The 142357-nt window shown below is 46.0% G+C and overlaps 4 protein-coding genes across 19 annotated transcripts; 2 read left to right on the forward strand and 2 right to left on the reverse strand.

The window, feature by feature from the left end:
- The first annotated feature begins 1423 nt into the window (after nt 1-1423).
- WNT8B (Wnt family member 8B) lies at nt 1424-5657 on the forward strand. Its single transcript, XM_061402638.1, has 6 exons — nt 1424-1434; nt 1533-1566; nt 2315-2453; nt 3292-3417; nt 4569-4711; nt 4920-5657. The coding sequence occupies exons 1-6, from the start codon at nt 1424-1426 to the stop codon at nt 5463-5465; spliced, it is 999 nt and encodes a 332-aa protein (XP_061258622.1). The 3' UTR covers nt 5466-5657.
- Nucleotides 5658-7607: 1950 nt separating this feature from the next.
- On the reverse strand, nt 7608-41380 carry SEC31B (SEC31 homolog B, COPII coat complex component). Of its 15 annotated transcripts, none has more exons than XM_061403123.1 (26): nt 41056-41138; nt 38896-38982; nt 38421-38544; nt 31262-31457; nt 30961-31056; nt 29834-29977; nt 29352-29494; nt 28398-28497; nt 28118-28279; nt 27435-27569; nt 24260-24490; nt 23207-23281; nt 22846-22944; nt 21305-21404; nt 20630-20808; nt 20238-20364; nt 19732-19877; nt 18877-19050; nt 18235-18396; nt 13482-13659; nt 12532-12840; nt 12246-12304; nt 11843-11944; nt 11391-11507; nt 10857-10928; nt 7608-8421 (listed from the first exon to the last, which is right to left on the reverse strand). In XM_061403123.1, the coding sequence occupies exons 2-26, from the start codon at nt 38972-38974 to the stop codon at nt 8362-8364; spliced, it is 3369 nt and encodes a 1122-aa protein (XP_061259107.1). In that variant the 5' UTR covers nt 38975-38982; nt 41056-41138; the 3' UTR covers nt 7608-8361. The 15 variants fall into 15 exon arrangements, with proteins under 15 accessions (XP_061259107.1, XP_061259116.1, XP_061259104.1 ...); XM_061403132.1 differs by lacking the exon at nt 7608-8421 and adding an exon at nt 9490-10621 and having other exon boundaries at nt 29834-29974; XM_061403120.1 differs by lacking the exon at nt 7608-8421 and adding an exon at nt 9490-10621.
- A 2956-nt stretch (nt 41381-44336) lies between these two features.
- NDUFB8 (NADH:ubiquinone oxidoreductase subunit B8) lies at nt 44337-49745 on the reverse strand. 2 transcript variants are annotated; one of them, XM_061403135.1, is made up of 5 exons: nt 49706-49745; nt 49227-49353; nt 47672-47771; nt 46919-47074; nt 44337-44520 (listed from the first exon to the last, which is right to left on the reverse strand). In XM_061403135.1, the coding sequence occupies exons 1-5, from the start codon at nt 49728-49730 to the stop codon at nt 44428-44430; spliced, it is 501 nt and encodes a 166-aa protein (XP_061259119.1). In that variant the 5' UTR covers nt 49731-49745; the 3' UTR covers nt 44337-44427. The 2 variants fall into 2 exon arrangements, with proteins under 2 accessions (XP_061259119.1, XP_061259118.1); XM_061403134.1 differs by having other exon boundaries at nt 49615-49743.
- Nucleotides 49746-51988: 2243 nt separating this feature from the next.
- On the forward strand, nt 51989-62607 carry HIF1AN (hypoxia inducible factor 1 subunit alpha inhibitor). The gene is made up of 8 exons (XM_061403133.1): nt 51989-52203; nt 52465-52715; nt 55427-55575; nt 58080-58225; nt 59016-59122; nt 59535-59598; nt 59827-59937; nt 60784-62607. The coding sequence occupies exons 1-8, from the start codon at nt 52027-52029 to the stop codon at nt 60826-60828; spliced, it is 1050 nt and encodes a 349-aa protein (XP_061259117.1). The 5' UTR covers nt 51989-52026; the 3' UTR covers nt 60829-62607.
- The last annotated feature ends 79750 nt before the right edge of the window (nt 62608-142357 follow it).

Genomic DNA, 142357 nt, shown 5'->3' on the forward strand with positions numbered 1-142357 from the left:
TGAAGCCCAATATTGAGAATTACTGCTCAGAAAAAAAAGATTTGGTTCAAAATATGACTGCTCACTGACAGTACACCTGAGAACTCTGATGGAGATGTACAGTGAGATTAATGCTATTTTTCATGCCTGCTAACACAACATTCATTCTGCAGTCCATGACTCAAGGAATAATTTTGACTTTCAAGTCTTATTATTTAAGAAATACATTTTTTAAGGCTATAACTGCCATGAATGAGTCCTCTGTACAAAGTTAATTGAGAACCTTCTGAAAAGGCTGCACCATTCTAGATAACTAAGAACATTCAGGATTCATGGGAAGATGTCAAAACATCAAGTTTAACAGGGGTTTGGAATAAGTTGATTTCAATCCTCATGGATGATTTTGTGACGTTCAAGATTTCAGTGGAGGAAATAACCGCAGGTGGAAAGAGAACTAGAATTAGAAGCAGAGACTGAAGATGTGACTGAATTGTTACAATTTCATGATAAAACTTGAATGGATGAGAAGTTGCTTCTTACGGATGAACAAAGAAAATAGTTTCTTGAGATGAACTCTACCCATGGTGAAGAGGCTGTAAAGATTGTTGAAATGACAACAAAGTACTTAGAATATTACATAAACTTAGTTGATAAAACAGTGGCACTATTTGAGAGGATTGACTCCAATTTTGAAAGAAGTTCTACTCTGGGCAAAATGCTATCAAACAGCACTGCATACTACAGAGGAATCATTCATGAAAGGAAGAACCAATCAATATGGTGAAATTTATTGTCTTATTTTAAGAAATTGCCATATCTACTCCAGCCTTCAGCAACCACCACCCCGGTCAGTCAGCAGACATCAACATCAACGCAAGACCCTCTACCAGCAAAAAGATTGACTCAGGAAGCCTCAGGGGATGGTTAGCACTTTTAACAATAAGCTATTTTTTTTTTTTTTTTAAGAACTTCCCTGGCGGGCCAGGGGTTAAGAATCCACCTGCAGGGGACTTGTGTTCCATCTCTGCTCGGGAAGATTCCACATGCCATGGGGCAACTAAGCCTGGTCACCATAACTACTAACTCAGCGCTGCAGAGCCTGTGCTCTGCAACAAGAGAAGCGGTGGCAATGAGAAGCCCACACTCCACAGTGAAGAGTGGCCCGTCCCCCAACAACTAGAGAAAGTCTGCATGCAGCAACGAAGACCCAGCACAGCCAAAAATAAATAAATAAATGTCAAGGTTGTAAAGTCCATTAAAAAATAAAGTATTTTAAAATTAGGGTACATACATTGTATTTTTTTAAGACGATGCTATTGTACACTTAATAGACAACAGTACAGTGTGAACATAGCTTTTATATGTACTGGGAAACCAAAAAATTCATGTGATTGGCTTTATTGCAGAATTTGCTTTATTGCAGTGGTCTGAAACCAAACCAGGAATGTCGCTGAGGTATGCCTATATATTTGCTGAAGTAATTCTTAAAACTCTTGGCATCATAAATGAGTCAGTGTATCTCTATTACGCTCTGTGGTTTTTCTCTCTTCTAGGTCAGTGAACAATTTCCTGATGACTGGTCCAAAGGTAAGAAAAAAATTCCTTTGATTTCTTCGGACTTAGCTTAGCTTCTTGACTGAAGACTATACATGTCAATATCTTTTCATTATATCCACATCTTTTATTATACTGTGTATCTTTTAGGCAGAAAAACTGTGGCACAGAAAGGGATACACCCCAAATCACACAGAAAACTAATGTCAGAGCCAGGATAAGAACTCAGGAATATTGACTCTGAATTTATGGCCAGAATAAAAGTTTTCTTTTGTAGTGTCAGGCTATAGTTAGCCATCCTTCTCAGCACACAGCGGGCAGGCCGTCCTCCATCCTTAAAATGCTGGCTTTCTACTATATGATCTCTAAGAATATTTCCAGCTACAAAATGTTTTCTTCATAGGATGAGAACAGTTGAAAATTCATAAATCGTGTAACTGAGTCTCATTTTGAAGTGAGTACAGTGAATAGAGGTAGTGAGGTCTAGAGTCTAACGAAACACCAATTTCATTCCTACTTCCACCATTTGCTAGTGGTGGGACCTTGAGCAAATTGTTTTACATCACCTCTCTGAGCTTAGGTTTCTGTTCTATAAAATGGTACCAATTTCACAAGGTTATTTGTGATGTTACATGAGACAGCATATTGAAAGTGCTTACTCTGTAATTAATTTGGAGGAGTGGGAAAGTGGGCAGGAAAAGATGTGCTTAGCCACTTTAAGGCAAATGCCTACCAAGTTCAGCTGCTGTGAGTCTGAAGTTTGACCCCTGTGTCCCTGCAGGCTTACCTGATCTACTCCAGCAGCGTGGCAGCTGGTGCCCAGAGTGGAATTGAAGAATGCAAATATCAGTTTGCTTGGGACCGCTGGAACTGCCCTGAGAGAGCCCTGCAGCTGTCCAGCCATGGTGGCCTTCGCAGTGGTAAGGAAAGCTTCAGCCACAGGTCCCTGGACCCCTTGGCCATAGGTTAGGGCCCCACTCTCCAGGGATGGAATCCAGCCCCCTCTTTACCTTTGTTGGTCTCTGCCCTCAGGTCATCTCCCTCTCTAGTATCTTCTCTGTTTTTTGCTCCAGCTCCTCTTTTTCTTTACTGACACCCTCTCTACTCAACAAATGGCCCTTATCTCATCCCCAATCCATCTGCAGCCTCCTAGCCTCCTCAAAATAGGTAGGTAAGTAGAGGTCATATATTTTCATGCCTCTTAGCCTCTTCCTTTAGCAGGCTCAGTAGAGAGGTACAGAGCAAATGGGAATTGACTTGGAGACCAGATTCCCATACAGAAGATTAAAAAGTGGCCATGCCAGGAAATGATTCAGGACTAGCTAGCACCTCTCAGAAGCCTCTCAGACTTCCATGTTCCAAGAGAAAGTGGGGATGGGTTCTTTACAATCTGACCTTCAGATTCTTCCTCATTTCTTTCTTGGTCTCTTTCCCACTTAAATGCCACCCATATCAACAATACTCTAACCACTAAGTCGTAAAATCTGTAACCTGAAAAGATGGGAAGAGAGAAGAGCTGAGGTGAGACCAGGACTGGAGCAGATCCTGGAAGAGAGTAAGGTACATTATAAAGGTGGCAAGATATTGGGTTCGCCAAACAGTTTGTTGGGGTTTTCCATAAGATCCTGTGGAAAAGCCTGAACTAACTTTTGGGCCAACCCAATAGAACAGAGCAGTGAGGAGGGTATATGATGGTATTAAAGGTACATCTTTGGGGCTGTAATTCCTCCAACTCACTCAATTTTTGGTTCCTGTCAGCTAATCGGGAGACAGCATTTGTACATGCCATCAGTTCTGCTGGGGTCATGTACACTCTGACTAGAAACTGCAGCCTTGGGGATTTTGACAACTGTGGCTGTGACGACTCCCGCAATGGGCAACTGGGTAAGTAGTGATCTTGGGGGTGGGTAGGGCAGCCCAATGAAGTTCATTTAGGCAATGAAAAGCTTGGCAGGTACTTGGTGGAGTGAAAAAGGGTGGTAGTCGTCTAAATCTGAGGAAAATCAAGGTGGACCACTTTGAGCCCAAGCGCTACAGTGACAAACACGGCTATCGGTAGCTGGGAGCCCTTCTCTCACTGGGAGGTTCCCTTAATTTAAATACAATAGTGATAAAAGAACAGTCCCCTCAACCATGGGAGGGGGGGCCCTTCCACAGTGCCTAAAGAAGGAAAGCTACGGGGCTCAAAATAGCCTGGAGTTAAAACTCCCCTCCAGGTCCTCCCCACCGTTCTATACAGAATAAAGCACTTTCTTCCCGGAAGAAAGGAATGGACATTAAGATTACGTTCAGCTCCCAGCCGATCCCAGTCTCTGGCTGGTCTCAGGAATTCCTTGCCCCAGTTGTTGAAAGCTAACTAGTCAAAAATAATCATGAGGAAAAACAGACCCCCTCAAAATAATGTATCTCCGCATATATATGTTTTCCTATATATACCTACTCTCCTTGACTTAGCGCAACAGCCCACTAATCTGACTGCTGCCCCTTCTCGCCTCATTAAAGGTGATCAGTTCCTGTAAAGTGCCAGTCTTCGTTTTTTTTTCTCGAACCTCACCTTCTCTAACTCCCTTACCTTACACCCTTCCCTATCTCATTTCCCCTGTTTACCTCTAGTGTCCTCGGCAGGCCTCTGCCCTCCACCTCAGCTGCCAACTGCTGTTCCATATTACCTCAACTGGCCTCTCTCCCCCTCAGTGTCTGCACCTTCCTCGCCTTTTCCACACTATTTTGTGCCTTCTGGACGTCAACCTCTGGCAGAACATGTGTACACTCTGCCCAAAGGCCAGAAACACAGCCCGGGAAGCAGGCACCTGCCTCCCCTGGTAGCTACTTACATCATGGAGTCCTGAGCAGGGGATGGGCTGAAGTTAGGAGTACAAAGGTGTCAAAAATAAATCTGGGGTGAAACTAATCTAGAGCGAGGGCACTAGCCCCACCTGAATCCTTCCTCAATCCCCCTAACCCACTTAGAACCAGCAGCCCAGGAGGCTCTCTGCGGCCTGCTTAATGGCCTTTCTTCCCACTATGTTTTCCAGGGGGCCAAGGCTGGCTGTGGGGAGGCTGCAGCGACAACGTGGGCTTCGGAGAGGCAATATCCAAGCAGTTCGTCGATGCCCTGGAGACAGGACAGGATGCTCGGGCAGCCATGAACCTGCACAACAATGAGGCAGGCCGCAAGGTGAGTCCTGCAGCCCCTGGAATCAGGCACCTGCTCCATCCACTGCCAGGCCTAGGTGCGGACAGCCTGTCAAGTCATATCTGACTGGGCAAACGTGGTACCAAGCTGGCTGGCCAGGTAGACTTGCAGGAAGCCTCGCAACTCGACAGAGGGCGAGACTCCCCAGGGGCGCAATCCCTGGCCCGCTCACTCCTGGCTCTCTCCCCAGGCGGTGAAGGGCACCATGAAACGCACGTGTAAGTGCCACGGGGTGTCTGGCAGCTGCACCACGCAGACCTGCTGGCTGCAGCTGCCGGAGTTCCGAGAGGTGGGCGCGCACCTGAAAGAGAAGTACCACGCAGCTCTCAAGGTGGACCTGCTGCAGGGTGCAGGCAATAGCGCGGCGGGCCGCGGCGCCATCGCTGACACCTTTCGCTCCATCTCCACGCGGGAGCTGGTGCACCTGGAGGACTCCCCGGACTACTGCCTGGAGAACAAGACGCTAGGGCTGCTGGGCACCGAAGGCAGAGAGTGCCTGCGGCGCGGCCGGGCCCTGGGCCGCTGGGAGCGCCGCAGCTGCCGTCGACTCTGCGGGGACTGCGGGCTGACGGTAGAGGAGCGCCGCGCCGAGACCGTGTCCAGTTGCAACTGCAAGTTTCACTGGTGCTGCGCGGTCCGCTGCGAGCAGTGCCGCCGGCGAGTCACCAAGTACTTCTGCAGCCGCGCGGACCGGCCACGTGGGGGCGCGGCGCACGAACCTGGGAGAAAACCCTAAGCGACTCCTCTTCCCTCTTCTCGTTCCCCCGTTGGTCCCTGGCCCTTTTTTAGAGACCCCAGTAGTGAGGAATCTAGGGAATAGGGACCCCACACTACCAAGGCCAGGGATCCCGAGGGGAGACCTGCTGCATTCTCTGCGGAGCTCGCCACTTTCCAACCTGTTTCCAAGTTTCTCTGCTGTCGGCATCGTCCGCCCACCACACTGAGACCTGACAGAGCTCTGTTCTGAGACTCTGAGCCATTGATCTTGCCAGGACTTCGAAGAGAATGGGCGTTCCTTCTCCCAGTCGTACCTGCCCTAATGCCTGACCTAGCTTTGGAACTTAGGAACTGGAAGAACCCTTCTGAGATATGCAGGGCCCAGAGAAAGCACGGCTTTTTTTTTTTTTTTTTTTTTTTTACCCATCTTCCCCCCTCTACCCCTACTCCGCTATTTTCTGCTGTCAGCTCTCTGCCACAGCCACACCTTCCTTGGGCAGAGGCCCTCCTGTGCTTCTGATTCCCTAACTACTGGCATAGACTCCCCAAGAATCTCTACTTTTCCTCCCCTTATCCTTCCTTCTTTCTGTGAAAGAGATACTGCGGAAACTGACCCAAGAAAAAGCATGTTTTTAGGGGTTGGTTCCTAGAGGTGGAAGTTGAAGATGGAGGAAGTGATAACGCTTGAGTGCTGACTTGATGAAAACCAAGGGTGCCACTCACCCCCGTCACGTCTCTAATGGACTTTGCCAGTGGGGCAACAACCTTCTTAGACAATCATCCAAGGTGCCCCAGACACATACCCACAACATCCAGGAAAGAGGTAAGGGGAGAGTGCCAGTTATTTCCTACCCTTTCAAATAAGCTTCTCTGTGCTCCTAACCTACATTCTCCTAGCAACCAACTTTACCTCTACTCTTCCCCAAAGGGTCTTATTCCCCTGAGCCAAGACTGAGATAAATAAAGCTAATTTCCCTTCAGACCCTGGTTTGCACTTCTGAAGACAGGTCATGAGGAATGAGAAGCTGGGATCTCTCCTTTTCACCAACCTGATTCTCAAATAGGCAGGATTCAGAAATTGGATACTTTCCTTCAATATATAAACTTTCTGCAATGAAACTGTTAATAGGAAGTTCAGTACCTTGAACCTTAATTTATTGCAGTCACTGTGACATCTGTTTTTCTTTTTCCAGGTATTGAACTTATTCTTGGGGCTATGGGGAAGGGTACATGGAAGATGTAACCTCTACGCCCTCTCCTCCCTCCCACCTTGTCTGGATACTATTCTCCTGTGGGCCTCACTTCCATGATGGCCTAAGTAGTTATCCTGGCCTGACTGAGGTTCATCTGCCAAGTATTAGGAAATCATGCCCATAAATCTTCCACGGATATAGTCACTCAGTGACTAAGACCCTGCTACTTGTGGTGCTTCTCATTCTCTTCTCAGAAGGAAGCAGTACAGCAGGGACTTGCTGATGGAATGGGGCTCGGGAAGGGGAGAACTAACTCCTGACAGACCCTCTACAGCCCAAGGAGACTCCCAGTCATCTCCCTCCCCTAGGCTGGTCCTGGATCTGGGTGCCAGGCAACCCTCTGGAGCAGAATGGGCCAAATGCTAGAAGACTTCATCTCATCTCTTGTAGAGGAGAGCACCGAGGAAGAGTAGCTCCAGATCAGTGAGCGCAGAATGGCTCCCATGCTCCAAACTGAGACAACAGCAAGGGCAGACCTCAAACCCCTGGCCTCACCCCTACACGTCTTCTGGTCCCACTGACACCTACTGAGGAGAGAGGCTCACCTTCCCTCCTTACAGGGTACATGCTGCCCTTCAGGGTGTTGGAGTGCTTCACTTCCAGTTCTATCAGCAAAGGCCTTTTGCACCTTTCCTCAGCTTTGATCTGGGCCTCCTGGATCTCCCAACTAGCCCTTTGTCTCTAATCAAGCAGCAGCATGCACTAACTTGGCTGTCCCACTTGGCAGAATTGCTTGACAGTGTTCAGTAAGAAAATCTGGAAAGGCAGCTAGAAAATATAAAAGTAAAACCTTATAAAGGAAAGCGACATTCCCCAGGAGGTCTCTCAGCATACTAGTAGGAGAACTATTGTGCTTCATGTGTGACAACTCCAGGTCGGTATTTGAAACATGTCATGCTGCCAGAAAGTTCTTTCACAGGTTATTGTTTTACATTCCCAAATGGCTATGATTGACATCACATTCATTTGTGTCTATAAAGAAAACAATACTGAGCTACCTTAGATCTGGATGGCTTTCCCCCTGCCCCTTACATTATCCACGGATTCATTTATTCATTCAACAAACACCACAGTAGAAATACAGTGGTGAACAACATACTGACCTCCTGCATTCATGGAGTTTAAGTTCTCTCTTATAATCAATCGCCAGTACTGTGTTCCCCTTTATAAATGTGGACAACCAGACTGGCTGCTTGGGAAGACAACTTCAAGGTCAGCGAGTGAAAAATATTTTGTTTTATAGATTTAAACTGATGCTGAGAAAGATGTCTGGCTTGTTCCACCAACTTGTAAGGTACCATGGGGTGAGTTCTGGAACCCAGGCCCCTCCCCTCCTCTTGTGTGCTCCTTAGGAGTCCATCTGTCTCAGCCAGGGGACAGAAGCGGAGGGAGGTCCTGAGAAGTGACAAGGATGCTGGGTGGAGGGGACAAAACACTGTCTCCTTCCTGTCCCTGGCCTGTGAGCCTACACACAGGCAGGGCTTTCTTTCCTTGAAAAGAATCTCAGCCTCAACTGGCCTTAGCAGCAGGTTAGGGCAAAGACATAGACAGGGTCGTGCTCGGTGCTGGCGGTGCTGGGGGTGGTGGGAGGGAAGGGCAGGCCAGGGCACTCGCCTATTGTGGGTCTGGATTGGATGCTTCCACTCATTCATTTCCTTTTAATTAACCCGCATTCCTGGAGGAGAAATATTTATGTTGGCTCCCATAGAGGCAATCTGCAGACTGGAAAGAAGGGGGAAGAAAGCCCGCCTTAGCAAAACAATATCTCTAAAGAGCTCAAGAAGAGAAAATAAGAGAACAAAATGCCATTAAAATAGCCTTCTACCCCCACCGGAGTCAATGAAAACTTCATTTCACATGCTAATCCCCCACTCCGCCCCCTTCCCTTCTCACAACACCTTTCCGAAAGTGTTTGGGAAAAGTCTTCGCAGTCAGTACACAGCTCCCCGCAGCTCAGACTTCTCCTTGTGTTAGTTCAGGGCCCCAAGTGGGGCTCTCGCTCCAGCAGCGGCTTTTTTCTCCCCCCCTTTAATTTAAACAAAGACTTCGGAGTTCATCAACCTCCCACTGAAATTCACAGCTGCTGAACAAACTAATCCCCTCTCCCGGCCTTTCTTCCCTTCAATGGGCTCTTGGCTTCAAAGACACTTTGGGAAAGGACTTTGCTGGGGCTCACACTGCTTCATCAATAGAAGTTAGTGCAAGTATTATCTGAAGAGCAAGTGGCTTTACAAACAAATACTGCCTAACAATCCCTTCCTCCCAAACACACACATCTAGCCCGCAGACATGATGCGATCTACAACAGGATTAGAGATCGTACCCCTGGCTTCACACCCGGTCCCTTTGTGTAGCTGAGCTCAGCCCTGAAGTGGTGTGGGGAAAACCCTGGAGCTGAATGTCAGGCACGGATGGCGACACACACACACAGACACACACACACATACACACACACACAGTGGTGTGGGGAAAACCCTGGAACTGAATGTCAGGCACAGATGGAGACACACACACGAAGTGATGTGGGGAAAACCCTGGAGCTGAATGTCAGGCATGGATGGAGACACATGCGCGCACACACCACACACACACACACCTCTCCGAGTGGCCATAAATGCTGCAAGGAGAGCGCTTAATTCAGTGCCACCTCCTTTCTTCAACTCTCCTGACTTCCTATCTGTCCCCAAGCCTCTCCCTGGCCTTACTGAGGTACAGGGAGCCAGAACAAAGGACTGGGAAGACAGATAAGAGCAAACTAGGACCCAGAGAAGATAAAAATTGGGAGATGACTGAGGAAACCAAACTAAAGCAGCTTTATTGCACATAAAGTACATCAGGGCTTCAGTGCAGAGTCCAACCATGAAAGTGCAGCCAGAGAGAGAAGGCAGCCCTGAGATGTGTGGGGGTGGGGAAGAAGGGCCTCCAAGTCTTGAAGAAGAGTGCCAGAAGAGTCTTTCATTAATATGGCTCCTATTCAGAACCAGGCTTCTAACCAAAGAATGAATGGGTCTATATCTTGCCTGGGCCAGGACTCAGGCAGGCTGAGTCAGGGGCTGCTCCCAATGGGCAGTGGTCCCTCTGCTCCTATCCCATAGCTTAAGACAACTCTCAGCAAAAGGCAGTGCACCCCCTTCCACCCTCCACCTCACCTAGTTCACCCTTAACAATGCTGGCAGAGAAGTCCCTTCTTAAAAGGGCCTGATTTCTTTCTCTTGGTTCTGCTCAGCACCCATCACTCATGTCTAGGATTTGTTGAAAGGCTGAGTAGCAGTCAACTCTACCCCAGTCTCTGGGGCTCAGAGAAGTATGGAAACATGAAGTCAGAGGCAAGGAGAAGGTAAAGTCAGGCTCATAACCCACAGAAGGGGAAAGACAAAAGACCCACATGATGGGTTCGGCAGAGGTAGACTTGAAAAAGTGATCCTGCTCACCCTCTCAGAAACCACCTGGACAGAATACCCCTGGGGGAGAAGGCACACTGTGCCAGCCCCTGTTGGAGGATAGTTTTAGGGAAAGTGAAGGAGAACAGGCTGACCGAGCTCTGGGCAGATCCCAGAGGGCCAGGCATAAAGGGGTAGAGAGCAGGCACTCTGCTGGTTCGGAGCCAAGTCTACAGCATCATATACCTGGCAGCAAGGGAGGAAGGCTGGGAAAAACAAACAATCTGTTCCAAAATTCCCTTCCTGCAGGAAGGAATTAAGTAACAATAAAAGTGGTCTCCTGGCAGGCGGAGCTGCCTGGTTTAGACGCGCAGCTTATGAGCAATGGTGAGGACAGACTTCAGGACAGGCATGAAGCTGGAGACCTCACTGAAGCTGCTGCAGCCCACCACCTGGGCATGCATCGCAAGGCCCTGCTCAGGGCTTCCTGCGTCCACACATCGGGCAATCTCATGGAGCCCGGCCAGCACAGGAGGCGAGAGCTGTGGAAGGATTGGCCCAGAGTTAGAAAGCCCAACTCCACCCCTACCCTGGAGGCATGGAAGGGAGAAGCGATGACTCCCTTCTGGAGTTCTGGAGCCCAGTCCAGGCAACATGTCTATATTCTGTAGGGAACCCAGGGTCAGTGAGGCTTATGGGAAGGGACACTGCGTGCCCTTTGGCCAGGGGTGAGGGTGGAAAAGCAGGAGGCAGATGAGAACCACTGAGTGTACTTACTGTCCCCTCGCAGAGCTTGTCATACAGACATTCTAGACGTTGTGCAGCTTCATCTAGCTTCCGTTTTGTCTTCTGCAGGGAGGGAAATGGATTCTAATTCCAGCCCCTAAGCCTAATACTACACAGGACTGTAAAGAATCATGGTACCTTAGAGCTAGAATGACTCAATGCTCTTTCTTTCATTTGACAGAGGACAAATGGAGGCCTGAAGAGGGTAAGTGACTTGCTCTAGCTGACTCAGCAAAGAATGAATGGCAGGTCTCCTCACTACTGATCTCACCCTCCTTCTAGTACTCCCTGCTGCCTTTCCAAGAGCTAAGTCTCAGTGCTGTTGGGTCCTGCTATCAAGGAGCTAAACTCCAGACCAGACAAGTCTTCCCCAACTCCACACCGACAATATCAAATAAGTATAAGCTACAGACAGCATGTCCAGAGACGGTAAGAAGATTCACACAAGGAGCTGGTCTTACAGTTAAGGGATCCTGGGACCAGCTGGGGTCGGAAGGGAGCATCATGCGGAAGGTTTAGACTCACTAAATCAGTGGCAGATAGAGAGCAGCGCTGCAGAAGTGCCTCAAAGCTGATCTTCAAAGACTGGTGTTCAGGGGGAAGCTCCTTCCTGTTGATCTTGTCCAGTGGCTGCTGACATTGCTGAGGAGGGAGCAGGGAGACAGGAGAGATAGGCAAGCTGTCCTGCTTATGGCTCCCCTCAGGACTAGTCCTCTGTGACTTGGGGTCATGCTGCTCCCACTGGAGCAGAGATGGGGAGGGCCATCCCCCTTCTCTGTAGTAGGGACACTTGGTATCTGCCCCCCATCCCATCTCTTTCAGCCCAGAGTCTGCCTCCAACTTGAGGAATGAAGCCATCCTTCATGCTCCCTGCTTTTCTACACCCAAGAAAAGAAGGTTTCCGAGGGGAAGGAAAACATCATTCCTGTCATCTGCCGGCTGAGTTCTCGTGGGGCTCCGGGGGGAGCATGACTCACACTGGGGACAGCAGGTTGTGAGGAAAGGACCCCTCGAGGCTCAGGGGTGAGGCACATAACTGGAGCAGTAATTGGTGCTGGGGGCATAAATGTCTCTGGCAACTAAAGAGAGAGAAAAGAAAGGCACATGAGTCTAAGCTGAAAGACCCCTTCCACCCTGCTTTGAGGGAGTGGCAGAAACTATGAATGAACAAGGGCACAGAACTGTGAGTGGGGAACCTAGAAGTCAGGAGATGGTGAATAAGAAGGAAGAGGAGGTGGCTGAGGGGAGAAGAGTAAGTGGGGAGAGAGAGGGGACAGAGTGCCCGTCTGAGCATGGGAAGGACCAGGCTGCTTCTGTAAGGAACTAGAGCGTGGCTCATTGGTGAATGTATGAGGGTTGAGTGGGGAGAGATGTATTCACCTTTTTCCTCTGGAGGTTTCCCTTGGGCACTGGAGCATTTTTCAAGGAATCCTGAGGTCCTGCATAGTATAAACACAGGGGTATTTAGGGGCATGACCAGAAACACTGAAATTTTTGGTCTGAAGATCAGTAAAATTGTTTTAGTTGGAGTCTTCCACACACACCCTCTGCAGACCAGCCACACTCTCAGTTGACATTCCTCATCCTAGTTCACTGGCTTGAGGAAAGAGACTCCCAAGGTGGTAGTGGGGAGGGGAGGAGAGGGAGGCCATGGGAGAAGACTGACCTGGGTGAGGAATCAAGATGCCAGTGGTCGGGAGGACACCAGCGCATGGAGTACCTGGCCCTCCTGGAGGGTGGGCCGCAGGGAAGCTGACAGGAGGGGCTGGTGGCTGGGAGCTCATAGGGCTGAAGCCTGGTGCTCTCACAGGAAACAGAGGGTGCACTGGAGGAGCCCTAGGCAGGGGGACAGAGCCAGGCTGCATAATGTTTGGGGGTGCCATGGGTGGAGCCAGGAGAGGCCATGTTCCAGGGAATCCCATGGGGTTAGGAGCTTGTGCCCTTTGCCCTCCTAACAGCTGAGGCTGAGATAAAGCTGAAATGGGACAGAGAGGAGATTCAGACCACATCAGAGAGGAATCATGGAGGAATTAAAAAAAAGAAACTGTAATAATAATTAATAATATAAGTGTATGGAAATCTACCATTTACAAACTATTTTTAACTATATTCCTTATTTGACCCTCAAAACAATCCTGTGGGGTTGAAATGAACAATATAACAATCACTTTCAATTTTCAAAAGAAACAAAGTGGCTAGGTATAATGCCCAAAGTACAAAGCCAAGTACTGACAGTATTAAGAATTCAGACTCCAAGCTCCTCCCACTATATGGACATGCTGCTGTTGCTGCTGCCAAGTCGCTTTAGTCGTGTCCGACCCTGTGTGACCCCATAGACAGCAGCCTACCAGGCTCCCCTCTCCGTGGGATTCTCCAGGCAAGAACACTGGAGTGGGTTGCCATTTCCTTCTCCAATGCATGAAAGTGAAAAGTGAAAGTGAAGTCGCTCAGTCATGTCTGACTCTTAGCGACCCCATGGACTATAGTCCACCAGGCTCCTCCATCCATGGGATTTTCCACTATATGGACATATTACTTCCCAAATCCATGCTAGCCATGCCAGCTATTTTTCTCTGCACTCTGTCTAGCCAGATCTCCACTCAGTTGGTCACTCACCAGGCCTTACCCCAGGGCCCAGAGGCAAAGGCTGTGCTTCCTGGACCCCAGATGGCCTGTAGTCACTTGTATTCTGCATTCTGGAGCCCTGATAAGGGCTAGGATGGGAAGGTGTCAAGGGCATCATTAGTGATGACTGAGGTGTAAAAATCCTTGGCCTTGGAGGTAGAATTGGAACCTGTAGGAAGAGAAAAAAGGATCAGCATCTTGGAAGGGAAAAAAAAGTACTAAGTAACTGAAAATGGAAAAACAACAGGGAAAATGAAACCAAAGGCTAATTTTTTTTTAAAAATCAACAAAATGGATAAATCTTTATAAAGACTGACAAAGATAGAGAAGACACAATTCATCAAGATAGAGGATGAAGCAGAGAATACTCCATCAGACCCTGAATCCATGAAAGAGATGATAAGGAATGTTACAAATAACTTTACAAATAATTTGACAACTTAGAAAAATGGACCAATTCCTTAAGAACCACAAACTACCAAAACTCTGCCAAAATTAAACCAAAAACCTGAATGTTCTATAACTATTCAAGGAATTAAACTTGTAATTAAAAACCTCCTCCCACCCCCTTCCCCCAAAAGTTTCTAGGTAGACCTAGATAGTTTCACTGGAGAAATTTTACCAAACACTCAAACAATTGACACGAAGGTTCCATAATCTCTTCTAGAATATAGAAGGACCATTTCCTAATTTACTTTATGAGGTCAGTACTACCCTGATACCAACACCACAAAATAAAACTACAGATCAATATTTCTCATAAACTTAGGCACAAAAATCCTCAGCAAAATTTTAGTAAGTCAAATCCAGCAATGTATATAAAAATAATATACCACAACCAAATAGGATTTATTCCTGGTCATGGGACGTGTATCATGATATATTTAAAAATCAATCAACGCAATCCACCATATCAGAAGAAAAATCATTTGATCATACAAAATGATGCAGAAAAAACATCTGACAAAATTCAGCACTGATTCATGACTCAGCACACCAGGAAAAGAAGGAATTTCTTTAGCTTCACAAAGAGCATCTACAAAAACCTAGAGCTACCATTATTCTTGGTTCTGGAAGACTGAATGTTCTTCCTCTAAGACTGGAAACAAGGTTAAGGTGTTCACACTCACCATTCTCATTTTAATACTACAAAAAGGCAAGAGAAATTAAAGGCATGTAATCTGGGAAAAAAGGAAGAGGGACAGCCTTTTTAATAAATGATTCTGGATATCCACTGGCAAAAAAATAAACCTTGACTCAAATTTCACACTTACACAAAAATTAATCCAAAGTGGAACATGGACTTAAAACTACTTCTAGAAAAAAACAGTAGGAAATTTAGGGGACCTTGTACTAGGCTAACAGTTCTTTGACTTAACATGAAAAGCATGAACCACAGAAGGAAAACTTTACAAATTGGACCTTATAAAATTAATTTTTTTTGTTGCTCTGTGAAGGACTATTAAAAAGATGAAAAAAAAATTCTTACATAGTTATACACACACAGACACATATGAGGACATGTAAAACCAGTGAAATCTGTGGATAATACTGTCAATTTCCTGGTCTTGCTATTGTATTGTGGTCATCTGAGATACTGACATGGGATGTGGTGGGTCTGGTATGCATGAGACTTCCCAGTACATTTCATTGTGCCTTCTTGTGAATCTATAATTATTTCAAAGTAGAAAAGAGAGAGGAAGGTTGGGGAGGGAGGGAGAGAAAATGAGCAAGTAGGATAATAGAAAGAGGTGGAGCAGAGGGAGGGACAAAAATGAGGGTGGAAATTAACAGATGGGACAGGATAAATCATCAGAATTTTCCTGCCTAATACCTTTATCTACAATCTCCCTGGATTTTGCTCCCTTCTGGTAGGCTCCTGGTCTCATAAATTAATAGCATCCTATCCATCTGGGTACTGTCCTCTACACCATCATCAGTTTCCATCAATTCTACCTACTAAATATCTCAAATCCAACCTCACTTTCTAGTTTTAGATCACTTCATTTCTTCATCATCTCCTGCTATGTTCCTAACGGTCTCTAGCTTTGCCCTTTCTAGACACATAGCTAATCCTTCCTCTGCACAAGACCACTCAATAGCTCCAGAATGCCTTCAGGGTCAACTCTAAACTCTTGAACACAGAAATACCAGGTCTCTCTTGATCTAACTATACATACTGTTACCCCAGCCTCAACTAACTCATTCCACTGCCACAACACCTGCTTTGTAAAGTCATTAAAATGTTAGTCATTCCTCAAACAGGCTTTGCTTACTTTCCCTTTACTGCCTTGGCAGATGCCATTCCCTCTGCCTGAAATAATCTTTCTTCCCTCCTCCTTTGCTTAAATAACTTTTAATCTTCAAGACTCAGATCAAATATCAGTAAATTGCTTTCCGTGTGATCTCAGGGCTCTTTTATCATATCCCAATCAGGGCATTTATGAATTTTACTGTAGTTAATTTTTACACATCTATCTTTTTACTAGACTATGAGCAAATTAAGGGCAAGGATCATGGTTTGTATACTTTTCTGTTCTAAGTGCCTAGCCGTTGTTCAATAAACAGCTATTTAAAAATAACTGAATCTATGCTTTATGACTGAGGTTCGTGACATTGTACAGGAGACAGGGATCAAGACCATCCCCATGGAAAAGAAATGCAAAAAAGCAAAATGGCTGTCTGAGGAGGCCTTACAAATAACTGTGAAAAGAAGAGAAGCGAAAAGCAAAGGAGAAAAGGAAAGATATAAGCATCTGAATGCAGAGTTCCAAAGAATAGCAAGAAGAGATAAGTAAGCCTTCCTCAGCGATCAATGCAAAGAAATAGAGGAAAACAACAGAATGGGAAAGACTAGAGATCTCTTCAATAAAATTAGATACCAAGGGAACATTTCATGCAGAGATGGGCTTGATAAAGGACAGAAATGGTATGGACCGAACAGAAGCAGAAGATATTAAGAATATCTTAATATTCTTGCCAGAATATTAAGAATACAAGAAGAACTGTAAGAATACAGGCAAGAACGCACAGAAGAACTGTACAAAAAAGATCTTCATGACCAAGATAATCACGATGGTGTGATCACTCACCTAGAGCCAGACATCCTGGAATGTGAAGTCAAGTGGGCCTTAGAAAGCATCACTACAAACAAAGCTACTGGAGGTGATGGAATTCCAGTTGAGCTATTTCAAATCCTGAAAGATGATGCTGTGAAAGTGCTGTACTCAATATGCCAGCAAATTTGGAAAACTCAGCAGTGGCCACAGGACTGGAAAAGGTCAGTTTTCATTCCAATCCCAAAGAAAGGCAATGCTAAAGAATGCTCAATCTACCACACAATTGCACTCATCTCACACGCTAGTAAAGTAATGCTCAAAATTCTCCAAGCCAGGCTTTAGCAATACATGAACCGTGAACTTCCAGATGTTCAAGCTGGTTTTAGAAAAGGCAGAGGAACCAGAGATCAAATTGCCAACATCCGCTGAATCATCAAAAAAGCAAGAGAGTTCCAGAAAAATATCTATTTCTGCTTTATTGACTATGCCAAAGCCGCTGACTGTGTGGATCACAATAGACTGTGGAAAATTCTTCAAGAGATGGGCATACCAGACCACCTGACCTGCCTCTTGAGAAACCTATATGCAGGTTAGGAAGCAACAGTTAGAACTGGACATGGAACAACAGACTGGTTCCAAACAAGAAAAGGAGTACGTCAAGGCTGTATATCGTCACCCTGCTTATTTAACTTCTATGCAGAGTACATCATGAGATATGCTGGGCTGGAAGAAGCACAAGCTGGAATCAAGATTGCCGGGAGAAATATCAATAACCTCAGATATGCAGATGACACCACCCTTATGGCAGAAAGTGAAGAGGAACAAAAAAGCCTCTTGATGAAAGTGAAAGAGGAGAGTGAAAAAGTTGGCTTAAAGCTCAACATTCAGAAAACGAAGATCATGGCATCTGGTCCCATTACTTCATGGGAAATAGACGGGGAAACAGTGGTAACAGTGTCAGACTTCATTTTTTTGGGCTCCAAAATCACAGCAGATGGTGACTGCAGCCATGAAATTAAAAGACGCTTACTCCTTGGAAGGAAAGTTATGACCAACCTAGATAGCATATTCAAAAGCAGAGACATTACTTTGCCAACAAAGGTCTGTCAAGTCAAGGCTATGGTTTTTCCAGTAGTCATGTATGGATGTGAGAGCTGGACTGCGAAGAAAGCTGAGTGCTGAAGAATTGATGCTTTTGAACTGTGGTGCTGGAGAAGACTCTTGAAAGAGTCCCTTGGACTGCAAGGAGATCCAACCAGTCCATTCTGAAGGAGATCAGCCCTGGGTGTTCTTTGGAAGGAATGATGCTAAAGCTGAAACTCCAGTACTTTGGCCACCTCATGCGAAGAGTTGACTCACTGGAAAAGACTCTGATGCTGGGAGGGATTGGGGGCAGGAGGAGAAGGGGACGACAGAGGATGAGATGGCCTGGTTGGCATCACCGACTCGATGGACCTGAGTTTGAGTGAACTCCGGGAGTTGGTGATGGACAGGGAGGCCTGGCATGCTGCGATTCATGGGATCACAAAGAATCGAACACGACTGAGCAACTGAACTGAATTGAACTGATACTTTATGAAGATAGGAATTTTCATCATTTTTTTAATTAATATATTGCAATCATGCCTGGTACTTGGTAGACACTTAATAGGTATTTTTGAATGACTGAATAAGCAGGGTCTTACCTGGTGAGAAGACTGGAATTTCAGTCTGGGAGAGGATGTCTCTTGAGAGTAGGGGGTAGCTCCCACGACAACCCGGGGAAAAGGGAAAGGGGGAGACTGTTGGCCCAAGACACCAGAACCCTGGGCATGAAAAAGTCGATCTCTCAGCTGCTGAACTGGTAGCTATAAAAGTTACAATAATGAAAGACTGTGTTAAGTAAAATTAAAACAAGCAAACATCCTCTCTTATAAGCCTAGCCCCACATAGCTTTCAAACCTCAGCTGACCCTCCACATTTTGCCATGTCAGAGAACTCAAAAGATCTCTAACCCCTGCCAAACTTACATCTGCTTTACTAGTTATTTCTCTTTGAAGGTCCAACTCAGCTGTTTTAAACCACTGAGAAGCCTTCTTCAGCTTCTCCAAACAAAGCCAGCCCCTTGCCTGTGAAGTCCCACAACGCTTAGTATAAGCTTCTGTTATGGCAGGATAAATTATTGACATCTGGTTTTCCTCCAAGAGACTGTGAACTTCCTGAAGGACTAGGTCTTATTTATCCTGGGAGCTTTAGCATTTAGCATAGTGCCCATAACACAGAAGTGCTCAGCTAGTGTTAAGATGACTGAAAGAAATGGTTTGCTCTCTCCACATGCTCCCACTTACCTGAGCACAGTCACTGGGTAGGTAGCTCATGGCAGTGGCCAGGCTGCCCTGGGCTGCCAGGAGGTTGGCATACTGAGTGATTCTGTAGGTTGTGGCAGGGCCTGGGCTCACCCCATCAGGACCCCGCAGTAGCTCCAAGCTCCTGTTAAGGACCATCACTTTCTCCATCAGGTCCTGGAGGGACAAAGAAAAGGGCAGTCAGTCCTCATCAACCCACACCCTGCTCTCTTAGCTCAGGCAGCTCAACCAAGGACTTCCCTGCTACGGATACCAGGTGATGATACATGATATGTAAGAGACATAACAGCCAGAGAAGGGCCACTTGGCTTCACTTCCCAAGCTGTTTGGGTCTTACACTCTTGTACATTTCTGCCTCTTTATTTTGGATTCTTTATCTTTTATGCTAATACATCTCAATTTCAGATTCTGTTATCCTTTTATTTCATGTGTGACTTTGTCTCCCCGTGACTGTGATCACCATCTTCTCTTGGCACCCACAGAGTATCTGGTACAACTTAGATTCATAGGACTTTTCATAGACGCTAATAAAAGGCCCAAACTCAGTATTATTCAAATATAGAGTAAACTTATATACCCAAACCTGAAGTGGGAAAAAATTACGAAGTTAATATCCAAGCAGCTGCTACTCAATCTCCCTTGACTGAGAAGGAGGGAAGATGACAGCTTATCCATGGAAAAGGTCCCAGACTTTGAGGGCCCTTCCCTCTTCCCTAAAACTCCTGATTCTATCCTGGATACCTAGAAGACCCGCCTCTGATGTCCCTGCAACCTCCACTGCTAGCCTCTCCTGAAGGCCTGGTATGGAGGGACCAGGGCCCTGAAGTGAAGGGGTACCTGTAAAGCCATGGGGGATGAAGCCGGCTGGCATTTTGCCCAGCACTCCACCAGCCGCTCCACACTCCCTGAGCACACATAACAGAGTCTGGCTTCAGAGGTGAGTGCCCAGCCACTCTCCTGCTCCATACGAGTTCCCAGCCTGTCTGCAGAGAGATAGAAGCTTCTTAAAATGGCACAGCTTCCCTGTGCTTCTCCTCCTTCTCCTGTTTGAAAATAGGTGGGGGACCATGAGCTATGGGACAAGTAGCCACAGTGGCTTTAAGACAACACCAAGGCTAATCCTGCTCTGCAGTGAAGGGCAAAGCTCTTGCAGTGAGATTTGACAAGAAAAATTAAAAGAGGACAATTAATGCCTTCCACAGAAAGTAGAGATGCACTCTAGTCCCTGACGACATGGCTTGGCTTCCCAGAGTTCAGGCTGTGCCTCTGTCTCCTCCCTCAGTGTGTCCACTGACTCCATGCTAGAGTCACACCACTCCACCTTGGAGCCAAGGGCCACCTACCACAGAGCTCGGGGAATTTCTCTGGCTCTGAGTATGTCAGCAGCAAGGCCAGAGCCTCTCTCCAGTTCTTCAGGCTACAGGCATGCACCATGTCTTTCCAATTCTTCTGTATAATGCAGGCTAGCAGCTGTAATGGGCAGTGAGGGAAGGAGGCCATCAGCTGCTCATGCAGCATAGGCAGCAGGAGTCATACACAGGGATGTGCTGAGACAAGCCTCTCCTAAGTAGCCTTCCTATTTGACCACTGACTAGGGGCTCGGGGTAAGGTAAGGGTGGTTGAAGTAGGAGGAGAGAGAGGCAGATCCTCTAAATGCCAGTCCCGTAGTGCGGACAGCCACTTGACAAAGTCCAAATAATCCCCTCCTCCTCCTCTCTGCATGGTGGGCAGTTACCGGGGCGATTCTGGTTTTCTTCTTGGCCAAGTAGCGCTCCTGTGCTTGCTTCAGCAGATCTGAGCCTCCAGCCTGGGCCAGGATGATGGCATCAGCAAAGCGCTCTTCCTTCAGACACAGCTCTATGGCAGGGCCCAGTTCTCCAAGCAGGAGAGCCCGGCTCAGGAGTCCCTCCGTGTCTGCAGGCAGAGCATCCCCTCTGCATCAGCCTGCCCTCAGACCGGTACTTTCTGTCCCCACCTCCTATACCCTGCCTCCCTGAGTCTCCCTCACCCCAAACTCCCAAGATTCATTCCTTCACAACAAAATGCAGGGAGGTGTCCAGGGGTGCCCAGGTCCAGTGGTAAATCTCTAAGGACAGAACCCAAGACAAGGGAGGGACTCATGGCAGCATCACAGGTGTGCCGTGTGTTTGCTCAACAAGAAGAGGGTCACAGTTCTTTAAGCAGGAAGACAGAAGGATGAAGAATACCTTGGTAGAAGGCCTTCCATATGAAGGATCCATCCATGAAAATCTTTAGCCAGAGAGAGCTCTGACTGGTACAGGACCACCCAGCATTTGCGATCATGAAGGGAAGCAGGAAGCCGGGGACAAGAAGGCAGTGTCCAGGTCTCGAGAATTCTGAGCCCACCTATCCCCACACAGAGGGTTCCTCTCCCTCAGGGTCAGGGTACCTTCTGTGATGGGGATCTCCCACAGAGTCATGTTTTGAGGGATCAGCTCATCAAAGAAGTCTGAGGAGACCGAGGCTTCCCAGGTGGTATGTTTGGAGGTCTGTACAAAGAAGAACAAAAGTGGCTACTTGGGAAATGAGCCTAGAAGACAGAGAGCTGGCTTAGTCGCTCTCTCTGGGAGTGCTATTAAGAGTTGTCCCTTCAATAGAAATAAAAGAAAAAATAAACAAATGGGATGTAATCAAACTTGCAAGCTTTTGCACAGCAAAGAAAAACAAAAGACAATAAACAGAATAGAAGAAAATATTCACAAATGATGTGACTGACAAGGGCTTAATTTCAAAATATACAAAACAGCTCATATAATTCAACAACAACAAAAAACAACCCAACTGAAAAATGGACAGACAACTTAAACAGATATTTTTCCAAAGAAGACTTACAAATGGTCAACAGGCACATGAAAAGATGCTCGATTATTGAGAGATGCAAATCAAAACTACAGTGAGATATTACTTTACACTAATCAGAATGGCCATCATTAAAACGTCTACAAATAAATGCTGGAGAGGGTGTGGAGAAAAGGGAACCCTCCTACACTGTTGGTGGGAATGTAAGCTGGTGTAGCCAAAACAGTATGGAGGTTCCTTAAGAAACTAGAGTTTCCATATGATCCAGGAATCCCTCTCCTGAGCATATATATGGACAAAACTATAATTCAAAAAGATACATGCATTACTATGTTCACAACAGCACTATTCACAATAGCCAAGACAGGAAACAACCTAAATGTTCACTGACAGGTAGATGGATAAAGAAGAAGTGATACACACACAATGGAGTACTACTCAGCCATAAAAAATGAAACAATGCCATTTGCAGCAAGATGAAGAAAGACAAATACCATATGATATCATCTATATGTGAACTCTAAATTATGACACAGATGAACTTCTCTATGAAACAGAAACAGACTCATGGACATAGAGAACAGATTTGTGGTTGCCAAGGGGGAGGGAGGTGAGGAAGGGATGGAGTGGGAGTGTGGGATTAGCAGATTCGAACTAATGTACATAGAATGGATAAACAAGGTGCTACTGTACAGCATGGGGAATTATATGCAGTATCTTGTGATAAACCATAATCGAAAACAATATAAAAAAGAATGTGTATATATATATATATATATACACACACATAACTAAATCACTTTGTAGTACAGCAGAAATTAACACAACACTGTAAATCAACTATATTTCAATTAAAAAAAAAAGAAGAGTTGGCTCTTAATGGGTAAAGCTAAAAGAATAACCAGGTAGTTTGGGAAGTGCTATACTTCATGGTTAAAAGAGCTCCACTCCTAGCTCCAAACCTTGTGGGTTCTGTGTCTCTCCCTGGTTCTAAATGAGTGAGGAGTTTGAAAACTTCCATAGAAGTTGAGCACTTATTGAGAGCAAAGTGAAGGGCTAGGAAGGGGAAGATTCCTTAAGGGCAGGTTTTCTATGCTACCCTAGATGGGGCTGGCTGGGCTCCTTCCATACCTGTATGGAGAAGGCCTGTTGTCTGTTACTGTTGAGGTCATCTCCCTTGGACTGAGGGCTCTCACCCAGCCTCAAATCACTTCTCAACCATGTGGCCACCTGCAGGGAGAAACATATGAATACCACTCTTCCCAACACGAGATCAAATGAATATTAAGCTTTTCTTCCCACCTTCATACTCCACCAACTGGACTTACTGAGATCTTTGTACTATTTTCCTGGGAATCAGAATAACTCCAGGAGGTAAAATCCTCATATATGCATTATTGAAGCCCAGGAAGAGGTATTCTGAGATGGTTTCCACTGGCAGGATTCTCTTTTTCTACAACAAACATGTATTTCTGACGTGAAGGCAGCTTACCTTCTTCTGAAGTTCATCTTTACTGTATCCTAATAGCTTCAGGAACTTCATCCTGGCGTCCTTCTCTAAAGTCACCTAAAAGCCGCAGAACACAGAAGTGTCCATTATATGAATGTGAATGACTCTCTCCTGCACCAGCTGGACATCGGTGCCAGTGTACCCTCAAATGTAGCTCTACCAGAAGTGCCCCCTGAGGCCAACACCATCTCTCCACTCTTTTCCGCAGGCTTGATTCCTGTGGGATTATGGGTAGATGTGTTAACAAATCCTTTCTCCCTTCTGCATGAGAACTGGACCTTCAAGTTGACTTCCTAGATCTATTATGCTGGTACCCTGATGAGAGTAAAATGTCAGCTATGTTTCTGCTTGTGACTGATAAATTGCCTCTGGACTGGAACTATGTAAACTATTAATAATTGACGTGGACACCATGCTATGGGCTTCCCTGAGAGCAAGGACTCTTGACTAAATAAATCCCTTGCAGGAACCCTAGAAGTTATGCTTCTGGAGTTCATAAAAGAGATATTGGCCCTTGTGGGCCTGAGGCTTCTAAGCCAGGGCAGCTAACACACCAGCTTGATGTATATCTCATCTCCTTGCACCTGAGCTGTCTTCTGAGGAGCTGAAGGGGAGAACCCTAAGCTGCTGCATGGACTGCAACAAGGGCTCCCGCAGAAGAGAACCACTTGATGCAGTCTTGTGAATCTAAATGGCTAGGTGAGAAGACTCCTTCCAGCTGATCTTCTTCCCTTTCTACTGCCCCATGGCATGGCACTGGAAAAGCCTTCACCCTGGCTCTGGTAAAGTACCCAGGACATCACCATAGTAGAAAAAAAGGCCAATGTCACTTGTATTCCTCAGTTTCCCTAGCTACAGAGAGTCTCTGAGCCTCTGGTAAAATGCAGATTTTGTTCCCAGGATGGGTGCTGTATAGGAAAAAACCCAACAGGGTTAAGGCCTCTGTAATCTGGGCCAGAGGGTGGTTGTTGACAGAGGCTGAGGTATCTGGCTTTGGGGAGACACTTCTGAGCAGCCAGCCTTCAGGCTTCCTACCTTCAGAAACTGCCAGAGCATCTTTTCACTTTGCAGTGATGCTTGGTGGATCTTGTTCTGACAGTAATTCAGGAGATTTCCTGATCCGAGGGCCTCCTGCAGCTCAGCTGACTGTGCCAGGAGTTCAGGTTCTGTGGTGACCTGACTGATAAAGACTAGGCGGAGGCAAGGCTGTGGCACCTGATGGACAGGGGTGCTGGGGAGGCCAAAGGTCACCAGCTTGCCCCCAAACTGATAAAGAAAAACAAGAAGGGTAGGGCAAAAATTAACACCAAGTCAGGATTACAGGGGAGGCTATCTATTGGTCAACCCTAAAAGATAGGAAAGCAGTTAAAAAAAAAAAAAAACTCCTGGGGGTGGAAAGAATCAGGAATTGAGTAGTGAATGTGCCCACATCCCAAAACCACCCCTGCACTTTCAGCACCATTAACTTAAAAGGTACAGTCCATGGTACTCATCCTTTTCTCACCTGTTCTGGTACCATCATTCTCCTAGAGTTATATGATAGTTATCACTATCCCAGGTAGGGGGCTTCGCTGGTGGCTCAGATGGTAAAGCATCTGCCTGCAATGTGGGAGACCCGGGTTCGATCCCTGGGTTGGGAAGGTCCCCTGGAGAAGGAAATGGCAACCCACTCCAGTACTCTTGCCTGGAAAATCCCATGGACGGAAGAGCCTGGTAGAATACAGTCCACGGGGTCGCAAAGAATTGGACACGACTGATAGTTATCACTATCCCAGGTAACTCTGGACTAAACTCCTTGTCATTATCACAGTCTTTTTACCCACTGTAGCTGAGCAACAATAAAATCTTCCCCCTTCTTGTTCAGTGTCTCCCATGCCCTGTGCTAGCATTTTCCTTCTTCATCCCAAGCCCTAGACTACCACCCTTTTCCTACAGCCATCCAGGAGCTTGTACTGGTTTCACAAGGCCACAGGAGAGAGTTTAAGCTCCTCTGCCTATAATGCACAAAATCTTTCAAAATCAGGACCAGACCTGCCTCTCTAGCACCGTTCTCTCTGTTCATTCATGTGATCATTCTATGCCCAGTACATTCCTGCCTCTATGCCTTCATCCACCACAACACTCCCACCTGAGCATCCTTCTCACCAAATTAGGTACTTTATTATTATATAAAGCACCTGGCCCAAAAGCAGAGCCCAGTCAAGCTCCTTTACTCCAGCAGTTCTTCCCCTTGGCTGCACATTAAAACCACCTGGGGAGTTATCCAAGGTCACCAGGCTATACCCCAGACAAAAAAAAATCAGAAGCTCTGGAGGTGGTACCCAGGCACTGGTAACTTTTTTAAAGTTCTTCAGTTTATTCCAATTGTGGTCATGTTAGACAACTACTACTCTACTCCCCAACCATTCACTACTCTCCCTCTTTAATGAGTGTTTTCAGCCAGAATTCTTCTCATGACTCTTATAGCACAAAATCTACACTACAGGTCAGTGCTAAACACAGCCATCTTAACTTCTGATTTGTATAATACTCAATCGTTCTACAAAGTGCTTATATGTATTCTTTTTTGAATGTTGGATGGCATGGACTGTTTGCTAACCTCTGTTCTCCTAGGGCAGGAGACGTGGGGGGTATCAAATTCTCTACCCTCTTCCTCCTGTTCTTCCTAAGGAGAGATTTCCATTTCTCCTTGGCCCTAGTCCCTAGCTGAGTCTCAGTGGACCACAGACAGAGGGACTGAGGGTTAAGAGGTGATGTTGGTGGGAGACATGCAGGAAAATCCTTCCCTCTGCTGTCCCCCACTGGGAGAGGGGTTGGGTTTGGAATGTGAGAACAGTACATAAACAACGTTTAGGGTAGTGTCCCTCATCCCCCATATATTGTCACGCTGCTAATTTAACTTCTATGCAGAGTACATCATTTGAAATGCTGGGCTGGATGAATCACAAATTGGAATCAAGATTCCTGAGAGAAATATCAACAGCTTCAGAAATGCAGATACCACTCTAATGACAGAAAGTGAAGAGGAACTAAAGAGCCTCTTGATGAGAGTAAAGGAAGAGAGTGCCAAAGCTGACTTAAAATGCAACACTCAAAAAACTAAGCTCATGGCATCTGGTTCCATCACATCATGGCAAAGAAAAGGGGAAAAAAGTGGAAGCAGTGACAGATTTTATTTCTTGGGCTCTAAAATCACTGTGGATGGTGACTGCAGCCACAAAATTAAAAGACCCTTGCTTGTTGGGAGGAGACCTATGAAAAACCTAGACAGAGTATTAAAAAGCAGAAACATCATTTTGCCAATAAAAGCCCATATAATCAAAGCTATGGTTTTCCAGTAGTCATGTACAGATGTGAGAAATGGACCATAAAGAAGGCTGAACACTGAAGAATTTATGCTTTCGGATTATGGTACCAGAGAAGACTCTTGAGAGTCCCTTGGACTGCAAGGAGATCAAACCAGTCAATCTTAAAGAAAATCAGCCCTGAATATTAATTGGAAGGACTGATGCCAAAGCTCCAATGCTTTGGCCACCTGATGCAAAGAGCCAACTCATTGGAAAAGACCTTGATGCTGGGAAAGACTGAGGGCAGAAGGAGAAGGCGGTGACAGAGGATGAGATGGTTGGATGGCATCACTGACTCAATGGACATGAATTTGAGCAAACTCCGAGAGATAGTACAGGACAGAGGAGTGCCTGGCGTGGTACAGTCCATGGGGTTGCAAAGAGTCTGACATGACTTAGCAACTGAACAATAAGAACAACCCCCACCCGCTAACCATCCCTGGAGGTAAATGGGGCTCTGTGTACATTTGGCCTTGAGTCTATAGGGCAATGGCAGTGGGAGGGTCAAAGGTTTTGAGCAGAGGAGTGGAGGAGATTTACATTCTTTCTCCTCTGCTTTCTATTCATTCTGTTCTTGCTTTGTATTATAACCATGCCTGGACTCTCTATGAGTCCAGGTATGCGGGAAAATCAGATGGAATGGCAGGCAATTCTCCATAAGTGAGAGTTCAAAAGCAACCAATTCTTTTAGACAGGACTGGCACTGCAAGCAGGGTAAAGGGGTTGAGAAGGAAGCTTAGCAAATCACTGCTTGAGCAATAAAATGGAACCTGATCTGAGACTCAGGCAGTGAGAATAAACTTCTTATAGAACACAGCTCCACGCTGGGGACACGGTAGGCTATACACACACACCACACTTACAGCAAATGAAACACCTGCTGGCCTCCTCATCCATTTGGGGGTTTTTTTCAGGGGAGGTATCAGTGATGCTTGGGCCACTTGCTCTGGTACCTGCAATGGTGGGAGAGGCTGGCCTTTGCTGAAGGAAGACGAGATCTGGGGACAAAAGGACACCTGCATCACCGGTGTGGGGTGGTGGCTTAGCAGGAACTCCACCTACAAAGTCCGTTTTGGGAGGGATCCCTGAGATACCCAGTCTGGCCCACAAAAGTCAGGACTCTCATATTTCAGGGGGCTGGTAGTAGGATGGGATGCCCATGCAGCAGGCTCCTGGAAAGCCAACTATATTCGATGTCTACAGTGAAGTGTGACACAAAATGTATCTGTAGGAGATAGGGAGGTAAGTTCATTCTTCAAAATAGTGGGGGTCCCAGCATGGAAGCCCAATTCCCCTGAAATACCACAAGGAACATCCAAGAACAAGAGTCAAGGTAGAGGCCTCCTTTGTATTTGGCAGGAACTGACATCCTTCCAGGAGGATGGACACTGGTGCAAAGGTTCACAAACCCGGGGTTCCCAAACCCAGGGCCCTAGTCTCCCAAGTCTTCAGGAGTCCCCACTTCTCCCCAGGCTTATGTCCTTTGTTCTCCCACTGAACAGAGACAGTCCCTTCCCTCCAGCATTTTCCACCAAGCCCTTCAAACCTTGTCAGCCTGTCTCATCTGCTGGACTTCCCAGCTCCTACCCATCACAGAGTATAAATTGATCCAGCCATCAAAGGAAGCAGCAGAGAACACCAGAGGGTCCCGAGGGCACCATTGCACATCAAAGCACCAGCTGCTCAGCATGGGTAGTTTATACACCACCTATTGTGAGGGAACATAACCAAGAGGGAAACCCTGACTTAGGTAAGGCAGCTAGAGCACAGAGGTGCAGCTGAGACTGCCCTACCACCCCAGCACACCCACAGAAGGGCCAGCCTACCTCACTGCTCCCCAGGTTCCAGCACAAGATCTGGCTGTCCTTGGCACTACTGAGCAGCAGCTCAGCATCAGCCTGACTCCATGACACTGACAGGATTCCCCTGAAAAGGAAAGGGAAGAGGAACTAACATTTGTTGAATGCCTACTACAAGTAGCGTGCCTTATGTATCTTGGGTAAATGTCATCCCCTCAAAATAAGTAGTGTGGCTTCATTTTACAAATGAAGAAAATGAGGCTTGGGAAGAAATTGAGGAACTTGCAGCAGTCATGCAGCCAGAATCCAAGTCAAATTTCAGAGTGTGGGCACGATGTGCTATAACCACTCTGCCACCCACAGGTCCCTGCAGGATGGCCTGCTTCTCTTCCCTGATTGTAGAGTGGGTGGAAATTCTGAATCAGCATGAATCAGGGAAGCAAGCATTCCTATGGGTGCTTTTAGCCCAGGAGGGTAGTGAGGACCTAACTCTCCGAAGTCCCCAAGGAGTTACAAAGGCATGATCCTTGAGTTAGAAAGAACAGACTATGGGGCTGCTGCTTCTGCTGTAGGCCCAAGAGCTAGAGCTTCAGAGGCAGGCCTGTTCACAGGAAAAACAGGAGCCAATGTTCTTTTATTGAGAAGTCTTGGAGGAGGCAACCTAATTACCTAAGAAATGAGCATGTCCTCAGATCAGAGACTGGGGGCTCTCCCAGAGGAACTAAACATTGGTTCCAATATTTCTCATGACCCTACCCCCACTCGTATGTCTGGAGGTTACATGGAATCTCAGGCTCTTTTCTATAACCTCAGGGTCTACAGGAACTCCTCTTGATTGGAGGTGGGGCTAGAACTGCTTAACTGTGTGTTCACCAGGACGGCTCTGAAGCCGGGGAGAACGTCTGCTAGCCAAAGTGAGGCACGTATTGCCCTCTACCCAGGTCAGCTATGCCCTGCCCTCCACCAAGGATGACATGCTACCTGCTGTGACTCTCTAGCACCTTTAGGGGTGAGGAGGCAAAGCGCAAGTCCCACAGCTGAATTACTGGAAGACGATCATCTTCTGAACAAAGCACCAACTGGGTGGCGATGTCTGGGTGCCAGGCCAGGCCTGAGCAGTGCATCTGTGAACAAAGCAGATCCCAATGGGCAATAGAACCTGACTCTTCTTTTTATGAACCCTTTTTGTCTAGCTGAAATGGGACCTCTCTGAGGGTTTTGTGTCTTTGTGTTTTGTGTCTTTCTTATGTAATTGGGAACACCACAGCCATTGGGGAACAAGTGATGACCGTAAGCAAGGAGCTTCTCTGAGCTTTCACTCTCAATAGGAAATCTACCACAGGGCTGAATCCACACGTGTAACAGCTGAAAGCAGAACCCTGGCCTGGGGAAGAGCAGCTCCAACGCTAGGCCTGAGAGAGACAGCAGAGCGCGAGCCTATATTCTGCCTGTATTTAACTCACCCAGTTGCTGTGATCACTGACTTTGATGATAGGTTCATTCTTCCTGAGATCCCACACGACTGCCTTGCCGCTGGGGTGAGCAGAAGACAGAATGTGTTGAACTTGACGGTTCCAAGAGAGAGCCTTGATATCTTCCAGGGGCTGCTAAGGCAGAATGGGGCAGGGAGTGGGATGAGGACAACCTGTCACCCCTGGACCAAGAGACAGCTGGTCTGCCACTGATCCCAACCACCCACAGAAAAGCCAAGAGTAGACGTGGGGCTACCCAAACCATGCCAGTCTCAGGAAGCTGGAAGGGAAGTTTTCCAGAGAGGATCCTTTAGAAAGTGATGTAGAAGCTGAAAGAAGGACAGGTGCACCTGGGTTTTACTCCTATCCCAAGATGCTCCTGAGAGGACAGAGTCAAGATTTTAAAAAGAGCTTTCTCAACTATGACAAGAGAAAAAGGGAGAGGAGAAAGGTGAGGGTAGGAAGGAGGGAAATATAGACACCCAAGACCCCCAGGGAGAATGAGGCAGACAGAAAAGCCATTGATACTTTAGGGCACAAAATGCTATCAAATTCATACTGAACTTACCTCACGATACTGTATGCATAAGACAGAAAAGCCAGAAAGAAAAAGATGGGGGCCCAGTTACAGACTGACAAGACATGTACACTCAGACACAGAGATACAGGAGACCCCCAGCTACATGGGGGAACAAGACACAGGGACAAAGCTGACCTCTCCACAAAAGGACAAGGGTGTATCTGGGTGTCCTACTCTTGCCCCTGGTTGGCTAAACCCAGGGCCCGGCCTTGCTTAAATCATACTATGATAAACAGTACAGTCACCCCTTCTCTCGGTGTCTTTTACTCCCCTCACTCTTCTTGCCTTCCAGAAACTTCTAGGACAATCAATGACCACAAGCCACTTCCACCCCTACCCCTATTCCCCAACCTCCCACCAGTCCCCACCCACCTCCATCCCTCTATTATCTGGCTGGTAGGCAACATGTTAGTCTGTGGAGCTTTACTGCTCTCCAGTGGTGAGACTGAAATCTGTGCGCTGGCTGCCTCCAGAATTTAATTCTCTCTGGGAAAATCAGCTGCACACTTTTAAGCAGCAGCACCAGGAGCCTCCTCACCTGTGACTTGGATCCTGGGGTCATTGGCACACTCAGGTTATTCAAATCCCAAATGAAGATTTCAGAATCATTGGCCCCTGAGGCCAGGAGGTTGCCCTGTATGAAGGAATATGCCTTTGGAGACATACCATCCCAGGAAGAGATGAGAGCAGAAAAAGGGGAAAGAGACCCACATTTGGGTTCAAAGCCACCCCCGTAACAACCTGGGAAGGCTCAGAGTTACAGACCAGAGGTCACAAGTGCTTCCCTTCAGATCTGTTGCTCCGTGCCTCGCAGGTCTGATCAACTGAGATGCTAGTACCTGGAAAGGATTAAAGTCAAGGGCTCTGACAGCCCCAGAGTGCTTCTGTCTCTGGGCAATCACAGGCTCCTTTCCCGAAGACAAGACGTGGGTCACATTGTACAGAGTAAGCATGCCATTGTCCCCGCCGCCTGCAATGACCCCGTAGGCTTCCAGAAGCCCACTGCCAAAGCTCCCCCAGATCAGCTTGTGAAACCTACAAAGAGGAAGAACTGGCATCAGCGACAACTCAGGTCCACATCAGTCAGTAGAGAATGGGCATCTTTGTCAGCCTCTGCCATTATGCAGGCATCCCCAACCTTAGGGCCTGCCTGTCTCCCACATTTCCCAGATGCAGAACTGAAGTCTCCTCTGCCTGGCCCTGCCCTTTGGCTGAAAAAAAATACTTCAAATAGATTACTTCACTTAATCCTCCCAACTCAAATAACAATACTTATTGATAAGTTCCTATGTACTAGGCACTGCTTTAAGTGCTTTACATGTATTAGCTGATCAACAATCCCATGAGGTATTTACCTTATTTTCAATTGAGGAAAATGAGGCACAGAGAAGTTACAAAACTCCTGTTATACAGCTAGTAATTTTACTCCTATTTGATGGGGAAACAGTGGAAACAGTGTCAGACTATTTTTTGGGGCTCCAAAATCACTGCAGATGGTGACTGCAGCCATAAAATTAAAAGACGCTTACTCCTTGGAAGGAAAGTTATGACTAACCTAGATAGCATATTCAAAAGCAGAGACATTACTTTGCCAACAAAAGTCCGTCTAGTCAAGGCTATAGTTTTTCCAGTAGTCATGTATGGATGTGAGAGCTGGACTGTGAAGAAAGCTGAGCGCTGAAGAATTGATGCTCTTGAACTGTGGTGTTGGAGAAGACTCTTGAGAGTCCATTGAACTGCAAGGATATCCAACCAGTCCATCCTAAAGGAGATCAGTCCTGGGTGTTCTTTGGAAGGACTGATGCTCAGGCTGAAACTCCAGTACTTTGGCCACCACATGCGAAGAGTTGACTCATTGGAAAAGACTCTGATGCTGGGAGGGATTGGGGGCAGGAGAAGGGGACGACAGAGGATGAGATGGCTGGATGGCATCACCAACTCGATGGATGTGAGTTTGAGTAAACTCCGGGAGTTGGTGATGGACAGGGAGGCCTGGCATGCTGCAGTTCATGGGGTCGCAAAGAGTTGGACACAACTGAGCGACTGAACTGAACTGACAGCTAGGAAGGAGAAGGCAATGGCAACCCACTCCAGTACTCTTGCCTGGCAAATCCCATGGATGGAGGAGCCTGGTAGGCTTCAGTCCATGGGGTCGCTAGGAGTCGGATACGACTGAGCGACTTCACTTTCACTTTTCACTTTCATGCATTAGAGAAGGAAATGGCAACCCACACTCCAGTGTTCTTGCCTGGAGAATCCCAGGGACAAAGGAGCCTGGTGGGCTGCCATCTCTGGGGTCGCATAGAGTCAGACACGACTGAAGCGACTTAGCAGCAGCAGCAGCAGCAGCAGCAGCAGCAACAGCAACAGCTAGGAAGTGACAGACTCAAGGTTCAAAGTCAGACCCATCTTATGCCAAAGCCTGAGCTCTTAACCATCATAAAATATGGTCTTCTATTGAGAGGAAGATCCGAACTCTTCTACACCTGAATAGAAGCAGGTTCCCTAGGCCAACAGTTGCTGTCCCCTCTTAAATAGGAAGTGAGAAAAGATCTATAGACCTGCCCTTCCCATGCCATGCTCATGTGACTAGTCTACTGGAGCTGCCATATGTATTCTGTGGGCCAGCCTTAGAGAAACAGAGGCATGAAGAATAAATGCACTGTTTGGGAAACACTTTTCTGGCTTTCTGAGCATCTTGCATTCTGGCACACTAGAAAGAGATGGACCCTGGGCTTCCTGGTCAAGAATAGGTCCCCTGAAAAGCCCCTAGGGAAGGGATGTGAAACCCCCAATGCCTCACAGGTCGTCTTCCCTCCATTTCACAGCTGTTAGCCAAGGATATTTCCACACCCCTTCTGAGAAGGCAGATTTCACACTGAATGATGTCATGTAAGATCCCTAACTGAAATTAAATGTTTCCACACTCTGGGAACAGTCAGCAAAGAAAGTAAAGGGGGAAACCAGGCAAGAACCTGTCTAGCCAGTCCTTAGATCAGAGCCAACCTCTCAGAAGTGAAGAGCTGAACACTAATTCAGACAAGGCCAGCATCTGAACAGAAACAGCACAGCTGAACCAACAGTGGGTCTAAAACTACTGTCAGAAAGGCTGCTTTCTAAAGTTACGCTGATGTTACCATGGCAGAAGAATGGTTCCATGCTGGCTCCAGAGGATGCCATGTCATCCAGGGGCTAGAGCTCAGCACGGGCAGAGAACAAGACAGCAGATTACCCAGAGAAGCCTGACATAGTCCACACAAGAAGCAGAGGAAGGTGCACCCAGAGAAACTCACATGGGAATGCAGCAACCTCAGTATGGTCATAGCACATGACATACGAATCAGAGTAAAAGGTACCCAAGACCTCAAAGGAGTCACCACAGGGTTAAAGAAGAGGACCCAGTTACTTTAGAGTGGCTGAACTGCAGAATACAGGGTGCGACAAAATCATTATCCTTTGTGTAGGCATGTAGAAAGTACATTCCTATTGTTAACACTTCAATGAGAGTGGAACTGGAGCCTGAATGGCTGTGATAGACAACACCTGGGAGTAGGGAACACCTGGGAGAGTCTGGCAAAGAAGACTTAGTCGTGTGTGTGTGTGTATGTACAAAGAGAGCACACAGCATGTGAGCAAATGTGATGTCTGTTAGTGTTAAAACATTAACAACTGATGAGTCTAAGTGAAGGTATGTGGGCTTAGTCACTCAGTCATGTCTGACTCTTTGCAACCCATGGACTGTAGCCTGCTAGGTTCCTCTGTCCATGGGATTTCCCAGGCAAGAAGACTGGAGTGGGTTGCCATTTCCTTCTCCAGGGGATATTCCTGACCCAGGGATCAAACCTGTGTTTCCTGAGTCTCTTGCACTACAGGTGGATTCTTTACCATTGAGCCATCAGGGAAGCCTTTATCATTGTAATATTCTGCAACTTTTCTATGTTTGAATATCTTGAAAACAAAAAGTTATAAAACAAACAAAAAAGATGACCTGAAAATAGGAACTAAAAGATTTAAGGAGAGGTATAGGGAGAAGAGTTTGTATAGGAAAGTGGGAACTTTGAAAACATGAAAATACAGGTGGAATTCTTTGCTAGAGTTTCCCAGGATAATGATGGCAGTGATGGAGACTGTACAGCATCACAGAATGAGAGGAGGCACCTGAAGAAAATACAGCTTCCTTGATTCCCTCCCAGGCCACCTGAAGCAGAATGTCCAGAGTCAGGCCCTTAGAATCTACATTGTTAACAAGTGCCCCCCGTGATGCTAACAAGTTGCCAAGGTTGAGATCCATCAGACTGCATACCAGCCTAGAACAACAGGAAGTAGCTGAATTCATAAAGAACGAACTAGCCTATTGGGGTAATGAACTCACGGCTACACTTTTGGTAAAAAGGAAAAGACAAGGCTGGAGAGACCTGTGAGATCAGATTATCATACCGGCTAAGCTCATCAGAGGCCAAGCTTCAGCTGCCGTATGATTAGGAATACATGCTATATAATTTCTTGTCCCCATGATTTCTGTACTTCTGTATTTTGGATTTTTATTTTATTTGCTTAGTAACGTTCCTTATGAAAAACCTCAACCTCATGTTAGTGGGTTAGAGTGAAAATGAGTTTGTCCACATCCTGGCCAAAATAACTGAGGAAATCCAAGTTTCCTTAGAAGCTAAACAGAGCAATGAGGGCAGTGCTCCAAGCTGGAGAATGAAGACAGTGGGGTGGAGCAATGGCTGTTTGAGAGGAGAACTACTTTTCTGACTGCCTAGTATGCACTAGGCTACAATGTGCTGACTATATATCTCAAATTTACAGTAGAGAAAATAGAGTCAGAGAAGTTAAAATAAGGTGCCCAATAGGACAGAATATGGTAAAGCTGGGATTTGAACCCAACAACAAAGCCATGTTCTCTCTACTCTGTGATCCTGATGTCTCTAAAGAGAAGGCAAGTCTTAGAAACAAGAAAACTAGGAGTGGTAACAAAATGATCTCTTACCTAAAGAGGGGTCATACTGCCAGCCAAGGAGCTGAACTGACATAACTGTATTGGAAGATAGATTACTTACTTTCTCCATGTTACTAGAAGATGAGTCAGACATAGGCTACAGAGGCCACTCAGAGATCTAGAACCTCAGTATAGACAGAGGTAGAGAGCAGCAAATCACCCAGTGACCTCTGAACTCATTCAGGCATAGGCAGCCGTGTCCCTAACCCAAAAGTCAATACATAAACAATGTATTATTCTACCAGAAAGCTTTCTTTTTGAGTGGGATTCATCTAACAAACCAAACATCACTTGCATCAGCGCACATGCTAATCCATTTTGATGCTGATTGCATCCAGCGGCATTTATCCATACGCTCTCTTCACTCTATTTATAGCTTTTAGCTATCTCTTATCTACACTCAAACACTCATGGTTTTCAAAACATTCCTCTTTCAGTCAGGTATTTCTAAGTAGATAATATTTCTCTGATGCATCATGGATTGAGTATAAGGGGATCTTCAGGATTCAAATGTAGTTGAGGCCTGGGTCAGGTAAAAAGGGCTGGCAATGGAAGAGGGAAGATTTTGAAAAATGTTAAATCAATAATAAGAGAGATACAGAGAGGGTTTTTTTGTTTGTTTGTTTGTTTTTGTTTTTAGGGGAAAAGGAAGGAAATTAGGCTAGAAAAAGGGAAGAACGTAAGACCTAAATTTGGAGCCCAGTAGGTTCTTAGACTTTTGGCCACCTCATGCGAAGAGTTAACTCACTGGAAAAGATTCTGATGCTGGGAGAGATTGGGGGCAGGAGGAGAAGGGGATGACAGAGGATGAGATGGCTAGATGGCATCACTGACTCAATGGACGTGAGTCTGAGTGAACTCCGGGAGTCGGTGATGGACAGGGAGGCCTGGCGTGCTGTGATTCATGGGGTCGCAAAGAGTTGGACACGACTGAGCGACTGAACTGAGGTTCTTAGAAGTCATCTTATACAACCTCTTCTTTATACATAAGTGAGGAAACCTAAGATCACTGATGGAATTAAATTTGCTTGAAGTCATATAGTTTTAGGCAAGGCAGCAATCCAACACAACTGTGCTTTCCATTTAACCATGCAGAAGATGACACAGAAAAGAGGAAAGCATAAAGCAAAGGGTGGGTTGAGCTTTATCTACCCTGATCATTTTGGTCAATTGTTTGTGATGCTGACTTTTGAGTAAGTGGCCTAACCTAGGCTAGAATGAAAAGAAGTGAGTGCCTTAGACCCTGGAGCATCTAAGATGATTTCTTCAGAAAGGCCGCAACAGAACTGCATCAAAGGTAACCCCCTAGGTCTTCGAGAAGGAGAATCAATCTTTAGACCCAATTACAGAGGTGAAAAAAGGAAGCCTTTTCAACCTAGTTGGCTGCAAAACAGGTTGTTACCCTTGAAAAGCTCTTCAGGCACTAAGACCAACAGAAGACTGACCATAACTAACTGAAGTGGTGGATATGAATGCTCAGGTTGGTAATCCAGAAGTTTCTAATATCACTCATTTATTCCACAGATATATTTTCAACTACCTAATGCCAGGCACTATTCTAAGATGTTAGAGATAAATAAATAGCGATTAATAAATAAATAAAACAGACAAAAGTCTCTGCCTACATGGTTCTCAGGATTCAGTTTCAAGGTTTCTTAAGCAATAAGCTCTTTCTTAAGAACTCTTGGCCTTAAGGAGCCACTACTGTGCTGAAGCTGCTACTTGGCTGGTTTAAGAAAAGAGCCCTTGCCCACTGCCCCTTTTCTTATCTTCAGGAGTATAAATATGATTAAATTAGCTCTCCTCTTTCAGCAGCCCTTTCTGAAATGCCTACTTACAGGTTAAGAATATCTCATCATTACTGGCAAAATTGCCAAGGCCTCTCTTCAAAAGGTACAGGTACTGGAAATAGAAAGAAATGTAAAAAACTGCAAAATAAGAGACTGTAATAAAGTGATAAAGGAGTGATAAATAATAAAGGAGTGATAAAGTGATATACAAGCTCAAGAAAGTAAGAAGAATAACTTATTTTTAAGTCAAGCCATGAAAAGAAAGAGGAGGGTACTTCTATGTATCTTAATCACTCAGACGAACTAAAAAAGGCGTAAGATGAAAAGTTACATAACAGACCAGCAATCTTTTAAGGGGGATGGCAAGAAAATCCTCTGGGATATAAGAAAAGGATTTATATTTTTATATTAAAAAATAATACAGTAATACATGTATATTATTTATATTGAAAATATACTTGAGTGCAATGAATATTCACATTTCTCCTGATGGTGCAAAAATCTGGGGATCACTGATTCAGACTATAAGCCTCATCTTTACAAAATTAATAAAAGAACAGTTGAATAATAGAAAGCAGGTCTTGGAGTCAGCTAGGACCAGACTTAAATTCTAGCTTCCCGGGGTTTTGGTTCCCTCCTATGTAAAATGGGAATAATGGTATTTATTGGCTAGATTCATTTTAAGAAATGAATACAATATACAGAGCCCCAGCATAGTGCCTGGCATGTGTACATAGGCTCAGTGAATGCTCATACCCAGCCCTGTAAGTCTGCCAGAGCCATGAGATCCATGAGTGCCCAATCAGTGCCTGACAGCAATGAGGAGAGGATCATTCATTTGCCTCTCATTGGCAGAAAAGGGAGATACTGTGCAAGGCTGTTATTTTCACAAGAGCCAAGGGAGGAAGGAGCCAACATCTCTGGGTTCCAGAGAGAGACCAGGTACTCATGGGTCCAGGCTTGTGTGAGGCATCTCTATCACATCATTCTGCCTGATGCTGCTGCTCCCCACAAAGGTGTGAGTGGGAGTTTTCAAATTCTTCTTGCAAAATAAACCCAGAATTAATTTCTCTCCAACTTAAAGATCATTCTCCCCTCACTTGTCCCCTCATGAGCCCTGAGAAACACACACCACTCCTGAGATTCCCCATCAAGGTTTGTATTAGGATCTGTCCTGCATACCCATCAACAGTTCAGACATAGTACCTGCTGGAGGCAGAAAGGACTCCCTTGCGTTTCAAGTCCAGAGAGGGGTCCCTGAAATCAACCTCAAAGATTTCCAATGTGCCATTTGTACTAAAGGAGGCATCTAGCTGCTGGGCAGATGTTCCTAGGCACAAGAAAAGTCAGGAAGAGGCAGCATGTGAGCAACAATATATGCATGGATTTGGGGTATAAATGGTTAGGTAGTAGAGAAAAGGAGGAATGGGGGAAAACTGGATATACCCTTTTTCAAGTGGTACCTCCAAAAAAGAGCAAGAAAGCATGAGGTGCTTAGCCTTGAGCCATAATTGAAGATTGTCCCCAGGGACTAAAACTCCTAATATCCCCTTGCTTATGCTGCTAGACAACCCCACCTTTCCATGACTCTGAAACTTTCTCTGAAGCACAATCAAGAGCACTGGATACTAAGTTTCCCTTTAACCTATCCAGCGGATCCTCATCCACAGTACCACCATACCTGTGGCCAGATACACAGGGTACTGGCTGGCTGGGCTCCACACTTGGACGGCTTGTCGCTCAAGCTCCTTCAGCTTCATGGTCTGTCCTGTAGGTGGCAGAAAAGTGACATGATCCTCAGCCTACTGAAAACAACAGTAGAAACCACAAGCTTTTGGGCCAGATAAAGGGAACACCTGTGGACACGAGCACCTGTTTTCCTCGCTCCACCATAGGATGGAGTATTTGGAGGCAATACAGGGTGACAAATACATGATCGACTGCAGATCTGTAATGACAATTCATTTACCCAGTTGGACAGGGAAACCTGGTGTGCTGCAGTCCATGGGGTCGCAGACAGTCAAACACAACTGAGCACTGAACTGAACTTACCCAGTTACTGAAATCTAAGGCTTTAAATCCTAAAAGATACTGAACCACACTGGTTGCCACAGGCCCAATGGTGATGATAACCATCAAACCAGAAAATCTCAGCCACTCTATCCATTCCCTTGGTTTTAAACATTATCCATATGCTGATGACTGCCAAATTTCTATCAGCAACACAAATCTCTCCTCTGAGTTACAAGTTCTTATATACAACTGCTAATCAAATATTTCCACTTGGGTATAGTAAAGATACCTAAAAGTTAGTCTGTCTAAAATGGAATTCTCCATTCTACCATCTCACCCCTTCATCTGTTGTTCCTTCAGGCTTCATTTCAGCAAACAGCCAACTGCTCAACCCCAAACCCTGCAAATCACCCTAGATCCCTCCTTCTCCTTTCCCTTCTAATCTATCATTAAGTCTTCCAGTTTTACCTCCAAAATATATCTTAATCTATTTTTCTCCATCTTCACCACCACTACGCTATTTGAAGACCCTATCATCTATCACCTAGATTACTGGTCATCTCCCTGCTGCTCATCTCCATCACCCAATTCTTTCTTTGCATAGAGCAACAGTAAACTTTTAAAATAAAAAATAGGATTTTGACATTCCATGCTTAAAGTTTTTCAGTGGCTTCTATCACACTCAATAAAACACAAACCCCCTTGAGCCCTGCTCAAAACTACCACTTCACTTCAACAATGAACTTGATGGAGTCAACTTGGGACCCGCTGTGACCTGCTTGAGCAAGCCCACAGCCAGGTTAGTCTTGACCAACAAAAACAAAAGTTTTATTACTTAATCTCAAATGTACTGTCCAGCTTGAAGAAAGCTTAGGGCTGCCAACTCAACCAAGACTTCCCGGGCACCTCTAAACACTTGAGGCTACAACAGGACTCCTCTGACGAGATTGCACATCATACTATACGGTCACCAGTGCCACCTGCTGGTCAAGATCATTTTCACGTTTCTGGAGAAAGGTCTCTGAAGTGGGAGCTACAATTAGCTCAGTGCTCTTAACGTGCACCTCCCATTTAATTCTAATAATGGTTCCAGGGTCAGTAGTTACTATCCCCATTTTACAGGGAAGAAAACTGGCTAGGCCAAGCTGTGAACCCCAACCAGCCTTCAGAGCCCGTTGCTTTTAACCATTACACCAGTCTAAAGTAAACTCCATAGTGCTTAAATACCAGCCTACAAATTGAGAAGATAGGCTTGTCATCTACTTTCTTCAGAGACAACTGTTGGCAAAAATGGTCCCCGCTGCGGTCAGAATGGCGGGGCCTAGGAGCGTCAAAGGTGGGAAGAGCTATGATCATGCAACCAAGAGCTGGACACACTGGTGCAGTGAAGGGGGAAAGCCAGCCTCCTTAGCTGTCCACTCGCTCTGGAGGACGGTCGGCCTTCCCCGCGGTTCACCGGCGTCAGCACCGACGGGCGTTTTCGCCCGGGCGGGACGCACGGACCCGCGGCCGACTCTGGGCCCCGGACAGGTCAGGGCCCAGGGCTGCTGAGGGAGGCGCGAGGGCAGCGCTGGAGAGAGATCGTCGTCGGGCTGCGGGGCCCGGGCGCCGCAGGGAGAGTGAGCCGGCTGCAGTCCGACAGCAGGGCGGGCATCGTGGGGTCCCCTGAGAGGCACACCGGCCGTAGCCCCCGGGCGGGAGCCTGGCGGGCCGGGGTCTCCGCCGAGGACGAGCGCCTCCTGGCACTCCTGCTAGAGAAGAACCGCGCTCTGGGTCCCCGGCGCGCCTTCTGCTCTCAGGAACCCCGGGACAGGCGGGGAAAACCAACCTGCGCGGAGAGCCCAGCTCAAGGGTCTGGGGCCGCAGAGCTGGAATCGGGAGCCGGTTCCCTCAGGGCTTTGGAGCTCCGCGGGCGCTGTGGACGGCGGCTGCAGAGGGCCAAAAGTAGTGCAGGCCGCCCGCACCGCCACAGGCGCCGCCAGATGCCAGGCCCGGGACCCGGACAACCCACGGAGAACGTTCCCTCATAGAAATGTAGCTTTTAGTGGGGCTTCCCTCACCTGTCCTGTGATTATGCAGTGGGTCAGATCCCGCGACTATTAAAGTTCTGGTGTATTTTCCAAAGGGAAAATACTAATTAAGCGGAAAAGACCTGGTCCTAGCTCCAGGAGCGCTCTGTGGAATCCACTTAGCTGAAAAGGTGAAAAGCAATCTAGGCCAGGTGGGGCTAGCGATAACCCGCCTACCAATGCAGAAGACGTAAGAGACGCGGCTTCCTTCTCTAGGTTGGGAAGATTCCCTGGAGAAGGGCATGGCAACCCACTCCAGTATCCTTGCCTGGAGAAGCCTGTGGACAGAATCACCCAGCGGGCTACAGTCCATAGGGTCACAAGGAATCGGACACAATTGAAACGACTTAGCCCGCACAGGCCTTAATAGCAGAGTGACTTTGTGCGGCGAACCAAAAACTGGTGCTCCCAAATGTTGAACTAATTAAGAGCTGTAGATGGTTGGAGAGCGAGGGACCGTAGACCAGGGGCTGCTGCTGCTGCTGCTGCTAAGTCGCTTCAGTCGTGTCCGATTCTGTGCGACCCCATAGACAGCAGCCCACCAGGCTCCGCCGTCCCTGGGATTCTCTAGGCAAGAACACTGGAGTGGGTTGCCATTTCCTTTTCCAATCGCATGAAAGTGAAAAGTGAAAGTGAAGTCGCTCAGTCGTGTCCGACTCTTCGCGACCCCATGAACTTCAGCCTACCAGGTTCCTCCGTTCATGGGATTTTCCAGGCAAGAGTACTAGAGTGGGTTGCCATTGCCTTCTCTGAGACCAGGGGCTACCCGGAAGGTATCAGAGACGAGACAGGTGTTGCACGTTGAAGTTTCAAGAAGATAGGTGATGTCCCAACAAAGAGAAAGGGCCCCAACAGACTGATAGGCGCCCTGGCATTTCCCATACTGTGAATGAAAGCGGCTACAGTTGGGGAACTGGGCTGACTACAGATTGTGGAATACTAATTCCACTCTGCAGGTAATTGGGAGTTACTGAAAATTATAGGTAGATATGGTGGCTCAGGGGTAAAGAAGCTGCCTGTTAATGCAGGAGACTCTGGTTTAATCCTGAGTTGGGAAGATCCCCTGGAAAAGCAAAAGGCAACCCACTCCAGTATTTTCTTGCCTGGAAAATACCATGGATAGAGGAGCCTGGCAGACTGTAGCCCATGGGGTTGCAAGAGTCGGAACCAACTTAGTGACTGAACAACATGCAGTAAGATTATATCACTAGCAATCTGGATCCCCTTGCAGAGAGAACAGAGCTGGAGGCAGGGAATCAAATTAGGAGACTAACAGAACAATTCAGGTACCAGGTGATGAACTCTTGGATTGACGGATTGTAACAGATTGTAATAGCTGAACAGGCTCTTGTGACTGATAGGTAAACAGTTGGCAGGGATATCTATGATCATATATATCGATTGAGGGAATTATGGCATTTCCAAGTAAAATATTCTGTAGGCAGCTGAAGATTTTGGACCTAAGTTATTTTGATTCAGAACTTTAATGCATGAATTCTACTGTAGTCCAGTCTGATATACCTCCAAAGATGGTGAGCTGATTATGACTGGGCCCTGTCTTTGTGACACAGCTCTAGATTTCCTTTTCACATGGATATTGGAGTTTTGAACTCAGAACAGAAAAGAATGTAGGGTACTGGTGAAGAAACAGGATTGAAAACTGAACCTCAGGCAACACCTTAAAGGAGGGAATGAGGCCAAGGTGTGTGTTCTGAAAGAAATCTGAACCAAAGGCATAAGGTTAGTTTCAAGTAGGACATGATTTAAAAAAGAACAAAAAACACACTCTTCCTGCAACTGGGACATCTTAGAAATTCTTTTCACCTTGTTTTATAAATGCTAGTTTTCTTTTCTAGGTAACTCACCGAAGGCAATTATTTTCTTGTTCAACTTTATATCCCCAAGGCCTATCAGTGTCATATATATTAGGCAGACAGAAGTTTGTTAAATGATTATCAAATGCTTTAAAGGACAGAGAATGAAGACATAAAAAGCAGTGGAGACCTTCAGAGAGGCATTTCAAAAAAGAAGAAAAAAAAAAAGAGGCATTTCAGCAGACCTACTCCCTGATCTCATAAACGTCTTTCACTGTCTTCACACCTCCAAAGGACCACTTATCTAATGTGAATGCACTTGCTTCCATAGATCATGCTGAATGTACACTTTTTTATGGGACAGGTTTTTAGCAGTATCACTGTAATTTAAGAAAATGTCCCTAAAGGGAAGAAAAGAACATAAATTGGTTCTCTTTAACAGATGCATTGAGATAGACCCTTAAAAACATGGTTTTTCTCTTCCTAAGGCTATTATAGGAGCTTGGATGAATCATTAAGGTAATGAAAGCCATGCATAGGTTCAGTAATAACTCAGTGACTATCCTCTAATTCATAAATATAGGTAATGTCAACTTATAACAGTCTAGGATTCAGAAGCTGCTTTGGAATACATATTCTCTTTTTTTTTAAATGAAGTATAGTTATTTACAATGGTGTGTTTTTAATAAATACATATTCTTATGAGATACATACAAAATTAGAGGCAATCACAGCCCTAGGCCTGTCCCAGAACACCTATTTATCCTATAGTATTTTGAAACATGTAAAAGTACACTTTTTTTTAGCTAACTACTATTATTAAAAGTTTTTTTATGGGAAATAAATCTGTTCCAATTTGAAAAGTCAGAACACCCTGTAAATGGGGAGCTACCCGTAACTACCTGCTGCACAACTGGAACCCTCAACTACCTTTCCCAGCGAAATTAACAGATCAACATCCTCTTATGCTTCAGTTCAGTTTAGTCACTCTGTCATGTCTGACTCTTGGCAACCCCATGGACTGCAGCATGCCAGGCCTCCCTGTCCATCACCGACTCCCGGAGTCTACCTAAACTCGTGTCCATTGAGTCAGTGATGCCATCTAACCATCTCATCTTCTGTTGTCCCCTTCTCCTCCTGCCCTCAATCTTTCCCAGCATCAGGGTCTTTTCAAATGAGTTATGCTTAAGCAGTAGCTATTCCCAGAGGAAATGAGGCACAGATACCACAGCACTAAGTTTTATTAGGGATTTCATTAAAGTTAAATTTCTAGGATTGAAGGAGTCAGTTAGGGAACACAAAGCTCATGAAGCCTCCTCAGATCTCATAGTGAACCACTGGCTCAGGTTCTTTGTTGGGATCGCCGCCTCGTTCCAGGTACAGATTATTGTAAGGATACTGCTTTGGCCCCTAAGGAGAAAACACAGGTCAGCAAGAACAACATATATCCAGCCAACACCTGGCTATAGCCTACCCTGAGCGAAGAATCACACACAGTAAACAGGTACACAGTAGCTTCTGGTGAGACCCAGCTGGGCCAGAACAGCAGGGACAGCACTCTTTTTCCCAGCTCAGCCCAAGGCAGTGAGAAAGCCTAGACTGTAAGAGAAGTGGTGCCGAGAGAGAGAGAGAGAGAGAGAGAGGGAGAGAGGGAGAGAGAGTATATGTGTGTGTGTGTGTGTGTGTGTGTAAGAGAAGGGGTGCCTACAGAGAGAGAGTGTGTATAAGTGAAAGGGTGCCTACAGAGGTAGGGGGGGAGAGAGAGAGTGTGTGTGTGTGTGTGTAAGAGAAGTGGTGCCTACAGTATATGTGTGTGTGAGAGAGAGAGAAAGAGGAGGGAGAGGGAGGGAGAGAGAGAAAGGGAGAGCATGAGGGAAGCTTTCTAAATGAGATGATGCATCCATCCATCCCACTCTCTCGGGGTCGAGACAGACTCAATCTCCTTTAAGTCACTCAGCCTCTAATGGCTCCACCACTAAAGTGGCCTAGCAAATGAGGCGTGCAGGAGCAGCAGTGGGGTGAGCACAGAGGAAACGTGGCTTGGACGTGCTTTAGGGGCTGCTGGCTTTACCAACAAACAGCTGTCAGAGAACAGCTCAAGGGGAGGAGAAAAGGGTGATGTGCTTACAGAATTGAAAAATGGAAGAGCCACACTGCATTTCTTGCTCTCCTGAAGTGAAGTTAGTGCTCACACCAGCCCTATGTGCACTCTCCAGCCTGGGGCCCCTGGGGCTCGGTAGGAAGGCTTGTGTCCATGCACAGACATGCGCGCTACCGTTAGGACATTGCCTATCTCAGCAGAGGCAGCACTGTGCAGCCAACTGGAGACACAGCAGCCTCCCGCTTTTAGTACCTTTCTCACAGTCCACCCTGTAGACTATTCCCAGGTTAATCTTTTAAAAACCTAGGCATCATTACAGCATTCTTCTGTTCAAAATCCCAACATGGCTCCCTGCTTCCTAGAGGCAGGCCAAGTCATCAATGTATTCCCAACCCTTAGCACCTTCTGTACCTGGTACATGACAGGAGCTTCATAAACATTTATTCAACTAATGCATTACTATACCATCAAGTCCACATCCCTCAGCCACGCAATAAAAGGTGCCCAACCAAACTGATCAAATGCACTTCACAATATTTCTAACACAGCAGTTTCCACACCTGATTTCCCAGCACATCAAAATTACCTGGGAACTTGTTAAATATTGATTGTAGAACCCCACTGTGGAGTTACTGAATTAGGCTCTCCAAGAGCTAAGGAATCTGACTTTTTAGCAGTTCCCCAGGTGCAGCTGGTTGTCTGAGAGCTATTTATAAACCTATTCCACTCCAGCTAACTCATTGTCCTCTTCCTCCATTCTGTTTTCTTCCCCCAAATGTTCTCTTCAACTTCTCTCCATCATCTAAACATATATGTTTTAGCATCTAGCATAATCCTCCCTAACAGCACAAGCACATATATTCACTACACACATATATACACAAAACCTGTGCCAAATTCCTATGTATGTTCCAATGTTGCTCACGTCACATATCTAAATTTTCTTATCCGAATTAAATGTCCTCAAAGCTAGACAGTATATTTTCATTCTTCTTTTAGTTTATTTAAGTATAGTTGATTTACAATGTTTGTTAATTTCTGCTGTACAGCAAAGTGATTCAGTTATGTGTTAACTGAATCAATCAGTTAACTTTTTCATATTCTTTTCCATTATGCTTTATCACAGGATATTGAATATAGTTCCCTGTGCTTTATAATAGGACCTTGTTGTTTATCCATTCTATTTATACTAGTTTGCATCTGCTAATCCCAAATTCTCAATCCATCCCTTCCCCACCCCCTTCCTGGCAACAAGTCTGTTCTATACAGACAGTATATTTGCTGTGTCCTTCATGTTCTTTAAATTAACTGTCCATGCTTGTAGTAAACATTTAATTGCTTCCTATAGAAAATGCCCTTCACACCAATAAAGGATAAGCTTTCAACTTGAGATTCCTGGACTCTACCTTAAAAGATCACTTGCTGAAATACGGTGGTAAGTACAGTTCTCCAAATGGCAACTCTAAAGACTAGCTGGCTTCTTCATTCTCATTCCTCATCTAGTCCTACATAGTTTCTTCTCACTCAGACTGACCCAAGATACAGGCAAAAGCTGTGCTCTGGTACTTATTCCAGGCCAGTAGCTAATAGCTAAGGCCCTCTATAGGCCTCACCAGGAAGCCAAGCTTGGTATCGGGTAGATCTCTACTCCAGAGACTGCATTCCCTCAGGAAAGTGTGCCTGAGGGAGCACGCATCAGATACTCACCACAGGCTGGTAGGCGGGGTAAGTTTCCCCTACCCAAAACATGAACAGCATGAAGGCGACGAAGCCGAAGAGGTGCTTACACATGAGGTTCCAATTAACAGGAGTCGGGGACGTGTCCACACGGTTCCTGATATACATGTCCAGGTCCCAGTGCATCTGAGACAGAAAGGCAGATCACCGTCACATACTGCTCTTCCTGCAAAAGGCAGGCAGTCCAGAGTGATTAGAGCCTCAAACAAGACTTGAAAGGCATTCTCTTGCCCTGGGCAATATTCTGAGAGCCACATCTGAGATACTCTGGCCCACAGGACTGGATGCTGGCTTATGTCTGGGTTTGGTTGATCAGACACAGTCCCAATCATGAACATTCACAACTCAAGAGCTTCAATTATTCTCAGAAGTCCTTTACACACACACACACACAGGGAACCTCAGATCTCAGAGCACCTGACCCTGCTTCCTTGGGCAGAAAAACCTTAGTGTTGTTGATGTTTAGTCGCTAAGTCATGTCCGACTCTTTGTGACCCATGGGCTGTCCATGGGGTTCTCCCAGCAAGAATGCTGGAGTGGGATGCCGTGTCCTTCTTCAGGGGATTTTCCTGGATCAGGGATCAAACCTATGTCTCCTGCAGTGGCAAGCAGATTCTTCACCACTGAGCCACAGGAAAGCCCACTTGGGCAGAAAAGTGCCATCTGATCTACAGAAGACATACGGAAAAGGAAGAAAGGGCAAATGGGACATGGTTCTCTCACCGGTTCACCCCAGTTCAACCGCAGGTCTGGGTGGTCCCAGTCATACCATGGATCCCTCTCCTGCTGTGAGCGGTCAGGCAGTTTCGGATAGTCACCATACCTGAGAGACAGCAAGAACTTCTGGACACGGCTTTGAGAGCCTCCGACAATGCACAGCCTTCTCATCTCTGAGATGAGAAACCAAGTGACAAGATAATGGCCTCCCCCTAAGGACAGAGGAACTAACCTTCCAATCAAGATCTCAGTGTTTTCCTGTGGTGCACATATTGAGAAATGTTGGGTTAAAGGGCTGCTGGTAAATATCCCAAATATCCCCCCAGAAAGACTGTGGCAATTTACATTCCTACAAATGGTACAAAAGAGATTAATTTTCCTGAATGCTTTCCAGTATCAAAATTATTGTTAATAAAATATTTGCTATTTTGTTTTATTAAATCTCAATTTTTACTCACTAAGCACAGCACTAACTGCAGAAGTCCAAATTGTTATTAAAAATTCATGTCAAACTCCGAAACATTATTTAACATATGTAAGCTTTTCTTATCTTCTTTCAACAAAAAGAAAAAAAGTCACACCATGTTATAATGTTAGCAATGGAAGGGAATTTGACAATCAATCACTCTGTTTTCCTCAGTAGACAGAAAAAGAAACTGAAGTTTAGAGTCTGAACCTAAGGTTGCCCAGTTAACTGGAATAAAAACAAAAAGGTACAGATGAGAGAAGCACTCTTCCTAGCAACTGTGTTTCTCAGCCACAAAATTGACACACATCTCGAAGCCTCAAACACCGTATGGGTGTGATAGGCTGGATTTTTCACCAAGTCCAGGTTCAACTTATACAGACTGCTACGGAGGCTGCTCTTGTCCACAACACAATAAAAGTCATAGGAAATGATGACAACTAGACATGTGTCACAGAAAGTGATTGGAAAACAACAAGACGAATAGGAGCTGCTGAAATCACCGCTGAAAGAGTGATGCTAGGGAGAAAATGAGGATGACAGTAATCAATTCAGGTAATTAACCACAGAGATGGTGTGGGGGAAAATCATCAACTGGAGCAAGAGTTAGCCATTTAACCTTTTAAAGTTGCTAAGATTTCCAAAACGCTAACAGCAACGATTAAAAAAGAGAAATATACACATATTAAGACACAGTACTCTATCTACAAATAAGGTTCTCATGACAGCAGTCCAGCTCCAGCCTGGTCACGTGCCTGGATGACACCACCTGAGCCCAGCAGATGCTCAATCTAAATGAAACCTTGCGCTCTGGATGGACCAAGGAAGGTTCCCGCTATTCAGGGGTCCTCAGGGGAGCTATTAAAACCTCAGCTTCCTCATCTGAGAAAACAGCCTGAGCCAAGGAGAAAATTAAAGTCCTCTCGACTGCAGCTGCTCACCCTTCCCCTCCCACCTCTCTCCACCGAGAAAAGCACCCACACCACTGACTCTGAGGGGTCACGAAAAGGTTCGGGGAAAAGGGTCAGAGTAGAGCCACCCACCCAGTCCGAACTTCTCCCATTACTACCCGGGTGCGAGCAGACCCTATCTCACCCCGTGCCATCATCTGGGTACGGCTCGTAGTCTTCCACCCGCATATTATACTTCTTGGCGGCGGCAGCCCGTTCTTCTGGGGTCTTGGGATAGGGTCCCGGGAGCATGTCCTTGGTAATGTGGGAGGCTGGAGGGCAGACGAGGGCAGGTCAGAAGCGACCTCATTTTTCCTGCCACTCTAAAGGCTTCAGGCTTCAAGGTCAGAGCCCGAGGCTTCGAGGGACCAGCAGACCTTCCTTCTGTTTTTGTGGATATCCCAACTCCACCTCCGCCCTTCCCCGGACTCGGCGGCCGTGGTACCCCACCAAATCCACCCTGCGCCCAACACAATAAACCTCAGGCACTCCCCGCTCCCACCCACACTGAGGCCTCGACCGTTCTAGCGGACCTGTCCGTGCACCCAGCGGCACCACGTTTCGGACTGCCTTTTGCAGCCATCGGACTCCCAGGATCCCCGCCCTGGCCGCCGCCATCTTCACCTTCTTTCAGTTTCACCCCGCACATGCGCAAAGACCTTGTCACGGCGGCTGAGCCGGGCCAAACGCGATTAGGGAGAAAAGTGTTAAAGGTTCACTAAGGGCGGGGCTTAAACGGTGCTGGGAAGCCAGACGGAAGGTCCGCGGATCTGTAGAGGCTGAGAGGCAGGGAGGAAAGGACAGAAAAACAAGCGGGTCACTGCTTTGACATTTCTGATTGTTGAGTCCCTTTTCTCCCTCTGCTGACTCAGATGCATCCCGGAATAGCGGGCACTCGGAATCTGAGTATCTTGGGTGGACAGCTGACTCGCCTCCCCCAGGACCTGTATAAATAAAATGAGCCTGTTTAATCTCTTTTTTAGGGCTTCCCTTATAGCTCAGTCAGTAAAGAATCTGCCTGCAATAAAGGAGACTCGGGTTCGATTCCTGGGTCCGGAAGATCCGCTGGAGAAGGAAATGGCCACCCACTCCAGCGTTACTGCCCGGAGAATCCCATGGACAGAGGAGCCTGGCAGGCTACAGTCCATGGGGTCACAAGAGTCGGACACGACTTAGCGACTAAAGAGAGAGAATCTCTTCTCTGACTGCTTGCCTTGTTCCTCTCCTTCAGTGGCACTTCCTCTTTACATATTCAAACGTGATCATTCTTCAAATTTAGTGCTTGGTTTTGTTTGTTCATGTTTTGTTTTCCACATTAATTTTTCCTTCAGTTAGAGTAATTTTTTTCTTCACTTAGAGGCACGATGCAACACATAAATTGGCCACAAACCGGTTGTTTTGTTTCAGCCGCGCGGCTGGGGGAATCCCAATTTCTCGACTGGGGACTGAATCCGCACACTTGGCCTTGAAAATCGAGAAGTCCCAACCACTGGACCACCAGGGAATTACCCCCCGGCCCACAAACGGTTCTTCAGTTTCAGTCCCGTGTTTACATCCGAATGTCTCAGTTACCTCAACCCAACAAATAAAAAATCAGTCCTATTATTTGAACCCGCCTCAGATTTACTACGGAGAAGGCGATGGCACCCCACTCCAGTACTCTTGCCTGGAAAATCCCATGGACGGAGGAGCATGGTAGGCTGCAGTTCATAGGGTCGCGAAGAGTCGGACACGACTGATCGACTTCCCTTTCACTTTCCGCTTTCATGCGTCGGAGAAGGAAATGGCAACCCACTCCAGTGTTCTTGCCTGGAGAATCCCAGGGACAGGGGAGCCTGGTGGGCTGCCGTCTATGGGGTCACACAGAGTCGGACACGACTGAAGCGACTTAGCAGCAGCAGCAGCAGCCCAACAAAAGAATGGGAGGGGCATTATTGTTCGAATATGAATGTTTTTATTTACACAAGTATGATTTGCATAATTTGCAGTATATACATGCACATATTTCCAGGAACTTTTAGGGTGATTACTGTTTTGGAGTAGAATCCATTATTATAGACATTCGCAAATATATATCAGAGCAATAAAAATTGATACATACTCTTCAGTATATGAAATTTGGGGGAGAATTATAGCAACTTGCCTTCTTGCAAATGAGCAACTAATTGATGTTCAGAATGGTGGGATGACATCTGCACTCGATCAACAGCAAACCCTGATCTAATTCAGTCGAGAAACAGAGTTGGACTAAGAAAAAAATGCCTTTTAAGTAGGTGAGATAGCAGAGAAATCAAATGGTGCCAAGCAAAAAAAAAAAAAAAAGAAAAAGAGAAAACGCCTTTGATTTCGGAATTCAAGTTGCCATATATTTTTTTGCAGAGGACTTCAGATGAAACTTTGCTCAACATCTATGTATTGGACAACTGCTTTTCCTTCTGACTTCCTTAGGTGGGTCAATTTTGTGTCTCTCCCCATCTGTTAGGGTAAAATTTAATGCCTCACCAGAGGATGAGATGGTTGGATGGCATCACCGACTCGATGGACGTGAGTCTGAGTGAACTCTGGGAGTTGGTGATGGACAGGGAGGCCTGGCGTGCTGCGATTCATGGGGTCACAAAGAGTCGGACACGACTGAGCGACTGAACTGAACTGAAACTTGCCTTCTTCTTTGCCTGTTGTGTAGGCCTGGACACACTGAGCAATAATATTTTATGAACTGGTTAGCCCAAATGATTACCCGTGCTCAGTGAAGTAATTGTCTAGTCCTAGGTCTACAGTGTAGAGCTATCGGTTACCATTAGGAGGCACTCCCCAAGGGCTCGGGCCGGCGTTCTTAGTGTCTCTGGGCCGCTCACTCTTGCCGCCTATCTCTATGGTTTCCGTTGTATTTTTCTCCGGAATAGGCGCAGCTTCCGCTTCCGGTGGGGCCGTCCCTAGCGGTAGAGATGGCGGCGACTGCAACGGAGGCCGCGTCCTCGGCCTCTGCAGAACCCCGGGAAGAGGCTGAAGGCCCTGGCCCCGCCTGGGATGAGTCCCAACTGCGCAGTTACACCTTCCCGACCCGGCCCATCCCGCGTCTGAGTCAAAGCGACCCCCGGGCGGAGGAGCTTATCGAGAATGAGGTAGGGGGCGGAGCCGCTTTCGAAGTTGGAGGGGGAAGGGACCAGGTTGGGAGGAGAGGTCAAAGGCGAGTGGTGGTAGAAGGGAGGGACCCGCTGGGCTGTGGACAAGGGCCTAAGCGGGGATGGAGAGGGAAGCAAGGAGAAATGGAACTTGCGGGGTTCATGCTAGTTAACAGAAGTTATTTTGAAGTTGGAAAATAATTGTAATCTTGGGACAAGAACCCACCAGCTCCTTGGGACAACTTGATTTTTTCCATTTAGGAGCCTGTGGTGCTGACGGACACAAATCTTGTGTATCCTGCACTAAAATGGGACCTTGAATACCTGCAAGAAAATATTGGCAGCGGTGACTTCTCCGTGTACAGTGCCAGCACCCACAAGTTCTTGTACTATGATGAGAAGAAGATGGCTAATTTCCAGAACTTTAAGCCAAGGTCCAACAGGGAAGAAATGAAATTTCATGAGTTTGTTGAGAAACTGCAGGATATACAGCAGCGAGGTGGTGAAGAGAGGTAAGTTCCAAGATCATGGCTTTTTCTATTGAATCTAGGGCATCCATTTTTCTTTCCTGTATTTATTTGGGGCTGAATTTTTTAGCTTGAGGGATGATGGAATGACTAGACTTGAAGTGTGACTTTCAAATTTGTTGTTTTCATAAAGTGAGAGTCACACTTGCCTAGCAGAGTCTGGTAGGTGAATGAAATGAGTGGAGGTTTGGGTGAAAGCTATGATGAAGCTGAAGGCATATGCCCTGTTCAGAGTGAGAAGTCATTACTTAACTCTTGTTTCCATTTTGGAGTGCAGCCCCAGGGTTGCCAGATAGTCTGATCCCACCCCTCCCTGCCCCACTCCAGCCCCGAGAAGCTAGAAATCAGGATTTCCATTTTAAAACATTTTTAAGCTTTAAGTGTGGGCAGCTAATTCAAATTTTTTAAAATGCTGCCAGAGGCCAGTTTAAAACATCAGTGAATTTCCTGAGACTGCAGGTTTGCAGCCTTTGTCCTAAAATATTTGAATGGGGGCAGCACAGGCTGAAAAGTTGAATAGGTGAGGGTAGGGAGAATATTGATGTTCTGCATTGTATTGACAATAGCAAACACGGGACACCCACACACATAGGGGAGTGACTTACCTCTCCCTTTTAACTCTCTTTATGAGGACCTTCTCTTAGTAGTTCTCAGACAGCATCCAGTCCTGCTTTAACTTTGCTCCTGGGGAATTGCTGTCACTGAGTACTTGATGGTGACTGACTATCTCCATCTCACATTTGGTGCCCAACCCTGGGCTTTTCTTCAGTTTCCAGCCCCATTTGTCTTTCAGACTCTGTTAGCAGTATGTGGCAGAGTGAAAGGATTTGAAATACCCACCTCCTTCCCCTCCCCGCCTTTTTTTGTTTTCCTAACTCTTAGCTATTGTCATAATGTTGGGACTTTTACCAAAAGAGTTTCCAGAATCTGAACTACAATAGATTCGTTCTTTATGTCTTATAGAGACTGTTGCAGTTGAATCCGTTCGTGCATTAATGTCCTCAAATTTTCCACAGTGTGCACTGATGCACACACAAACACACACACACAACCAACATTGAGAAGAAAGATTGATTTGAATGATGCTGGTGGAGTGTAAATCTGTTGGGTGAACATATGCTCTAGAATGAGCTTGAGATAAGATATGAGTCTTTTGATTTCCCAGTCATTTTAAGGTTCTTGTTTCCCACAGTGAGAACATTTTGCCTAAATGTGAGCTAGGAGTGTAGTCTGTACCTTATGGATGACTTAAGGAAAATTTCTTTACTGTTTGCAGATTTTTCCCTACAGGCTGACTTTAGCACCAACTAACCCCATTGTATAATGATACAGGTTGTTATGATTCTGAGGTAAAGGGATCCTCTTTGAGCTGTTTTGAGTATTTACTGTTAAGGTTTCAGAGGAATTGTTTAGATTCCTGTTTGGGAAGTGTTTCTGACTCTTTGAGAGTTACTTGAGAAATATTTGTATGAATATACGTACTTCATAATCTCTGGGGAGCATTCCAAGGTTGTATTCAAGTCCTGAGGGTTCCATGTCCCCACACAGGTAGCTCTCTTCAAGTTAGCAAGATTTTTAATTAGGGTTGCTTTAAACATCATGGTTATCATCAGGCACTGAGATACCTTTGAGCCTTTTGAAATAATGTTCTCAGCACCATTACTTTTTTTCCTTCATGTTTGCCGCCTAAATAATATTTCTTTGGGGACTTGAGCAACTGTGTTTGGGTTTTCATATGTATTAAGTAATTTCTTACCTTCCTCAGGCGTCTTAGGGGCCCTGAGTCTGCAGAAAGCTTAGTGAGGTTTCTTCCTTCAGCTCCAGATGGCTGCTATAGATAGGTGGCTGAATCAGTTAAGATAAACTAGGCTTCATTCCAGGACTCAGCAATGTGAAGCAACAAAGGTTTATTTTTCACACATGCTACATGTCCATCTCAGGTCACCTGGAGGCTCTGCTCTTAGGTCATCTTTTCCACTTTGGGACCTAGATCGCTCCAGCAGTTGCTATCTGAAACTTTGCAGTTGCTGTGGCAGAGGGAAAGTAATGTGGTGGTAATGTGTACTGGTTCTTAAAGTTTGGAAGCAGCACCAGTCACTTCTGTGGACAGCTTGGTGGCCAAATAAGTTAAATAAGGAAGCCTTACTTGAAGGAGGTGCAGAAGAATAACTCTCACAAGGAGGGAATATGATCTGCCACAATGGCTGTTGGAGGCCAAAGGAGACCTCTCAGGCCCTGAGAGTTTCTGGAACAGGCTGAATCATTATTCTAGGGTTCCTAGTGGGCTGCCATCTCTGGGGTTACACAGAGTTGGACACGACTGAAGCCACTTAGCAGCAGTAGCACCAGCAGCATGGGTAGGCTTTGAGGAATCTATGAAATTAAATGAAAGTTCGGTGTATGAGCATTTTTATGGGGAACCTCCCTTGGGTACTTTTTTCCCCTCTTAGATTCATGAAAGATTCATAATGTGACCCAGAAAAGCCAAGAATCACTTCTTTAAAATACAAAATTTGATGTTGAACAGAGCTCAAAGAAGGATAGGAGAGGATTCAGCTCTGTGAGAGTCCCATGACTGCAGCTGTTTTTGTTAGAAATGTTGGTGTGGGCTTGGGTTTGAATTTCCAGCTGTAGGGAGGCCATGCCACAGACAGTGTGTACATGCACTAATCGGATTTTCTTTTTGGGGAACATAGGTTGTATCTACAGCAAACGCTCAATGATACTGTGGGCAGGAAGATTGTCATGGACTTCTTGGGTTTTAACTGGAACTGGATTAATAAGCAACAGGGAAAGCGTGGCTGGGGGCAGCTGACCTCTAACCTGCTGCTTATCGGCATGGAAGGTAAGAAATCTTTCAGAAAGCAGCACGACTTGGGGTCACATGAACTGATTTCTAATCCTTTCCCACCACTTACTCGATCCATGACTTTAAACAAGTCATGTAACTTTCTTAAGCCTCAGTCTCCTCATTTGTAAAACAGACACGGTAATACCTTAAAATTGACTATGAAGGTTCAATGAGATTAATATATGTTACATGTTTAAAATAGCTTCAGGTACTCTAAAAAGAAAGTTCCCTTTTCCCTTCTTCAGCTGCTTTGTGAATACATATACTCAGTTACTGGAGATCTCTCTAAAATTCTGCTGTTTTCTGTTGGATATGTCTGCAGATTTTTATCCTAGTAGAAGAAAAATATTTTTCCAATATAAATTGAACTTATCTTTTGAACAGATAATATATTTTTGGGGTTAAATTCAAAAGGTATAAATAGGTATGTAGTAATAAATCTCTCTTACACTCCAGTTTCCCAGCCTCTCAGTTTCCATCCCTCCCTGGAGGCACCAAATGTTGTTAGCTGCTTCTGTATCCTGCTAGAGGATTTTACACGTATATAAGCAAATACTTGAATACTACTTTTTTTTTTTTTTTTTTTTTTAATTAAAAAGAGACACCTTTAAACTCCAGTGAGGAGAAAGAAAGCTACTTACCAACCAGGGTCATTGTGTCAATTCTGTCACTAGCTCAGTGCCGGCTCCTAGTAGAGGTCCTTAGTAAATGGTGAGTAAATTGAGTTGAACAAGGAAGCGGAGTAATGACTCATTATCAGTCACCAGCAGGCTCTGGAGTCTCTTCTTCCCCTTTAATTGTCTTTTCTCCAGATTTGTATCTTTTACCACTAGTATTAATGAAAGCTTCTAGTATTGCAGCTAATGAATTGTCCCTTAGCCTGCCCCTTTGAAGCCAACTCTTGGTTGACCTACCAGGAGCCAGTTCTTGTTTACTTGACTCTGAATTTGTATGTTGCCTTTCTATCCTGTAGTAGAGGGCAAGGAAGTAGATCCAGCAGGCAGAGACGAGACAACAAGTCTTCAGGGATGCACATGGACTCTGCACCTAGTAAAGTGGCTGTCTTGGCCCACTCAGGCAGACTGGGGAATGTTTTCTAAACTCCATGCCTTGCAGAGGGCCTTTGAGCTCTTAAGGACTGTGCAGAGAAACAGTGGGGCTCTTTATAACTGTCAGATGCAGCCCCAGTTATAAAGAGGAGCATGCATACACAAGGGCAGATAATTCAAGATGGCATTTTAGATAATTTGCATTATTCGGTGTACGCAACACTCTTCAGGAATTTGTTATGCTCCCCCTGCCCCCACGAGAATCAACAGCTCCAGTGTTGATCTAAAGAAGTGTTGCAGTCCAACAGGTGTGTTGAAGTGGGAGCAAAGGTTGAGAATCTTTGAGCTCCAGAAAGTGTTAGTCACTCAGTTGTGTCCGACTCTTTGCAACCCTATGGGCAGTAGCCCACCAGGTTCCTCTATCCGTGGAATTCTTCAAGCAAAGTTACTGGAGTGGGTAGCCATCCCCTTCTCCAGGGGATTTTCCTGACCTAGGGATTGAACCCGCGTCTTCTGCATTGCAGGCAGATTCTTTACTGTCTAAGCCACCAGGAAAATCCCTGGTGAGCTCCAGAAGAGCTACCCAAAGTAAGTACATATATACAACTTAAAATGACTGGTTAACTGCATCAAAGAAGAGCATGCATGCATTGCTGATACCATCATTTCAACTGTTTCTAACTCTTCCTCATGTTTCCCTTGAGTTTGTGCCATTGTCAAGAGTTCAAGTGCAAGTTCCCACTAGCTGTCTGAAAGTAGACCATCCCTGTGAAACCTTCTATAAGCCAAGATGATGTAAAACAAAGAAGCAGTTATCCTAGGGCACATCTTGCTAACGGATGCACAAAGTAAATAGAGAGAAAGCACAGATGCTCACACAATCAGAGCTGTCGTGGCTTGATGCTGAGTGTAGTTTCTAGGGGAGGAGGTTGGCAGTGCTACTCTTACTGCTCGTGCTCACTGCTTCTGTAATGGCTCACTCCAGAGCAAACTCTGAGTGATACTTCTGCCTTTTTCTTTGTAAAAATGAAAATTCTCTTTGAATTTCTTTCAGTTAGCAAAATAGGTGTAAATATAGGTCTCCTGTAAAAGCAAAGTGATATAAAGCGAACTTCTGAAAAGCAGGGCATAGCTGTATGGAGTGTATTTTGTCATGCTTGTATCATTTTGATGTGCAGTTGTATACAGTAAGGGCAGCAGCTGTCATATAAGGAAGTCTATTCTGCTGATTGATGGTGAACCCTTAGCCAGCGATGTTTGCTACTAGACCTATCACCTATTAAAAGTGTAACACCTAATTGAATGAGAGTTGTGATTATAGTCTCCCTGATTTTGATTTGGACCCTTTTGCTGAGGGGGCAGACTAGGTTTCTCTGTAACACTGAAGCCTGTGTTCCATCCTGTGCAGTAGAGCTACTGTCTTGAATAAGAATGTCTTCTTTCCTACAGGAAATGTGACACCTGCTCACTATGATGAGCAACAGAACTTCTTTGCTCAGATAAAAGGCCACAAGCGATGCATTTTGTTCCCTCCGGATCAGTTTGAGTGCCTCTACCCGTATCCTGTTCACCATCCCTGTGACAGACAGAGCCAGGTGAGCTTGCGTGATCCGAGGAGGGTATAGAACTCCTTAGAGATCCAAGATGGGCATGGGTCCCCCTTCTCTGTGGCAGTATGCCAGGTTTGGATAAACTCAGAGGACAGTTTCACAATGTAGCTTACGTATTCCTGGCCCCTGTGGTGGTCCCCAGATGGTCCGGGCAAAGCCCTCACTGATGCTGGTGGGCTCTAGTTATTCTATTTGATTGGATTATAAATTCATGAAACAAAATGTGTATGTCTCCATTAGATTTTATGATTGTTTACTTTTGTCACAGATGCTACTTTTTGATAAAGAGAAGGATGAATAGAATTGAGATATGTCACTTAAGGTCTTTTCTGGATCTCAGTGAGGTATGTAGTTGACTTTGTGGCCAACCAGAGAGCTCCTCTTCTTCCTTGAGGAGAAAGCTGCTTAGCTGCCTTGTGTAGGAGTCTTTGCTGGTTCGAATATGTGTTTGGGAGAAAGTTTCTGAAAGTTTGGCTGAAAGATGAGTCCTAATTCCTCAAATCTGCAGGCCATGAGTAGGTTTCTGACCTGTAAACCTCGATGATTGGCTTTTGACCTCAGGATCACGAGGCCTAGTATTCATTTAGCATTCAGCAGTGCCCATCTTCTTATGTCATTCTCTGGGAGAGTTTGCGTATGTTTAATGTGTGTTGTGTCTTTTGCTGGATTAAAAAAAATAATTCTCAAGACTTTTTAAGGGATCTTTCTTGATTACCAAAGTAACAGATAAAAATTTGGTGATTGACTGATTTTTTTTTCCTCTTGAACCTCTCAGGTGGACTTTGACAATCCTGACTACGAGAGGTTTCCCAATTTCCAGAACGTGGTTGGTTACGAAACAGTGGTTGGCCCCGGTGATGTTCTTTACATCCCAATGTACTGGTGAGGACGGGGCTAGACTGGGGGCTTCTGGGGAGCTTTCTTTCCCATTCCCTGGAAAGCCTTATCCATGTCACTTCTTTTGAGTTGTGGCAGGATTGGACTTAATGTGATGTACAGGAAGGTTGGCATATCCGGATGATGAGCGTACTTAACCCGGGGGAAATGATAACATTGTTTCTAGACAAGATAACAGTTCCTCTGGTCCAAAGAGGCCCCAGAGGCTTGAGGCTTGGCTCTTTGGTATTTGAAGACCAAACACCACTCCCTTTAGCTCCAGGGTGTGTTTGATAGGATGAGTGTGAAGATACTGTTTTCCTTATATAGGACAGCTATATAAGGACTTCTAGTTTCAGAGGAACCATCCCTCTGAAAAGTACTGGTGGCAAACAGCAACCTGTTTGTTTTCTTGCAGGTGGCATCACATAGAGTCATTACTAAATGGGGGGATAACCATCACTGTGAACTTCTGGTATAAGGTGACTATGGTTTTTTGTTCTAGATGGGAGTGGGGTGAGGTAGGTGTGATGAATTATTTGGGGGTGGGGCAGGGAGGTTGGCTGTCTCTGGAAGTGATTGCCGGGTCTTTGGGGGAGATGAAGAGGGTTGGGGTTGAACTGGGTTTCTTAAGAGAGGATGGTGCTTGGTATAGTGCATGACACTGAAGCTTGCTAAAGACATTTCCTGAGCTGCTGCTTCCTTTGCAGGGGGCCCCAACTCCTAAGAGAATTGAATATCCTCTCAAAGCCCATCAGAAAGTGGCCATAATGAGAAACATTGAGAAGATGCTTGGAGAGGCCTTGGGGAACCCACAAGAGGTATGTGGCTGCCCCAAAGTGGTATTCCTGTGACTCTGGGCAGAGTGACCAGGGAAAGTCAGGGTTGGTGTCATGTTCTCTGTAGCTCGTCTGTTTCAGTATCTGTTGTCCTCTCTCTTCATAGAGGTTATGGATATGTTCAGAAAATTCTAATTTTTTGGTGAGAGCTGGGCTTGACTGGCGGATCAATTATAATCTGTTCCATGCTAGTAGTAATGTTCCTCATGGGGCTTGTGTGCCAGCTGGGGACCCCTGAGGGGATTCTTCTGGAACGGAAAGCGAGCAGTAAAGCATCTTCTCGCATGCTCCCAGCTGTGCCAAGGCTGCTCTAGGTAATGTTGAGACCTGCTTCCCACACAGGTGTGCCAGTGGCCCATTGCATAAATGGGGGAGATTTGTATTTGTGATGCTCTTTACCTCTGTCCTGTGGATAGCCTGTGCATCCATCGCACCTGTGGGGAGAGAGCACCAGCCCCAACTGCAAGTGATCCTTTCAGGATAAAGAAGCATTTAAGATTCTTAAGACACATTTACGAAACACGCAGATAGACACTCTGAGGTGTCTGGGGAGTGTTAGCTCCTCTGACCGTCTGTCTGTCAGTTTGGTGCTGCTTACGTGTATAGGGTGTTGTGATAGGGAAAGTAATCCAACATGGACCCAGAGGAGGGGACCGTGCCCCAGAATACTGGGTTGACCTCCAAGAAGAGAGTTGATTAGAGGGTTTACAAGATTGAACGAAAGCCTTGGCCTTGCCCTTGGCTGGACGTTGATGTCTCCACACACCCCGTCCTGCTCTGGGGCTAGAGGACAGACAGTTCTGACTGGCTCCCCATGTCTTTCCACAGGTGGGGCCCTTGTTGAACACAATGATCAAGGGCCGATACAACTAGCCTGCCAGGAGTCAAGGCCTCCTGCCAGGTGACTGCTAGCCCGTCCACACCGCTTCATTGATGAGGACAGGAGACTCCAAGCGCTAGTATTGCACGCTGCACTTAATGGACTGGACTCTTGCCATGGCCCTGGAGGCAGGTGTTTGGGGCAAGGCAGGGTGGTTGGCACTCCACTCCCATTCGGAGGGACTTCTTACCCTTGCCTCTGTGCCCCAGCACCTTCCCTCTCTGCCCCCTAAAGTCCTGCATTCAGTGTGTGGAGTCCCCAGCTGCTGGTTGTCATCATGTCTGTGTGTTGGTCTGTCAACCTCGGGGTGTGTGTGCGTGTGTGTGCCTGCACACGCGTGTATGTGTTTCTTCCTCACTCCCTCCTTCTGGGTCAGGATGCCACTTCTGGCTCTCAGCTCTGTCTCCTGCAACCTCAGTGCCTCAGCCTGAGAGAGAGGAGATGCTCTCGGATGCCCCCACATCTGGGCTCCAGGGCCACAGCTGTCCTGTCCGTGAGGTCAGTCTGCCCCCTCCCAGTTTTTACAGAGTGAGGCTCTAGGCTGGTAGGAACACTACGGGACTCTAATGGGAGAGAGAGGGAGGGGGAGGCTTCCCTCTGAGAGCCTCAGTAGCTTCCTCGGAGAGCGAATTAGGCAGGGTTCCAACTTGGACCTTCAAGCTCAAGCCATACACAGAAAAGCACCTTGGGACAAAGGAACCAAGGATTGTGCAAAACGTCCAAATTACAGGAGTTTTTACATACAGCTGCTTTCTTTCAGCACCAGCTCTTGCTCTCTGTCCTGGGTGCCAGGGGAGTCCTCCAGCAGTGGCTTCTGTAGGTTCTAAGGGTGCAGGCCTCTTGGGGATATGTGTGTGTGCATGTGTCTACACTGGCCTGCCTCTCTGCTGACCAAGTTTCTACTGCTTAACCTTGTCCAGTGGAGCATGCAGCGGGAACTCCAAGGCAATACTGCCTGAGCTGGTCTAAAGCTTTTAAACTCATTTTTAGCCATTGGATGTTTGTCAGGCCTCACTGCAACAACCTGCCTGAGACCGACTGGTTAGAGCCTCCAGATCCTACGACCCTCCCTGCCCAGGCCAAGTCCTCGGCTACGTCTATGGAGCTTCCTGGCACAAGTAGACTAAGTGGGGTCAAGCTGAGGCAGCTAACTCACCACCTGTCATCCACCTCATGGCAAGGGCAGAAATGTAGCCTTGCCTCTTGAAGCCAGCACCTCTGCCAGACCCCACTGTAATGTTCCACAAACACCTTCAAAAGTCAGGGCAACTGGTGGAGCATGGAGTGGAATTCCTTTTCTGTTCATAGTTACTTGTGGGAACCACTCTCAGGGCTGCAGCTCACAGCTGGGTCACTGGGCACTGCACAACTCAAAGGGCTCGTGTGGTGAAAGTGGGGCCCTTGGAATCGGCAGTGTGGGAGCCCTGCGTCCTGTCGCCTCCACTCCCATCTCCACGCGCCTTCTCTCTGGAAGGAAAAAGGACTTGGAAGTCTCTGGGTTCATTTTTTTCCTTTTTTTTTTTTTTGCCAAAGGTTTACTTCCAGTGTCTGAGCTGTGGCTCTCACCCCCAGAGCTCAGTTTATAGTTAACAGCGCACTGATGGACTGAGAGGATGCGCGTGTGTGTGCATGAGCGCACCTGTGTGTATTCTGGGGTGGGGTGTTTATTTTTAGTACCCCATGCTGGGGTTCTCTGATGCAGTGTGGGTGTTCAAACACGGTACCTTCTAAAGTGTAGTTCTTTTAAATATAGCCAATGCTGGAAAATGTGACCGCAGTGGTGTCCATCCCTCCATCTCTTTTGGGAAAAAGGAACGCAGCAAAGAAAACAGGACAGAGGAAGGATAAATTGATCACATTCACATTTTGAAATACAGCACATTCTTTTCATTCTCCTCAGCATGTCTGCAGCCTTCCTGGCTCATTCCTCAAAGATGTGGGTGATGGCTTGGTCCTCTCAGCTGATCGTCTCTGGGTGCTGTGCCCACCCATGTCTGACCAAGGTGGAGGGGCCTTCACAGGTTGGGTCCTGATTCTTGGGTAATACAACAGGGACCCCTGACTATTAAGACACCTAATGTCAAGTGCTTTTGTCTTTGTTCCTCACTGTCCTGCAAGGTAGGTATTTTCATTTTACAGCTCAAGAGTAAGTGATTGGTGGCAATCAGGATTCCAACCTAGTACTATTTGGCTACAAAGCCCCTGCTGTGCTTCTCTAGAAAACTGTTGATTCTCCTACTGTACCTCCTCTAAACTACAGGCCTTGCTCAGATCTCACCCACTGGGCAGTATCTAGTACAGACAGGCTTAGCCCAAAAGAATACAGCTCAGGGTAAAAGCTCTTCTGGGCTCCAGCAAACACTTCTTGGGGAAAATGCCAGGAAGCCATACTATGGAGTTAAAAGAGTTCTGAAATGAGTTACAGGGAAACAGTTCTGGATCCCATTGATTACGTGTATGTCCTTGAATAGGTCCGGTCACTTCTCCCAGCGTGCTTGTGCACCTGGAGCATTGAAGATCTAGGTCTGGAAGTTCACTGAGAACTGTAATTCATGTTCTGCTGCCTGCATTTTCCCTGATGAAAAGATTGAGGCCCTTCCCTTCACATAGCTAGGCTAGGGCTGTTCAGGCAAAAATTCTGCTTGTTGCAGAGGAAGCGTCTCTGCCCTATTGCTTAACACCTATCCTAACTAGCAGCATGAGGGCAGACACAAGAAGGAAAGGTGGGCGTTTGGGCCTGTATAGAGGTCAGCCATGTTGCATGCTCCTATTTTTAAACCAGCAGGTACAGAGGAAACTACTCTCTCCTGAAGTCTAATATTTGTTGGGGGGTTGGAGTTGGGGGATGGAGGAGGGGCTGTTCTGGGCATCAGTTGAGCAGATGCCCAGGATGCCTGGGGGAGACCAGCTTCTCCTACAAATCAGAGCTCTAAATTACAAGGTTTTTACCAACACGAACAGTTGGGGGAAGTCGTCTGCTCTCATTTGCGTAATGGTTTCTGTCACTGGTGATTAGACACAGGATGAAGGAAAAGAAATTTGACAATTAGGAATGAGCAATCATTAATCTGAATCTGTTAGGAGACAGAGAGGGGAAGGATCCTTATCAATGGCCAACCCAATGTGACGAGACCCTCCCTCTGTCCCGCAGAGACTCTTGGGCCACATACCCTTTCATTGTTTCCTCCACAGGCTGAGCTGTTATCTCTTAACAAAGGCTGGGTGGGCCCCTTCCCCAGGCTGAGGTAGATACAGGAACAGACATCTAGAGCTGACAAGGAGTGTCAAAGAGTGTCAAACGCAAGCGATAGGGCAAAGAATAGCAATAGAATGGTTTTGACATGTGTTTCTTGTTTGTGGAAAATGTTTTTGTAATCAACACTACAGATACCCCACCTATGACAAGAATTTGTTAGATTCCAACACCGAAGGATGTGGAGAAAACCTGCTCTTTTATCCTCCCGGAGCCTCTCTAGTTGGAGAGGAAAGCACACGAAATACCCAGAGGTTATGAAGCCATGTGTCATGCACCCTGTGAGGACAAGATTAGAGGCTGTTGAGAGAGGAAGAAGATGAGTGGAGAGCAAAGCTCAACCTCCAGGCTCCTCCCGGTGCTTGGGCTCATCAGGGAGCACGCTTCACCCTGGGCCTTCCCCCTCACATATCATTGCGGCTGTAGTTACGTGGAAGGCCCTGATGTGTGAGCAGGTGACGAGATGAACTAACAGGCTGAGTATTAAAGTGTGAAGAGCCCCTACTTGGATCTTATGTCTCCATGTCACCTTGTCTCTCATCCTTCTGATTCTTCGAAGATCATGGACAGTATTTGCATCAGTTGTTATTTCTCAGTTTTGTGACTTACATGTTGGTGGTTCCTTAGGTCAGAGGCTTCCTCAGGGATTGGAGGCAGGGATGGCAGAGTTGGTGGTTCGTTGTCTCCTTAGAGTGGGAACTTCCTGTGGATAGGACTGTCTCTCCCCTTGGTAACTTCCCTACCTCTGGGTCTTCTACCGTTCAAAATCCAATGCAGAGGTCAGTAGGACTGCAAAGAGGGGTCCTCAGTGGTCAGTTTTAGCCAAACAAGTTGGATATAGGGATACACCTAAGAAATGCTTGTAGACTTCCAGACGCCCTGGCCTTTCTGCCCGTGTCATCTTCCCTTTTCCTGGTACCTCTGGTGCTTCCATCCAGCCCCAGCCCGCTTCTCTGGTATCCTCTCAAATTGCCTGCTCTAAAGAGATATTCCAGCTTCCTTTTCCAGAGTACCCCTTCCCCCAGTTTCTCCTACTTGTCCTCTCCCTGCCTAGTCTCTGCAGCAGCCCCGTCACCAAGGTCCTTTTTGTAAACAGTCACTTTCGCAGAAGGTCCCTGGCTGAGGTGTTTGGATTGACTTTCTCTAGGGTCCCTTCATCTTCCGTTTCTGGTCTGCAGTAGTTTTGTGTACCTGTTGTGTACCTGCTCTGTTCTCTTGCCATCCAGTCCTTAGTCATGTCTGCACATCCTGGTTTGGCTTTGCTCACTCTGGGAGCCCTTTCTGCTAGTCTTCAGCCAGTTCCATTCAATCCTCATAGGGTTTAGGGTCCTCTTCAGAGCCCTGCCGAGCACTTCTGGTGTTATTCTGGGGGACAAAGCCTCACACGTGGGCAGCCTTGAGTCCCAAGGGCCTGTGGTTAGTGAGACCTCCAGTGAGGAGTGAGAGGAGGGAATCCAGAGTCATGGACAGTGGAGGACCAGTGAGAGAGATTGAGCAGGAGACTCCCCAGGAGTAGAGTCAGCTGAGCCTGGCAAGCCTGGAGGGAGGAACTGAAGTTTGTGCTTCTGTCTACATGCATTGGTGTGCCTCGGGGTCCGGCAGTTGAGGTTTGGTGGGTGTTCTGCGAATGTCCCCCGATTTCTCTCAGGTATCTTTGGTGATGCTCCGAGTTGCCAAATTGGCTCACTTCTGTGTTTCAGTGTTTGCTGAAAGGGAGAAGCACACTGAGTAGTCATGTGTTAGGAATGGAGGGTCTTAAACAAGAAAGACCCTGGAAGCCAGGGTAGCAGGAGACAGGGTTCCAGTGGTCAGCTTATATAACCAGACTGTCACTTCACTCCTCCAGGTGTTTAGTACAATAGCTGGTTAGAGGAATTTAAAAAAAAAATTGGGCCTTGCCTTCCCCATCTAAATCTGGTCTTCAGGTGATGTTTTAGGAAGGAGCATGTATCCTTTAACTTCCAGTGAGAAACAGCGTAACAATCTAGTGTAGCGTATAAAAGCATGGATTTGGGAATCAGATGTATTTGGTTCAGATCTCTAGTTCTGCTACCTTCCGGCTGGGCTGGATCTTATTGATTGAGTAGACCTTTGTGAGCCTCAAGTTTCCTCAACTATAATGATACCTGTGTAGGGAGAGGGAGTGGGTGTTGAAAATATCTACCTCAGGGCTGATGAATCAATGGATACGATGTTTGTAAAGCTTTAGCACAGGGCCTGGCAAGCACTTAATAAATGGCTGTGGTAGTTGTGGTTGTATTTTTTTAATGTGACTTATTCAGAAACTCAATTTTAGTGATATCTTCACTCAAGAAAAGTGTAAGGAAGAATAAATTATGCTGGAGAAGTTCATATTGAGATGGGACAGACAGAAGAGCCTTGGTATCTTAAACCCACCTTGGAGGGAAACGGTAGAATCTGATGCCTTCTGCTTGGTCAGCCAGATTTTTCCTCTCTACACCAGCCCAGGGCCGGCGTGAGAATCTGTTAGGTGCAGGCTCCCCTTAGACTCTGAGGGCTGAAGGCAGCTGGATGAGTGTCCATTATACCCGAAGAAGCTATTGCCAACCTTATACCGTGAAACATGGCAGCAGCTAAGTCAGGCCCCCTCGGTGCAATGTTATTTCATGTATTTAACTTGATTATTCTAGGACAGAAGGGCATTCAGAAGAGAATTCAGAAAAAAAGACTGGGATCTTTACTAGCTACCATTTGTGGAGCCTCTGGAGCATTTCTGTTCCATACCGAGGGCCCATCTCTACCCACTTGTGCTCAGTTCATCGCAGCCATCAAGCAGGCAGTTGGTGTCACAGGACTGCAGAGGAGAAGCACCTGACAGGCTCAGGTGTTCACAGGCTTCCTGCAAGAAGTCACACAGTCTAAGCTGATTCATGGAAGACACCAGGGTTTGGGAGAAATGAAAGGCTTAAGTTTCTCCTCTGGCTTCTCACTCTCCCAGTTCCCAAAGCAAACACTCTCTTCTTCCATGTTTAAGTGTTTTAGGAATCACTTCTAGGAAGGAGCTAGACAGTGGACCCCCAAAAGAAGAAAACCCTTTGGTTGGCCAGAGAAACCTTTGAAAATCGTTTTGGTTGTCAGCCCAGGTTTGTCCTGGAGTGCAAATGGATTTGACTTGCTCAGTTGTAACCCCATCACTGCCTTCTCAGAAAGACTGCATTCTGGCCTTTGGAGTTACACTCTGCCTCTCTGCCCAGAAGAGATGCTGGATCCATTACTTGAGCATCAGCCCGAGATGTACTCTGATTGCCTGGAATGCTCAGTCTTCCAACTGAATACCCATTTATCTCTTAGGTTCTGCCTTCACCCCCTGCCACTCCCCTCCTCCCCACTGTGAGCCACTCATATCCCTATGCAACTGACCCTGGCTTCCAGCCCTGTGGGTGAAGAAGACCTCTCTAGCAGGTGCCAAGCCATCTTTGGACTGCAGGCCATTCTGTAGTCACTTTGCAGTCACATCTAGATGTCTTTCACCCTGGACCTTGGCACCCTTTTCTTTGGCCACAGAAAATGTTGCTGTGTTTTTTTTCAGTTTGCTTGAAACTTACTTGGTCATTGAGATCAGTCCTGCCCTTCAGGAAAGCTCTACTACTTATCTCCAAATCCAAGCTACTTCTGAGCCAGGTTCTGTTACCTCTTGAATGTGTAGTGAATGGTGCAGTATAGGGTCATGGTTGAGAATGAGGACTTGGCATATTTGGCTTTGAATCCTAGGTCTGGTATCTTATGTGACCTTGAGCAAAGGACACTGCCTGAAACTTCATATATATGGGTATAAATTACCTACCTTGTCAGGGTTACCTGAAATCATGTATGTAAAGAAAGGCTCAGGAGGGTGAATGTTCCATAGCTCAGACTCATCTGTCATTGGACCCAGCCTTGCCTCTCAAGGCCTTTATTTCTCTTCCCATCTCGCTTTCTGACAAAGGTCCTGCTTCTACTCCCAGAGCAAGTCTGGTTGTCAGGTCATGAGCAGAACAGAGATAGGAGCATAAATTTCCTGCTCATGTTACCATTTCCTACCCCTTCTTGGGTTTTCCTGGTGGCTCAGACAGTAAAGAATCTGCCTGCAATGCTGGAGACCTGGGTTCGATCCCTGGGTTGGGAAGATCGCCTGGAGGAGGGCATGTCAGCCCACTCCCGTGTTCTTGCCTGGAGAATCCCCCCATGGACAGAAGAGCCTGGCAGGCTACGGTCCATGGGATTGCAGAGTCGGACACGACTGAGCAACTAAGCACCCCTTCTTGGTGATCTCCAACTTATTTTTTAAAAGGACTCTAATCTGTACTGCCATTGCTGGGGATTGATCTTCTGAAGTTGTTTTCAATTATATTAAGAATACCTGAAACACTCTTTCAGTGAAAATTAAAAACCTCAGACCTGCTGCCACCAAGGGGATCAGAGGCATTGAAAGTGTGTGGGCTGCTGGCACAACAGGTGTAAGGTGGGTGTGGCAGGGGCATGGGGGCAAGGAGGTTGGCACAGAAGCTGCCGTGCTCATCTAGAGGCAGCACATGGGCTTGTTAAATTTCCCTCCAAGTTTTTGAGTAGTGAGCTTTTGATTTGTTGGAGCAAAGCCCCACCCACTTTACAGTCAGTACAGCCATTGTTTTCATGGGCCTTATGTGATGTTTTGACAAGAATGGAGGTGTTGGATGTGACTTCTGGGCTTAAATCCCTATTGTCCACTTCCTAACTATAATCTCTTAAGTCTCTGTCTCTGCCACTTCACCTGGGAGGGGTTGAAAATAGCACATGGCTTGCAACATCGTTAGAAGCGTTTGTGATGAATTTTTTTTTTTTTGGAGGATAATTGCCCCACAATACTGTGCCAACCCTTGCCACACATCAACACGAATCAGCCACACAGGCACACGCATGTCCCTCCCTCCCAAACCCTCCCCCACCCCTCCACTCCCATCCCAGCCCTCTAGACCATTACAGAGTACCAAGCCAAACTCCCTGCATCACACAGCAAATTCCCATTTGCTGTCAGTTTTACATATGGTAATGTATATGTTTCTGTGCTACTCTCTCATGATTTAAAAAATATGTATATATTTGTTTAAATGCACTGGATCTTAGCTGCAGCATGTGGGATGTAATTCCCCAACCAGGGATTGAACCTGAGCCCCCTGCATTGGGAACGTGGAATCTTAGTCTCTGCACCACCAGGGAAGTCCTGTGTGATGGTGTTTTTAAAACACTCAATTCAGTATGGGCACTCAGAAAATGGTTTATTATGTAGACTCAGTATTTAGTTAGTGCTTGGAGGGCTGGGATTTTTTAATCCTGCCCTGACCCTCAAGTTAATATGTGAAGTGGAATCACAGATATATTGGGGTGGGGGAAGCAAAGTGGAAAAGATCAGGTTGTGAAAGAGACAAAGTCTGTGAAAGGCAGAGATGGGGACAAAGATGGTCCAACTCTGTGCGACCCAATGGACTATACAGTCCATGGAATTCTCCAGGCCAGGATACTGGCATGGGTAGCCTTTCCCTTCTCCAGGCTATCTTCCCAACCCAGGGATTGAACCCAGGTCTCCTGCATTGCAGGCAGATTCTTTACCAGCTGAGCCACAAGGGAAGCCCAAGAATACTGGAGTGGGTAGCCTTCCTGACCCAGGAATCAAACCAGGGTCTCCTGCGTTGCAGGAGGATTCTTTACCAACTGAGCTATCAGCAAAGCCTCCCTAGTAAGTGCCCAATACATATAAATTCCCTTTTCTTTCTCTTCCTTTCAGTTCACTTCAGTCACTCAGTCATGTCCAACTCTTTGCAACTCCATGGACTGCAGCACCACAGGCTTCCCTTTCCATCACCAGCTCCCAGAGTTTGCTCAAACTCATGTTCATTAAGTTGGTGTTGCCATCCAATCATCTCATCCTCTGTTATCCCCTTCTCATCCTGCCTTCAATCTTTCCCAGCATCAGAGTCTTTCCCAATGAGTCAGTTCTTCACATCAGGTGGCCAAAGTATTGGAGCTTCAGCTTCAGCATCAGTCCTTCCAGTGAATATTCAGGAATGATTTCCTTTAAGACTGACTGGTTTGATCTCACAGTTCAAGGGACTCAAGAGTCTTCTCCAGTACCACAGTTTAAAAGCATCAATTCTTTGGTGCTCAGCTTTCTTTATGGTCCAACTCACATCCATACGTGAGTACTGGGAAAACCATAGCTTTGACTAGATGGACCTTTGTCGGCAAAGTAATGCCTCTGCTTTTTAATATGCTGTCTAGGTTGGTCATAGCTTTTCTTCCAAGGAACAAACGTCTTTTAACTTCGTGGCTACAATCACCGTCTGCAGTAATTTTGGAGCCAAGAAAAAGTCTATGTCACTGTTTCCACTGTTGCCCCATCTATTTGCCATGAAGTGATGGGACTGGATGCTATGATCTTAGTTTTTTGAATGTTGAGTTTTAAGCCAGCTTTTTCACTCTCCTCACTTTCATCAAGAGGCTCTTTAGTTCCTCTTTGCTTTCTGCCATAAGGGTGGTGTCATCTGCATATCTGAGGTTATTGATATTTCTCCCAGCAATCTTGATTCCAGCTTGTGCTTCATCCAGCCCAGCATTTCACATAATGTACTTGACATATCATTTAAATAAACAGGGTGACAATATACAGCCGTGACATACTCCTTTCCCAATTTGGAACAGTCTGTTGTTCCATGTCCAGTTCTAACTGTTGCTTCTTGACCTGCATACAGATTTCTCAGGAGGCAGGTAAGGTGGTCTGGTATTCCCACCTGTTTAAGAATTTCCCACAGCTTGTTGTGATCCAAACAGTCAAAGGCTTTGGAGTAGTCAAAAAGCAGATGTTTTTTAGAACTCTCTTGCTTTTTCTATGATCCAATGGATGTTGGCAATTTGATCTCTGGTTCGTCTGCCTTTTCTAAATCCATCTGGAAGTTGTCAGTTACCTACTGTTCCTTTAGGAAGCATCTAGTTTACCCCGTGTAAAAGGAACTCAGTTGTCCATTCCTTAGTGTGAACAAGTAATATCAGAATTCCCTTTTCTAGGATGAAATCAGTTACCCTAAGGAGTGTGAGAAAGAATTTAGGGAGAAGAGTGCAGGGGTCTGCTATATTGGAGCTGGAGTAGGGGTCCTTTGGTCATCTCATTGGCATGGGGGTGGGTGAAGAAACCATGGTGTTGAGAAATGAGTTTGAAGAAAGAATGTGGGTGCTGAATGCTAGAGGGAGAAGTCAGTCGAGGAGGAGGCTGTGCAAGTGAAAGACAGGGACAGGTCGGTGAACTATGGATGAGAGCAGAGTTCTGCAAGGAAAACCTTAGAAATTGTGACTTCAAATCAAAGTTGTGAGGAAAGTCTTACATTCAGGCTGCTGTCATCTTAATACGTCTAAAACTTGTGGTCTTTCCAGAAAGGAAGACTATAAAAAGAAAGCAGAAATCTTCAAGATGGAAAGCCTTTTAAGTGTTTTCAGAGCCGAGGAAATGCACGACTTAAACAAGGTATCTGACAGCCTAGGTGGGGTTCAAAATGTCTGAGAAAATGTAGTAGGTGCTGAAGCACACCAAACTCAGGGATATGAGTTGGGGACCAGCTCACTAGGTAATGGAGGCCCTGTGATAAGACTTTCAGAGACAATAAGGAATTTCTGGGTCCCTTTTTAGAATATAGTCAGTAGCCCAATCAGTGTTTCTGGTAGTTTTACCATCTTGACCATCTGAGAAGGCAACCTCCAAAATAATGGGGCCGTATCAGTTGTTTCCTTGACAGGAAAGCATCTTTTAACTCTGGAGAACTTAGGATGAAGGATAGGCATGTTTAAGAACATGGAACCTGCAGCGTTACTGTGTTTACTTGAATCTGTGCAGTTTGTTTTTAAATCCTTTAACATAAGAGGGAGAATTTGCCTTTTAGTTTGATAGGCTTACCATATAATACCAACTAAAGAGTGTTGAATAATTTATTAAGGCTTGAATTTTAAGTTGGAATCTTGCCAAGTCTCTGTTGTTTTGGAAGATTTGAAATGATTTGAGATTTGCTGTATTAGTGTGATTTATTGGTGATATGATAAGTACTTGGGAAGGTTTGTTTTAGTCAGATAAATGAAGTACTTAAGGAAAAAAAAATATTAACCTTACACAACTCCTTTGTTGTATAAACAATAAGGTTTGTAAGCTGAACTTAACAGCTTAGGCAAGAACTAGAATTTTGAATATGAACTTTGAGTATGACTCTTAGAATTAATTTCTGGATAATTATTTTCTACACACAAAAGCATCCCTAAACACAAAAGTATCAGACACCTCCCAGGGAAACTGCTGTAGCATTAGTATTATAACAGACCCACCCACTCAGCCTCTCCAGGTACCAGTCATTCTCCGAGCAGCAGTCAAGATGGCCACCGTGGGTCAAATCATAGCTACAGACATGGGTTTTGAAAGTTTTTGAAGTTGGTTGGCAACATTTAGGATAAACGTAAAAAACAAAAACTTGTGGTTTCTCTGCAAAATTAGAAGATCTGGCAACAGTTAAATAACATTTCCCATTTGACAACAGTTGGCTCAAGCTGAGTATCTACCACCACTTTGGGCACATTCCTTCCAGTTTGCCAGTCACCACTCTTCATTTTGAAACCTAATACCTGGTTTATCTCACCTCTGTGACCTGTGTGACTGACTTTTTTGCATGTCACCTCCGAACTAGAGATTTTTCAAGGTTCCTAACAGCTGATTGATAGCTGAGGGAAGGGCTCAGGAAAAGTGCAGTCCCTGCCCGCCTCTCTATTCTCATCGTCCCTACCGTGGCTGGGCCATCTTTTTCCATCCACGTGGCCCTAGGGCTGGCTTCAGCCCGTGGAGGAAATATACTAGAAGTTCCCTGGCTCAAACTTCTCCACATTTGCTGCTCTTGTCTATAACCAGACTGCTTCCAGATATTCTCTTGCCCTATCTGCCTGGGCTCTGATCTCACATCTCAGTTTGATGTGAACTTCCTGCTTACCTTGGTCATTTAACCACAGCCTTGCTTTAAGGTTTAGGGCTCCCAGGCTCTGCTTTATGAAGCTCCCATAGCTGACTAGACCTGGTCTGTCAGGCTTGGTTGTGAATCTTCCAATTTAGATTCCCACATCCCAACCATCTCCACCATCACTGCTAACTCACTGGGCAGTGTGGTTACTCAGCTGAGGAATGGAGGACTGTTGAGGGTTCAGGAGACATGGGAGGTGAGGTTGGAAGTGTTTGCACTTTCAAGAGAAGGATGGAGGCTGAAGCCAATCACAGTGTAAGGAGGTAGACAGGAGAAGGCTTTTTAGGTGAGGGAGGCCAGCAAGCCTGGTTGTAGACAGAGGAGAAGGCAGCAGGAGAGAGAGAATTCAGGTGTGAGAAGAAAGTCACAGAGGAGGCTCAGAGTGATAGGATAGGAAATAGCAATAGTTGGTGACACCCAGGGAGATTCTGAAGCTTAGGTGCATCTTAACACCTCAAGAGTGGCAGGAGTGGGCACTGTTGGAATTCTTCGGTCCCCTAGAGTTAGGGTTAAGTAAATGTCAGAGGTTAGGAGAGTAGAAAGAGGGCATGACTATGGTGGGGCCAGACCTGGGACGAGAGAAATTTCCAGCGGTGCAGCCAGCAGCATCTCGCAGTATCTGTAGACATGGTAGAAACATCTGAACCAAATGGTCATGAAGCTTGGTGCAAACGAGACCCAGTGAAGTTTGATGTTGGATCCACATCAGCCTAGACTAGAAAGATGTCTGCAGCAGTATGCCTTAGGGCTCAGTCTGGGCCTGTGTCCTGTCTGACATTTTTATTGACAACTGACCGAGGCAGCAGGCTCATCAAGTTTGCAGGTGGTAGAGCTAGGAGGGGCAGCTGATACTTTGCATGAAAGAGTCAGGATTCAAAATGATTTCAACAGGCTGGAACACTGGGCTGGAACCAACAAGATTAAATTTAACAGGGATAAATGTAGAGTCCTGCACTTAGGTTAAAACAAAATCAATGACATAAGTACCGGGTTGGGGGGTGGACCAAGCTTGACAGCGGTTCATGAAGAAAAGACCTGGGGCGTTTAGTTGACTGCAAACTCAATATGAGTCAGCTGTGTGATGTGACTGCTAAAACCTCAAATACAATCACGAACTGCATTAACCAAAAAGGAGGAGCCAAATAAAGGGAAATGCTTACCCCACTGTTTTCTGAGACTGTCAGGCCACCTCTGGAATACTGGGTCCAATTCTGAGGTCCATTATCCTAAGGAGGTCAGTGACAAGAGAGAATATTTGAACAAGCACCCAGTGTGGCATTAGGCTTGAATACTGCCAGAAAGTTTCCAGAAATTATGTGGTGCTGAGGTTCTGGGATGAAGGGCAGGAGTGACCCCTGGCAAAGACGGTTGTATCTGGAGCACTTTTCTGCTATTTGGGAGGCTTCCCTAGTAGCTCAAGTAGTAAAGAATCTTCCTGCAATGCGGGAGACCCGGGATCAATCCCTGGATTGGAAAGATCCCCTGGAGAAGGAAATGGCAACCCAGTCCAGTATTCTTGCCTAGAGAATTCTATGGACAAAGAAGCCTGGTGAGCTACAGTTCCTGGGGTCGCAAACAGTTGGACATGACTTAACAACTAACACACACATGGGGACCTACTTTTCCTCGCTTCCTATGGGTACCCAGAGGCATTGGCCTGCAAATTTCATCCCAGATTTCCTGAAGTCAGACAATTGGGGATCACTTAGAAGGGATCTAGGATGGGGATCAGTGTGAGAGCAGGTAGAGAAATGGGGCAGTGTGGCAGTAAGGTATCTGCACACTTGGACCTCAGCAACACCTTCCCAGCGTCCTTCTCCAGGACATGTAGTCCCCACTTCTGTCACAGCGTGGCGCCCTCACTCCATGTCGAGATCCCTAGTCCACAGCGGGGAGCCAAGTGGGCCGCAAGGCCGCAGCTGCCCTTCCCACACTCCCCACTGCAGGGAGCCTGCGGGGCCGCTCTGCTGATGTGTGACTGGCCTGGGGCTCCCGTGTGGCAAGAAGTCAAACAGACGTGGAATTCAGGTGTGGCTCCTGTTACAGCTGAGCATTCTGGCCTGAGCTACTGTGCACGTGGCCTCTTGTCTGCCCTGGCACAGAGCCCAGGGTGCAGAGAGATGATGCTCTGGCAGGAGGGTTCCTTGGCACCAAGAGCTTCATCTCTGTGGGGTCATGGACCATCCCAAATCCCCTGCCATGGGCTGGCTAACTGACTGTTCGCAGTTTACCTAAACCAAGTTTTGTTTGTCTTGAGTTCCTGAACTATTTGAAGTAGAATAACACTGCCAAGTTCATAGAGTTGTTAGGACTGAATGAGTCAGGCATCTAGGGCAATGATTCTGAACAGTTACAGGAATCACCAGAGGCGCTTGTTGAAAGTATAGATTTGTGGCTCCATCAGCAGTCATTTGGTAGTTCTGGATGAAGCTCAGGAATCTTTTTAGTCAGCTCCTCAGGTGATTCCGATGTCCATGGCATTTTGAAAAACTGACCTAGGACATACAAGACTACCTCGTATGCATTAGTTCTGTTTCCCAGAGCACACAAGGACAGTGTGGCGATCAAGAGTACACAGTCTTTCTCTCTAGATTATTTAGCCAAGATGTTGGGAGGAGGAGGATGGGTCTCGGGACAGGGACACAATGTTTAAGCCCAGAATGGGTGTTTGAGACCTGAGGAGGCTGATGTAAGGAGGGCCATAGAGAGCTGGGGTGCTGGCATTGTTGGAGAGTGATGGGGGTGTGTCAGTGTATTGTAATGCTGAATGCAATGTGTTGTTGAAGGGAATGAGATCAGTGTACTGGGGGGAAGGAGCAGAGAGGGTGGGTTGGGGTACATTGGCGTTTTCTTGAGGAGCTGGAGGTTTGTTATATCATGATGGGGCCACAAAGATGAAGTGGTGGAGACTGTGATGCTCAGTGAAGCCCCACGGGGGCAGTCATGCTTCGTGATTTATGGTGAGACATCAAGCCCAGGCTTCAGACTATTCTCTCTTTGGTTCTCAGAGGGGAGTTGAATGCTCCTTAAGCTTCTGGGGGAACTTTTCTGCTCCCAGAATGTACCAGCACAGTGTGTGAGAGAGAGCGAGAGAGTGGGGAGGGGAAGGTGAGCTTATGTGATGAGATTCTGAAAAGTCTTTCCCTGAATTTCCTGACTGACTTGAGGAGAGGGAGTCAGTCTCTACTCAGTCAGTTTCCTCTCCCCTACCTTCACAAAATAATGTTTGACCTGCCTGGTTTCTCTTGGGATTCAACTCACCAAAAGGGGGCACTCTTGTCAGCTGCTCATGAACATGAGGATGTCTGCTAACCGAAAACACCTTCCAGAAGCTCTGAAGATCTTCCCAGAGGAACATTCTAGAAAGAATCCTCAAATTTCAAATCCTTGAACACTGGAATTGGAAGAGATCTTAGATGCCACCTGATACAGTCTCCCTCAGTTTGGTCCTGGAAGGACCTTGTGAGAACACCCTACTTTCTAAGCCTTTGGATATTCCAGAGCATGGTGTGGGAGCAAATCATACGTTACCTAGGGAAAGGGGGGCTCAGTAGAGTCAGGTAGGGGTTTGTGGGTTCTGCTGGTAAACACCTAGGAGGTCAGAGGTAGGTGAGAGCCTATAGAAGGCTCCTTAGAGCCAGGCAGTTGGAGCTACACCTTAAAATGGGTGGAATTTATTTTTAGTTACATTTGTTCAATGATTTTATGAAAATTAAGGAAACAAAAAATACCGGGATGAGAGGGTGAGGCATCTGTCTATAGGGGAGCCTGAATCCATCTGAGGTTTGGAAGACAGTAGAGAGACCACCTTGCTTAGAGAGCTGGGACCACTGTCAGAGCAGAGAAAGTGAGGAAGACAGAGTGGTCTGGCTGTGGCGGGAGGGGTGAGACTGGAAGCCAGAGGAAGGACACTGGGGGTTGGGCTCTCGGCAGGGTTGGTGAGGGTTGAGGCTTGAAGAGCAGTTGAGAACACCCAGGAGACAGAAGAGAGAAGAGGTTTCCAGGGCCAGGTGTGAACATACTTCCCATCCAGAGAAGCACTGCTCAAGGAAGCAGGAATGGAACCCAGAGAATAGAGGTCATTGAGCTGGAGAGAACACAGGAGCGGCAGTCACAGCCCAAACTCCAGTAGCCTCATTTGGTATAAGAGGCAGGGGTGAAGACCAGTGGAGGTCCTTAGAGTTGGTGATTAAGAGGTTAGCGGAATAGTAGGGGTTGAAGAGTGAGTTTGTGGATAAGAAATGGGGCAGTAAGTGTAGACCACTCTGGGTTATTCTCTGAGAAATATACAGAGGGCTGGAGATGGGCTGTAGTTTGAAAAACAAGCTGCAGCAAGGCTTTATTAGCCTTGGGGAGAGGAGTAAATCTGTGGACAGAGGACAGGGGAGAAGGAGCTGTTGGAGAGGAAGAGATTGAGCAGACACTGGGAAGAGCCGAGTTGTAGACAGGGATCAAACCTGCATCTCCTGCATTAGCAGGTGGATTCTTTACCACTGAGCCGCCAGGAAAACCCATCCATGAATTAGGTAGATGCTATTATTATTATTTTATAAATGAGGAAAGTGAGGTTCAGAGAGGGGAAGTAACTTAGTTGAGGCCACACAGCCAGTCGGTGTCAGAGTTAAGTGTTTGGTTTTGCTGATTCCCAAGCATGTGCTTTCTGCTGTGCCTTTTAATCACTACTGGGTAAGTGACCGTGAACAAATTAATTTCTTCCTCACTTTCTTCATCTGAAAAGTAGGGATAATAATAATGCTACCTCATAGATTTTTGTGAGGATTAAATAGATTAATATATGAAGAGGACTTAAAACACGGTTTAGTACGTAGAAAGTGCTACTTAAGAGGATGCTGCCATTATTATTATTATTTGTAATTAATCCTCAAAGCCTCCAGCCAGAAGCTAAGGACTTATAGAGAAGTGAAAGAAGATCTTGGAACATACAGGTAATTTAGAAAGGATCAAGTAGTGGGAGAAAAGTGAGAGAACCGTGTCGTACAAGCGGTTCTCAACCAGGGATGTTTTTGTTGATGTGGCCGGGAGGAGCTCCTAGGTTTTGGTGGAATCCGGAGTGTTAACAGTGTGCAGTCATTTCCCAGTTGAAAATGTGCAGGAGAAACTTAGCTAGAAAGGATGCTTGGTATTAACTCCTCAGAAGAGGAGTTAATTCCAATTCCAGACTGGGAGCAGCTCGAGCAAGTGTCGGGAGGAGCTTGAAGATCTGCCTGGCTGGAGAGAATTAGACTCTGTTGGAGGCAAGTGTTCCTGGAGGGAAGGGAAGGGTTAGGGCTGCAGAGGAGGCTGGGAGCACATCCTAGAATGTCAGACTGAGGGCTCTGGACACTGAGCAGAGAAATGGAAACCCATGGGGTTCTGGGTGAGAGCATGGCATACTTAGGGAGACCACTCATGCAGTCAGGGAAGACAGTGACTGAGAGGGGGAGAATCTGGACTAAACCCTGGAAGAAAGACTCATGAATTGGACTAGATTTGGGGCTGGTTTATGCGAATAAGCAGCAACCTAAGGGACACTTGAAGGAAAACTCCCAGTGTGAAGATGCATGAATGGAGAGTGGGCTGAACCTGACCTAGCAGGCACATGACCTAGGAGAGAATTCTGGGAGAGGTGAGCTGGTTTGGGACTCAGGTGGTCACAAGTGAATTTAGTGTGTAGTGATGGGGAATCTGGAAGGAGATATCTGGTGAGGAACTGGGGATGCTGGTTGAAAGTCAGGACTGAAGTACCGATTTGGGAGTCATTAATCCACATTATTGAGTACGCTCAATACACATATAAAAGAGGGCCCCTTTGAGGGTCATTCCTTTGGGGTTGCTAGTTGAATTTAAAGTCCTGCTTGTAGATAAGTTGGTCATGGGAGAGAGGCCCGTTCTGCAGGTAAGAAGAGTTGCTGGGAGAGAATCAGAGAGGTTGGAGAACTAGGAGAGGGCAGAAAGCGTCCAGGAGGGCATCACCAGAGCCAGATACCCCAGAGAAGAGGCCTGGGGCTGGCTGCTTCCAGAGCAAGTGACTTCGGGACAGCAGTAGGGTGGAGGCCAGAGACAGGCAGAGGGGCCACTAAAGGAAGGAGGCAGTGTGTAAGGATAGCTGGTAGGCTGGAGATGTTTGGGAACTCAAGGAAAAAGAGAATTGAGGTTCCCAAGGCAGGTTGTAAAGCGGGTATATGAGAGGAAACACTGAGACTGATGGAGTAGGAGAGGAAGCACTCCTCTGAGCTGAGGGGTTCCCTAAGAACCACCCCCGCCGTAGGTACGAAGTAGCAGATTTCTCTTGGCTCCATTCTCTGGCCTTTCTCTGCTCCTCTTTTAACCCCTAGTTTAGGCTATTATTTCCTCTCTCCCTGCCTCAAGAAACAGAGAAAAACAGCTATCTTGATTTATCTGGCTTTTCCACCCTGCCCTCCAGACTCAGCGATTCTCACCTCCTGTGCCCTCAGCCTTCCCTTCTCCAGGATAAAGTTCAGTTCCTGTAAGGTGACTCGACTATAGAGTTTTTTCCTGTTTGCCATCCTCAGTGCATGTGGGCTTTTCAGAAAGCTTGTGGGCCACCCTGTGCCCTTCTCCCCCTCCCCCCTTGTCTTCTACTAGCCCTATTCAGGCAGGACTTGCCTTTTTTTGTATGTTGCTTTGATCACAGTCCCTTCTGAGAAATGGTTCCCTGATCCCTCCCCCACCAACTCCCTGGTCTCAGTCTGTCACCAGACTTAGGAGTCAGCAAAGGATGTTGAAAACTCCTCTCCTCGAGGAATCCTCCAGCAATTGGGCTCATTCAATTCTTATTGCTACTTCCTCTGTCGATTTTGCAGATGGGGGTCCACTTAGATAACTTTGCAGATAAAAAGCAGCACGTGCTCTGGCATCTTCCTGTTTTGGAACTATTCTGCTTCTGTTGTATTGTAATATTCCAGAAGGCAGCTAGAGATCGCCTAGTTCAGGGATTTCAAAGACTATTTTAAATTTTAGAAACTTCGATTCTAAATACACACATACACACAGATGAAAGCAGAAATGCTGTGGCTGAAGTTTGCTCACCTTTGCTCCCATCCTTGCCCACAGCAGCGTGGGTGCTCCTGAGCCCCTGGAGCTCCACAGAGCACATTCTAATGTCTTCATTTACAGGTGAGGAAATGAGGCCCAGAGAAATGAAGAGACTTGCCCAGAGTCACACAGCAAGAGCAAACACTCAGGATTTGCCCGTGATCTTCCCGGTTCTGGCATTCTAGGACTTACTAACTAGCCAGGCTGTCCCTCTAGTGTTCTTTATGTACTTCGTGTTTGTCATTCAGTCATTTAGACGTTTATTGAGCACCTGCTATGCGTTGGGTACAGAGTAGGCCCTCAGGACTATTAGGTAGCAGTCCTGGGAGTCAGTGAAAGCAAAAGCAGACACTGCTCTCATAGGGCCTTCAGTCCAGTGGTGGAACTGAAAAACTGTATCTGTGAAGAGCACCATAATGGAGAGATCAGCAGTTTAATAAGGAGGGCTTATACATGGCATGTCAGTCCTTTGGGGCTTTTAGAACAAAACACATAGACTGAGGCGCTTATAAACAACAGAAATTTATTTCTTACTGTTTCAGAGGCTGGGGAGTCCAAGATCAAGACACCAACAGGATTAGTTTCTGTTGAGTGCCCCCTCCTTGTTCACAGATGACTATCTTCTCACTGGGTCCGCGCACTACAGAAGGGCAAGGGAGCTCGCTGGAGCCCCTTTCATAAGGGCACCAATCGCCACCCAAAGGCCCCACCTCCAGATACCATCATGGTGGGGATTAGATTTCAACATATGAATTTGGAGGGACACACAGACATTCAGTCTATAGCATGAGGGATTTAACCTAGTGAGGAAGTGACCTGAAGCCAAACGCTGAACCTAAACTAGAAGAACAGAGGAGAGAAGAGTTCTAGGTGGAGGCAGCAGCATAAGCAAAGCCCAGTGGAAGGAGGGAGCCGAGTGGGATGAGGAATGAAAGGAGGCCAGGGTGACCTGAGCGTAGGAAGTAGGGCTGTGGCCGGGCAGGCACACAGGGGTTGTGTATAAGACGGCAGTGCAGGCTGTTGAGAAGTACTGGAATTAGATTTGTGTTTCGGAAACTTGTCTCCAGTTGCAAAAGTAACTGAATGACTTGTGCCCGACTCTGTCCCAGCTGGGTTCCTTTCATTCCATCTCCTTCTATCTGCTCTTCTGACCTCAGTTACATGCTGCTTGGGTGGTACTAGCAGAGTTTGTTTCCATTTTTTATGGCATATGCATTTCAGCTCTAAGGTATATGTGTGCAGTGTAGTGTGTGAATGTGCTATGACCGTATCATTTATTCATTCAATAAATATTAAGTTATTGAGTGCCAAAGAATCTGCCTGCCAAAGCAGGAGACGCCAAGAGATGCAGATTTGATCCCTGGGTTAGGAAGATCCCCTAGAGTAGGAAATGGCAGCCCACTCCAGTATTCTTGCCTGGAAAATTCCATGGACAGAGGAGCCAGGTAGGCTACAGTCCCCAGGGTCACAAAGAGTTGGACACGACTGAAAAACAGAACACGCACACTTGAGCCAGGTACTATTTGATTATCATTACGGGCAACCAATAAGCTGAGTGATAGCATGTCCTAGTGTGTGATGTTGGTGTGTCGTGTCATCATGTGTGGGTGCCCGTGTGTGAATGTGTGCTCTTAATGATGCTCACTGCAGGTGGCTGTGTTACCACGTGGCTATTGGTGTGTGTCTCCCCTAGGTGTCCTTGTATGTGACTGTCGTTATGGGTGTTGTGTGTCGCTCAGTATAACAACAGTGGGTGTGGTTGAGGGTATGGGTGTGTTGCTGTGCAGTGTGAATGTAGGACTGTCAGTGTATGGCATGCATGGCCTGGCCAGGTGAGGCTTGGTGTGTGATGTGTGTGTCTCGGTGGGGGCCATGGGAGACCCCCATCTCCCGCCGTAAATCTGGAGGAGAATGAGCTTCCTGGACTGTTGGAGGCTCTCTTGGTGGCCCCCGGATGATTGATGCAGGAATGGAGCCTCCGCCTGGCACGGCCCTGGGACGCTGGGGAGCTGGAGCCTCCCCCACTGGCGCTGGAGGGAGAGGGGTGATAGGGGCGACCAGGCGGCTCTGGACTGGCCAGACGAGGCCAGATTAATAAAAAGGGACCTGGGGGAGGGAAGGCCAGGGCGGCGGCTGCCGCAGGAGACAGCTGAGATGAAAGCGGCCCGACTGGTGAGCAGGCAGGTGGCCTCTCCCCTGCCCTGTCAGCACTTTTTAATGTCCCCCTGGTTAGAGTGTGCGGGAGGACTGGGGCGAGGGGAGCCAGAGCTCACCTTTCCCAGGCCCTGGGGGAGGGACTGGGGTGGGAGGAAAGCGGTCAGAGATGTAACTGAGAGGAAGAGCCTGGCTTATGCCCTAAACGCTGTCCCCTAAACACTTATCTTGGCTTAGGCTATCCAGGGATGGCAAGGTTAGGAAGCAGCTGGAGAAACAGAAAACCAGAAAGGGGGGTAGAAGGGGGTGACCGTGTGTACAAATGTGGGCACAGCACATGCAGATTACGGTCAGGTGGGAGTGTGTGTGTGCGTGTGTGTGTGAAATTGAACCAGCTACGTAAATGAGCGTGAGGCTGAGTTCAAGGGAACGTGTAAGCAAGACCAAGACCCTGTGTGTTTGTGTTTGTTCAGCTCTCTGCTGTTGGCAACTAAAATTTTTAAACAGGGCTCTCCTCCTGGCTTGGCCTGTTGCTGGTATGTGGTTTGGGGAAGGTCGTTTAATCTCCCTGAGCTCACGTTCAACTGTAAGTCTCTCTATAAATGTTTGGGGTCATTGTTAATAATTGCACATGGGTGTGTTGGGTGACTGTGTGTGAAGGTGTGGGTGTGTCTGGAGGCCTGAGTGTCATGGTGGGTATCAGCCATAGTGGGTGCGTGGGTGAGAGAACAAGTGTGTTAGGAAGTGTGAACTTTATTTGCAATGAACTGTTGTGGGAGGGAGTATACAGGTGTTTGAAATGTATTTGCTAATCGTAGTAAAATATACGAAAATACCTGTATGGGCCCAAGAGTGGGGAGCGTGTCTGTGTGTGGCCGTGAATGTGCGTGTTTGGGTATCCACATCATCCCGTGTGTCCGTTTGCAGTAGGTGATTTTGTGTCTCAGGGTGTATCTGAGTTAGTTGTCCTGGCACCTGTGATGAACGGGTGCCTCTTGGAGCATACACTGGCCGTGTGGGGGTGTGCGGGGATGGGTTTGCATGTCCGTGTGTGTCTGGGTGTGTGTCCCAATGCAAGTGTGGTTGAATGTGCCTTTGTCTCAGTCGCCTGAGTGTGATGGCAGTGTGTGGTGCCTTGGTGTGGCTGTGTGTGACAGTGTATGTGCGTGTGTGCGTGCGCGTGTGTGTTTGGTGAGCGGCTCTGCTGCCTTAAGCACCTTTCGAATACATTGGCCACAGCTCATTGAATCCTTTAACAATCTGACTCTGCTCTTCCTTCCCCGTTTTTTCTAATTCAGTTCCTCTTATTACAAAAATAAAAAATAAAGCGCTGCCCCTTTCCAGTGGCTGGCCCCGCGGAGCCCCTGCCTCGGGACCAGCCTCGTTTCACTCCATTTCGGAGAAAACGGGAAGTCGGTAATTTTAAAAAATATTTTCTACTTTATTTGGGATTTAATGTTCTTACAGAATCCTGCTGCCTCCCTCTGTCCCCCCTCCCCACCCACCCCCAGCCCCACATGCAAGAGGCGTAATGGCCCGTTCAGCATATTAGGGGAGCCAAGTGTGCGCCCTTGTGTGTGTGTGTGTGTGTGTGTACATACCCACACTCTTGGAGAAAAACACGCAGAGACCCACAGCAGACACACGTAGGAATACACAGCAGCTCAAATGTATACTCAGACATAAATTCAAGCACTCTTTCCTAATCCTCAGACACCACACAAAGAGACAGTCACACTCTGAAGGGAAACGCAAGAGCAGGAGCACTGTCGGTGAAGACTCAGCGGAGACATGAAGGGAAGCAGACAGAGGGGAGGAAGGAGAGAGATGTGCTCCCAGTGACGGATCAGAAGCAACTTTTACACCATAGATGAACATGAGTGGTTCAGGAGAACCAGAGGGTGTAGAGCACCCCTGGGCTAGGTCTTGTCCCTTTTGTACCAGGGGATATTGATGGTCAAAAAGTGATTACTCAAGATCAAGACTAGATGTGGGGACAGAAGTAATTCTGTGCCACTTCCCTGTATCCTCCTATCAGGGTCCCAGGGCAGTAAAATGCATAACTGTATGCGTGTGTGTGTGTGTGTGTGTGTGTGTAAGATGTGCTTTTGAACAGGACTAACTTAAGTGACACATACATATTAGGCTCAACAAATGTTTGCAGAGGCTAGCAAGGCCTAGGTATGGCTGTGTTTGCCTTTAAATGTGTATTTGAGAACCTGTGCCTACACAATGGGAGCACCCATCATGGTGTGTAAGCCTGTGTAAGTGTGGCTGTGTATGGCCGTGTCTGCACATAGACTGTAAGCCCCACAGGGGCAAGACCAAGTGTCCTCTCTATAGCTCCATCACCTAAGAAAGGGCCTGGCACATAGTAGGTGCTCAATAAATATTCATTCAAGAACAAATGAATGGACAAATTCACTCTGGAAGATCAGATAGCTTAGGAAGGACCTGATCATCATGGATAGAGACCATGAGCAGCCCAGTCTCTGGGCAGGACCTGGGAAGAGGGAAGATGGTATATACCATGAAATGTGGAGGGTGGGAACTCAGGCAGTCTCTCCCTGCCTCTGTCTCTTTTGCTAGGAGATGTGGGCCCTGTGCTCAGTGCTTTGTCCAGAGTGATGAGTTTCAAGAGTTATTTCAGACGTTCTGTAGTGAAAAAGAGAAATGAGCTATCCATTTTAAAAATATGGGACAGGTGAGGGAGAGAAGGGCAGAAGTGGACAGAAATTCAAGATGGATGGATGGACAGAGACAGATAGACACACTGAGTAAACACATGAACTCATTAATAGATTTATTTATAGACAGACCAAAAGACAAATAGAGACACAGATAAACAGGTGTACAGATAGACACACACACTGACATGGATAGGCAGGCAGTCTCCAGGAGAGACTGACAGATCAACAGACAGGCAGACCAATCGATGCACAGCTAGATGGACAGGTGATTGCACAGAGAAGATGGATCTGTAGCTCAGCATATAGAATGGGCCTCCTCAGTGGCCATGCCCCATATTCCATCCTCCTTCTTGGCTAGTGGAACCCACTCTTTTATTTGGTGCTCGGAGACCAAGTGCTTTGGGGAAGGTTGAATCTCTCCCTTGCCCCAGAGGTGACTCTGAATTGGTCCAGGAAAGTCATGATAATTCCATTCCCCTTGCTGGAGATTGATTAAGAAATGGACATATGATACAAGTCTGACCATTGAAATGTGGGAGGAAGTCTGTTAAGGAAACTTTGGGGAAATTTTACCTCAAACTTATACAAAGACCCATGGAAGAGATGTGCCCTCTTCTCTCCTGGATTTTGGACTTTGCTGTGTGAAGATGTAACGTGTTGAGTTGCTGCAGCCTTTTTGAAACCCTGAGGCTTCTCCTGAGTCAAAAGCCGACGTGCCAGAGATGGCAGAGGATAGCTGTGAAAATCTGGGTGCCAGACAATGCCCCCAGAGTCACATTAACCAATTTAGAAATCTCCCTGCCCCCAAACTTCTTGTTATCTGAGATAATATTTTTTTTATCATCTAAGCCACTTTTGGTAGGACCATCTGTCACTTGCAGCCCAAAGCATCCTAGTTGCTACAAAAATCAACTGAAAAATTGGCAGACAAATGGTTAGGTCAAAAACAGGTAGAAAAACAAATGGGCAGGTGGACAAAGATGGGTAGTCAAACCTCAGGCATGTAGCTATATGGCTGATTAGACAAATTTAAAAGCAAAAAGAAATGGGTACGTGAATGGATGGATAGACAGAGATGGACAGATAAACAGACAAACTGGGCAGCAGACAGTTGGAAATACAATCAGACTCTGACCCTCATGTTTATGTTTATCACTTATTAGATACTTCATTGTTCCTATAACTATGTAATTTTCCGTTTTGGGAGAAACTCTCTCTGTCCCTCTACCCTCTCCCTCCCCCTCTCTCCCGCTCCCCTACCTCTCTCCTATCTCTTCCCTCTGTCTCTCTTTTTCTCCCTCTCTCTCTCTTTTCTTTTCTTCTCTTTTCCTTTTCCCCATGTCCTCCCCTCTGCTTTCTCCTCATGCTTCATGTGCCTCCCCTTATATACGTGCACACTGACCTCCAGCTATGTTGACAACATCATCAAGAAATTCCTCCACCATGTCTTATGCTTTCTTCTCTGCTCTGGTCAAAGTCCAGGCTCCTGCAGGCTCTTGGTTCATCCCCTTGACCTTTCATATTCTCGGTTCCACTCTTAACAAAGAGGCCCTAATATGTTTTTTGGGTTATGGCCCTTAATGTGTTCCCTCAACCTTGCTTGTTATCTGCCCAGACAGTGACCCTTCCTTTCCTCCCCTCCTCCACTGCCCTTCCTCCTCCTCTTCCTTCTCAACATCAACAAGCTTCCTTGAGAGCCTACTGTGTGTAGAGTGTGTTCCTTCCACCCGTAAGGCAGAGATCTGGAGCCTGACTGCGCGGGTTGTAATTCTGGCTCCACCTCTTCCTAGCTGGGTGACCTCAAGCAAATTTCTTAGCTTCTCTGTGCCATATTTCCCCATCTACAAGATGAGATTAATAATGGTATTAACACCTGCTTCACAGGACTGTTGAGAGGATTGATTTGGTATGAGAAGGGTGCTTAGAACAGTCCTGACATATAGTCAGTACTATAAAAGTGAGAGTTCTGCTTCTCACTTTATTATGCTTCTGACTCTAGGAATTCAGAATTCTCAAGTATAGAGGAAGATAATTATCAGCAACAAAGCAGCCCCTGTATGCTGAGGGTCTTATATGTGGTGTCTCAATTAAAACAAAACAAAACAAAAAACCTTGTGAGATGGAACTGTCACACATATGTTTCCTGAACAAGGCAACAAGGCTTTAGGTGGCTGAAGTGACTCGCAAGAGACCTCACCACCCGTAACGGGGAAGATTCAGGAGTTGAACTCAGATTTAGTTGATTCAAAAGCTGTGCCTTTTCCAAGACACTGTGCTGTTTCTTTAATTTGTGGATCAAGAGTTTAGGATTTGGAGTTAGCAATTCAAAGATATGAGGTCTCAGAGTGCTGGTGCTTTGGGTGTCCTCTTACCTTGACTGAGAGCAGTTGGAATATGAATAGCTTGTTTTCAGAGTGGTTAGAGTGTGTGACATGGGATTGCAGCCTCCCTGCCATATATCCCCACTCTCTGCCTTCTGAAATCAGTGCTGGCCTCACAGTATGATATGGGGGTTTCCGGAGGGTGAGGGTCAGGTGAGTACTGGAGGACAGCAAGAGTCACCAAATTAATGCCTTGCCTGAGGTCAGGAAGTCCAGGGCCACCTGGAGATGAATTATCTGGTTAAGAGGCCATGACCAGGTAGATCAATGGAGACAGAGGGTTTTGCCACTTATCGCCCTGCATTTAAAGAGCTGTACTGCTGGGGCTCATGAGGACTGTTGCCTTTCTCCAGTAGTGCCCCCGCCCTGGACCACTGAGTCCTCAGGGAGCCTAACTGGGAGACCTAAGAACTGAGGGCTTCCCTAGGAAGCAGACTCTGAGATAGAGATTAATACACAGGGTGTTATCAGGAAGCTCTTGGGGTCAAAACATTTGGAGGGAGAGGAAGGAATCAGGACTGGGCAGAGGCCAACCCTTTGGGCCACTCTGGGAATAGAGTGGCCCTTGAACTTTTCCCCAAGTTGGGGCCAGATTTTCTGCCCTTTTCTATCTTTTCTACCCTTGGGTCATGGAATACAAGTAGTCCCGGAAGTGGGTGTGACCTTAGGCTGGGCTGCTCTCCTCAACTGAGGCCAATTCCCCCATGATAACAGAAAGCTGAGGACTGTCTGCAGCACTCCCAGCAACTGGGGTAAGTCCTTCACTGAAGGGGATCGGGCAGCACATTACAGTGTCCGCCAAGTCACCTCCCTGAGCTGGGGAGGACAGAGCACTCACACAATGAAGGAAGGCTTCCATGTATGAGACAGTGCCTGGGCTTTGAGAAGTGTAAGTAGGCAAAAAAAAAAAAAAAAGTCAGGAAGGGGAACAAGTAGGCAAAGGGGAGTTTCTAGTTGAAAGAACAGCATGTACTAAAACCCAAAGACAAAGTGGACACATGAGAGGTAGGCAGGACTCAGATCTGAAGCTCTGCACTGCTGTGCTAAAGAATTTGAGTTTTTGAGGACTTCTCTGGTTGTCCAGTGGTTAAGACTCCATGCTTCCAACGCAGAGGCACAAGTTCGATCTTTGGTCAGGGAACTAAGATCCCACATGCCGTGCAGTACAAGTGGTGGTGGAGGGCAGGGGGAAGAATTTGAGTCTGTGTATTAAGGAGGTGGGAGCCTTTAAGGACTTTAGGACAGCGTGTGGCATAATTAAAATTCACACTTTAGAATAATCTTGACATGCCACTTACTAGCTATGTTCCTAAAAAGTGACCTAACCTCTCTGTGCCTCAATTCCCTCCTCTGTAGAATGGGGCAATGGTAGTGCCTGCCTCTTAGAGTTATTGTACAAATGCAGTGAGATAGTATGGATAGAACTGGGATGTGGCAACCCTTGGTGAAGATTAGCTGTTGTTATTAGCTGTTATAGGCTAGATTGGGATGGGCAGAGACCCGTAGAAAGAGCAATGAGATGGCCGTGGATGGAACTGTGATGGAGCTTGGGAGTGAGACAGAAGAGATCTCAGCGAAGCAGAAGAAAGAAAGAGGTGCTGATGTCAGGAAAGCCAAGGGAGGAAAGAGACCCCCAAGGAACAGCCAACACAGCTCATTGTCACAGAGAAAGCATCAGCAATCAAAGTGGCAGAGTCTATGGTGAGAGGTTCCTGTGATGTACCCTGAGGAAAGCATATCATCAGAGTGGTGGGTGGAAGGCAAGTTGTGGTAGTTGGAAGAGTAAAGATGAAGCTGAGGGTTGTATATCTCTGAATGAACAGACATATGGATGGAGAGATTCACCAAGGTCCATGCTGAGGCCATCCAAATACAGTCTTTCCAGATGACCTCTGCTTGTGCCCTCCTCTCATGTTTCCCACCATAGACTGTATCTATCATAGTTATCTCTATTCCTTCCTATGTGTCTACTGGACCAGAAGCTCCTTCAAGCTGGGATCCTCAGCCATGTCTGGGTCCTTCTCTGTACCAGATGAATGGTACTGACTACAGGGGCAGGAAATCAGCAGCTCCTTTTGGAGAGAATGAACCATCTGAGGTGAGACCAGGAAACAATTTTCCTGGTTTGTAGACTGGTCAGTCAGCAGAGAAGTAGTGAAACTATGTCCTGAAGGAAGATGTGTGAGGGCAAGAGGGTTAGCTAAGTATACAGGGAGGCATGGATCAAGGGATTTAGGGAAAAATAAATACAACCGACCTTTGAGCAGAAATTCTTAGCCTTTTTAGATCCTAGATCCCTTGCAGATGCAATGTAAATAATGAACACTTGCCCCAAGAAGAACATGTGTCACACACTCATATTCAGTCTACATGTGATTTCAGGAGTTTGATAGCCACTGACGTTCATCTGTGAACCTGTCCAGTGGTCCCATGGGTTTCAAGTCAAGAAAGTGCTTCCAAATGAAGTCCTATGACCTGGGGTATATCACTCACCCACTTTTGGCTTCAGTTTCTTTATCTGTAAGATGAGGAATCATGAGATGGAGACCATAGAAATGAACAACTTTGCAAGTCATCTGAAGCAGGTATTTTATTATACGGACCCACAAGTATTCTACCTGATTAGTAGGTAGAATTATCTCCATTTTGAAAACAGGGAAATGGAGACTTGGTTCAAGAAACTTGACCAAATTGACACATGAATAAGTGAAGGAGCTAGAGAATCTACCCAGATCTGTCCAGCTCTAAATCCTGGGCTCTTCCCTGTAAACTGAGCTGCCTACCAGGGATAGTACTATTGATGTCTGTCTGCTCATCCCTGGCATGGTTAATGCACTGAAAATACGTGAAAATTATTTAGAAACTGAATAGCACTTTTGCAAATATAAGATACCACATTGATATCCTCATTACTGATCACCCTGTATCTAAATCCCTTCCTTGGCATCTGTTAGTTCTTCCTCCAACCTCAGGCAGCTTCTTCCTTGCTTCTGTCACCTGTTCTTTCTTTCCCTCCCACTTCCTGAGGGTAGGTTTCTTTAGTCCCTCTTGCTTTCCTTTCTTTACTTTCTAAATCCTGTCATCCTACAGCTTCAGCTGTGACCTCCAAGTAGTGAAGTGAAGTGAAAGTCACTCAGCCATGTCTGATTCTTTGTGACCCCATGGACTATACAGTTCATGGAATTCTCCAGGCCAGAATACTGGAGTGGGTAGCCTTTCCCTTCTCCAGGGGATCTTCCCAACCCAGGGATTGAACCCAGGTCTCCCGCATTGCGGGCAGATTCTTTACCAGCTGAGCCACAAGGGAAGCCCAAGAATACTGGAGTGGGTAGCCTATCCCTTTTCCAGCCAATCTTCTTGACCCAAGAATTGAACTGGGGTCTCCTGCTTTGCAGGCGGATTCTTTACTAACTGAGATATGAGAGAAGGTGACTCTCAAGTCTATACTCCAGTCCAGAGCATTATTTCAAGCACTTGCTGGTAATTTATCGCCTAAATTATGGGTCTCAGGCTTTGCTGTGCATTAGAATTGCCTAGTACTCTTGCATGGAAAATCCCATGGACTGAGGAGCCTGGTAGGCTGCAGTCCATGGGGTCGCTAGAGTTGGACACGACTGAGCGACTTCACTTTCGCTTTTCACTTTCATGCATTGGAGAAGGAAATGGCAACCCACTCCAGTGTTCTTGCCTGGAGAATCCCAGGGACGGGAGAGCCTGGCGGGCTGCCATCTTGGGGTCTCACAGAGTCGGACACGACTGAAGTGACTTAGCAGCTTAGTATGCAAGGTATACTTGATATGCAACAAACCACACATATCTAAAGTGAACAATCGGATAAGTTTTATATATGAGTACACTCATGAAACCAGCACCACGATCAAGATAATGAACATATTTGTATCCCCCCAAACTCCTTGTTTCCCTTTACAATCCCTCTTTTTCTCTCCTCAACCTCCATTTCCATCCCCAGGCAGCCATTAACCTATTTATGTCAGTATAGATGAGTTTGCATTGTCTAGAGTTTTTTGTAAATGGAATCATTAAATATGTACTCTTTCTTGTTTCTGGCTTATTTCATTCAGCGTAATTATTTGTTACATGTATTAACAGCTCATTCCTTTTTGTTACTGAGTGTTAGTCAATTGTATGAATATATAGCAGTTTGTTTCTCTGTTCACTAGTTTATAGACATTTGGTTTTCCAGTTTGGGGCTATTACAGATAAAGCTGCTGAGAACATTTCTATAAAAATCTTTGTGCTTTTATTTCTCTTAGAAGTGAAGTGAGTCATGTAGTAAGAGTATGTTTAGCTCTTTAAGGAAATGCCAGACTGTTTGTCAAGTTGGTTGCACCATATTACACAGCCATCAACAGTGTATGAGAATTCCAGTCATTCCACTTCTTTACAAATGTCTGGTATGGTCAGTCTTTTTAATCTTAATCATTTGAGTGGGTATGTAGTGGTATCTCATTGTGGTTTTAATTTGCATTTTCTTAATAACTAATGATGTTGAGCAGCTTTTCAGGTTCTTATTTTTCCATTTATCTTCTTGGGTTAAATATCTGTTCATATCTTTTGCTTATTTTAAAAATTGCATTGTTGTCTTCTTACTATTGAGACATGAAAGTTCTTTACATATTCTAGAATACATGTGCTTTGTTAGATATGTGTTTTACAAATAATTTCTCTCAGTATATGTCTTACATTTTCATTATTTAAACAATATCTTTTGAAGAGCAAACATTCTTTTAATTTGATGAAATTTAATTTATTGATATTTTATTATTTGCACTTTTCTGGACATATTTAAAAAGTCCTTGCCAAATCCAGAGTCATTAAGATTTTCTCCTACATTTTCTTCTAGAAATTTAATGATTTTAGCTCTTACTAGGTATACGATTCTTTTCAGGTTAATTTTTGTATGTGGTGTGAGGTAAGGGTCAAGGTTAATTTTGTGTGTCTGTGTGTGTCTGTGTGTTGGGGGCTATCCAATTATTCCAGCATTGTTTATTGAAAAGATTCTCCTTTTCCCATTGAATTGTCTTGGTACTTTTGTCAAAAATCAATAGAGCATTTGTTTCTGAACTTTATTCTGCTCCATTGATCTGTTTGACTGTCTTTTATACTAGTACCACTCTGTGTTACTGGATTTCAGAATCCCTTCACAAGGTTGAAAAGATCCCCACAGTTGATCAAGGAGGAGAGAGAGGCAGTGAGCACAAAGTAAGCCAAAGGACCTCCTCTGTCTGGAGAGGACCAGACTGAGGGAGTATAATTACACTTGGCCCAGCCTGCATTGTAACTATGACAACAACACCGACTAATATTTACTAAGTACTTGCTATATGCTGACACCATGCAAAGTGATGTACATGCACTATTTCATTTAATTTAATCCACCAACAACCTATGAGGTTGGTACTAATCTATCCCATATTTTATAAGTGAGGAGACTGAGGTTCAGAGAGGTTTACTCACCTACCCAGGGGCACAGAGCTTGGAAGTGGCCGAGCTGGAATTGGGACCCAGTCCATTGGATTCCAAACCATGTTCCTAACTATGTGCCAGACTAAATAAAACATGGCTATCTATTCCCCTAAGTGGTTAGGTCCTGATATATAAGATCCATAATTTATACACTTCTGCCACACTGCAGTGACTAGATAGTCCTGAAGTTTCTGCCAATGGATGAGTATCAAAATTATCAAAGAGAAGTTTCTATCTTAGAATGGCAGAGTAGACATACTTTTCCCAGTTTCTTCCAGTCTTCCAACTAAAACTCCTGGACATAATACATAGAGCAAACATCAGAAAACTCTGAAAAGTAGAGATAAGAAGGATAGATCAGCTAGGGAACTTGAAACCTGAGGAACAACATAATGGTGAGTTCCCTGAGTTTTCTTTTTGTCTCACCTCATGTATCTCAGACTTAGAGCTAAAGAGGGCAGCAACCCAGAAATACTAATAAGTACAGATTTTTTTTTGTTTTAAGTTCGAATGAAAGCTTGCTCTCTTTAGTCAAAGAACTAGGAAAAGGACAGCCTAGGAAGGCAACTTATAGACAAAAACTGCTCAACTCCAGCCAAATGCCACAGAAAAACCTGTGATCCGCCTCTCACCTATTCCAGCAAGGGCAATTGCTGATTCTATACCTCTACCTTCACTAGCCCAAAAGGTGGCATCCCAACCCTCTGCAGGATGGTGTCAGAGGAGACTAAGAAGGGAGCCTGGATGTTCATACTGGCCAGTGGTAGCAAGTGGTAGCACAGCACAGCATCAGTGGAGACCACATGAGGAGCCTGGACTTTCATCCATACCCAGCAGCAATAAAGCAACCCTTCTCCTCCACACTGGGGTGGTATCAGAGGAGGCTTACTGGAGAGCTAGAACTTTCCTGCCTCCATGATGTCAATGGAAGCCATGTGGGTGGCAGCAACAAAGTACCCCCTTGCATCCAGGGAAGTATCAGAGGGGCTTCACGGAGAGCTGGAACTTTCACCTCCATCCAGCAGTAATAAGATCAGAAGCAAAGTGGGGAACCTGAACTTCTACTCCACCTTGCAGTTGCAAAACAGTGTTCTCCCCCTTCTTCAGCTGGAGGAGTGTCAGAGGAAGATAGCAAAAACAGAAGATTTAAATAAAGAGTCTTGTAATACCCAAAGTGTTCAAGTTTGGATAAAAATAAATCACTCCTCATGAACAAGGAAGATGCCAAACTGAATGAAAGAAAAGACATTAAATAGATGCCAACGCTGAGATGACAAAAATGTTAGAATTATTTAACAAAAATTTTAAAGCAACCATCACAAAAATGTCTCAGTGAACAATTATGAACATATTTGAAACAAAGGAAAACACAGAAAATTTCATCAAAAGTATAGAAAGTCTCAGCAAATCAATAGAAAATATAAAGAACCAAACAGAAATTTTAGACCTCAATGAATAGGCTCAAAAGCAGAATGGAGAGCAAAGGAAAAAATCAGTGAACTGGAAGATAGAAGAGTAGAAATTACCCAATCTGAACAACATAGAGGAAAAAAACACTGAAAACAGACTGCAAGACTATAACAAAAGGTCTAACATATTTGTCACTGGAGCCCCAGGAGGAAAGAAAGAGAGCAGGGCTGGAAAAGTACTCAAAGATGGCCAAAACTCCCAGAAATTCAGCAAAAGACATAAACCCACAGATTCAAGAAGTTGGTACATTCCAAACAGGATAAACCTCAAGAAACCCACTGCAAGACATATCATAGTCAAACTTCTAAACACTAAAGACAAAACTCTTGGAAAAAGTGAGAGAAATGACACTTTACCTGTAGAGGAAAACCAGTTCAAATGCAGTAGATTTTTCATTAGAAACCATACAGACGAGAAACAAATAGCACAACATTTTTTCAAGTGCTGAAAGAAAAGAACCGTCAGCCTAGAACATCCAGTGAAAATATCCTTTAGAAATGAAGGGGGAATCAAGATATTCTCAGATGAAGGAAAATGAAGAGAATGTGTGACTAGAAGACTTATCCTAAAAGAATGGCTAAAGAAAATTCTCAAAATAGAAAGAAATTGATAAAAGAAGGAATCTTGGAACATCAAGAAGGAAGAAAGAATATACTAAGTAAAAATATGGGCAAATATAATAGACTTTCCTTCTACTCTTGAGTTTTCTAAAATGTGTTCATTGAAGCAAAAATTATAACACTGTTTGATCTATGTAAAGGATATATTTAAGCCAATGATATAAATGGGAGAGGATAAAAGAATGTAAAATGAAGTAAAGTTATATAGTTCATTCGAGCTGGATAAAATGATGACAGCAGTAGACTATGATGTTATGCAAATATAATGTAATACCTAAGAGACAAATTTTTTTTTAAGCTATGGTAAGAGATACCCTCAAAAACATTACAGGAAAATAAAAGCAGAATTCGAAAAAAATGCTCAGGTAAACCATAGAAAGGCAGGGAGATGAAAACAGAAAAAAAAGACAAAATAAAAAATCCTCAGAAAATAAAAAGGCAGAACCTAATATATCAATAATTACATTAGATATAAATGGTATAAATATGCAAATTAAAAGGTTGACAGAATGATTAAAAATCTTGACTTAACTATATGCTGTCTACAAGGAGCTCACTTCAAACATATCTCCTATATATAAAGGCAAATTGAAAGCAAAAGGATGGAAAAGATCATAAAACTATAAAAAAATTAATCAAAAAAGCAGCAGTTCATATGTACATCAGTCCATATGCCATGTTAACATCAAATAAAGTAGACTTTAGAGCAAATAAAATTACCAGAGACGGGGGTGTAATATAGTGATAAAAGGGTTACTCCATCAAGAAAATGTACAATCCTAAGTGTGTATGTACCAAGCAACAGAGCTGCAAGATATGTTAAGGCAAAAATTGATAGAACTGAAAGGAAAAAGACAAATGTAAAATTACAGTTGAAAAACGTAAACATCCCCTCTCAAAAACTGATGGAACAACCAGGAAGAAAATCAGACCTCAACACCAGCTTCAACCAAAAGAATCTGATTGACATTTACAGAACACTGTCCAGCAACAGCAGAATACACCTTATTTTCAAGTGTATGTGGGACATACACCAAGATAGACCATGCTGCTGCTGCTGCTGCTAAGTCTCTTCAGTCATGTCCAACTCTGTGCGACCCCATAGATGGCAGCCCACCAGGCTCCCCCATCCCTGGGATTCTCCAGGCAAGAATACTGGAGTGGGTTGCCATTTCCTTCTCCAATGCATGAAAGTGAAAAGTGAAAGTGAAGTCACTCAGTCGTGCCTGACTCTTAGTGACCCCATGGACTGCAGCCCACCAGGCTCCTCTGTCCATGGGATTTTCCAGGCAAGAGTACTGGAGTGGGTTGCCATTGGCTTCTCCAAAGATAGACGATATCCTGGGCCATAAAACTAACCTCAACAAACTTAAAAGAATTGAAATCATTTATGGTGTGTCCATTGACCACAGATAAAATTTTTTATAAACAGAACTGATGATAACATAAATATAACAAGAAACTCTTCACTTAGAAATAAAACAACACATTTGTATATAATCCATTGGTCAAAGAAGAAGTCTCAAAGGAAACTTTAAAGATACATTGAACTGAATGAACATGAAAATACAATAAATCAAAATGTATGGGCCACAGCTAAAGTAGTACTGGCAGAAAAATTTATACACTAAAGTCATGCGTTAGAAAAGAAGAAAAGTCTCAAATCAGTTTTACAAGCTCTCACTTCAAGAATCTAGAGAAAGAAAAACAAGATAAACATAAGACAAACAAGAGAAGGAAATAGTAAGAGCAGAGGTTAATGAAGTTGTAAACAATAAAACTGAGAAAATCGTGAAACAACAATCTGGTTCTTTGAAAAGATCAACAAAACTGACAAGCCTTTAGCAAAAATCAACAAAGAAAAAAAGATAAATCACCAGTAAAAGGAATGAACAGGAGCTACCACTACAGACCCTGTAGACATCAAATGTATAAGGGAGTAGTATCAACAATTCTTACACACACTGAAGAACACAAACTGCCACAATTCATCCAATATGAAACAGATCATTTTAATAGCATTCTAACTATTGAGGAAGTTGAATTAATAATTTTAAAACTCCTATAAAGGAAATCTCCTGGCCCAGACAGTTTTACTGTGGAATTCTACCAAATGTTTAAAGAAGAATGTAGTGCTACACAATCTCTTCTAGAAAACAGAAGAGGGAGGAACACTTCCCAATTAATTTTATGAAGCTAATATTACCTGGATATCACCAACAAAGACTGTATCCAAAAAAGAGAAAACTACAAATCAATATCCCTCATGAATATATGCAAAAATCCTCAACAAAATACTAGCAAAGTAAATCCAGCAACATATAAAAAGAATTATATGGCATAAGTAATTGGAGTTTATTCCAGTCATGAAAGGCTGGTTCAATATTTTAAAATCAGTCAATGTATTCTATGTACAGGCTAAAGAAGAACAATCACATAGACATATTAGTTGATGAAGAAAAGTCATTTGATAAAATTCAATACCCATTTATGATAAAAAAAAAAAAAAACCTCTCTGAAAAACAGGAATAGCAGAGAACTTCCTCAATTTGATAAAGAGTATCCATTAAAGTCCTAGCACTAACATTATACTTAATGATGAAAGACTGAATGTTTTCCCCCTAAGACCAGAAGCAAAATGAGGATATCCATTCTCCCCACTTCAATTTAACATGTTCCTTAAACTTCTAGCCAGGATGATAAGGCAAGAGAAGAAAAGAAAAGAAAAGCTATATCGATGAGAAAAGAAGACATTATGTCTACTTAAGGAATCCCAAGAATATTTTTTAAAAATGTAAAATACCCTAGAATTAATGAGTAAATTTAGCAAGGTTGCAGGATACAAGATAAATATATAAAACTCAATTATTTTTTATATATGAGCAATGAACATATGGACACAAATTTAAAATATTTATATAATTGCTCAAAAAGTGAAATGCTAAGTCGCTAAATCGTGTCCAACTCTCTGAAACCCCATGGACTACAGTACACCAGGCTTCCCTGTCCTTCACTATCTCCCAGAGTGTGCTCAGATTCATCGAGTCAGTGGTGCTATCTAACCATCTCATCCTCTGCTACCCTCTTCTCCTTTTGCCTTCACTCTTTCCCAGCATCAGGGTCTTTTCCAATGAGTTGGCTCTTTGCATCAGGTGGCCAAAGTATTGGAGCTTCAGCTTCAGTATTAGTCCTTCTAATGAATATTCAGGGTTGATTTTCCTTAGGATTAACTGGTTTGATCTCCCTGCAGTCCAAGGGGCTCTCAAGAGTCTTGTCCAGCACCACAGTTTGGAAGCATTTAGTTAAAATAACATGGGCAGGATGTGTATGCTTGTATTTCTTTCTTTAAGAGGGTCTTTTTAAAAAATGGAAAGATGTATCATATTCACAAATTGGAAGATTTAATATACTATAAATGTCCATTCTTCTCAAACTGATATACAGGTTTAACACAATTCTTATGAAAATCCCAGGAAGATTTTTTAATAAATATAAACAAATTATTCCAAAATTTGTTTGTAAAAAATCTGAGGAACTAGAATAATTAAAACATTATTAAAAAGAAGAATAAAGTGGGAGGAGTTTATCTGTGCAGTTTCCAGTTCTATTATATAGCTACAGTAACAAAGATTGTAAGGTATTCATAGAGGTATAGGCACAGATCATGGAACTGAGTAAACAATCCAGAAATAAACCACACAGTTGTGTCTAACTGATTTTTGACAAAGGTACAAAAGCAATCCAATGGAGGAAAGATTATTCTCTTAACAAACATGCTAGAACAAGTGGAAATGCATAGGCTTGAAAAAAGAACTGTCTTAACCTAAGTCTCATACCTTATAGAAAAGTGAACTCAAAATGAAGCACATATTCAAATGTAAAATTAAAATATTTAGAAAAAAACAGAAACTTGTCAGGATCTCAATAAGCAAAGAGCTTTTAGACCAAAAGCGTGATCCATATAAGGAAAAATTGATAAACTGAACTTCATAAAAATTTAGAACTTTAGTTCTGTTAAAGACTGTTAAGAGAATGCAAATACAAACTACAGGCTGGGATAAAATATTTGCAAATCATATATCCAACAAATGATAGGTATATGAAATATATAAGAAACTCAAATTCTTGACATTAAAAAAAAAAAGTCAAGCAATCCAATAGAAATGGACTTAAGACCTGAAGAGAGAGATTTCACCAAAGAGGATATACATATGGCAAATAATTATATGGGAAGATATTCAAGGTAATACAAAAACAAAAGCAAAACCAAACCACAATGAGAGATTAGATACCTATCAACATGGCTTAAGATTAAAAAAAAAAAAATCATGACACTGCCAAATGAGGGCAAGGATGCAGAAAAATGATCACTCATACATTGCTAGTGGGAATGTATTGTATAGTCACTCTGGAGACCAGTTTGGCAGTTTCTTTAAATTATCTATCTATCTATCTATCATATGACCCAGCAACTGTAATCCTAGGCATTTATCCTAAAGAAAAGTTCTCAGTCAAATAAATGGGTGAGCTGGTTTTGGTTGCTCTTGGAAAAAAAAAAAAAAGAAATGATAATAATTTATGTCTACACAAAATCTGTACACAATTGTCCATAACAGCTTTATTCATAATAACCAAAAACAACCCAGTTGTCTTTCGATAAGTGAATGTTCTTCTGTGGGGAAATGTGGTACATTCACACCGTAGAATACTACTCATCAATATAAAAAGGAATGAACTACTGATACATAGCACAATCTGGATGACTCACCAGAAAATTTGGCCAAGTTAAAAAAAAATAAAAGCCAATCTCCAAAGGTGATTTCACCTGTGTGAATATTATATAGGTGAAATTATGTGATTTCACCTATATGTGAATTATGAAATCACATAATTTCACCTATATAATATTCTTGAAATAACAAAATGGGATAACAGAGTAGTGGTTGCAAGGGGTTACAGAGGTAATGAGAGCTAGAGGGAAGTAAATGTGGCTTAAAGAGCAAGATGAGAGATCTTTGTGATGAAAGTTTTCTGTACCTTTTCTTTATCAGTATCGATATCCTGATTGTGGGATATTATGTTACAGCTTTGTAAGGTATTACCATTCAGTGAAGCTGGGTAAAGAGTATTTGTGTTATTTCTTACAACTGCATGTGAATTACCTCAAAATAAAAAGTTTAATTTTAAAAAATGATCAACATGGGACTTCCCTGCTAAAGACTCTGGATTCAATCCCTGGTCGGGGAACTAGATCCCACATGCCACAACTTAAGATCCCATATGCCCCAACAAAGACTGAAGATACCGTGTGGCACAACTAAGATGGGTCACAGCCAAATAAATAACAAATAAAAATAAAATTTGTTTTGAAATAATCAAAGAAAGCAACTACTTTACACAAGCCCTTCATAAACCTTACCCTGGGAGATGAGGCACAGCTGGAAACATATACAGAATCAAAGTAAGTCTAAATAAATGCCTGTATGGTAGGTCTGAGTCATTCTCTGATCCTTGGGGCTCTTCCTTAATACCAGGGAGGACAGCCATGTCCCCTGTAACACTCTGTGGGACTTTGTCAATATGGGGCCTGAAATTCAAGGAAGCATAGGGCAAAGCTGCAGGGTAAGTCTCTGGTTCTTATGTTGGAGGAAGATATGAAAAGAGTTGAGGGACAGATGTGAGGGAGGACAGAGCCAGCTCAGGAGCCACCCTCTCCAGAAACGCTCTGCACAGTTGCCCAAGTTAGGTATCCCCTTCCATCTGCTCCATTAACCTGCATCACAATTTACTATGATTAATAACTTACTTCTCTGTCTCCCCCTCTAGACCATACATTTCTTGAAGGCTGAGATCATTTCTTAGTTTTCCTCTGCATACCTTAAATGTTTTATTTTTGAGTTAAAACAAAAAGACTATTTACTCTCTAGTTTTTTTAGATGTATGGCTAAGACCTTTCTTTGTAGTTGGGTGTGCCAGCTAGCATTCCATCATCATCTTCCCTGCATGAACTATACCCAGAATGCATTGACTGCCATTTTCAGTTTTGATTTCTTTCACATGGATTGGAAACTTTAAAAAAAAAAAAAAACAATTGAGAAACAATCTGAATGCAGAGCCTTAGACTTTAAATAATTTTTCTTCTTCTTTTTCAGTTGCACCACCAATACAAAATTTGATAACAAAATTCTTTAGCAGCTTGCTGTTATGGAAACTTTCCAAACAGCAACACTAATTTTTTTTTTTTTTTTAATTACTTTGGCTACATTGGCTCTTAGTTGCAGTACGTGGGATCTTCCTTGCGTCGTGTGGAATCCTCCACTGCGGCGCACTGACTCTCGATTACAGTGCACAGACTCGCCATTACGGTGCACAGACTCTGGATTACGGTGCACAGACTTGGTAGTTGTGGCCTCCAGGCTCCAGAGCACACAGACTTCGGTAGTTGTGGTGCACGGGCTTAGTTGCTCCATGGCATGTGGGATCTTAGTTCTCCAACCAGGGATTGAACACACATCCCATGCATTGTAAGGGGATCTTAACCACTGGACTGCCAGGGAAGTCCAAGCAACATTAGTTTTGCACTCATGTTTTAATGGCTTATGTAATATTTATTTTAATCAGATAATAAGATTAATAGGCACAGCTGGCATAAATAAGCAGAGTTTAGAAACAAATGACTCTTGGTAAACATGCAGTTCAACCCAATGGGGGAACGCAAGTGTACAGCATCCTAGCCATGAAGGTTTGATGAGCCATGAATGTTAGTATGTTTTACAAAAGAATTGATGGTGTCACTTAAGCCAGTGAGCCAGGTAAGTGCAGGTTGAAGTCCCATTTTAATAATATCAGTAATTTAGTAATCTCACTAATAACAAACACTTATCAAGTGCTTACTGTGCCAGGCATCATGCTAAATGCTTCTATACATATCTCAATTAATCCTACCTAAAGAAAGTACTATCCCCATTTTATAGGTAAAGAAGTTGAAGCTCAACGAAGTCCAACAACTATAAGTTCTCACAGCTTTTAGGTGGTAGAGCTGAGTTTCTGTCCAGTTCCAAAATCTGTGCTTTTTATGCACTACACTATATTATTTCTGTGTGCATGCATGCTCAGTTGCTCAGTTGTGTCTGACTCTTTGTTACTCCATGGACTGCAGTTCACCAGCTCCTCTGTCCATGGGATGTTCCAGGCAAGAATACTGGAGTGGATTGCCATTTCCTCCTCCAGGGGATCTTCCCAACCTAGGGATTGAACTCATGTCTTCTGCATTGGCAGGCAAATTCCTTACCACTGACCCACCTGGGAAGCCCATGTTATTTCTAGTATATGTCTAATGGATGAAGGAATGAATGCAGGAGCACATACAGAGGACAGGGTAAGGCTGGAAGTTGGGAGATATTTTTCTACAGTCAGGAAAGTATCCCTTAAAGACCAACTGGCTCACCCTTGGCATTTCTTAAGGTAAGAGGGGTTCTGAAGAAGAGGGTTAGCTGTTCGTAGAGGACTTGGGAGAGGGGGAGACGCACTTAGGGTGCTAGAGGAGGCCCACGCCCGGTGCTGGGTAATGTGGGGCACCTCTCTTTTACCTAGTCCAGACTTCTGACCACCATCACCAGTGGCCTCCCTTTAGTTCAGTTCTGCCTTTTATTTCAACTGAATCTGCCCAGAATTTTAAAATCTTAATTATGAAACGAAGGGAAAATAGCAAAGCTACACTCTCAATGCCTGGACTAGAAGCTGAATTTGGCTGCTATAGCTTAGGGGCCAAACACCTTCTTGTTTCTCACCTCAGCTCTGGGTGGATCAAGCATGATGGATTCAGGCTGGCACTATGATCTGACCGAGGCTGGGTGTGTGTGTAGGGGGATGCTCAGTTCTTCCCCAGGCCTCCTTCTTAGCTGCTTTCCCTAAGCATCCGTCCCCTGGCCAGCTGCATACCTCTGCACCTCAAAGCCACTGGGCTCCTAGGGGCCTAGTCTCCTAGTGAGGAAGAACGGTCAAGGTTTGGCTCATCCTTGTATTTCAGTCCCCTCTGTCTTCCTGCTCCCCACCCATTGCTATTTCTTCTGCTTCTTGGGTGACTTATCCTAAGAAGAGGCTCTGCTCTACCTCCTCAGGCCCATTTCTCCCTGCCCTCTTAAGTCCCATTACCTAAAGCATACCTACTGACTGAAGTTTAAGCTAGCTTTCTTCCTCACTCAGGTTCCTGGCTGGTACTTGGGTTGGTGTCTCCTTTGCCTCATACTTTAAAGAAGGCAGTGTGCTTGTTGGTGCCTCACTGTCTCCTGCTGGATCCCTCCCATAGTCTGGAACAGATTATTCACCTCCTGAAAGTAATTCCTTCTACCTGGAATGCCCTTCCCTCCTTTCTTACCTAGACATCTTTTAACTATGCTATGGATCACAACTCAGATGTCACAGCTTCCAAGAAACTTCTCCAATACATCTGTGCTGGGCGCCTTCCTTTCCTCTGTGTTGAGTGCCTTTTTAGCTTTCAAAACATCATACTGAAATTGACTTGTTATTTATATGTCTCTTGCTCTAGGCTCTGATCCCTGAGAACCTATGTCTTGTTCACTGCTGTAGTCCAAGCACCTAACAGTGTTTGTTATGAATTAGGTGCTCAGTGAATATTGTTTATTTATTGCTTGAAAGTCTAACCTACTACCCATCAACTTTCATCTCCTGTATAAGAGTGGTTCTGTCTCCCTGACCATGGGTGGGACAGAATGACTCTCACCTCCTGACCCTAGTGAATGAGCAAGTGCAGCTCACCTAGTTACTCACTTTCTCAATGGACTCATTCTTCCTGGGTTCTCAGAAACCTCCTGGCTTTCTATGTCTGAGGATCTTCCAATATATATATATACATAAAAAACTGTATGTGGAAGTTGTATAAGTCAGGACAGATGGGTGTGTGGCTGTAGCAACCCCCCGTTTCAGTAGTTTAAAGCAAGGAAAGTTTATTTCTCACACACACCATATGTGCATCATGGTTGGGCTGGGGACTCAGCTTTGCACTGTTGTCTCTGAAGGATCCAAGCATGGTTTTAAGAAGCATTATGGTTTAAAGAAGTTAAAATCCTGTTTATATTTGTTTAACCTTCTGTTTCCCAAATTATTTGACCCCAGATTCTTTTTTGTTATGCAACAATTATTTATACCCTATGGACCTCATGCTCAGAGATGCCAGTCTAAAGAGGTTATAGCAGATCAAACCTTTATGGCACATCTAATAGGTGATAAAATATGAGTAAAGCAGTCTCTGTTCACATTTGTTGATTTTCAGAGTATGTTCAATAAATATCCATGAAGCCCTTACTTTGTGCCAAGTGCTTTGCCAGGTGCTGGGGATACAGGACTTGCTGAAATATATATGGTCCTTGCTCTCATCAAGCCTCCCTTTCAATGGGGAAGACACTATTAAACTGCAAACAGCCATCCTCACGATGCCATAAAGTAAATATATAAAGTAAATATATTCCTAAGTGACCTTGCATAGTCAAGTTAAGACTGTTGCAAGGAAATTAATCTGATATTTACAAGACGGGCAGTTAGGCAAAGTAGGAGTAGAGAGCAGAGGCTAGAGGTGGGAAATGTACTAGGCAGAGAAAACAGCATGTGCAAAGGCCCTGAGGTGGAAAACAGAGGGGCCAGTAAAGTTGGAATACATTGAGAAAGGAACCATGAACAAAGGGCCATGTCACACAGGCTTCACATGCCAAGTTGGCATTTTGAATTTCATTTGAAAAGCAACTGGAACCAATGAAGGGGCTCCCAATCCACCAGGAAAAATGCAGACACATTCAGCTAATTAATTATATGGCTTTTTATAAGATATTTCATTGATATAGCACTTTATGCTTTACAAAATACTTTCATGTCATTATCTTATGTCTTCCTTGGAGCAGCCCTCTGAAGGAGATAGTCCAACTATTAGTATAGATGGGAAATCTGAGGCTCAGAGAGGTAAGTAGCTTACCTAAGGACACAGTGACTTAGCCAGGAAACAGGCATCCACTTCTGATCATTTTATTTCTTAGGCCAGTCATGCAGAGAAAGCACTGGTCTGTAATAGTCAGCCCTGGAGTCTATGTCTTTACTGGCAGGGGTGGAGGGGCTTGATTTGAGGACTGTATGGAATAATGGTTAAGTGCTCAGGACAAGAGTCTGCCAAACTGAAGTTCAAATCCCAGCTCACCAAGCACTTACTAGCTAGGTGAACTCTTGCAAGTTACTTAACCTCTCTAACTCTTACACTCATTTATAAAATGGGGATAATCATACTAACCTTATAGGGTTGATGTAAAGATTAAATGAGATGATGCATGTAAAAGTGTTTGACACATAGTAGGAGCTCAAAAAATGCCAGTCTGATTTTTAGAGATAACTGGCTCTTTCTCTTAATTGGGAACCTTGGAATGTCTGAATGTGCAGTTAAGTGAGGCTCAAATCCCTTCATTCCAGGGATCATTGTGTATGAGATGGGTTGAATTCCTGTGTGATTTGCAGATATTCAAGATGGTACAGAGAAGGAACAAGTGCTGGGGCCTTTCTCAATAATGCTGATGCTCCAAACAAAGTCTTTACATCTGATACTTCTACCTTCTAGACTGCAGGGGAGTTCTCCAGATGATAATTTCCCTGGGAGTTGAGTGCAGGGGAGTATTGCCCAGTTGTCCTTCCAGGTGGATATTATATGGTGGCCTTGAGAACTACATTCAAGGAGCTGTCGAGGGTCATGACCCTAGAATAACTGCATTTAAGGGTCTCAAAGGCCAACTAAACATCAGCTGAAAGGCCTGTCCAGGCTTTTGATAGGAGTAGTGGCCTTCCCTGGTGGCTCAGACGGTAAAGCGTCTATCTGCAATGCAGGAGACCTGGGTTTGATCCCTGGGTTGGGAAGATCCCCTAGAGAAGGAAATGGCAGCCCACTCCAGTATTCTTGCCTGGAAAATCCCTGGTAGGCTACTGTCCATGGGGTCACAAAGAGTCAGACACGACTGAGCAACTTCACTTCACTTCAGTACAGGGCCCTGGAGCACAGAAAATATCTGTGATTCACAGGTCACACTGGGTATTCTTGACCACTTGTGGGGCTTCCAGTCCTGGGCAGTGTGAGCTTTTGTGAAACCTGCCCTTCTCGCTGGGGCAGAAGAACTTCATGTGGAAAAGATAGGTTTTGAATTGCCTGGCTTTGCAGTTAATTTTTGCTCTTGAAGAGGGGCCAGCTAGAAATGGGTGGTAGGTTGAGTGGAGGCTCAGAAAAGTCTAATCAATGACCCTCAAACATTTTCACCCTGACTTACAGATTGAAATACATTGTGCATGGTGATCCAGTATGTGTATATGCATGTGTGCATGTGTGCACATACACATACAAAAGTGAAATAAAGTTTCTGTAATCAGTACCCACACTTACATGTGAGGCACCTTGGTAATTTTTTTTCTATTTTATTGTATTTCATTAAATTGGTTTCTTGACCTACTAATGGATTGCAACCTGTACTTTGAGAAACACTGGTCTAATAGGTGATGAATTGTCCTTGAAGGTGATTGAGAAAGATGTTGTTCATGAATAATGAAATTCAAATGAGCAATGCCAAAGGCTGAACAGACTAACTGTATAGTTTGAATGCTCATAGCATATCCAGAACCTGATTTTCCATCACTCCTGAACAGTGAGGTTGGAGATAGTAAAAATAATAAGAAAAATTACAACATTTTCTGAGGACCTACTCAGTTAAGAGAATTGGGCTACGTACTTGAATAGTATAAAAATATAAATAGTAAATACTCTGACCTTAAAAGAGCTTATAACCTAGTGGAAAAGATGGACTGGATCATAAGCACAAGAATGTAAGGGGATTTCAGGTCAATGTCACAGACTGAACTGATACATGAAAACGTCTCCTACTAGAAACAGAAACTTTATAATTGTATATATGATAAGCTTTAAAAATATAAAGTAAAATAATTGAAAAGTATATAATCACATTCTAAATCAATAAATGGAAGAGCCTAAATGCTGGGAATGAAAAAGAAAACTCAGAGTCAAAGTGTCCAGGGGGATTTCACAAAGTTCTTAGAGCCAGTAATATGTCATAAGAGCTAGAGTTTAATAGTGATGAGGATAGAATAGCAAGCCCAAAACCTCTGCATCTGGGGAGCTGAAACTGAGCTCCCTTCATTAAGTTAGGAACCATGAAGAGCTACTTATCTATGCAACAGGAACCAGAAAACTCCACTCATTGATAAGGATTCGGTAGAGAAGCTTGTCATCTTTTGAGGGTTGAGGGTAGAATAAGAATCATCTGTGAAAAATCAAAACTCCATCCAAGTCTGTGCCAAACATGGTTCTACACTGCAAATGTTGTACTACTCACAAGATGTGGGAAACTCAATTCAAGAAAATAACAAACTGGCCCATAAATGACAAAACCCATAGAATTCCGATAGAGGCAAAACTTTGACATGACATGATTCCTCCTCCATGGCCAAGGGCAGTTAAGCCTTCTCCAGAAACCAAGTTTTGCTAGAGATGAGTTCACAATAAAAAACTATAAACCACAAGAATAAATGAACCACTATGAGAATCAGCAAACACAGTACAATGAAGAATTTTAATAACTGTATAGGCAATAAAAACAATATGGAATCTCCACACTGTTCTCCATAGTGGCTGTACTAGTTTGCATTCCCACCAACAGTGTAAGAGGGTTCCCTTTTCTCCACACCCTCTCCAGCATTTATTGCTTGTAGACTTTTGGATAGCAGCCATTCTGACTGGCGTGAAATGGTACCTCATTGCGGTTTTGATTTGCATTTCTCTGATAATGAGTGATGTTGAGCATCTTTTCATGTGTTTGTTAGCCATCTGTATGTCTTCTTTGGAGAAATGTCTGTTTAGTTCTTTGGCCCATTTTTTGATTGGGTTGTTTATTTTTCTGGAATTGAGCTGCAGGAGTTGCTTGTATATTTTTGAGATTAATGCTTTGTCAGTTGTTTCATTTGCTATTATTTTCTCCCATTCTGAAGGCTGTCTTTTCACCTTGCTTATAGTTTCCTTTGTTGTGCAGAAGCTTTTAATTTTAATTAGGTCCCATTTGTTTATTTTTGCTTTTATTTCCAATATTCTGGGAGGTGGGTCAAAGAGGATCCTGCTGTGATTTATGTCGGAGAGTGTTTTGCCTATGTTCTTCTCTAGGAGTTTTATAGTTTCTGGTCTTACGTTTATATATTTAATCCATTTTAGTTTATTTTTGTGTATGGTGTTAGAAAATGTTCTAGTTTCATTCTTTTACAAGTGGTTGACCAGTTTTCCCAGCACCACTTGTTAAAGAGATTGTCTTTTCTCCATTGCATATTCTTGCCTCCTTTGTCAAAGATAAGGTGTCCATAGGTGCATGAATTTATCTCTGGGCTTTCTATTTTGTTCCATTGATCTATATTTCTGTCTTTGTGCCAGTACCATACTGTCTTGATGACTGTGGCTTTGTAGTAGAGCCTGAAGTCAGGCAGGTTGATTCCTCCAGTTCCATTCTTCTTTCTCAAGATTGGTTGGCTATTCAAGGGTTTCTGTATTTCCATACAAATTGTGAAATTACACTGTTGGTGGGAATGCAAACTAGTACAGCTACTATGGAGAACAGTGTGGAGATTCCTTAAAAAACTGGAAATAGAACTGCCATATGACCCAGCAATCCCACTGCTGGGCATACACACCGAGGAAACGAGAACTGAAAGAGTATGTACCCAAATGTTCATCGCAGCACTGTTTATAATAGCCAGCACATGGAAGCAACCTAGATGTCCATCAGCAGACTAATGGATAAGAAAGCTGTGGTACATATACACAATGGAGTATTACTCAGCCATTAAAAAGAATACATTTGAATCAGTTCTAATGAGGTGGATGAAACTGGAGCCTATTATACAGAGAGAATTAACCCAGAAAGAAAAACACCAATACAGTATACTAATGCATACATATGGAATTTAGAAAGATAGTAACAATAACCCTGTATGTAAGACAGCAAAAGAGACACAGATGTATAGAACAGTCTCTTGGACTCTGTGGGAGAGGGCGAGGGTGGGATGATTTGGGAGAATGGCATTGAAACATGTATATTATTGTATGTGAAACGAATCGCCAGTCCAGGTTCAATGCATGATACAGGATGCTCGGGGCTAGTGCATTGGGATGACCCAGAGGGATGGGATGGGGAGGAATGTGGGACGGGGGGTTCAGGGTGGGGAACATATGTACACTCGTGGCGGATTCATGTCAATGTATGGCAAAACCAATACAATATTGTAAAGTAATTAGCCTCCAATTAAAATAAATAAATTTATATTAAAAAAGAAAAAAAAACAATATGGAAAATACTTTAAAATGTTCCCTCAGAAAAGGAAAGAACAGAATCCAAAAGGCAAGAATAAGACATGCTGGAAAAGAAGAGTCAGAAAAGAACCAAACAGAATTTCTAGAAATAAAATAATATTTACATAAAACCAGTTCAATGGGAGGTTTGAACAGTTGATAACACTGCTCAAAAGAGAGTTAGTGAATTGGAAGACAAATTCAAAAGTACCCAAAATGTAGCTCTTAGAGCTGCATTTGAAGTCAGGGAAAATATGAAGAAGTTGAGACATGAGGAATAGAAGGTACAATAGAAATATTAGAAATTCCAAAAGAAGAGAGAAGCAGTATATGAAGAAGATACAATGGTGGCGAATTGACCAGTATCGAATGCAAAAATTCCTAGTAAATAGGAATACAACTGAGTTTCTGAGGAGAATAAATAAAAAGTTTACACCTAAGCACATTGTTGTGATATTGTAGAATATCAAAGACAAAAGTCATAAAAGCTAACAAAATAATGACAATTAGACAGGCTTCTCATTAAGAGCAACAGAAATCAGAAGATAAGTAATTACAGCTGAAGGAAAATTACTGTCAACGTAGAGTACTATAACTCAAATAATTATCATTCAGCACAGAAAGGGTGAAATAAAGACGATTTTAGATACAACTGAAAAAAAAGTTTAGCGATTTACAGACCTTACTGATGAAATTTTTTTAAAGACTTCATTGAGAAGGAAATTGAACCTGAAAGGAAGAATTGGGCTATTAGAAGCAGTAGTGAGCAAAGAAATTGGTAAATATGTAGGTAAATCTAAATAACAGTAACTATTTTGAAATATATTTTTAAAATATAATAAAACTAAAATACTACTAATCAATATATAACATGAAAATATGGAAGAGGTTGGTTTGCAGTCTAAGATCCTTCTATCATTTAAAAGAACAAAAAAATAGATTAGCTTTTGTTAAGTAAAAATGTTAAAATGTAAAAAGGTTTAAAAATGAAGAGTAACTCTGTTTATTTAGAAATAGAATGTTTTTAACTTCCAAATCAGTAGAAAAGAAAAGAAAAAACAGAATGAAGAAAACTTTATCAAGGCAATTGGAGGCATGAAAGAGGGAAAAGAGGAAAAGCAAATAAAAAGCAGGGAGAATAGAAACACAAAATGAGACAATAGAAGTAAGTCCAAATGCATTCATCACAATAAAAGTAGACATATCAAATTTGCCCATTAAAAGAGACTTTCCAAAAAAATAAATAAATAAAAGAGACTTTCCATATGGATTTTTAAAAAATTCAGGAATAGGCTGTTCACAAAAAACTTGCCTAAAACAAAGTTACAGAAAGATTGAAAATGGAGATATAGAAAGATATGCTAGGCAAATACTAACCAAAAGGAAGCTGGGCTAGCAATATTGACAACAGATAAGAATTTAAAAGCAAAAACATTAATGGAGATAAAATGGGACATTACTTATTGAGAGAAGGAACAACAAGGAGATTTACTTATCAGCAGCTTGGGCAGCTTGAGTCCAGCCTAGGCCGGCTTCTCCGTTGTGGGTGGAGGGCTTCCAGCTCCGACTGCATTGCCTTAGCTTGCACCAGCCTGGGTGGGGAAGGTACACCAAGACAGGGCGCTGCTGGGGAAAAACATGCTGTTTCCTGGGTACAGCTTATAACTGTCGCATGGTCTAGATATATGTTTATTGTAACTTTTAATATTTGGATTTTGCAAAGTCTAGGGGTAAGAGAAAAAGCACTAACCAGAATTCCCCAAAAGTGGGCAGGGGTAACAACCCAGGCTGGGAAAGAACTGAATCCTCCCTGGACAAGGAAATGGCCACCCACTCATATTCCTGCCTGGGAAATCCCATGGACAGAGGAACCTGGTGGACTACGGTCTACAAGTCACAAAGAGTCAGACAACTTAGTGACTAAACAACAATGTGACATCTATTCATCGGTAAACCATTACCTTGAGTTTTTCAGTGCATTTTATTTTCCCTGGAATAAAATTATTTTCTGGTGTTTTTATATTGGTTTAATTTTCTGTGTTCTTAATAGTAATTCAAATCCAAACACTTCCTTAATTATGTAAATCTCTTTTCAAAATCTTCAAGTACACTGTGTGTTTTATTAAAAAAAAAAAAAAAAGAACAGAATCTTCCATGGGGCTCAAAAATATCAAATACCACTGATGTGCCCTTGATGTTTCTCTCAAACTCACTTCTGTGAGTGGAAAGGACCTAAGGGGCTCTAGGATTTGAGGCCAAAGTGGAAGGTTTGATATATGTCCTTTTGTGGAGCTGGCAACAGCAAAACAAGGTGTCAGGAAAATGAGTGAGACTGACCATCTGGAAGACCCAGAATCCTGAAACCGGATCAGTATCTGGTGTTTCAACCTCACCCTGACCAGACATCGAGACTCACAGAACTACACCTTCTGGACATACTTCCCTTGTATACCATGTCCCTCCAGACCTATTACAGTGTGATTGGTCCATGGGACTTGGCAATGTGTTTTTTGACCCCATCGTTCAATTCTGATCAATATACCCTAGGGCCAAGGCCTTGACCTTTATGATGGAGTTATTCTTCTCCAGAGTTTTTAATCTTTGGAGAGATTTTTTTTTTATGACATGTGGCTCTTGGAGTGTCTGCCTAGCATCTTTGGGAATCACTTTTCACACCCACAGGGGTGGATTCCCAGGAGCCACATTTGGTCACAGTTGATTGAGGCAGGGTCAGATACCTTACTCACAGTAAACCAATCAGATTTCTGCTCTTGGGAGTTGGTCACTTGGATCAATGGGGCCAGAGACTGGGATGCTTACAAACAAAGTCATGTTGATGGCAGCATGAAGGAGAAGGCTGATGAGCCTAAGGACTCCAAGATGGTGGCAGGTCAGCCCACTCCAGAACAAGTACTGAGTCTGCCTGTCATCCCTTGAGTAGGACTGCCTTGTCTCATCCCAGGAGCAGTAGCTGGAAGTCTCTGACCTAGGTAAATGCTAAAATCTTTAGGGGTGAAGTGTCATTTATGTCAGCAAGGAACAAACAAGTGTTTGAGAAAGAGAAAGGGAGAGATAAACCAAATCTGGACAATAGGTACAAATTTTTCATTTGTGTCAGGGTATATACGAGTGTTCATTGCAATGGTTAACTTCTTTGTAGGTTTAAATTTTTTTCAAAATAAAAAGCTGAAGCAAAGAAACAATTTTAAAACAAATACAACCTCTAATGAAATCATGGATCTAGTCAATGATAGTAAAGTGAAAGTGAAGTCGCTCAGTCGTGTCTGACTCTTAGCGACCCCATGGACTACAGCCCACCAGGCCCTCCGTCCATGGGATTTTCCAGGCAAGAGTACTGGAGTGGGGTGCCATTGCCAAGTGACTGTTAAAATCATTAAGTGAAAAACTGATGGGGGGAAAAAAGCTGAAGGGGAACTTTATAATGGATAGATCTGGCTGACAGCTCCGGAACCCACTGATTAATCTTAATGTCATAAAAAGAAAAATGATAAGAAAGTATGCGGTCCTGATATGATGTGAAAGGAAGTTCACACCACATGTAAAATAGTCTTGCCAAAAAACCAGACCTGAAATCAGGCAGCTCTAGAATCTACCAATTTAAGGGACAGAGAAACAGGTTAAATGATACCACAGGGGTGTTATCAGCAAAATTCAGAGTGGAGCAAATTTCATAGGATAAATGGCCCACAATTTCTTCAATTAATAAATTTCTGGGGTGGGGGGAAGGAAAGAAAGTGCAACTTTTGGAATAAAAGAAACTTAAGAGCCATATTAACCACACACATTGCATGGACTGTGATTAAAACCCGATTCAGGTGAATTTGAACATTGCATGTGTATTTGATGGGAGTAAGGATTATAGTTAATTTTTATTGAGGTGAGATAATGGTATTGTAGCTATATTAAAATAGCCCTTAAATGTATTCCATTTATGCATTTTAGAAATGCATATTGAAATATTTATGGGTGAACTGATTTGATGTCTGTGGTTTGCTTTCAAATAACCCTGGAGGAAAGGGAAATGTGTAGGGAAGAAATAAGACCAGCTACGTGCTGGTAGTTGTTGAAACTAGGTGCTAAGTTCATGGGTTTTTAAAATATGTATATATACTTGAAATCCTCCAAAATAAAGTTTTAACAAATAAGAAAACCCAAGCCACTTCAATATTTTCCTAATATATTCTCCTGAAGGAGGGTCTTTGATGTGAGAAAGAATGAGCGTCCCCTCACAGTCAGGGCACAGGTGAGGTCAGAGAGCGCTTAGAGGAGAGGGTGAAACCCAGGGTCATCAGGAGAACCTGAGTCCTCTTTGAAGTGGAGTGCTGCTTACTGCAGAAGCCTCTGCCTTGTGTCTTTAAGCCCGACTGTTCCCTGTTGGGTGGGAGAAGAAAATAATATATTTGGCCAGCTTCCCTAGTCAACCCAGGTTAAGGAATAGGGTTTGAAAAGGCTAGTGGGTTGGACCCAGTGCAGAGGAAGGAGGTGGAATTAGGTATCTCTTTGTGAGGCTTTGTTGAGGTTCAGGTTCAAGATCAGAGAACAGGGATGGGGCTAGAGGGATGGGTGCTTCACTAAGCTGGGTGTGCTCTGCTGAGACCTAACAGGCTTTGAGGTTAAAGTCCCCTGGCCTTCAAAGCTTCATCCTCAGTGCTCCAGTTCTCCTCCAGGATGGAGCCAGAGGTCCCAACCCTTCTCTCCCCACTGTCTTCCTCACGTTGACCCACTCCAAGGCCCATCTCTTTCCCCCCATCTGATTCTCTGGCACATTTCCATTCCCTCCCTACTTGAGCCTCCTCCTCATCTCCATTCTCCATTCCCTGTCCTCCACCCTACCAGACACCCCAGTTCAGGGTCCAAGAGAAGGACAGCTTTTATGTGGCTTGTAAAATTCTATTATATCTGTATTCAAAACCTAGCAGCTGAGAAACACTGGTAATAAGCGTGTTATTAAGCGTGTAAATACACTTCCACTCCAGGGCCTCCAAGGGGTGGGGGCCAGATTCTCAGCCTGGGTGTCTCCCCTGCATGTGAGTCCTTCCCCACCTGGCCTCCGCCCCAGAATTGGACCTTGAGCCAAGGCCCAGGCCTCCTCCTGTCTCCAACCACCATCGTCCTGCAGATCTCAGACTCTTGGAGAAAGGGGGCGGGGGAGAGGGCCGAAGAAAAAAAACATTAGGAAAAAAACTCCCACCCAGAGAGCATTCTTTCTGCAGCACTCAGGAAAAAGGATGTCTCACAGGGGACGGGAAGGCGAAATTTTTTCACATCCAAATGGATTGCAATTTCCCTCCATTTAGCACCTGAAGGTAATTAGCTCGAAGAGACTGCCGAGTGCGAAACACGTTCACGGAACATTAACTCTCACACATTCTCCAGTTGCAGGGAATTAATAGGAAAGATTAAAGTTTAAAGAGAGCAAAATGCCATTACCTCGCCAGCCACCTCTCTCCGCGGCAGTATCCAGCCCCGGAAAACCTTCGGCCAGTGCTCAGGCCAGGGCTCAGGTCTCTGCCTGCAGCCTGGCTGGCTAGGGCATCTGGGTGTGCCCTGTGAAGAGCATTCACATGTGCTGATGTGCACACATGTGTGCAAAACAGGTCAGCTCTGCCCCTTCCCAAGGCCAGGTCAGCCCCTCCTCTCTTCACAGTGAAGCTTGAGGTAGCCTGGGACAGGTGTGTTTTCTTATAGGCTGAGACCTGGCATTGGGGTGCGTCGAGACCCTGGGTTGGGTTTGGGGTCCTTGGAAGGGTCACTGGCATGGGTGTGCCCCATGATTTTGGCGAAGAGGCTGCGATCTGCCAGCTTGGTCATGAGTAGAGAGATGGAAGGTGTCCCTCCTGCCTTGGGTGTGTACAGAAGCACTTGGGTGAGGTGATGGAGGGAGTTGCCTCCATTTTTGTGAGGCAGCCAAGACCCACAAACATACGTGTGCACACACGCAGTCCCCCACTGTCACACACAGATGTCCTTTGTCACTGATTTTTTCAAAGTTTACATAGGCTTCAAATTCTAAAGCTTTCTGTGTGGCTTCAGTGTTTTAGGAGAAGATGAGAGACAGAGAGAGGGAGACAGAGAGAGAGAGTGGGAGAGAGTGAGGGAGAGAGAGAGTGAGGGAGAGAGAGGGGCAGAGGCAGGCAGGAGAGAGAGAGCGCGAGATGAAATTGAGACATGGAAGAATTTATTGCCCAGAAAATTCCATTCTGCTATCTGATTCAAAAAGTCCAGTCCCCCCAGCTTCGGAAAATCTATTTTCCACATTTTAATACCCTGCAGAACAGTCCTCATAACTCATCCGAGTGTGTTAAGCACAGTTTTATTAGATCTGAAACAAATTTTGGTGGGGAGATACTATAGGTCATTAACCATGGAGTAATTTTATCCTTGTTTCCCTAATGATGCCATAATGGCGAGCGAATTTCTTAACTAAAGACCAAAGAACATTTTGAAGGTCAGTTTCATCTGTGAGCTCCTTCAAGCGCTTCTCAGAGAAGATTGGAAAACTCGCCGATTTTTTGAAGAGTCATTAATAATGTGAAAGCTGAAAGCACCCTCCATTTGCGTTCCTGCTTTTTACCTTTTAATTTTATATCGTCCCCGCTCAGAGCCCTGCTCCCACTCCTTCACCCTCCTCCGGACCTCCCGCCCGCCTACCCCACCCCGTGCAGGGAGCAAGGCTGCCTGGTCCCAGGTACCCAGCTGGCTGTGAGGGGCAGACGGGGGCATTGCAGGGGGCAGGGAGAAGAGCTGGAGAGGCCCGGGAGCCCCCTCTGGCCAGGGCATCCCGCTGAGATGAGGGTCTTTCCTGTATTCCCAGGGTGTGGTGCACTGTGCAAGGGTATTGTCATAGGCATGGTGTATATGCACACATGTGTGTGCATGTGTGCAAATGTGCGGTGTAGGGGACTGAGGTCTCTGGATTGCATGCTGGCTGGGCACGCACATGTTGGGGACCAGTGGGGTCTGAGTAATCCCTGTACAGGGGTGTCCCCTGTTGGAAGTAGGCTGGGAAGGGGGGCTGAAAGACAACACTGGGTCAGCTGGGGAAGTTGTGGTCTGTTGACACGGGACGCCATCTCCCAACAGGGATGGACACACGAGAAGTGTTTGCACGTGAGCCTGTAAGTCCTGAGGGTGGTGAGGTCATCAAGGCAAGAGCCCCAAGGCCCCTCCCACTAGTAAATCTCTAGATTCTAAAGACAGTGACCATTGTGTGGGCCAACCGTCCTGAGTCCTCATCCACTCACCCCCTTGTTCCCTCATTCACTCACTTTACTTGTCTCCTGACTCCCAGTCCCTGGCCCTTTGGACCCTCCCTAGTTCCACCATCCCCCCAGAGCCATCACCTCACCTCCTCACCCAGTGGATGGCTGTTATTGCAGGGTGCCCAGCCAGGAGCTGAGGTGGGACAGCACTTCTGTGTGTGAGAAGGTTTGGGGAGGAGGGGGCGGTGTGGTGACACTCCGTGCTCCCAGATGTGGTGGCAGCGATAATTCCAATTTTATGCCTTTGTTATGGCTTTAATCACTTTCTTTATGCGTTTTGTTCCAGCGATCAGGGAGAGACACCTGATAGGCAAAGAGGATACCAGGGGAACCATTTTTATTTGGAATGTGGTGAGAAGTCTAATTAGAATCTGAATTCTGCTGAGCCTTGAAATGGCCAGCACTTTATCCTGATCGCCTTAGATATTGTTTCGAGTCAATCATCTGTCATGGTGCGGCAGGAGAGCCTCTCCCTGCACACCACGCTCCCTCCCACTGCAGGCCCGGCTGGGGCACACTGTGGGGAGGGAGGCTGGGGCCCCCACTCTCACAGGGGCAAGTGCCTCCTCCTGGGGGTGCATGGGAGGCTGTTTCCTACGGTTCATCGTCCCCTGGTGAGGTCTGTCTCTGCTGGGATGCTGAGTGTGAGCTTGTAGGGAGAAGGGCGGCTGCGGGACAAGGGTGCTGAGCAGCCTGTATCAGAATTCAGAACTTCTAGGGCTTCTCTGGTGGCTCAGTGGTAAAGAATCTGCCTGCAATGCAGAAGGCCTGGGTCCGATCCCTGGGTCGGGAAGATCCCCTGGAGAAGGGAATGGCTACCCACTCCAGTACTCTGGCCTGGAGAATTCCATGGACAGAGGAGCCTGGTGGGCTACAGTCCATGGAGTTGAAGAGTCGGACACAGCTGAGTGACTAACACTTTCAGCAGGTGAGGCCAAGTTGTCTGGGGATGCCTCCTAAGTGGTCCCACGTCTCCACCAATGGCCCATGAGGACATCTCCTCACTGTCCCCTGGACATCCAGCATCTCTCCCACCCAGCATTTGCCAGACGCTCAGCTCCATTTCTCTGATTTTCCTCACTCTAGTCCTGCAGCTAGAACGCTGCTCCTGTTTTTTCTTCTTGCTTAGAACATGTGCCACCTGTCACATCTCCAAAGTGGTTTCCCCTCCTCCAGAAAGCCTTCCCTGGCCCACAGTGAGTGAGCTTCCTGAGAGATGGACAATAACAGCACTGAGCCCCTATCTTGTGTTGGCCATGCAAACTGTGGACGTTCAGTCGGACCAGATCTCCAGTACACTTATCTTTCTCCTGCCTTTAAATGGCTCCCTATCTCTTTTTCTGTAACTGTTTTTGTGTTTGTGTATGTGTGCCCTAAATCCACTCAAGCCCTCTTTGAACATGGCAAAATGTAAAGAAGAAATAAATATTATTCTTAATGACACTTTTATCTCTTGAACCACACCATGAGCTCCCCAGACTCTGACCGTTTCTTCCTTGTCTCCTGCCTTTTCTACTATGAGCACACAGGACTAGGCACACAGTGGGGAGCTGTATATCAATCACCTCCCAAAGTCCCAGATTCACTGAGGCTTTCTGCCTCCTGCTTCCCCTTGCCTGTCTCCCCTCAGTACCTACCTGCCCTCATACCTACCATGTGGTAGATGCAGGGATTGCTGTGGTGTGATTAATATCTAAAGTAAGTGCTGTTTCTGCCTAGAAGGAGGAGAAGCTGCCCTATGAGTAATGTTTCCGTGGGATACAACCTGGATGGCTGGTGATCCTTGGAGGGTTAGGAATGCACATATGGTCACTGTGAGTCCTTTTTAGACATTTGGGTACTCAGTGCCCTCTGGCCAGTTAGTGTGTCCCATGGGGCAGAGGGTCCTCACTGCTGGGCAGCATCACCATGAGCCTCCTGGATGGTCACTGCCCTCTAGAGACTGTCCTGGCAGTGACAGTGCCTTACGGCTGGTCCGAGGGGCAGTGTGGCCAGACCCTCTATGGAGAGATACAGACTCAGGGTCCCTGAATACCCTTCCCAACCTGCTTACCCCTGGACCCAACTTTGCATGCAACCCTGACTCATTTTGATCCTAATGGTCTCTGCCTGCTTGTACCTCAGTTCTCCCTGGTCCCACCTCTGTCCTCCCTGGCCCCTGAGCTCTTGGTGGGGAGTAGAGATGGTACCGGCCATGGTCTAGCAAATCACGGACGCTGGAGTGCGTCACATGCATACTCAGTCACTTCAGTCGTGTCCGATTCTTTGCAACTCTATGGGCTGTAACCCGCCAGTCTTCTCAATCCATGGCATTCTGCAGGCAAGAATACTGGAGTGGGGTTGCCATTTCTTTACCAAGTGAGCCACCAGGGAAGCCCTTGAAGGGCATTGCCGGGACTCTAATCCGAGCAGCCCTCATTTAGAAGGCATGGCTTTTGGTACCAACTGATGAATGAGAGTGAAGAAATGCAAGGAGATGGGGGGGAGCCGGTGGGGAGATCCAGAATTGGGAGGTTCTCATTTACAGGAGAAGGCAGGACAGTGGCTGGAGGGACTTAGGAGCAAGTTTCCTAATGGGAAACTGCAAACTGCTATTGACATCTAGGTATACATTAATAGATCAGATGGTGTGTGTGTGTGTGTGTGTGTGTGTGTGTGTGTTTGCGCGCATGCACAACCGTGTATGATGGACGGTTGGTAGGTGAGGGACTGGTGGGGGACCCCGTAGGGAAGAAGCAGGACCCTAGTGCACTCAGTCTGCCTGTGCAGAAGGGTGAGGGTGTGAGGGTGACTCATTCTCCAGCTGCCGTTTCCCCATCTACATGTGGGAGGGAGATGGAGCTCCCTGCCCAGGAGCACATGTGCCGGGTGGGGGTGGAGGGTGGAAGGACAGCTGGCAAAGGCCTGGCCTCTTCCTATCTCAGACCCCCTCAAGGCACTGTCCTCTCTCTATCCAGAGCTGGGCTGCAGCGGGGGTAGATGAAAAGGAGGAGAAACTGTTGGATAAAAAGAAATTCGAAAAAAAAAGTAAGTGAAATATTCAAACTGGAAAGTGATATTATAGAAACTGCAGCCCACGGCTCAGTGCATTCAAATTTATTCAAACTCGGCGCCTGACAGTGATGGATGCGGCAGCTTTTCCCACAATATGGAGAAGGCGCGGGGGCATTTAGGACTGCGGGTCCCCTCCGAGAGGGTGGGAGCCCACACCACCTCCCATGCCTGGCTCTTCCTAAATGGAAAGCAAGGTTCGGGGTCCTGCCCTCTCTACTCTCCTGAACCCCAGCCATGTCCAGTACCCCACAGTCTTGGGGGACCTGGGCATCACCAGCTCAAGTGCTTGGGGTATGGCCCAGGACAGAGGTAGCTCACCGTGGACCAGGGAAATCTCCAATGCCAAGGAAGGGGATGGCCAAGCCTGTCCACAGGGTGACTGGACAAGGGGGTCACAGTAGTGTGGATTCACAACTAAATAGATAGCATGAACCCAACAATCTCTGAGTATGCTGAGACTGTAGAGTCTCGGGGCTCCTAAGTCAGGGAGCACTTTCCTCTCCAGGCCAATTTGGCAGCTGCTCTGCCCAGGACAAAAGACAGCCTCTGGAGAAACCTCAAGTCTAGGGGCTTGGTCTATACAGTGGGTAGATGGTAAAGTGTCTTGGAATGCCATGCCCTGGATTATCCCCTGCTCCCAGGAGCATCCTCCAGCCTCCACTCCACCAACGCTTCTCCCTACAAGGTTGCTCACGGCCTCCTGTCCAAGGTCCCAACCAACAGACCCCATTGCTGATCCCCAGGCCCCGCCCCAAGGGAGCCCTTGAAATACTGCTCACTCCTGAAAACTCAGTCATCTATCCACCCCTTTGCCCATCTCATTCTCCTGCTTCACCCATGTCTCTAACACACCTTCTCTGTCTCTTTTGCTTCCTACAACCTTCCCCCAATATGGCTACCATGCAAAACAAACCCCAGTCCTCCACTTTCTCCTACAGTGTCTCAGGAGATCTCAGCCACTCTCTGCAGGTGATGGAAACATTGACCTCTAATTCCAAGCTTCTCTTGAGATCAAAGCCCACAGTGCAAGCAATGCAAGGCTAATATGTTGAAAAGCAAATGCCTCTTCTAAAACTCATACATCTCTCCCAAAGTCAGTGACAACTTGTGACCCCCATATTTGTTACTAGCCCTGTCACATACCCCCACTGACCCTCCAGGTACCCTAGAACCTCTAGTTCTTCCCGGACTCATCTCTACCTTCAGTCAGCTTACAAATTCAGAGATACTTCCTGATGTCTTTTGCACCACATTGCCTCAACATCACGACTGGCCCCAGGAAGGCCTTTATCACTGCTCTCCTGGGTCTCCTCAATTCAACCAATAAACTTCTCTGGAGCACCTTCCTTGCACAGGTGATGCATTTTCTTCCGAACAGGACTGTCTGCCTCTAAGTTCTGCATCTTCAGCGGTTCTACACACCACTGCCAGATTAACTTTTCTAAAGCACGGCTCTCATCATGTCACTCCCCTGCTCAAAAACCCTCAATGTCTCCCCACTGCCTACTAAATAAAGTACAAACTCCTTACTCTGATGTTCACGGCCCTTGTGATCTGGCCCCTACCTACTCCCTCTCCAAACCTTCCCATTACTCTCCTTCACGCTCATATTAGCCAGCCAGATTGGACTCTGAGCAATTCCCCTGGATGCACCCCACCTAGCGAATTCCACCCTTGTGCACTGGTTCATGCTCTTTGCCTGTAATGCTCTCCTTCTAGAACCACATAATCATCTAACACCCCAACTCATCTCTGCCCATCATCAGTATTTTGATCCTCTGTAAAACTGGAATCAAATAAAGCTATTTTGAATATTCCCTGCAAAATACTTAGCAAGGTGCCTACTAGCTGTTATTATTATTATTCCTCATGATGACCAGAGGTGGCTTATCTTTCCTATGAAGCTTCTAATTCTCTCTACAGCTTTCCTGGCTCCTATTGTAGCTTTCCTGATACTGTTATTACTAGTATGTCTGCCCAACAGCTCTCCTGGGCTATAAATTTCTTGAGAGCCAGGACTAAGTAACATTCATTTGTGTCCTTCTCACCTCTAGCCCAGGGGACTCAGTCGACACTTGTTGGAGAAATGAATGAATGAGTGAACAAATGAACCACATACAGCAAGACTGGCTAGGATGTGGCTGTGTGACACAGACTTTGCTCTTCCTAGCCTTCTGTTCTGGACAGTGACCACCTAAGAGTTCCCTGTCATTACTCCCAGCCTTCCTGACATGTGTCCAGGTGAGCTGGGACACGCGTGTGCAGGCTGTATGACAGGTGTGTCATTGCTCCTGAGTGAGAGGGGAGTGTGGCAGAGTTCAATCTTCCCAACTCATCAATCAAAGGGCACTTACTGACAGCTCCTGAGAGCCAGCTCTGGGCTCTGCTGGGTTACAGGGAACAAGTGGGGGATGAGGGCTCCCCTCTGGGGGTTCACAGTCCACTTGCCTCTTAGCTCATTCTGTGACTCTCGGGCTACAGGAGCTTAAAGGACTCCATTGGTGGCAGCAGGCAGGGGTGGAAACACTGATAAGTGGGCGAGACTTTTTCTTCAAGTGGCCCAGAAATGCTATGTGAGCCAGAAATTACCTTTTTCTCTTTTGATTTAGATCTTACTACCCCACCTAGATTGGAACTCCCCTGGGAAGTCTGTTGCTTTCTGCAGAATTCTCCATGACAGAGCCCAGAACCCCACAGATTAAAGCTACAGAATAGAGGGGTGGTTGGATGTTGTGAATAGCTGACAAAATAAATGAGAAAATGAGCAACTCACTAGACATGTGGATGAACAAAGTACTGGGCAGATGGGCACACTCTTGGCATTCACTGAGCACCTACTAAGTACCAGCCTGGTGTGCACGTGTGCTCAGTCATGTCCGACTCTTTGTGACCCTATGGACTACAGCCCACCAGGCTCCTCTGTCCATGGGATTCTCCAGACAAAAATACTGGAACGGGTTGCCATTTCCTCCTCCAGGGGAACCTCAGAGGAAACTGGGGTTCAAGGACGGAAAAAACTTGTGTGAGATCACCCAGTTTATCAGTGACAGAGTGACAGAAGTGTGGTTCCCTGCCCTAAACTCTACACCTTCCTTGAGTGACCTTCCAGCCAGGGTCATTGACTCCCCCCTCTTCATCCCTCCAGCCCTTTGGGGTGTGGGAGTCAGGGGTTGATTAAGCAGACTCGGGGGCAAGAGGTTCACAGATGAGTGGAGAGTACTGTAAAGTTCCTGTCCCGTCTCCTGCACTGGTGGGAGACCTCTGGGCTTTGGGTTTTCCCTCCTTTTCTTGGGTTCCCGCCCCACCCCACCCCCACCCAGGCAAGGCGAAATAAAGAGGCACAGCTGAGAAGCCTCTGTTTCCCAAAAGGGGGTCTTTCCAGGCCTCCCTCCACACCGCCTCCGTTTGAGAAGGGAGCGACACCCTCTCCAGAAGGGTCCCTGCGCTGGGGGTGCCTTCCCCGCCCGTCCCCGCCCCTCCCGATCAGATACAAACAAGCGCGCTAAACTCCGGGAGATTTACAGCGGGGCGGCTGGGCGGCGCGGGCCCCCGGCCGCCGGTGAGATATCTCCAAACAGCGCACTAACCACTTTCCATTTTATACCTCACCAGCTTTATAGCATCTTAAGGATTTCTGTGCACGGCTGGCTTCCTGCCCAGGGAAAAAACCCAGCCTTGTAAATAAATACTAAATATATATGAACAGAGACGACAGCGAGAAAAGCGGAGGAGGGGGAAGGGGTAGGGGGGCTACGGGGCGGAGGTGGGGGTAGCCGCCCAGGGCCAGCCATCGAGGAGGAGGAGGGGGCAGGGATATACTGGGGTGTCCGAGACAAAGGCGACTGGGGAAAAAGCAGTTGACAGGAAGAGTGAGGGAAACTGAGACAGCACAGCAGAGATGGAGGCAGAGAGAATGGGAGATGGGGGCTGGATGGAACCTGCCTCCTGGGTGTGTGTGCGGGTGGGGGGCACGTAGGGAGAACTCCCTTCAAGCTTGGGGAGAAAGTGAAGCCTCTTGCAGCCCTGTGACCCCTTCTCCCCATAATTTCTGAAGGGACTGAGACCCGGAGGGGTGCCCCTGCTGTGTGCGGCAGTGTGCATGTTGTGTGTGTGTGACAGGACTCTGTCACGACGTGCTTCAAGGAAAGAATTTATGTTTGTGTGTGTGCACGCATATGTGTGTGCAGGAGTGTTTTTGGGGTATGTGGAGTGGGTGGGACTGTGCCAGGTGAGTACTGGGGCCTAGGTGGGCATGTGGACAGAGGGTCTGTGGTGTGGTTAGGGTGGACGGTTAGGATACATTTGGGGGGATGAGGAGGCTGGTGAGTTTTGAGAATGGAGGCCGTCATGAAGGGCTGATGGAGGCCTAGGTAATCGTAATCGGATGGGTTTGGGTGTCTCGGGGAGGGTGGACGTCTCTGGGAGAAAAGTCATGGGCTCAGGTAAGGCGGGATGGCCCTTGAGTCGGTGTTGGAACGGAAAGCCAATGTCCAGGCACGGCTGAATTTTGAGGTGCTACCAGGGAATCACACCACCACCTTCTCCCTAGCCCCACGCCCTGAGTCTTTCTAGAGGCCCTGGGACCTTCTCCACAATGGCCACTAGGGAGAATGCCCCCTGTGCTGATTGAAGCCCCCATGTTGCCCCAGCCCCCTGCTCTCAGAACTCTGGACAGGAGCCAGAGTGGAACTGGGGGCCCAGAAGAACCCTCCTCTCCTCTCTCAGGGGACCCAGCCATCCCTTCTCCTCCCCCCCTTGTCTTCGATATTAAGTATTCAAACCTCATTTACATCCTTATTTTTCAATTTGCTGCCACAGTAGTTTAATTTATTCGATATAATTTCTTTTTCTGAGGGGACATTAATCATTGCCCTGTGCTTTTGGGCGCCTGTGGGATCTCTGCGTGTGTATGTGTGTGCGTGTACGCATCTGTATGTGAGTGGGGGGGGGCGGGCACCGCATGTGTCTATGAGTGTGCATCTGCGTCTGTGTGTGTCTGTGCCCATGCATACTTGTGACTGTGTGTAAGTGAGGTGCGAGTTTGGTATGTGAATACGAGTGTGCGTGTGTGTGTGTGAGAGAGACAGTGTGGGTCTTTGTAAGAGGGCTTTGTGAGAGAGTTGGGGTGGGTGAATACGTGTGGGAGGGATTGGGTCCTCTTCTTCAGATCCCTGCTGGCCCTTCCCAGGATTCAACAAGGAGGGGAAGTGGGCAGAGTAATTGGGAGACAAGACATGCGGCTCGCACCAGCTTCTTGGAGCTGAACAACTTCAGGGACATTCCCCATCCTGGGGCACCATCAAGGTGGGGGTCTTTCCAGTCTCCTCTGCCAGTTTGCCTTTCCTGAGAGTGTGTGCCAGACAGTGGTAGCTGTAATGTTCTAGAATCCATGGTCTCTCAAGAGAGAGGCCGGGGGCGAGGAGAGGAGGCGAGACCGACACAGAGCAGAGCGAGGCAGGCCACGGCCGGGGAGGAAAGAGGGAAAAGAGACGTGGAGGGTGATGGAGAGAGGAGCAGGAGAGGGAGCAGTGAGCAAGCCGGCAGCGTCTCAGCCCATAAAGTCCCCGGAATGGGAGGAAGGGGCAAGAGAGACCACATCAGCTCAGGCCCAGTCATGGCTCAGTGCAGAGTTGAGGGGGGTGCACAGGGTGAGGGCTGGTTTTCTTCCAGGAGCTGAGATGAGTGAAGTCACTTGGGGGAGGCTTGTTTGGAGAGAAGAGACAAGGGGAAGGGGAAGGGGGAGGGAGGGAGAGAAAAACCCCCTCCTGGGGATATAATTCAGGGAATGACTCTGAGGAAAATTTCTGAAGATGTTCAAGGGACTCGAGGGAAGAGGCTAGCCTCCCTCCCACCTCACAGCACATCTGGGCAAATCCAAGGCTTCCTGAGATGCTCTTTTGGTCTGCAGCCCTAAAAGTCCTCAGTTTTCCTTCTCTGGCATGTTCTTGGAGTCTCCTTTCTCCCCACTGGTAGGGCCTGGGGGAAAATGAGCCAGGAATTGAGGGGTGGCCCCCTGTACCCCAGGCGCGGTGATAGGATTGCACCTGTGACTCCCACATACTCTTTCTGACAACTGCCCCAGATGGGGACAGTGTCACTTCAGAGAGGAGGGAGGGAGAGGTCGGGGCTTGTCCAGAGTCAAGCGAAAGTGCAGAGGATTTAGGTCAATCCGCCTGAGTCTAGGTGCTGAGACTGCCTCCCTCCTCTCTGTTGCCTTCTAGGGTTGTGTCTACCTTACCCCTCCTGACTTTGTACACACTCAAGCAGACACAATGCACATTCACGCAGGCATGATACACGCTCATGCAGGCACGGTACACGCTCGTGCACGTATAATACACACAAAAAACGATCTGGGACCCAGGGCTCAAGTCAGGAGGCTTTTGGAGCAAGAGTCAAGAGGTTGGGGAGACCACTGCAGCTGTTCTCCCAGCTACCCCCGACTGTGAGGGTGCCAACGCCCAGGACTTGAGCACCCCCAGGCTCTTTTGGACCCTGTCTTCCTTCTCACCCAGGGCTCGGAGGCTGCTTAAAAACCCCTTCAGGAAGGTAGAGGCCAAACCCATTCGGGCTCAAGGACTGTCTGGCTCTGCTCTAGGGCTTGGTTTCTGCTCCCAGGACCCAAATGAGTCTCAAGCCCAGTATCAAATAGTTATAACTTGCCCATGTTGACCTCATTCACCCCAATAGTGGCATGAGGTCTATGGTTTGGGGAGTGGAGCTTCTTTCTCTAGAATTTTGAAAATGAAATTCTGAGAAATGGTCTAAAATTGGAACTCATGGGACCTCAATATCTGAGCCTGCAAATATCTGACACTCTTGAGGTGGACAGGTTTAAATATTCCAATACCAAATACCTGTGTATGTTAAGGTCCCCCAGCATCCAAGCATTTGAGTGCACAGGTCCCTGAGCTCCTGGGGGTGATGATGGAGTGGGTAGGGTTGAAGTTCTGAAATGGAGGGGAAGGCCTCACCATGCCAGCATCAGCTCTTCAGGGTCCCCTCTGCCTCCCTTGCTCCCTCCTGAGTGTCTTCAGTTCTTGTGACCTAGAGAGGCCACTCTTCCTTCTCACCCTCCAGAAGTTTGGCTCAGTCCTCACACCCGGACTCCAGGCTCCGACATGTGACACAGAAACCATCGCCCACTCGGGTCAGAGATGACTGGGTGATGGCAACGGGGAGTCTTTGGGCATGCGGAGATGGGGCGAGGGGACAGGCCTGGGGCCGAGGAGAAGGTAGCGTGTTCATTTGAATAATGGGCAAAATCAAATTAATTCTACATTAAATAGTTGTGAATAAAGGGTTGAAGTCAGCAGTTTCAAACTTGTTTTCCTTAATTACTTTCCGTGTTTAATGTCATTAAGAAGATTAAAAATTCATTAACAAGAGTACTAAAGTGGCAAATCAGGAAAGCGATCACTCCAGGTTGGAAACTCCACTGAGGCCGCACAGTCTTGCTGGGGGGTGGGTCGTGGCTGGGGGTTTGGGGCCTGTGAGGGCTGGGGGGCAGATGCACACTCAGACACTGGTACACAGCAACAACATCAACACCCATCCACAATAATGGTCGGCACACACACACGTATGTGCTCAGAGACTTTCCACTCATCCATACCCAGGACTTCTGTGATCATGGAGAGGCCATGTATTAGGGTCTGTAGCTAATCAGACCCCTAACTTCATAAGAGGGAAGATTAAAGCTCAAACTTCTGTGACAGGCAGAATATGGCCACAGGAATCAGTGCCAGGCCAACAGTCTCCGAGTTCACTTTCTGGTCTCCTGGGCATCTCTCGGTCCTCCCTGTCTCCTTTCTTCTCCCCTCCCACACTAAAGGGCTCTCTCGGGGCCAACCTGATCAATTTCCTGGGAGGAGGTGCTGTCTTTGAGGCTTAATTATCCTGGAAAAGGATCCCTTTTGTCTCCTTAGTTTGTGTGTGTGTGGTGGGTTGGGGGTGGGGATGGCTGGAGGGTGGGGAGGGGTCAGGTTTCCTCTAAGATGAGGGAGCAAGGGAGCTGTGAGACAAAGGATAACCCCGTCCATGTCCACGGGGTAAGACAGAAACAGCTGGGGAAATGGGAACCAAGTGTCCTGATGTTCAGACCAGATCCTAACTCCAAGCCCCCATCTCTACCACTTCACCCTCTCCTTCTGCCTCTTTCTTCCATCTTTTTGGCTGGCCTCCTTCCTCCCAAATTTCAGACTTTCTCTCCCTTCACCATGAAAGATCCTCCCTATGGCTCTCACAGTCTCTCTGATTGCATTTCTATCTTATTCTCTAGGTCCCAAACTCAGGGACAGGTCCCTACGGGGGGCTGGTCACCTTGTGTGCACCTGTGCCTGTGTGACTGTGTGTCTGGGTGGCCGTGTTGGTGACGTGTGTGTGTGTGTATCTGAGTGGCTGTGTGAGAAAACCGTGGTCTCAGCTGGGAAATGGCATGTTAGTTATAAACAAATGCAACTAGATTAGCCTTTGAGATTTCATTAGAACGAAACCTCTCATTTTATAGATGGGAAAACCAAACTCTAAGATGATGAAGTTCCACTCCTAGAAATAAACTCAACAGAGATGAAAACATCGGTCCACACCAAACCAAGAATGTTCATAGTAATATTATTCATAACAGCCAAAAAGTAGAAACAATCCAAATTTCCAACTGATGAATGCATAAATAAATGGGGTACTACAGCCATACAATGGAATATTTGTCCTTAAAAAGAAATGAAGTTGGGATTCATGTGACAATATGAATGAATAACAAAAACACGTTACGTGAAAGAAGCAAGTCACAAAAAGCTGTGCACGGTATGATTCTTTTTATAGAAAATGTCCAGAATAAACAAATATATTGAGAAAGAAAATAGACCAGGGGTTGTTTAGAGCTGGGGGGAGGGGTACTGGGGGAGAAGTGGGTGTGGGAGAAAAGAGGAGTGACTGACTGCTAGTGGGTATAGGATTTGAGGGGATAATTCAAATGTTCTAGAACATCTTCCAGGGATAGTTGCACAACCTTGTGACTATACTAAAAATAGTGACTTGCACACTTTAAATAGATGAATTATATCTTGATAACGCTCTTATTTTTTCTTTTTAAAAAGATATTGTATCTTGCTCAAGGTCTCCCAGCAAGTGAGTGGTGGTGCTGGTACAAGAACTTGATCCTTTGACTCTAAGCTCAGTGCTCTTCCCACAAGCCTTCCAAAGCCTCAAAAGTCATGGAGACCTGAAGGCCAAGTCCTACTTGCATGGCCGAGGTGGGAAGGGGTGGTCCACACAGCATCCTGGCTTTTCTGTGGGGTTGTGCAGTTTCTGTCTGTAATGGTGCGTCCTGTTGTACAAGACAGAAACTGTCTCCCAGCTCTGTGTGGGCAAGTGTGACTCTGCACATCTGGGTCTAGGCTCAGAAACCCCTCCATAGTGCTTGCTATCTGTGCCCATGTACCTCTTCTCGTGGGCTGGCTTTCCACATTCATCGGCATGTGTAAGTATATCTGGGTGTGCCCATGTCTCCACATGTCAGCTTACATGTCTGGGTCCAGGAGGCCTTGGGACTTCATGGGAGTCAGTGTTCACATGTTTCTGCCTGTTCATTGTGCCTCAGTGGATTCCCATGGTTTTCTTAACGTGTCAGCTTGTAAGTCTAGGTTCATGCACCTTCACCTCTGAGTCTCTGTGTGGGATTTGTGTTGGAGGGTCTCTGCACTTGCCAGTCTGCATGTTGGTATTCTGGTGTCCACACTGGTCCATCTTGGGAGCCGGCACCCATGTAGCAGGGCCTGTGGGCTTGTCCGTCTGAGTCTGTGTGTCTGAACCCCTCCTCCAGACACCAGCCCCAGAAGGCGCCTGCCTCCCCACCCCCGCCTCTGACAGCCGTGGAGAGAGCGTCACAATAAATTCATGGCCGCCCGGCTGCGAAACAGGCGGCTGCAATGGAAAGGAAGCGTGGATTTGCATATTGAATTAAAATTAAGAGCTAATTATGCAAATAAATTATGACATTTGGCAGGAGAATTTGCTTCAAGATCATTTATTACGTTCTTTTTATAACAGTGTGAGCATTTAACGGTCAAAGACAATATTTTAAGGGGAAATTAACGCAAGATTATTAACCTAAAAACAATTCCATGTTAATGAGATGGTGAGCTGGTCCCCCCCACACACCTGGGCAGGTCTACGCCTAGGCTGGAAAGGCCTTATTCTCCTCTTCTCCTTCCTTCACCCGGTCTGCAATGGGGCAGACCAGGAGGGCACCTGGGATGGGAGAGGGAACCTTGGGGTTGGCCTTCCTTAGGGTCTGCTGAGCTGATGATGCTCTCATCTGAGATCAGGGCCCTGGGCTGAACTTAGGAGACCACTGAGGATGAGCTAAACTCCACTCCCAGAGACCCATACTCTGATGATGGAACACATAGTTCTGGCCTTGGGCAGCCCCATTTTAAGGAGGAAGACAGATCCTCCCCCACATACATACAACCCTAGAAATGACTCTGCAAATACCAGTGGGATGGGACCTGGCAAATAGAGTTTAAATAGCCTAGTTGCACCCCACGTCTTACAACTTCTGTCTTCTCCTTCCTCCACTGTAGAACCTCAGATTCCCTGGTATCCCCCAGGCCCTGGATCCTCCAGAACTTGACAGAGCTCTTTTTTGTTTTTAAAGATAGTGTCTCTTGCTTAAAGTCTCCCAGCAAGTGAGAGGTAGAGCTGGTACAAGAACTTGATGCCTTGACTTGAAGCCCAGTGTTCTGCCCACAAGCCCTGGGAGGCCTTAAAAGTCTAAGCTCTACATCCTTCTGGATGCCACTCTCCCTAGTTTCTCTAGGACCTTAACCTGTCAGCCTAGTTTTTCTTTTGGGAGGATGGCAAAGAAAGGGGGTCTCTACTTTGTGTTTCACTGGGATCCTCCAACCCATCCTACATCAAGTGGGGAGTGAACCCCAAAGGAGTGGTGAATGGTGTCCTCTATGGGCCCCACTTTTCTCTGTGTATGTGTGTGGGGGATGGGGGGCGGGCAGGAGACCATCTGTCCAGTTGGATCCCTGTGCGAGCTCTGTGTTGTGCAGACTTTAGGGCTAACCTTTGTTGGAAGGGTGGGCCTCTGAAAGGAGCCCAGGGACTCCGCACAGGCTACTTGGCTGGGTGAATGCCATGGGTTCCCAGAAAGTCCCTGCTCTGATGCATGCCTGCTCCCTGGGAAGTGAGACACTGTTACCTGTCATTGCTCCATGCCAGCATTTGGTCCCTCCTGGAGTGACCATCGGGAGGGACAGCCTTTCCTCATGCTAAGCTACACCTCCAGACCCAAGACTGCATTTGAGTTGTGCAGAACTCCGGGAGCCAGGGTCAGATGACATGGGGACGGACCAGGGTGACAGAAAAGACTATGGGTCTGGACTTAGGAGACCCTGTAGGCTCAGGAGTTCTGAGGGCACATTCCCTCTCTGCCATTTACTGGCAGGTTGCTGTCCTCCTGCATGTCTGCCCTCCAGATCCTTTCCCACCCTCCTCCTCCCCACTGTGTGCCTGGGAGCCTGGCCGGCACAGTCTGCATGCACCGGCCACCTTGGGTCCCACTAGAAGGAGAAGAGAGGGGAGTCAGGGTATTTCCTTCCTTGGCTCCCTCGCACCCGGGTTGGCTGCACCTCCCTACCAGAGGCCACAGTTCTCCCCACCTCTCCACTCAGCTCTCTCTCTCTCTTGATTCTGGTCACATTTCTCCATCTTTGTCCCTTTTAGACCTGGGGTGGTCATGGCTTTCCAGCGTTACCAGCCCTGCGGTATTGCACCATTGCTGGCACCTTTCCCAATCCCTGTCTATACCTTTGTAAATAGTTGTTTTATTAAACTCTCTTCAGATGACCCAATAGGATATGCCATACATTTCCTGTCAAAACTCTGGCTGGCACATTTCCAGAGCATCTCATTTCCCTCACTGTAAACAAGGATAATAATACACGGCTGCCAAGTTATTAGTACACATCCAGTGAGATCATACATATCAATGTGTTTTGTCATTTATAGAGCACAAGTCCAAATGCTTGTTTCCAGGTAGAAATTAGACCAGAAATTAGGTAGATGTCAAAACCATCTCTGCTATGAAGATTCTGTGTGACCTTAGATAAGTCATGTCCCTTCTCTGAGCCTGGTTTCTCACTGACAATGCGCAAGGGCTAAACTCCTATCTTTAAGGTCCAGTTGTAGAAACTGGTGAGTCTAGGTTCATTTTGCTGTTGAGGAAAGAGAGGTCAAGAGACTTACCCAAGGTCACACCAGCAGGTTCATGGCCACCTGCCTGGGGCCCTGCCGTTGGACCTCAGATACCTGGTGAGCAGACAAGCCTGGGGCCAGGGGTACCTGGGGCCGGGGGTCTGCTCCCAAATCCAAGTGGCTCACTGTGCCTCCTGGGACAGGGTGAACCACCCCCTGGAGAGAAAGGGTGAGATTATTAATAACAATGCTAATAAGAGAGAGAAAACAAGGCCAGCAGGGCCTGAGCATTTTTTAAATAAAGAAATTCCCCTCATCTCTTGGTTAATTTAAAAGGTTTATTTCTTGAAATGAATCCTCTTCATCAAACCCCCGATCCTTGAAGATCGGAGGCGACTGCGAGTGCCGGTAATGAATTGATTTGTAACACGAGCGACACGGCGCCCTCCCGCTCGTGCCCACCGTGGGCCTTCATCTGCGGTGTTTAAGGGGAAATGAGCTTCTCCATCTCTCAGCCCAAAGCCCAGCACCAGGCACTGGAGTCAGAAGCGAGGCCCAGGCCCAGCGGAGGTACCCAGCCGGGAGGGTCTGTCCCGCAGGTCACCCCCTCTGGGCTCCCAGCACCCCTTTCCCTTCCTTTAAGGGGAGAATCAGAGAGTCACTCAGTCCAACACAACCCAGCCGCCAGCCTGAGTCCATAACAGCCACTCAGACGGACAAGCATCTGAGCAGACACCCCACACCCCCACACATACAGTCACACTGACCCTTTACCAGAGCACAGCTGTACTTAGCCACCTCACCACACAGAGTCACATGAAACAGTCTCCCTTCAGGCATAAGATGCAGAAATATAAGGTACACACATCCTCTATGCTACTAATATAAGGTATCCAGTCACAGAGATGCATCCAGGTCCAGTTGTCCAAACACACAGGAGCACACATCCTGGACCTGAGACCCATGCTTCTATAGGCATGGCAAGTAATCTGTCAGTATTTGGTAATGCAGGCATGGTGTGGTAGAAATAGCACGGGCTAGCTCCAATCTGCTTGACCTTCCTCAGTCTCAATTCCTTCTCTGTAGAAATGGAGCCGCATTTGTCACATGGGTTTCATATGTATATAATGTACTCATTCATTTATGGCTGCACTTCGTTAGTGCTATGTCTTTGTTGCTGACGCGGGCTTTCTCTAGTTGTGGAGCGGGGCTACTCTTCGAGGTGGTGCCTGGGCTTCTCATTGCGATGGCTTCCCTTGTGGATCATGGCCTCTAGGCTCATGAGCTTCAGCAGTTGCAGCATGAGGGCTCAGTAGTTACAGAACACGGGCTTAGCTGTTCCAGGGCATGTGGAATCTTCTGGAAGCAGGGATTAAACCTGTGTCCCCTGCATTGGCAGGCAGATTCTTATCGTCTGCGCCATCAGGGAAGTCCTGCCTCACAAAATAAAATAAAATAAAAAACTTTTTAAACTGTTAGCTCCGTGAAGGCAAGGACCTTTGTGAATGAGGTCATGTATGTTGAGTAGTTAATAGAGTTTGGCATAAGTAGATGTTTAATAAATGCTGCATAATATCACAATAGGCACCCACTACTTTATCCTCAATGCCTTGTATAGGGATTGATGTGCATTTTAAAGTACCTGTATGTTAAATTATGCCTAGTACATAGTCAGCATTAATAGTGGAAGTCGCTCAGTCATGTCTGACTCTTTTCAACCCCATGGACTATATAGTCCATGGAATTCTCCAGGCCAGAATACTGGAGTGGGTAACCATTCCCTTCTCCAGTTAGAAAGAGGGAAGCAGAGAAATGATGATGATTTAGTGCTTGCAATGTGCCAAGCACTGTGCTAAACAGATACAGGTTATTTCATAGACTCGTCTCAGCAAGCTTCTGAGAATGGGCTAATCATGTCCATTTGTAAATGAAGTACGCACAGAGAAAAGCAGCTTTTCCAAGGTCACATAGCCAGGAGGTGGACAGGAGGCACTGAACCCAGGTGGTCTGACTCCAGAGCCTGTTCAGGTTGTGGGTGATGCTGAAAAAAGTGCGGGATCGGCCTTACTCTTCAGGAGAAGCCATGTGTCCTTGGGGCTGAGCCACTTGTGCCTTGAGGCTGCCTCCTTGAAGTCACCTCCTTGAAGGTCCCACTAATTCTACCAAAGTCATAGGCTAGAGTCTTGATGAATGTCCGGTGGCAGGTCTGTGCCAGGTAAGTGGGCAGTGCTGGCTCGGGGACTCTCAGAACTGTCGCCCAGTGTGGGCAAAACCTCCAAACTTGGCTGAGACCACTCTGTGCTTCCAGCTTCACCATCTCATCAGCCTCAAACTGATCTTTGGTGCCAACTAGACTCCTAGTTTTAAGGGGGATGAACCCAAACCCAAATACCGCAGGCACAAACATGCACATGGCAAGATACTACCTCCTACCTTCCACCTTCCTGCTTTGGCCGCTGTCGTTTTTACTGCCACACCTTGAAGGCCAGGACACCGCAGCCCTTCTCCCTGTGGTCCCCTTCTTGCCGGGAAGCAGGTCAGCTGAGATAGTGGCTTGGTCATAGGTTGGATCCAGGTAGAGGAGCCACATGAACCCCAATTCTCTGCACAACCTCGAGGCCAGTCTTCGTCTGGGCCTGACTCTCCTGGGTTTCTCATGGGCTTATCCCCTCTTCCTCATGTCCATGGTCCCCTCCCCATCCCAGTCCTAGGGTCAGTGAGAGCTCATGGACCTTCCTGAATGGCCCTCCAGGCCTCAGTTCAGCCAAAGAGTCCCAAGGCAACCCTTGAGAAGTGAGACACTCCATCTCCAACCCAGGAAGAAAGGGGCACCCACAGGCCTCTTCCCACTCCTCAGGGTGCTCTGAACACCCCGTTTTCCCTCACTTAGAAGTACAGTGCTGAGTGGGCACAGGGCGGGGGTGAGGGGTACACATTTCCCTCCTGCAACTTCCAAGAAGAAAATCATTTTTTATAACTGTTGGAATCCTGATTGAGCTGTCAAAAGTACATGAAACCAGCTCCATGAATGGTAAACTATCCATCAGTCACAGGCCTATTTGTCCTGAGACAGTATAAACATCACACATTTTTCTTCAAGATAGAAAATAATACTTACCCCATTACATCCAGGTGATTTGGCCCCCAACCCCCAAAGTAACATATTAGTCATACTGGTCAGTCCCCTTCTGGTCTCCCAAATCTTTTTATTCTTTTGCCCACCAGACTCACTTTCCTTGAAGCATTATTTCAGTTCTGCCCATCAGCTTTCTATCTGTTTAAAGCCAGATTTAGCACCTGTGCCAGAAGTTAATAAGTGCTAAGAAGAAACATGAAGGAAATCACTCTTGGAAATATGAACTAATCTGGATTCCAGTGGTAGCTCGGTGGTAAAGAATCTACTTGCCAAAGCAGAAGACACAGGAGACATGGGTTTGATCCCTGGGTTGAGAAGATCCCCTAGAGGAGGAAATGGCAACCTGCTCCAGTATTCTTGCCTGGAAAATTTCATGGACAGAGGAGCCTGGTGGGCTACAGTCCATAGGGTCGTAAATAGTTAGATATGACTTAGTGACACAGCACGCATGCTCTAGTTGTATGCCCTCAGATAAGTTAGCACTCAGCATTTTTCAAAGGAAAACGAGAGTAATAATAGGATATACCTTGTGGGACTGGGAGGATTCAGTGATAGCCACAGCGCAGTTCCTGCATACAGTAAGTATTCAGTAACTAATTACTATTACTGATTCCATCATATTATATACACTGTATGTAAGCACTTAAGCAAATCAGAACTTCTAAACTTGAATAATGCACACTTTTGTACAGACAGGCACAGGCTGACCGAAGCCTAAGCTGACATGTGGAGGTGGCGTGGAGCAGTGGCTAGGAGTACACTCAGGAGCCAGACAGTTCAAATCCAAGCTCTACCTTTTAAAGGCTGTGTGATTTGGAGCAAGTTTCTTAATTTCAGTTTTCTCACCTATAAGATGGGAATGATAATAATAGTTCCTCTTTTATAGGATTATTGTGAAGGTTTAATTAGTTACTATTTATAAAACACTGTGTGTTTGATAAACAGAAATAAATCTCACAATCTTCTAAAAGTTAATAACCGTCTAGCTTGGAGAATTTGCAGAGTGCTGTCACATGTATACGCTTATAGATCTTCTCAATAAACTTTAAGGCAGGATTATTATCACCCCGTTTCCAGATGAGGAAACTTAGGCTAAAAGAGATTAATGATTTGTACTAGCCCAGCAGCAAGTGAGCAAGTGAGCGGTAGATAAGCCAAGTCTCTTTGCTTTAAGTTCCTTATTCTTTTCACTAAGCAACATACACCTGGACAGAGTGTGTGTGTAGGTGTGTAGGCTAAGGAGGCTTCCTCTGCCTTTGGATTGGACTCTCCAACCCTCCTTCATCTCTCTCATTTCCCCTTAAAAGGTCCCTGTCCCTACTGCTGCTAAGTTGCTTCAGTCGTGTCCGCCTCTGTGCGACCCCATAGACGGCAGCCCACCAGGCTCCCCCGTCCCTGGGGTTCTCCAGGCAAGAACACTGGAGTGGGTTGCCATTTCCTTCTCCAATGCATGAAAGGAAAAGTGAAAGTGAAGTCACTCAGTCGTGTCTGACTCTTAGAGGCCCCATGGACTGCAGCCTACCAAGCTCCTCAGTCCATGGGATTTTCCAGGTGAGAGTACTGGAGTGGGGTGCCATTGTCTTCTCCTGTCCCTGTCCCTAGGGATTGGTCAAAGCAGTAGTTCTCAAAGTGTGGTGCTTACCTGCAGCATCAGCATCATCTGGGAACTTGTAGGAAATGCCCTTTCTTAGCTCCCCTTCAGCTGATGAATTGGAAACTGTGGGTATGGACTCAGCACTAAGGGCTATGGCAGTTCAGGAGAACAGGGTGGGCTGAGGGAAGCGTCTGGAAGAGGAGAGGCTGGACCTGGGCCTTGAACAAGAGGCAGAATAGAGAGCTGTGACGAGATCGAGATGAATACCATCTGGTGAGAGTAGCTGAGGAGTCTGGCCCATTGCAGTGAAAGTGCTGAGACTGAAGCCATTTGGTGTGTGGCTTTTGGTCTCTCCCGGACACCGTGTCCTATTAAATGATCGGTCCTTGACTATCTGGAGAGAGGCTTTGTGGGAGTTTGTCTTCTCGGTCAGCCTCAGTCAGCCCCATCAGCCCCAGGTCAGAACATCACCAGAGTGGGGGATGCCCTCCTACCACCACGATCCCTAGATTTGTCCCCAAAGTGGCAGCCCTCAGCCTTGAATGACTGCAGGGGTGGGTGGCGGGGAGGGCCCAGCCTCATTCCCATCAGGCCCATATTCACAAAGTGAGGGGATATTTTGCATCGAGGTTGGGGGGCAACTGTGGCCTTCTGCTCCCCACTTCCCTGGGGCCTGAGCCAGGGCCAGCAGCGTGCAGCCAGCGGCCCTGCCCAGCATGGCACTTCCTCCATGTCCACCCCATGTGTGCACCCTGAGGCTGAGACACTGGGCTGGGAAGAGTCCAGGGTGAGTGGGCCAGGGTCTCCAGGGCTGGGGAAGAGCAAGCCCAATCCCAGCTCCCTTCCCCACCACCCACCCCCTCTCCCCCCACCCATCTCCCTCCCCGTGTCCTGCCCGGGGCTGCCACTAGGAGGCTAATGAAAAGGGAAGGGGCAGGCCGGGGCTTGGGCCAGCAGGAGGCAGCAAGGGGACAATGTGCGGCAGGAGGGGGTGACCCTCAGGCGGGGACAGACAACGTCCCCATATGGGAAGCAGACGGAGCTGCCCCTCCTCACTCGTCCTGGGGCCTCTGTGGCGGGCAGCACCGTCAGCTAAATGTCGGAGCCAGAGCCGGAGTCCTCCTAGCTGCTGTGGCAGGAAAGGAGCAGAAGGAGGAGAGCTCTCAATTCAGCAAGTGTCCCGCTGAGGACTCCATGGGGGGCGTGAACCAGCAGCACACCCACAGCCCTCACGTGTTCACAGGCATCGTCAAGTCACTATCTGGGTTTTCCAAATATTTTTCAATTTCACCATAGTACATGCCAAAAGTAAAGGAGTAAACCATACAGAAGTATGCAGAGTAAAATATGAAAATTCCCCTGTAGCCCGCAGCACCCCCCAACTTCCTTTTTCAGAAGCATTTATTTTTAACACTGGCCTCCAGCACAGGCCAATTTCTATTGTAAATCCAAGGTGGACCAGCTGTCGGTCTCGATCTTGTCAAGCTGGTCTCAGGCTGGGCTTTCCCTGGAGCCCAGCGAGACTCACACACAGTTCTCCTCCGCCCATGGTCCCAGGCTGTAAATCCTCTGGAAAGGTCCCCTTTCTACCCACCTTTACCATTTCTCAAGTATTAAGAAAAAAATCTTCTGTCTTTATTAAATCTAAGCCCCATTTTTAGTTTTATAAGTTTTTGTCTTTAAACTTTATTTCAGCTTGTTTTCACTCAAATTATTTTGAATTGAATTGAAAGGTATGAATAAACTTTTAGGAATTTCATAGTGACATGAGGCCTGGAACGTTTTGAGCATCCAGTCCATTAGAAGAAGTAAACACCTGAAAATCAAGTGGAGATTCTACTTGCCCCTGGGAGACCCCCAAGAGACACCTCTCTGGGATTTAGGATTATGCTAGTCTCTTCTCTAGGGGAGGGAATTAACAATTATTGGGCCCCTACTATGGGTCCGAGCCCTTATATGTTGGGTCGGTCGGGGCTCACTTAGTCATAAGTGATAAGAACCAATCTGAACCAGTTTAGCAAAGAGGAAAATCTACTGGGATGGACATGGTCATCTATGCAGTCAAAGCACGGTTCAACTAATCAGAGAGCTAGAAGGAGAGAGTTGGTGCCGAGCTTCAGGAACATTCAGAACCTGACCCAGATGGACACAGGATGCTCTGTCTCTAGTATCACCTGCAGCTCCTACTAGAAAGGAAGGACCAACTCTCCTCTCAGTTCCAGTGTGAAGGAACCCAGAGAGGGACCCAGATTGCTCCCCGCAGGTCTAGGACCAGGTGACTCTGGTCAGAGGTGGGATAGGGTCAGGAGACTCTCTCTGAGACCTTATGTTGGTTTCCTAAAGAAGAGACTGCCACTCCCAGAGGGGCTTAACCAACAATACAATATCAGCTGTCTACTATAATACATCTTTAAATCTTCACAAGTCTGTGAGGTAAGAATTGTTATTATCCCCATTTTACACGTGGGTAAACTGAGACTCGGGACGTAGACTAATTAGCCTAGAGCTGAGATTCAAAGCCGGGTCTGTTTGACTCCAAAGCCCATGCTCTTGACATGTGTAACACTGATTTTCTTGCGAGATGGAAAAAACTGGCTGCTTAAAACAACAGAAATTTATTATCTTACAGATCTGCGGGCTCAAAGACGAAAATCAAGGTGAGAGCAGGACTAGTCTTGCTCCAAAGCCTTTAGAGGAAGAGCTTTCCTTGCCTTTTCCAGCTTCTGGAAGCCCCAGTTATTTCTTGACTTGTGGCAGCATCACTCAGATCGTTGCTTCAATATTCACATGACCGTCTTCCCTCTGTGTTGGTATCTTCACCCGGCAGATCAATCTATACTTATAAGGCCATCAATCCTTTTGAATTAGGGGCCTGCTCTACTCTAGTGTGATCTGATCTTTTTTGTTTTTTCTTTTTTTAGCTGTGCCATGCAGCTTGCAACTTCCCTCATAGCTCAGTTGGTAAAGAATCTGCCTGCAATGCAGGAAACCCCGGTTCGATTCCTGGGTCAGGAAGATCTGCTGGAGAAGGGAAAGGCTACACACTCCAGTATTCTGGCCTGGAGAATTACATGGACTATACAGTCCACAGGGTTGCAAAGAGTCGGACACAACTGAATGACTTTCACTTTTATGCAGCTTGCAGTATTGAACCTGGGCCTCAGCAATGAAAGCAGCAAGTCCTAACCACTGGACTACCAGGAAATTTCACAGCACGACCTGATCTTAATTAACATCTTAATTACATCCACAAAGACCCTATTTCCAAATAAGTTCGTATTCACAGGTTTCAGGGGTTAGGACTTACTTGGACAGCCATCAGTCAAGAAGATCTCCTGGAGAAGGGAATAGCAACCCACTCCAGCCAGTATTCAGGTTCAGTTCAGTTCAGTTGCTCAGTCATGTCCGGCTCTTTGTGACCCCATGGACTGCAGCACGCCAGGCCTCCCTGTCCATCACCAACTCCCGGAGTTTACTCAAGCTCATGTCCATTGAGTCAGTGATGCCATCCAACCATCTCATCTTCTGTCATCCCCTTCTCCTCCCGCCTTCAGTCTTTCCCAGCATCAGGGTCTTTTCAAATGAATCAGCTCTTCGCAGCAGGTGGCCAAAGTATTGGAGCTTCAGCTTCAACATCAGTCCTTCCAATGAATATTCAGGACTGATTTCCTTTAGGATTGACTCGTTGGATCTCCTTAAGTCCAAGGGACTCTCAAGAGTCTTCTCCAACACCACAGTTCAAAAGCATCAATTCTTCCGCGCTCAGCTTTTTTTATAGTCCAACTCTCAATTCCATACACAACTACTGTATGCTTGCCTGAAAATTCCAAAAATGGACAGAGGAGCCTGGCAGGCTACAGTCCATGGGGTTGCAAAGAGTCGGACATGACCGGGCGCCTGAACACACACACACACACACACACACACACACACACACAGCTCAACCCGAAACAGACATGGTCAGAGTTGTGCTTTGATAGATTAATTTAGTAGGGGTGAGTGGGACAAAATACATCCTAGAGTGACAAGTGGCAAGGAGACTGCTCAGGAAGTAAGAAATGAAAGGATCTACTTTGGACCAGTGGCAATGGGGATAAAGATTTTATAGAACCTGACAGTTAGGAAGAGGAAGTGGGGAGAAGGGAGTATCCAGAGGTTTTATAAAGGAAAGAATGAAGGGATGAGGAGAGGGAGCAGAAGGAGGAGAGCACAGAAGACTCTAAGCTCTTGGAGGGCAAGGACTGTGTCCTTCACGGGGTGTCCTCCCTTGGTGCCTGGCACAGCAGCTGCATATCACAAGCCCTTGAGAAATGTTTGCCAAAGAAACAAATGCATTCAGTTTTGCACATGGAGAATTTGACATACCAGTGGAAACAAGCAAATGGAAATTCAAGCTTGGCTTTTGGTAGAAAGCGTTGGGATTAGAAATCTCAGTTGGGTGCTCATTTCTAGAGGGATTACAGGTCAAGCTAGAATTGATAGAGCTTATGAAAATGCAGGACACAGAGGGCAGTGAAGAGATTTGAGGGCAGAATCCCGGGGCACCCTTACATCACATTTAAGGGATGGGAGATGGCAGAGTGGCTGGTAGGAGACCAGACAAGGACCTTCAGAGATGGAGGAGGGGAAGGAGGGAGGTGCAATGTCAAGGAAATCAAGAAAGGAGACCGTTTCAAGGAGGAGGGGCGGAGCTGCTGCCAAATGCTGCAGAGGTCGAAGAGAAGAGATACTGAGAGGCCTGTGGATTTGCTAATTAGGAGACCAGTGGCGGTGTCCCCACCTGGTCAGGGCAGGAGGAGGCAAGGGGAGCCTACTCCGGGCAAAGAATTTAAGAGGCTGTGCATACCTACACATATGCGCTTGCACACGCACTCGCCCACTTCACCTCTGCATGGGTCAGTATATGAGAAATAGAGCAAAACAGAACAAAAGCATGCTGGGGCAGGGGTTGGTGCATGGGTCGAGACTCAAGGTCTGCAAGTGGGCTAGACACGGGGCTGGAAAAAAGCTGGCTCAGGAAAAGGGAGAGTAGTTCTTAGTCTCAGATGAACCGTCTCTGGTGGGTGGTTATGAGCAGTGATGCCCCAAGGAGATGAGAGGCTCTGTGATCCCAGAGGCCCCTCGTCTGTGGAGGTTTCTGTCATGCCTGCCCCTCAGTGGGGGAAGGTGATCTGGCCCTGGTCCTCAATCCTTTAGTCCATGTGGAGCCCCCACTACTGTCAGTCTTATTTATCACTGTATCCCCAAGGCCTGAATCAGTGTCTGGTACATAGGAGGTGCTCAGTCAGTACTTACAATGGAAATAACAATGACTACATCACCACCAAAAGCTAAGATCAGCTAAGCACTTACTATATGCCGGGCATTTCATGTTTATCGGGCTTCCCAGGTGGCTCAGACGGTGAAGAATCCGCCTGCAATGCTGGAGACCCAGGTTCAACCCCTGGGTTGAGATGGTCCCCTGGAGGAGGGCATGGCAACCCACTCCAGTATTCTTGCCTGGAGAATTCCATGAACAGAGGAGCCTGGAGGGCTACAGTCTACTGAGTCCCTAAGAGTCAAACACAACTGAATGACTATCACTTTCATTTTTCATGTTTATTATCTTATTTAATACAATAGCTTCATAGGTAGATAGTATTATTATCCCCACTTAACAGATGAGAAAGTAAGAGTTCCAAGTCATTTAGTGAGTTTCCAAAGGTCACTCAATCAGGAAATGGTAGAAGCAAGA

The sequence above is a fragment of the Bos javanicus genome, chromosome 26 (genome assembly GCF_032452875.1).
Source record: "Bos javanicus breed banteng chromosome 26, ARS-OSU_banteng_1.0, whole genome shotgun sequence".
Taxonomy (NCBI): Eukaryota; Metazoa; Chordata; class Mammalia; order Artiodactyla; family Bovidae; genus Bos; species Bos javanicus.

What these genes read in the sequence shown, in the direction of transcription:
- NDUFB8 (XM_061403134.1), bottom strand. Translation starts at nt 49,699, where the DNA reads ATGGCGGCGGCCAGGGCGGGGATCCTGGGAGTCCGATGGCTGCAAAAG. An exon ending in GCCGCTGGGTGCACGGACAG is followed by an intron (nt 49,354 to 49,614) that starts GTCCGCTAGAAC and finishes TCTGCCCTCCAG; the next exon opens with CCTCCCACATTACCAAGGAC. An exon ending in GGTTGAACTGGGGTGAACCG is followed by an intron (nt 47,075 to 47,671) that starts GTGAGAGAACCA and finishes TTTCTGTCTCAG; the next exon opens with ATGCACTGGGACCTGGACAT.
- SEC31B (XM_061403117.1), bottom strand. Translation starts at nt 38,974, where the DNA reads ATGAAGCTGAAGGAGCTTGAGCGACAAGCCGTCCAAGTGTGGAGCCCA. An exon ending in CCCCAGGATCCAAGTCACAG is followed by an intron (nt 29,978 to 30,960) that starts GTGAGGAGGCTC and finishes ATTCTGCCTTAG; the next exon opens with CAGCCCCTGGAAGATATCAA. An exon ending in GAAACCTCCAGAGGAAAAAG is followed by an intron (nt 11,945 to 12,245) that starts GTGAATACATCT and finishes CTCTCTCTTTAG; the next exon opens with TTGCCAGAGACATTTATGCC.
- WNT8B (XM_061402638.1), top strand. An exon ending in CCATGGTGGCCTTCGCAGTG is followed by an intron (nt 2,454 to 3,291) that starts GTAAGGAAAGCT and finishes GGTTCCTGTCAG; the next exon opens with CTAATCGGGAGACAGCATTT. An exon ending in ACAATGAGGCAGGCCGCAAG is followed by an intron (nt 4,712 to 4,919) that starts GTGAGTCCTGCA and finishes CTCTCTCCCCAG; the next exon opens with GCGGTGAAGGGCACCATGAA.
- HIF1AN (XM_061403133.1), top strand. Translation starts at nt 52,027, where the DNA reads ATGGCGGCGACTGCAACGGAGGCCGCGTCCTCGGCCTCTGCAGAACCC. An exon ending in CCTGTGACAGACAGAGCCAG is followed by an intron (nt 58,226 to 59,015) that starts GTGAGCTTGCGT and finishes TGAACCTCTCAG; the next exon opens with GTGGACTTTGACAATCCTGA. An exon ending in CCTTGGGGAACCCACAAGAG is followed by an intron (nt 59,938 to 60,783) that starts GTATGTGGCTGC and finishes GTCTTTCCACAG; the next exon opens with GTGGGGCCCTTGTTGAACAC.